The 144179-nt window shown below is 41.7% G+C and overlaps 2 protein-coding genes and 1 long non-coding RNA gene across 3 annotated transcripts in view; 2 read left to right on the forward strand and 1 right to left on the reverse strand.

The window, feature by feature from the left end:
- Positions 1–12967: 12967 nt before the first annotated feature.
- Positions 12968–85689, reverse strand: WASL (WASP like actin nucleation promoting factor). Its single transcript, XM_073328229.1, has 11 exons — positions 85106–85689; positions 50379–50513; positions 48027–48113; positions 47235–47331; positions 42487–42510; positions 31744–31915; positions 26204–26246; positions 25581–25734; positions 18365–18888; positions 16708–16816; positions 12968–15691 (listed from the first exon to the last, which is right to left on the reverse strand). Exons 1-11 carry the CDS (start codon positions 85223–85225, stop codon positions 15630–15632), a joined length of 1527 nt encoding a protein of 508 aa, XP_073184330.1. The 5' UTR covers positions 85226–85689; the 3' UTR covers positions 12968–15629.
- Positions 85690–86279: 590 nt separating this feature from the next.
- On the forward strand, positions 86280–93156 carry LOC140905261 (uncharacterized). The gene is made up of 3 exons (XR_012156808.1): positions 86280–89646; positions 89722–89845; positions 92274–93156. It is a non-coding gene; the product is annotated as an uncharacterized lncRNA (long non-coding RNA).
- Positions 93157–139873: 46717 nt separating this feature from the next.
- Positions 139874–144179, forward strand: part of LOC140906877 (hyaluronidase-1-like) — a 9308-nt gene continuing 5002 nt past the window's right edge. Inside the window, exon 1 of the mRNA XM_073331733.1 lies at positions 139874–140794. Coding sequence (XP_073187834.1) covers positions 139874–140794 — 921 coding nt within the window. The remainder of the gene's footprint in view (positions 140795–144179) is intronic.

Below are 144179 nucleotides of genomic sequence, written 5' to 3' on the forward strand. Positions count from 1 at the left end.
AAGACCATCAAGCTGTTTTTTTCTTTCCACATAACCTGTCTGATAAAGAAACAAATGGTGAAGCTACTTTTGATAGAGCTACAAGCCAGACACCCTCACACTAATTTAGAAGGGAGTCTTTTCATGGTAAAAATACACAACAGTGAAAGCTCTTCAAATCGCTGGGGTATGTTTGAAGTGGAGCATCTTGATTCTGACAAACAGAATTTTTGTCACCTGAAACAAGAGGTTCCCATAGCAAGTGAAGTGATGTGAAACTGTAGCTGCCACTGTAAAACAAACAAACAAACACTGACTAAAATGTCACAGTGGGGATGGGGGGAAAGTAAGCTACTTTTAATGCAGTTCTCACAGTTTTCTTTTCTAGGAAAGCATGCTCTCTTTATCCTCTTTAAAGTGTTTTATTAGGAAAGAGGAGGGAAATCGGAGAGACATTTTGCTGTATATTCACTAATAAACACAATTTAAGGTTCAGGAGGGAAATATATATTTGATTTGTTACAAAATTTCCTATGAGAAGAGTCTGATAAAATAATCTATTCCAAAACTAATGACCCTTTTGTCCTTCAAGCAGAAGAATCTGCAGTATTTTCCCAGCATGCCAGTCTGCAACATTCAGAATCAGTCTTAGCTGATTTCCCCTTTTGATTATTCTCTTTTGACAGCACTTAGATACCGCGAGGATAGATTTATTGATTTTTAAATACACACAAATCTATGACAGATAAATACCCAGTTACAAATGCTCTTAATAGCAAAATGTTTTGGCAACTTTGAAAGAGTTGCCAAAACTGCAATATGAACTTGCGGATCCCCTGATGTATCGTTGTCAAGGATGGTGTTTGTATGGGCCTTGATTTAATTCCTATATATTTAAGCTTTCGTGAGCTACAGCTCACTTCATCAGATGCATGAGTTGTAGCTCACGAAAGCTTATGCTCAAATAAATTGGTTAGTCTCTAAGGTGCCACAAGTACTCCTTTTCTTTTTGCGAATACAGACTAACACGGCTGTTACTCTGAAACCTGTCAGCATGATGAAGCAATTCCCATAGACTGGCATAGGAAGAAATTCCTATAAAAATGGACTCTAGAAACTGAGAACTTTTGGGTCTGATTCTGGAAACCAACTTCTAGGAGCATCAGATGTGCATCTGACAAGGCCCTGCTCCCTCCTTGTGTCCAGGCCACCTGGCCAGTGGCTTGGCATGAGCAACTCTAAGGCTGGTAAATATGATAACAACCTTGCAGAACCTCTGTGTGTATGTGTGAATAAATATGAAATTGAATGGAATGTTATAGCTATAACTAACTACTTACTATGATTCTTTCTGTATTCACAATAAATGTGGTATTTTGCCTAATCCCCTTTAATAAGATCCTGCTGGTTTTTATTTTATTGGTATAACATTTTGGTGGAGAATTGCGAAAGGGGGAATATTGGTAAAAACCTCAGTTATTGTAAATATTGGTGTGCACACCGCCAAGTAAACTTGGCATGATATGATCTGGTTAACCAAACCTGCTGGCCTCCGGATAGGTAGCAGGAAAATAAGAAACTTATAACATATTTCTAAGCTACGATTACAGAATCCAAGTCCTATTGTTCACTGAAGTATCAGGGGCAACAAGAAGGCCTACGGGCCAGGCAGTGCTGCTCACTGGAACAAGGAGTAGCAGGATCAGAGAATCTAGGCTGTGTCACTCGCTGACCTGTGCCAGGTGTGATGAGGAAATTTGATAAGCTAAGATTTCAGAATCTAGGCTGTGTCACTCACTGAGTAATACCAGGAGTGACAAAGAGATTGAAATACCCGTGTTAAGATGTTTAAAAGAAAACAGGGGAAGCCAGTATCAGAGGGAGGAATGGAGTCAGAAGGAACTCCAACCTCATCTTTTGTTAAAGAAATTACACCTTTTAAACAAATCCTTCAAAAATTTGGGCACAGTCCTTGGACTAAACAAGCCCTAGCTGATGTCTGCACTATTTCGGAGCTAGAGGATAGATTGGCTCAGTATATCCTCATATACAAACCTTCTAGTGCTGCCAAAAGAGATGCAGCATCAATTTGGTTGTTGTGGGAGGCATGTAAGGATTCTTACCTCAGCTTGTCTTCATGTAAAGAGGAAAAGGCTTCTTTACAGGAAAAGCTAAACCAAATGGAGCAGACAATTGGAAGGTGCTGGCTACAAATACCTAGAGAGTCAGCTGGAAATAGTGAAAGAGGCCTATCCCAGGCCCTATCATACAAATAAATAATAATACTAAAGATACGTACAGTACACTGTAGATACTGAACACAGGGAAACATCCATTGGCATTCTCAACAGATGGTAATATCACCAATTTTTTTACAAGCTTGTACTTAAAGTATGACACCACTTAAGCACAAATGTTTAAATTCAGACACACATGCCAAAAAGATCATAGTTAGTTAGTTTAATAAAGCACCAAGAAGGGTTCTTTCTGCACAGGCATTCCCATTCCATCAGCACAGCCGTCCAAGAATTTAACTGAGCAAGGCAGCACAAGCATTTCATTTTAATTTGATAGTTTTAATCATATGCTGCTTTGAAAGGTTCCATGGATGGATGGCACAGTGGTTAAAGCATAGCATGGGGCATCAGGAGAAATGGGCTTGATTCTGGACTCTGCCAGAGACTTCCTTTGGGACTTTGGTCAACCCATTTAATCTTTGTGCCTCAGTTTCCCATCTGTAAAACAAGCAGTATAATACTTTGCTTCTGTACAGGATTAGTCTTAATGATTAGTGTTAGTGCTTTAGAGCTCCTGAGATGGCCGGTGCTACAGAAGTGCAAAGGCTTATCAGTAATTAAAATGGGTTAAAAACACTGTGGCTTTTTAACATACATAATCTTCCTTTTAGTGAGCTCTCCTGAACAGGGCAGGAGCATGCTGCCAGTTTGCCTTACTTTAGCAGCACAGAAGGCCTGAGCAAAGATTTTGTTTTCCTCTTCTTTCTCCAGCATTGCAAAATGGATACTACTAAATTAGAACCTCCCTGCCTTAGTAATAATAAAACCAGGAGGTCAGATTTAAAGTGCTCTGTTTGCCCTTGTGGTTCTTGGAAGAACTCCCAGTCTCTAAATCGACAGTGCAGCTGTTCACAGAAAATTATTCAGAAAGATTAATAAATTCTGTAGCTGGTTCTCAGAATATATAGCGAGTCAGACAGTTTGAAGTACCATATGGATCAAGCTGTACAGCTGAAACAGAGACTAGGCACCTTTTTACCGTGCTGCTGTAATATTTAATGTATCAAATGTAGGTAGGAAACTATACTGGAATGTAAAGGAAAGAAATTTCAGCCCTATCCAGAATGATTTCCCCCCTAGTGTCCTAAAATGATCTAAGGGGCTGGGGATTATAGATTGTGACTGTCATCATGCAACAAAAATGCTATCACACACTTCAGAACTATTGGCTGCCCTCACTCAAATACAGCCAGAGCTTTAGCATGCATAGAGGTGAAAACAGAATGGCCCCTTTCAAACCATACAATAGGCACAGGCAAGGCAGTAAGGTGAAACCAGCAGGGCCAACTCACACAGAGCTGCCAGTATTAAATCCACCCTATAAACAAAATGCCTTCTATATTTAAAACCTCCAGAAGCCCTGAGGTTTTCAGATGCACCATTACCACTTATGTTGGTCTTGTGGTTGTTAGAGGGTTCAGAAATGGAATTGATCCTTTAGTGATTTAGACTTGGTCAAATGTGATGTTACTCTTTTATCTTTGGGGAAGAAAAACTTTGGCAACAGTTCACGGCAGCACAAAAATGAAAAGTCTGATTTATTACCTACACCGCGCTCAGTGACATGGGAAGAAATGATACAAGTTAGACGAATACTGGTTCTGTAGCAATCACAATCTTGAGCAGGAGGGAATCATCCTCACCAAGGACTTTGTGTGCAATACAAGTTTAAACCTCAACTTTTGATACCGTCAATCATACTAAGGCACATCTGGTATGGTGGGTGGGGACATGAACTGCTACAGAATCCAGAGAGTCCATTTCACTTATAAGCAGGCAGGATTAGCACTGGTTCTATAACTGAAAGCCAAAAACGTGGTTCACAGAAACCATGAGCTTACATGTAGTTCAGTAAAACTGAATGCACTGGGAAATGTACTGCAACTGGCTCTCCAGGGTTCTGCTCATGCAGGAAAGTTGGGAGAAGAGATTTTGAAAATGTCAGAAAATTAAAGTAAAAAGTTTAACAGGTCAAAGTGGCCTGACTCAGGAGCTAATGTTTGCTCTTCCAGCCTTAGGTTTCTAAGTTACTGGACACCCAACAAACTGATTTGAGCATGACGTAGTATTTACAGATCTGGATAATGTAACTGCCCAGTTTAACCACATGGTTTGGCACCCTGCAGTGCTTTGAGGTGCCTAGAAATAATTGCTGCTTCTGAGAACGAGACCCAGTAGCAAGAAAGAACAAAAACATTAGGTAAGATCCATTCTATGAATAAACGTGTTTAAGGTTAATGAAATCAGATTTTTTTTAAATGTAATCCCCTTACCACAGTATCTGAGTGTCTCTCAGCCTAATGTATTTATCAGCACCCATTATGCATCACTTCCGATTAAGTACTGTTATAACCATTTTACAGATGAGAAACTGAGGCACAGAGCAGCGTAAGGGCTTGTCTATATAGTGCTACAGTGAGCTCCAGCAGAGGTGTGAATTGTAATGCACACCAGTGTCTCACACACTAACTGGCTCAAGTGGGCCCTGCTGGCGTGCACTAAAAATTTCAAACAGTCCTGCATTAATGCACACTAGGGAACTTTCAATGCATGCCAGCAGGCCTGCACAGGCCACTTAGTGTGCAACACACTGGTGTGCATGAGAGTTTACCCGTCCTGATGGTGCGCATTAAAGTACCATGTAGACAAGTCCTAAATGATTTGCCCAAGGTAATATAGGTAATCTGTGGCAGAGCAGGAAACGTGAACTTTGGTCTCTTGAGTCCTAAACTGGTGCTCTAACCACCAGACCATTCTTCCTCTAGGATAGCCAGAGGAGTCAGCAACTTCAGATACATGCGGCTCACGGCAACTCAGTTCAACTATTGAGACATTCGTTATGGAATTACAATTAAAGGCATAGTCCTTGGCAAGGGGCTGTGCAGACATGCACCACCCCGAGTTTGTACCTGGAGACATTCTGTCTGAAGAAGACAACATGCTTGACGCCAATGCACAAAAGAGCAGCTCACTTTCTCCCTCCCCGTGCTAGTCATGCTCTGCAGGCCAGTGTGAAAGGGGATGCGGACATGGCATAGAGTCAAATTCAGCCTGCCTTTTCTAAGGACCACAGGGGCAGGAGGAGAAGGCTCTCCTTATGACTTTGTCCCCCTTCCCTCACACATTGCATATACATAGAAGGGACTTGCAAAGTCTGGCCCTTAATGTGCGTGCCATGTGGCAGGGCTAGGGTTGATGAGGGAAGAAATGGTTACCTACCTTACAGTGACTGTGGGTCTTCAAGATGCATCATCTTTACCTATATTCTATTGCTGGTACTTGAGTTTGGATTCTTTTGCCCAGCAGTGGTTGTTGAGGGTCACTTCTGCACCTTGAGTGTCTTCATGCTTCCAACCAGGGCATAAAAAGCAGAGCAACCCAACCACTTCTCAGTTCCTTCACCAGCAGACTCCATGACTTATCAGATTCTGTAATAGCAGGCAGGAAATGCTATACACATGGACAACACATCTCAAAGAACCAGTTACTGTAAGGTAAGTAACAGCTTCTTCTTCAAGTGCTTGTCACATGGATTCCACTGCTGGTGACTCACAAGCAGTGAGTGGTAGGAGTCTACCTAAACAATGATTGTAGCACAGCTCTACCAAAATGAGCATCAGATCTTGACACTTGGAATAATGCTGGGTAAATGTGCACTGAACCCCAAGCAGCTGCCTACATAGCTCTAGTGTTGGAACATTTCTCAAAGAAATTCAGAAGCTGCTTGCACTCTCACAGACTGAACTGTCATTCTCCCTGCTGGGTCTATGTTGGCTAATTCATAGTAGAGGAGAACCTCAGAGTTACGAACTCCAGAGTTACCAAAACTTACTGGTCAACCACACACCTCATTTGGAACTGGAAGTACGCAATCATATAGTAGCAGAGACAAAGAAACCAAAATAAAACAATACAGTACAGTGCTGTGTTAAATGTAAACTACTAAAAATAAAGGGGAGGGTTAAAAAAATATTTGACAAGGTAAGGAAACTGTTTCTGTGCTTGTTTCATTTAAATTAAGCTGGCTAAAAGCAGCATTTTTCTTCTGCATAGTAAAGTTTCAAAGCTGAAGTATGAAGTCAATGTTCAGTTGGTAATTTTTGAAAGAACCACCTTTGTTCAGAGTTACAAACAAGACGCTTTGTTCAGAGTTACGAACATTTCAGAGTTATGAATAACCTCCATTCCTAAGGTGTCTGTAACTCTGTGGTTCTGCTGTACAGAGTCTCTGTGTTGATATGGCCTGATCTTTTATAACTATCCCTATAACTGATGACCAATCTTGGGGACATCCTAAATGGCTTAGTTCTATCTGAATAGAAAGAGTGTCCTCTCAGAACACCTTGGGTGTGAAGCTCATTATTAGTTATTTGAATTACCAATGTACCTATGTGCTAGAGACACTTAAAAGACACTGGCTTTATGGCTTATTACAACCATCTAACCCACTAACTGCTTTTTTGTACTAGGACTCATGGAAGCTACTAGATCACATGCCCTGATTCTCATGGGTGACTTTAATTTTCCTGATATCTGCTGGGAGAGCAATACAGCAGTGCATAGACAATCCAGGAAGATTTTGGAAAGCTTAGGGGACAATTTCCTGGCGCAAGTGCTAGAGGAGCCAACTAGGGGGGGCGCTTTTCTTGACCTGCTGCTCACAAACCAGGTAGAATTAGTGGGGGAAGCAAAAGTGGATGGGAATCTGGGAGGCAGTGACCATGAGTTGGTTGAGTTCAGGATCCTGACGCAGGGAAGAAAGGTAAGCAGCAGGATACGGACCCTGGACTTCAGGAAAGCAGACTTCGACTCCCTCAGGGAATGGATGGCCAGGATCCCCTGGGGGACTAACATGAAGGGGAAAGGAGTCCAGGAGAGCTGGCTGTATTTCAAGGAATCCCTGTTGAGGTTACAGGGACAAACCATCCCGATGAGTCGAAAGAATAGTAAATATGGCAGGCGACCAGCTTGGCTTAATGGTGAAATCCTAGCGGATCTTAAACATAAAAAAGAAGCTTACAAGAAGTGGAAGGTTGGACATATGACCAGGGAAGAGTATAAAAATATTGCTCGGGCATGTAGGAATGATATCAGGAGGGCCAAATCGCACCTGGAGCTGCAGCTAGCCAGAGATGTCAAGAGTAACAAGAAGGGTTTCTTCAGGTATGTTGGCAACAAGAAGAAAGCCAAGGAAAGTGTGGGCCCCTTACTGAATGAGGGAGGCAACCTAGTGACAGAGGATGTGGAAAAAGCTAATGTACTCAATGCTTTTTTTGCCTCTGTCTTCACTAACAAGGTCAGCTCCCAGACTGCTGCGCTGGGCATCACAAAATGGGGAAGAGATGGCCAGCCCTCTGTAGAGATAGAGGTGGTTAGGGACTATTTAGAAAAGCTGGACGTGCACAAATCCATGGGGCCGGACGAGTTGCATCCGAGAGTGCTGAAGGAATTGGTGGCTGTAATTGCAGAGCCATTGGCCATTATCTTTGAAAACTCGTGGCGAACGGGGGAAGTCCCGGATGACTGGAAAAAAGCTAATGTAGTGCCAATCTTTAAAAAAGGGAAGGAGGAGGATCCTGGGAACTACAGGCCAGGCAGCCTCACCTCAGCCCCTGGAAAAATCATGGAGCAGGTCCTCAAAGAATCAATCCTGAAGCACTTGCATGAGAGGAAAGTGATCAGGAACAGCCAGCATGGATTCACCAAGGGAAGGTCATGCCTGACTAATCTAATCGCCTTCTATGATGAGATTACTGGTTCTGTGGATGAAGGGAAAGCAGTGGATGTATTGTTTCTTGACTTTAGCAAAGCTTTTGACACGGTCTCCCACAGTATTCTTGTCAGCAAGTTAAAGAAGTATGGGCTAGATGAATGCACTATAAGGTGGGTAGAAAGCTGGCTAGATTGTCGGGCTCAACGGGTAGTAATCAATGGCTCCATGTCTAGTTGGCAGCTGGTGTCAAGTGGAGCGCCCCAGGGGCCGGTTTTGTTCAATATCTTCATAAATGATCTGGAGGATGGTGTGGATTGCACTCTCAGCAAATTTGCGGATGATACTAAACTGGGAGGAGTGGTAGATACGCTGGAGGGGAGGGATAGGATACAGAAGGACCTAGACCAATTGGAGGATTGGGCCAAAAGGAATCTGATGAGGTTCAATAAGGATAAGTGCAGGGTCCTGCACTTAGGACGGAAGAACCCAATGCACAGCTACAGACTAGGGACCGAACGGCTAGGCAGCAGTTCTGTGGAAAAGGACCTAGGGGTGACAGTGGACGAGAAGCTGGATATGAGTCAGCAGTGTGCCCTTGTTGCCAAGAAGGCCAATGGCATTTTGGGATGTATAAGTAGGGGCATAGCGAGCAGATCGAGGGACGTGATCGTTCCCCTCTATTCGACATTGGTGAGGCCTCATCTGGAGTACTGTGTCCAGTTTTGGGCCCCACACTTCAAGAAGGATGTGGATAAATTGGAGAGAGTCCAGCGAAGGGCAACAAAAATGATTAGGGGACTGGAACACATGAGTTATGAGGAGAGGCTGAGGGAGCTGGGATTGTTTAGCCTGCAGAAGAGAAGAATGAGGGGGGATTTGATAGCTGCTTTCAACTACCTGAAAGGGGGTTCCAAAGAGGATGGCTCTAGACTGTTCTCAATGGTAGCAGATGACAGAACGAGGAGTAATGGTCTCAAGTTGCAGTGGGGGAGGTTTAGATTGGATATTAGGAAAAACTTTTTCACTAAGAGGGTGGTGAAACACTGGAATGCATTACCTAGGGAGGTGGTAGAATCTCCTTCCTTAGAGGTTTTTAAGGTCAGGCTTGACAAAGCCCTGGCTGGGATGATTTAACTGGGAATTGGTCCTGCTTTGAGCAGGGGGTTGGACTAGATGACCTTCTGGGGTCCCTTCCAACCCTGATATTCTATGATTCTATGGTGGGGAGGCCGGTACCCAACAAAGCAGTAGGTCCTTTGATGCATATAGGAATTTGGTGCTGAATATGTCTGTGCCTAAGTCAGATGAGTGGATGACGTCAGTACCAGAGTAGTGTACCGGGAGCCTTGGAGCCAAGAGGCAATTTATGTAGTATCATGGAACATGGTCTAGAGGCACAGTCACTGGCAACTGACTGGGTATCAGAGACCCATGCTGGGCCTTGTGCTATCCTTTTCAACCAAGGATTGAGAGGATTTGTGGCTCTTCAAGGAAGGAGCCTTTGCAGGAGACTTTGATCTCTTCTCTTTCTAGTCTGGGTGCCCTTCTCCCACAGCAGGTGCACCTATTGCTCAGAAGTTTCTGCCTAAGGCATTCCAAAGTCTGCAGTGACCTCTCCAGGAGAAGAAACAGGCATCTGATGAAGTGAGCTGTAGCTCACGAAAGCTTATACTCAAATAAATTCGTTAGTCTCTAAGGTGCCACAAATACTCCTTTTCTATTTCCACACTAGACTCCCTAGCTCTTTCAGTTATCCTAGAAAAGGATTTATATATGGCACATCTTTCAGCTATGTGCCCTTAACCCAGACACACTAAACATCTAGTGTGACCATCATTAAGAGGCATTAAGGACATTAAGGACAACTCAAAGCCTGGAGATTTGTGTTTAGTTATTGTGACTGATCCCATTACCAGAACAGACATTCAGGGAAAATAAAAAAGATTTCTACTTATGAAGAAAGGAATTTAATTGCTAAGTCTCAGGTTACAAAACAATGGTAAACTACACAGCAAGAGAAGAGGCTTGGAGACTGCAAGGTTCAACTCACACACTGGCAGTGAGCAGCAACTGAGAGCACTTGGGATCACCCAGCCCTTTACGCCCTTGGCTGGAAGGAAGAGAACAATCAGGCTGCAGCTGTGGTCCTCAACGGACACGGCTGGCCAAAAGAACCAAAACTTGAGCATGTTGGGCACAGGGATACAGACAATGGAATATATATGAACATATATATGGACAACAAGTCAACTGAGATTTTCATGTACAGAAGTAAACATGGTTGTTTGCATTTTCTTTACAGTGGAGTGAGGTAGTGGAAAAGGAAACTTCAGTACAAGAAAGTGATCAGCACTTGAAGGAAATCTAAATACTTCAGGAGGTTCTGCTTTCAAGAGATGGTATTCTTCTGATTTCTACTGAACCACTACCCTGCCTAGTAAGCAGTTGGGAAAATGGAAGGTTGGAAATGCCATTGTTCAGATGGATTGCAAAACTCAAGACCCGGAGATTCCTATTCATTACAGAACTTTGATATGAAGGTGTCCCCCTTAATATTCTAGCTAAATTGCAGTTTGGTAAGAAATTGTCTACTTACAATTCCAGTTACATACAATACCAGGATTATAAACTCTTGTGTAGCATTGCACCAAGCTGTTGTGAAGCTGGCAGGCCTCACCCGACATCCTTTTAGGAATAAATTGCATCTCCATTGTATTTATCACCTTAAGAGTATTTGGGGATATCATCTTATGCACTACTGCACATTCTCATCACATTTATCCTTTTGAAGTTACACACTCCAGACCATGCTGCATCCTACAACCTGTAAACTGAAAATTGTAATTCGTAACCACCAATATTTCCCCCTCATTATATTTTCCCAACTTAGCAAGGAAGTCCTTAGAAATGCCTCCCATCCCCCTGCCCAAATGCAAGGTTAGGATCCAAACGGTTTGATTCAAGACTATCAAAATAGGCAGTCAACCCGGGGGGTGAGGGAAGGATGATTTTCTTAAGTCTTCTATACGGTCATTAAAACAACAAGGAGTATGGTGTCACCTTAAAGACTTTAAAGAATAAAGCCTTTAAGGTGCCACCAGACTCCTTGTTGTTTTTGTGGATACAGACTAACACGGCTACTCTCTGAGACTTTACACAGTCATTGCTTCCCTGAGCAATTTCAGCCCAAGATGTACGTTTTGGGACAGTTATACACCATTGACAATAGTGGCTTTGAATGAAACCAGAGTCTCAACTTTAGCTATTACTAGCGTAGTTGCAGCACTTACTGAGTGCATAATGCTTTATAAACATTAAGCCTCAACATGTCCGAAAGGTCTATATTATTCCCCATTTTAGGGAAAGGCAAAAGTGAGGAATGGAGGCTGTGCAAGTTACCCAAGTCCACACATGCAGCAGGCTAGTTGAGGAGAAAGCAAGTGTCCTGACCCACCACAGAGGTGCTCTACCTACTAGGCTACTCTGCAAATGCCTGTAAAATTCAGCACAAGAGTCTTTTATACAGAAAAAACTCCAGCTATGCTCAATTTCTTGACAATGAAGCAGTGAAATAAGCAGAATGTGTAATGTTTCTATTTTACCCTCAATTTTCTTGTTACTTTCAAATCTCTGCTTATAAAACATCCATGAAGCAACCTGACTGAATACAGTCAGCTGCTGATTATATTGTAAAGTAGCATATACTGATGAAGTTTATTACCTCTTCTCCTTAGTGAAGAGCTTTTCTTTTAGTAAGCCTCCTCATCTACGTAAACATGCTCAGAAATACTAAACACATAGTCAGAATATAAAGCAAGGTTGATACCAGTGTTTCACCATTGAATTTAATGAAAACTGCAGTTCAAATTCTATTCTTACTTTCCTAGCCTCAATCCTCTCCTTTCTCCCTTCCCCTGCCACCCTACTGCAAGCCTCAGAAAGGAAACTAAAACATTAGCTTAACCTTTTCTTGTGATGTTATAACATGACAGTGTCCTATTGTGGGGAAAAAAGAATAAAAAATAACCAAGTGTTAATTTCTCCCAAACATTCCTGAAACAATTTTTTGCTGTACTATAAATAAGACTTTATCACTGTACTTGAACTTCAGGAACTTTACTAACTAGGCCAGGAATTCCTCTGACGATTAGATAAAAGCTGTTATGATGAAAAGGCAACAGTATAAAAACCCCAAGACTCCTACACACATTTCATTCTTGAAAGTAACCCTAGTGAAGATTGTCATTCAATATAAAAAACATTTTTATTTCTCAATATTAACTAAATTGAGAGAATGTTAACATTAGTATGTTGTTTTTAAAATACATACACTAGTAACTTGAATTTACCTTGCCCTAGACTTAGGATTGTTGGGAGATATTTTGGATCTCCAAGTTTAGGAATGGAGATGTTTAGATTACAGCAGAGAAAGGTGCAAGACTTTGCAAACATGGGAGGATAAGGATTCAATTAATAGTTTATAAAAGGTCCCAAACTCTTTTTATTTGCTTTTTGGGGTAAGAAGTGGTCCTCTAAAATTCAAACATTGCAATATTAGGTACAAAGTTTGGATTTACGTTGAGAAAAGTGTGTCAAAGTACATACAATACTTGTGACAAAAAATGTTTGGGGATTATTTGGGAATGCTGGCTAGTCAGGCCACAACTGTTTGACCTTGAAGTGTTAATGCATTATTGCACTTGTCTGTAGCAGCGCTTGTTTCCAGGGGAGCTGCTGAGCAGCTGTCCCATTTGCCAGCAGGACGGGATGTTACGATGAGTAAGAGAATGTGTTTAGTCAGTGGCACAATCCAACTTTCCAGACATGAGAACTATTCGGATTTGAGGGCACTATTTACTGCTTTGTGGTCCTGGCTCAGCAGTTGAAATTACTTTTAAAGTGTGTAATCAAGACGTAGAGCTATTTTAAAAGCTGGGCTACAGTTAGCACTTCAAACAAACGACACCATTTTACACTATTTGGGTCAAATTAATTTTATTATGCTCGATGATGGATTGCCACCAGTGCAACATCCTATTCACTGTACATTTCAAAAATTCACATACTAAACATTTCAATTTGATAAACGGAAAACTGAATGATTGAGAAGTTCTTATGAATTCCATACGTACAATGAGTGGCTAGCTGACATTGTCTATGCACACAGTGTCGAGATAACTAGCATGAGGCTTTTAGTAATTGCTAAGGCTCTCTGGACGCAGCCATTTAACTAGAGTATACAGAGAGGCCTTCATTACAATGTTTAGCGGGAGTGAATCAGTGCCCGGAAACCCTGTCCTCTGCCCACACTGCAAGTGGTGGAGCACTGAAACATGCAGCCATGACATTATTTTAGCTTAATGGCAGTTGCAGGCTTCATGCCTAGATTTAACCACACAGCTGCAATTTTAAGCAGGTATTAATTTGGACTTTGTGCAATAAAGCGGATATATTTATAGAAGAACAGAATCAAACGCCTTCTTTGCTAAGTGATCCGTGGATCCAACACAGGTATCCCAAGTATACAGTGTTTAACTTCCAGCCCTCCCAACACAGGGAATGGAGATTTCTTGATGAATGCTAATTATGTATTAAAGTACAGAAATCCCAACTCTATATAGGTCAAAAATACCCTATTAAGCAATGTATTAGGAGAGCATCTGGGCCTTGTCCACTTAACTTTAAAATGCCCTTAATGCTATAAAAGAGAAAATGCTTGAAGTTATATCAAAGTCGTAGAATATTCTCCATATGCACATTCTTAAACCCACTGGGCAGTAGCTTCCCAGGCCTCACCCATAGTCAACTCAGAATGCTCAAGCCATTACAGCAGCAAAGCCAGTAGAAGTATTTCTGGCAGCAGAGGGCAATGTGAATATTACTGGAAGAAAATGAGACCACTTGGAAGAGACTTCCAAAGTTACATGCTTAAGTTACACTTGGAAGGGAGTTAGCATCGCTGGAATAATTTAACTCCTCTCACACCAGTTTTCGGCAACATAACCTTTTAAATTCTTTTCTTCTCACCCGATTAAGTAATTGATTACTAGAGACTAGATAGCTGGGTTAGAAATCCCAAGCCACATCATGCAGGTCCAGCCTGTCAAGATCAGGCCAACACTGGGTTTCAGTCAATACAACTCTGGATAACTTAAATGTAGTTTGGTACCTTGACTATAGTCAGAAAGTCTCAGGATTTTATGTGTTAACTATACTCCAAATATGACTGACTTATCTAAACATTCTGTATCAGTGAGATAACGTGGTTCTGTAAAAAGATTTTCTACCTAAATCTTACTGCAAGTACAATAATTAGTGCTGCAGACATTAAATACCCAGGCTAGAGCAGAGTAGTGTATTTTAATAGGCAGATACTCCAATTTTTACCTTACTATTAAGTACATCTTATATAAAGGTGAAACCTGTGAAACAAGAAACCCATTTTCCAATTATGAACTCAAACGCTATTCTTATGAATAGGGCCCTTGATCTTTATCACAACTCTTGGTCTTCAAGCCAATGTATGCAGACAGAATATTGCCATAATAAAGTTCAGTACATATTTAAAATGTATATTCTGATTTATATGCTTTTAAACTTTTTTTTTTTTAAATGTAGGACTGGTGTCTTAGTGTTTGGTATTACCATAACCCATAAAGACTGCAAAGTAACACCATGTAAGTTTACTTTATTATTACCAGTGCCCTACACATTTAAAAATGAATTTAAACCCAACATTATTGAAGCAAGCATTAAACGCAGCCCTTCAGCCCAAAAAATACATAAAATTGATTTTAAAAATGAATCAAATGACTGTAGCAACAGCCAGATTACAGTATAGCCCCAGAAATTTAGGCTCTTCCTCATTCTGAAAGACAGCTGGCAACAAGGACAAAACTGGTTTGTATCAAAGATGCCTTCACCATTGCTATAGCAAAAAGCCATCCTGTTTAATCTCACGCAGAGAGTTTCCTAATTAAAGCCTTCAAATATCACTGCTATCCAATATCAGACAATATTGCTACCGTATAATGGTAAGTTATTAATTTTTATAACTAGCTGTGTATTTTTGTAGTTTTATGAAAAGCATACTGCTAAGATTCGAACAACCACAATGTTGTGATGTATTGAAAACCGTGCAATATTATAATCAGCCTCAACATTCATGTAGCATTGTATTCGAAGTGAAGGGGCTCAATAAACTAAGAGCTGCATCACTTAAAGAATGTAGTACTATACTAGGTTTTAATAAGAAAATTTAGATACAGAAAAGTAGGGTATGAAAATAGTGTTTTCCTTCTTGCATTATAACTAAATTACATTAAGGTTTTTGTCAGTCTCACATATTACATTTAAACTCCCTTATTGATGGAATGGAAAGTATTCACATGTACACTGAGCATCAAGATGTAAACTTGCACACATTAACAGGGAGTAGCTTTGTAGAGGATTATGACAAACCTTTACAGATTAAATGAGGTATTGCACAGATTAATAAAAAAGCAAAGGCAACAAAAATATACAGCAAATTGGTAGAACATTTACATGATAATTTTACAGAATCCATAGACAGAAAGTAGTGTTTAGTATTTCATTCACCTTAAAAAATATATATATATATATATAATATAATATATTGATCAATCATCCCATTCGTCATCATCCTCAAAGTCTTCTTCATCATCTTCATCCTCATCTTCATCTAGAAGAGGAGCAACAGTCATTTGAGTATACAGAATTTACATGACAAAAAATATTACCTTTCCATTAGAAATCAATCCAGTAGCTGCATAGCTGAAATATGGTTACTAGCATCACAAGAAATGAAATTCACAACTGTAAGTTGCTCTTACTATCAATACCTAATATACAAGGTTCCAGTTCTGGGTGTTTTCTTCTCCAGGGAAGAAAAACAAACACAAAACAAAAAACAGTTTTTAGATATAGTGGTAAAAATGTACTTTCCAATACTCCTGCCCACCCGAGTATTGAGTGAGGCAGGGTGAAAAACATGTTCTAAATTAGGTTTTCTACTTGTGCAAAGAGGAAAAACCAAAGTTAGATGTTTGCCTCTCCAAATTTAAACTCCTACCAAAGGGGTTTCTTCTCCCTTCAAAAACAGACAAAAGTATTTCTATCGTGTCCACGGAGCACTTGTGGTTTATGGAATAGTTCTAACTTGTGTGTAGAGCTATATCTGCCTATGCATGAAGTACGTATCAGTCTTCAAATAGTATTGATTGCTGCTCATGGTAGTGCAGTCCAGAATTGCTAAAATTTCTAGAATTGTTCTTTGACTTTGGCCGATCGCAGCTCCCACTGGCCACAGTTCGTGGCTCCAGGCCAATGGGGGCTGTGGGAAGTGGCGCAGGCCAAGGGATGTGCTGGCCGCCCTTCCCGCAACCCCCATTGGCCTGGAGCGGCAAATCATGGCCAGTGGGAGCAGCGATCGGCCGAACCTGTGGACGTGGCAGGTAAACAATCCGGTCCGACCCGCCAGGGGCTTTCCCTGAACAAGCAGTGGACCGGCTTTGAGAACCACTGTGCTAGAGTACTGCAGATGGTCCAGTGGCTTGGTCTGGTATATTCTGTTTCACTATACATCTAGAATTCAATATAGTCATCAGGAAAAAAACAAATGTAATTAACATTTCATGTTCCACTGTATGTTAACAGCTACCCTTTGACAAACCAAAGCAAAAGTTCCCACAAACCTACCTGAAGAATGAATGGCTTTGCTCCTTTTCTGCATAACCTCCATTAATGCACCCACAATTCCTGAGGTGGGTGCAGCTGTGGGTGGCAAGGGCTCTTGGCCATCAGATACCTTGAAAGAAGAATACAATGCTATGATATAATTAAACAGAGAACCTTTATATTTCCAGGCAAATCCTCTTTTAGAAAACTGAATATTTTTCAATTATGGAGGGAGATTAGACGTTTGTTGAAACTACAACCTCCGATATAGCTAGAGCTACGAAAACTAAGAAAAAAGAAAGCTCGGAAACTCCATGTTTTCTAAATGTAAGTTCTTCCACTGTTTTTTGCACAACCCAGTTCCAGTTAGTCAGTACTCTGACACAGTGATGATTAAATACATACAACTAAACTCAGCAAGCCTTATCATCATCAGGAAGAGACCCCACACGGCTGAGGGAAAGTTCCATAATGTATCGGAATAGGCAAGCCTTGTTCAGTTGCATAATGGTCTATGTTCAAGATAACTGAAAACTTATTAAATTTTTTTGCTAAAGTTTGTTGACTAGATCTAGTCTTGGCAGATAAATCCTGCATCTCCCTAGTAGGGTTTTATAAAATTGCATACTGCACCCATGTATTAACAAGTCTATTAATATTTATACATCTCCATACTTCTGGATGGTACTTTACAGAAAGACCTAGTCTGTCCCAAAGAGCTGAGAACATGCTCAGAAAAACCTAGAAGCAGACCAGGCAAGGATCCGGGGTAAGGAAAGAAACAAAAATAATGTGAGTATTGCACTATTAACAAATGTTACAAATTCAGGTGTTTTTGTTTTTTTAAAGACTGCGACGGCAAGACGAGAGATGGTGCAGAGCAGGTTTGAGAAGGGATCTGACAAGAATGAGTATGCCTGCCGCACTGGAAGAGGGACTGTAGGAGCTAAAGATTGAGAAAAGTGGTCAGAACGAAGGGTGTTTGTATACATGCATTAGGAGAGAAGTTGAAAGCTGGAGCAGACCTGTGAGGATGCGGAGTCTGAAACTCATGAGTAAAGACAGGGAAACAGTGAAGAGAAGTGGAGCATAAGGAGAAATCCAGATGTTGTCTCCCATGGAACTCATCCTCTACAGTTCTTCAGAAAACTTTATTAAAGCACGGATGCTCCTGGCAAAGGTCACCATAACCTCACGTGCCACGCTAACATTACTAAACCAACATGTAATTTGATCGCAGCGTCAGAGGTGTAGGACTGCACGTTGCGCCTATACTAGATAATTCCAATAAATTAAATTTTAATCTGTTTTCAAACTAAAATCTAGAAGATTATTAATTATTATTACTACTAAGATTATTATTTAAAAGTCACTGAAAAAGAGATTTGATTTGCCTAAAAAATAATGGAAAAACCTCCTGTAAAGATTTCAGAGGTGGGCCAAAAGTCATAAATATTGAAAATGGAGAATCAATTTTAATTATGGTGTGACAACAGCCAAGACATAACATTAAAGAAAGGTGGCTTAGGATTTATCAAAAAACAAACAAAAAAAATATACAACATGTCAATTCCCTACAAATCCCACTAAAAACAAACAAAACAAAACACAAAACCACCCATTGGCTATTGCTCTAAATTAGTTTTGGAAATTTAGAAGACAAAGAGTAGATACTTACAGACTTCAGCTGTATACCCTGTCGTATCTGGTCTAAGAGCGCATCTCTTCCTGAGCTGGACACAGGTCGACTGTTCTGTTCTACTTTCTTTAACTGGGCACCTTCTCTGATTTGATCTAAGAGTGCTGCTTTGTTTCCTGCAGGAGCTGGAAATTGGTTATCAACCTCTGAAGTGAAGCCAGGTGGTGGAGGAGGACCAGGAGGGGGAGGTGGAGGAGGAGGTGGCGGAGGCACATATGAACCACTTGCTGATGGTGGAGGCGGTGGAGGTGGCCCAGATGGTGCAGATGATGAGTGCACTGGAGGTGGAGGAGGATACATCCTGTTTGGAGGAGGAGGGGGCACTCCTGCACCTGGTCTAGATGGAGGTGGGGGTGGAGGTGCTGCTGTGGGAGCTCTTGAAGGAGGAGGAGGTGGAGCTCCTCTTCCCCTTGCAGGAGGAGGAGGAGGACCTGAGCTATGTGGAGGTGGTGGTGGTGGTGGAGGAGGGGGTCCTCCTCTGGATGGTGGCGGCGGCGGCGGAGCTGAAATAAAACATACAAGATAGCGCCTAGTTATATACTACACAAAATTCTTATCCCAAGTCATTCCATCGGAGATGCATGGGAAGGAGTAAAACAGAATGCCAAAACACCTTTGTCATGTCTCTAACAAGGATCTCTGTGCCTATACAAAGTTTACTAGTCCTGATCTTGGTACGCTGAAAATATTGTCCATGTGTCTTCTTTCTCATGTATTTTACAAGAAAAGAACTGATATAATACTAGCTATCAGCACTGCACTATGTTTGTAAAAAAAAAAACCAAATAAGTCATAAACCATAAGCTGGGTCTTGATGAGTGGCTTGTGTTATCATTGGGTAGGAATTTCCCTGAATATCCATAGTCCTTTTTGTATAGGGAAATATTTTAGACCGTTAACATTAAACTTTCCAAGACATTCTCCTCAGATACACAGGTATGATTTCAGGAATATTTAGTTTTTGCTAAATTAAGGGTGAGCAGGTAGAAAATACTCATTAAATGGAAACCTAGTCATTTCTACAAAATATAAAAAAAATGCACTATTGCCCATGTGATGTTTCAACTCTTACAGTTTGAGCTTCACCACTCTAAGTGAAGCTGAAGTTATAATTAACTTGTAGATGCTGATTTGTTTTTTTGAACTGCCTTTCATCTTGCTCAGATCATGAACAATTTATTCTTTATAACAATATCCTAATGTGAAAGAATGACAGAATGAAATGACTTCTTAGATGTCCACCTGAATACATTTTTGATAACTTTAACATAACTGAATTTTGTATCGAAATGAATTTATTTGGACAACAGTTATCTTCCAAAGCATAGTTTCACTTTACTTTCAACTGGGCTTCTTCTAATAGCTTGTGTGATATTATAGTTTGTGTACTTTATTTAAATACTTAGCTATATGGATGGTCTTTAGGTTGTTTGAGAAGCGTGTGCATTCTTTTCATTTGTTATGCTTTGGAAGAAGGCGTGGGGCTCTAGATGAAGTCTGTGAAGTCCTGGGGCTCTGGATGAGGGAAGTACAAGAGGAGGAGTTGAAGGTGTAAACTCAGCTCCTCTGTTCTGCGAAATGCAGAGCTAGAGCTCCCTCCCTGCCTCGCAAGAAGGGGGAGTTCATGATAAGAGGTTTCCTAAAGTTTATGACCAGAAGGGCCATTATTAATTCTATATTACAAGGAAAGGTGAAAAAATTAGGGCTGTCAAGCGATTAAAAAAATTAATCGCGATTAATAGCGCTGTTAAACAATAATAGAATCTCACTTATTTAAATATTTTTGGATGTTTTCTACATTTTCAACTATATTGATTTCAATTACAACAGAATACAAAGTGTACAGTGCTCATTTTATATTTATTTTTATTACAAATATTTGCACTGTAAAAACCAAAATAAATAGTATTTTTCAATTCTCCCATTACAAGTACTATAGTGCAATCTCTTTTTACCACGAAAGTTGAACTTACAAATGTAGAATTATGTACAAAAATAACTGCATTCAAAAACAAAACTGTGTCAAACTTTAGAGCCTATAAGTCCACTCAGCCCTACTTCTTGGTCAGCCAATCGCTCAAATTCACAAGATATTTACGTGCCAGATGCTCTACGGATTCATATGTCCTTTAATGCTTCAACCACCATCCAGAGGACATGCATCCATGCTGATGACAGGTTTTGCATGTCCTCTGGAATGGTGGTTGAAGCATCAAGCGACATACAAATCTTTAGAGCATCTGGCACATAAATATCCTGTGATGCAAGCTACAACAGTGTCATGAGAATGTCTGTTCTCAGTTTAAGGTGATATTGTAAACAAAAAGCGGGCAGCATTATCTCCTGCAAATGTAAACAAACTTGTTTGAGCGATTGGCTGAATAAGAAGTAGGACTGAGTGGACTTGTAGGCTCCAAAGTTTTACACTGTTTTGTTACTGAGTGCAATTATGTAATAAATAAATAAATAAATTTGTAAGTTACATTTTCACAACAAAGAGATTGCACTACAGTACTTTTATGAGGTGAATTGAAAAATATGTTTCTTTTGTTTATAGTTTTTACAGTCCAAATATTTGTAATAAAAAATAATACAAGGCGAGCAGTGCACATTTTGTATTCTGTGTTGTAATTGAAACAGATACATTGGAAAATGTAGAAAAACATCCAAAATATTTAATAAATTTCAATTGGTATTCTATTGTTTAACAGTGCGATTAATTTTTTTAATCACGATTATTTTTTTTTTGAGTTAATCGCGTGAGTTAACTGCAATTAATCGACAGCTCTAGAAAAAACCTAATGTCCCTGCCAATATGTGCTGTGAGAAATTCCTTCCAGACCCCACATCTGCTGACCTTTTTCCTTTGAGCATGTGAGCAAGACACACCAGCCAGGCATCTAAGAAAGATCATTATCTGTACCTCCTCAGAGCACTGGTCCATCCCATCTCGTCTCCAGAGTTCAGATGTGGCCAATTCTCAATGCTCCAAAGGAAAAACTACCAGAACACATCTGACCAGTTATGCACAGGGGGTGGGGTTGGGGCTTCCTGATCCCTGTGTGTGACTGGCTGATGCCCTGAAGAATGAGGTTTGATTATAGTGAAATAACCAGGAAGAGGAATTTGAAGTAGGAACTGCAAGAGACACAGGTGCCTCACTGGGTAGATTCAGGGGCTCCCAGCCATTCCTCCTGTAGGTGAAGCAGGAACAGCATTGACAAGAAAACGTGTGCGCCAACCAAGTTCAACATTCACTTCCCCTCCTCCACAAGGAGGGAGGATCTCTCCTTGCTATTACCTCCCCCTTCCTTCCAAAAAGGGAGAAGGAGGATATTCTACTCCCTGCCCAAACCTCAATTTCATAGATTTTTTTGCAGCAGAAATCAATGCTGCAAACATTGTTGGTATTATGAGAATGAGCTGTATTGGGCAAATTTTCCCCTTTGGCCGCTAGAGGTCACTGTCACCATATGTAACATCTTCAGTAAGAGCTATGTATATTTTTCTGGATTACTGAAAAAATATAGGTTTCAGAGTAACAGCCATGTTAGTCTGTATTCGCAAAAAGAAAAGGAGTACTTGTGGCACCTTAGAGGCTGACCAATTTATTTGAGCATGAGCTTTCGTGAGCTACAGCTCACTTCACCGGATGCAATGAAGTGAGCTGTAGCTCACGAAAGCTCATGCTCAAATAAACTGGTTAGTCACTAAGGTGCCACAAGTACTCCTTTTCTTTTTTTGAAAAAAATATACAACTTTGCCATGCTTCAGAATTTGAGCTGCCGCCATAACTTGTTGCAGTCCACTTTCCTTGACAGAGTGGTGTTAAAATCTGACTTACAGAGAAAACTTTTATCTATGTGCATTAGATTCATATCTAGAGGGGGGAAAAACATGCCATATCCCCGACAACACAGTGAAAGCACCAACCTGATGACTGTGGAAATAAGAGTCTGAAGTTTTGAGGCTCACTTGCATGCAAAGAAAGAAACTTGTTGAACAAATGTTACATACTACCAAGTGAATGGCTGAATGCCTTATGGATTTTCAAAACTGTACAACTCAAAGAGCGAGAGTAACCTCACACCAGAAAACAGAATGACAGAGTATCTGAGTTTTATGAGGAAGAAAAGTGAGTAAGTGAAACGTTCCAAGCAAAAGATAGCTTTTATCAAGACTGATATAACTGAACTAAATTACTCTATTTTTGCCAATAGTTATGTTCAAAGTTTCTTAAAACCTTCTAATGAAAACAGCCTTGCTCACTTCTGCAAGAGTTAGAAATGAAATCTAAGACAGATGACTTCTATTTCAAAATCAGCTAGCAGCAGAATGGACTCAAACTCTACCCAGCATCCTGTCAGGCCTAATGCCATCGATAAGCACAGAGAATCTTGCAATAAAACACAGAAAATGAAAAATTCCAGGGGGGGAGGGGAGGAGAGGGAGAAGGAGGTGGTTTTTCAGTGAAAATCACAAAGCACTTCAAACCGCAGTCAAGGTTAAACATTACCTTGCATATTATATATAACCATTACAGATAAAAGCATTCTAGCTGACAAAGTTAAGACCTTTAGGACTATTGAACTACTTCTAACACAAAGGAGGCCCCCACCTTATTTGTCATGCATGCTAACACGAGGCAGCAGCTCTTTGTTTGACTACATCCATGCAAAGTGGTGGAACTTTAAGTTAATGCACACGTAGTAAAAGCTAGTATTGTACGCTATCTGTAAAACACCAAGGACAAGTAAAGAAACACCTCAAAGATTAACATGGTCAGGCAGTTTCAAAATTTGGTTCTTCATACATATTTTAAGTTTAAAAGAGAATCAAACTTTTAGAGGAGAGAAATACAATTGGAAATTTGCAAATCCAATGTTTTGATATAAAAAGTCCTAATCCAAGCCAAATTTCAATGGTAAACCAACACTGAAGGGTAGTTTTTGATTATATTTTTTTAGTGTCACAATTACTGTGTATTTTATTGTTAATAAATGAGTTTTTGCCTAACACTTCTTATCCATTAAGTAAGGGTCACACAGTCACAACATACATATTTTTTTAGTGACAGATGCGTAAATGACAGCTCAGTACATACCACTCCAAGGTGGGGGACCTAGAGAATAAATGTAACAAGTTACCATACTCTGAACCTGTAACTGGCGAACAAATATGAAGCAATTTACCAAGCACCCTGAAACTGCTATAATTCCAACAGCGTTAATACCGGTACTACTTGAAAAATAATCAGGAAATTATTTTGAATTTTGATATCATCAATCTATTTTTAGCAGAATGACATGTCACATTACATCCTCCCACCACTACCTGATCACTCTCTACAGTGTGTATGGTAACAACCACTGTTTCATGTACTCTGTGTATATAAAATCTCCCCACTGTATTTTCCACTGCATGCATCTGATGAAGTGAGCTGTAGCTCACGAAAGCTTATGCTCAAATAAATGTGTTCGTCTCTAAGGTGCCACAAGTACTCCTTTTCTTTCCACCACTAGTAGTTACATTAAGATGTTATGAAAAACAGCAGAAAAATATGATGGCAACAAATATTTGAATGGAGAGAGGTAAATAGTGGTGTTCCTCTGGGGCCTGTACTGGGACCAGTCCTATTCAACATATTTATAAATGATATGGAAAAAGGGGTAAACAGTGAGGGGGCAAAATTTGCCGATAACGACCATGAATAGTTTTGTAAGTCCAATGCAGACTGCGAAGAGCTACAAAAGGATCAAATGCAAAGTAATGCACACTGGAAAAATATAATCCCAACTATACATATAAAATGATGGGGTCTAAATTAGCTGTTACCACTCGAGAAAGAGATCTTGGAGTCATTGTGGATAGTTTTCTGAAAACATCCACTCAATGTGCAGCAGCAGTCAAAAAAGCAAACAGAATGTTGGAAATCATTAAGAAAGGAATAGATAACAAGACAGAAAATATCATATTGCCTCTATATAAATCCATGGTAGCCCACACCTTGAATACTGCATGCAGACGTGATCGCCCCATCTCAAAAAAGATATATTGGAATTGGAAAAGGTTCAGAAAAGGGGCAACAAAAATGTGTAGAGGTATCTTCTGTATGGGGAGAGATTAATAAAACTGACTTTTCAGCTTGGAAAAGAGATTATGGGGGGGAATATGATAGAGGTCTAGAAAATCATGATTGATGTGGAGAAGTAAATAAGGAAGCGTTATTTACTTCTCATAATATAAGAACGAGGGGTCACCAAATGAAATTAACAGGTAGCAGGTTTAAAACAAACAAAAGGAAGGATTTTTTCCACACAACAGTCAACCAACCCATGGAACTCCTTCCCAGAGGACATTGTAAAGGACAAGATTATAAGAGGGTTCAAAAAAGAACTAGATAAGTTCATGGAGGATAGGTCCATCAATGGCTATTAGCCAGGATGGGCAAGGATGGTGTCCCTAGTCTCTGTTCATTCAGGGAAAAGTTCTGTTCATTCCCTCAGGGGCACCCAGCACTGATCACTGTCAGAAGACAGGATACTGGGCTAGATGGAACTCTGGTCTGACCCAGTATGGCCATTCTTGAATACATTAAGTAGTATTATGCTGGAAATGGCTCATTTATGAATAAAGTTCCAGGAGAAACTTAACTCCGAGACCCTTTGATTACCAAGCAATAGTTCCACTACTTGAGTTAAAAGGAGAACAATCTGCAGGTCTCTGTATATTAGAAGGTACATTACTTACTGTACTAGTAAGCTTAAGTTTGCAGACGCACATCTGTCTTACATTTGATGATTCAACCATGTTCTTTACCTTGAAGTGACAGCAGCAATGGATTTCTTGAATCATATCTTTAAATATTTATGATTTTGCAAGACCATAAATATGCAATGGAAACTACTTTAAAAATTCAGATGGGAGATATTGCATAGCTTTGCAGTCAGTGAAAGTGTTACTGAAAATTACTTATGACATGCAAAACATTTTGAGGATAAAGAGAAATATTTTGGAACTATACTCATGGGTGACACTGGGACACTTATGTAGTGTTCTGTAATGCACAGAAATCTCAGACTCAATGTCAATGCAAAAGCATGAGAAGACTTCCAGAAACTGCTTCACATCAGTAACATTTTTTAATCCTTAAGTCAAATAGCTCAGTCTGATGCATTAGTAGCAGACGACTTACCTTGCCTACGCAGCTCATTTTTAACAGCTTCTACTCCTCCTGTTTTTTCAATGAAATCATAGATCACCTTCGACGTTTCTTTGTCTTTTAATTGAGCCTCTGAAATTCCACACAAATCAAATAGTTTTTTCAGTTCTGGGTCCAAGTTGTTCACCTGCAAATCAGACATGTTAGTACTATAATTTATTTATGGACACTGTTTTCTCACCTGAAGTAAACAAATTGAAAAAATATTCTTATTTTACTTATAAACCATTTTGGAGGGTTAAAAATCCCATCTAGCTAAGAGGAACAGCTAAACAAAAAATGAGACTCAAGCACAGATTTCTGTGCTGAATTCCTTAAGAAGAACAGACTTTTCTTGGTGCAGAAAGAAAATATTAAGCACAAAATTTAAGGATTAGCTAGCCTTCTACAAATACCCCCCCCCCCCACAAATCCTTTTAGTATTTTCCCTCCACATAGAATTTTTCCAGAGTGCATCATTCTGTAGCATCCCAGTAGCCATGATTTGCATGGTTTGCGATGGAACTTTTAGTTTTTGATGCCATTCTTGGACAATTTAGTCAAAAACATGATGCCTTTAACCATCTGATGTTATGTACAATACTGAAGTTACTTACATCAAAACCTGTGTTTGGATCCCAACCAACGTGCCCAATGTGTCTAAAAAAGCAAAATTAAAGAAATACATTTAATCCATGTTAGGGAAATGACAGTCTTGTGGTTAGAACACTGGACTAGGACTCCAGGAGCTCTGGGTTCAATACCGGGTTATGCCATAGTCTTTTTGTGAAACACTGGGTAAGTCAACAGTCAACACCTCTCAGTGCTTCAGCTCTCTATTTGTATTATGCACTATAAAATAATTTTCCTCTCACCTGTTTTCTTGTTCACCCAGATCGCAAGTCACACTCATTTGGTGGAGAGGACCGAATTCCACTACTTTTGGTTATTGAGTGTGGCATAAATTTATGACTCTATACCCCAGCATAATACAATGTGTTAACTGGAGGCTTGCACAAACATCAAGGACAGATTTTAGCTTTTATACAGTAACTACACTTCTGGCTACTATTAAAGTTATTTATTGTCACATTCAATACCACACAGTGGGAAAGTATGCTGGCCCTCCTTCTTTGGGCCACCACCATTTTTGCTCTGTTTCTTTTCCTCACCTTTCTCCATTTCTCTCCTTTTCCTTCTCTTAGTGTTCCTGTTCTATGCTGCATTTCCTTCCCTAAGCAATTCCCAGTTCCTATCAGCCCAGGCTTCTCTCCCACACCCCTACATCCACTAATACAGTTCATGTTGACATTTACGTGCCAGCATTTTATTTAACATTCCCAAGAGATTAATAGGAGACAAGAGTTCACACTTCTCCAAGCCACTGTTTCAGGCTGCCTGCAGAATCAGGAAGGCAGCACTACATTAGTTTACAAGCATTTCATGTTTGGAATGTCTTCTGACAAAAGCAAGGGTTTAAGAACACCTTTTTAAAAATCAAGCTGAGATTCTGCACAATCTGAGTAAGTCATGACAGTCACAAAAATACATCAGGTGGGATATCCAATTGAGAAACAGCATACTTCAGATTAAGTTAATCAAGACAGGGACTGCCTTCATATATGCCTAGTGCACTGGGGTCCCAATCTTGGTTAGGGCTTCTAAGTGCTACCCTAATACAAATATTCCCTTACAAGAATGATACTTTTTGGTCTTAAAGCCTGTTTTTAAGCAGCAAAATTAGAAGTCTTTTACATAAGATGGGCAAAATGAACAAAAGTCTCGTCTAAAAAAAACCCCTTATTAATCATGCTATTATTCTAAACATTCATATGAAGTGACATGAGCTATCTCTAGCTAAATCATTTTATAAGTGTTTACATAAACTTATTGTCTCATATCAATATGAAATATAATTACATATACAATTTACTCCTAATACTTATTGTACAAAGTCAGATGAAATTAACAGAGAAATTAAACATTTAAGCTAATTCCATATTTCACACTGCTCCTCAAAAGTCTTACAGATGGTGGACAGAACATCATGACAGACACTAAATTAACATATGTATGCTCATTTGTTTCTTAAATATTCATGGTCATTGCTAGTGGTATTAAAAACAATTAAAAAAAATCTTTGGAAAAACAAACATGGAGAAATATCACACAGATTACCTTTATGTATTGACCAAATTTATTTTGGAAAATGCTACATTACTCTTTCCAATAAACAAACAAAAATAAATTAGTATGAAAATGCTAAAATATTTCACATACAAGTTTTATGATTGTGTGCAAGGTAAGGCCTTGTCTACATAAGAAAGTTTCAACAGTATAATTAAGGGTTGTTTTTTTAAACCAATTTAGTTAACTCATGGATGCACAACTAACTAAATTGGTTCAAACAACATCTTTAGTTAGCCAGGTTCAACGTTGATTTATACAAGGTATATGTAACATGAATTATGCTTAGAGTTGGCAGAGAAGCCAAATTTTAGGTTTGTGAAATTTAAGTTTCAGGAAATATTTTTTGGCCTGATAAAAATGTGGCATTTCCAAAACAAAATATATACCCTGAGATCCCCGGCTGCCTGCCTGGCAGGTTGAAGTAGAACCAAGGACCCTGAAAGCCTTCACAGGTGTTGACTGAAACGGACATGATTCTTATCACTTCAGTGCTGCTCACCATCAAATAGCAGTGATGAAACCGACCAGATTCTGGCTAGTGTGACAAGACACTGTTTCATTTTTGATGAATCAGCAAATTCTGATGAAAAAATGTTTCATTGGAATTTTCCCAACCAGCTCTGATGCTCAATAGTTCAGTACTTTAACCACAGTACTTATTTATATCTATGCTGGACCAAATTATGCAACATCTACTGTGCTGTCTTGACAATATCAAGCATTAGAACTTCCCTATGTTTGTAACAAAAGCAGATATTAAACATTTATCCCACAATACTAGGTCACTTTAAACAGGGAAACTTGTGTATGTGTGTATGTACACACACACACACACACACAACACACCCCCACACACTCCAGAATAAGACCATGTCCCACCAAAGTAAAAAACAATGGAAACATTTTATAAATTAAATTTCTTCGCTAGGAATTTTGCCTTTGTTACAGATATCTGTGATTAGCCACTGGTGTGGCCACACTAGTGCACAGTCAGTGTTGGTTTAAGCAACGATAAACTCCACTAGTGCAATTGATAATTTATTGTAATTTTGCTTATCTATGCTATGGATCTGCATCAGCGGAGCGCCATCATTAGTGACCCACAGATAGCTGAAATCTCCAGTGTAGACCAGGCCTGATGGTCATTTGAGTTTTTCCTTCTTTTAGGTCACGCAGTTCAGTTTTTCCCTATTGTCTCGTTTTCTGGCAGTAGTGCTTCTTTTATTGTTTATATTCTGGTCGGGCCAAGGAGCCTCAGTCACAGACTAGGGCCCCATTGTACTAAGCACTGTACAAACAGATAAAATGATTCCTGCCTCAAAGAACTTAAGCATCACATTTGGTAAAAGGATACATTTTATCTTCTCTTTCCTCACCTTTACTGAGCTCTCACTATATTCCACATTCTTTCCAAACACTATTAAATGAGACTGCTATAACGGTAGTGCTACTAGTTCCATGGAAGAGTTTACCAGGCTATCCCAGCGTGCTAGTGATGGAGGATGAGGGTTCAACAAAACAGGATTGCTCGACAAGGGCATAATCCCACATTGAAGAAAACCTTGATTTTGTATTAAGGGAATTGAAGGGGATGCTTTCCGTAGCTAACCCAGGGTCTTTAAATTCTCATTGCTATAATATGACTATGAAACCTAGTGGATAATCATAGAAACATAGGGCTGGAAGAGACCTTGAGAGGTCACCTAGTCCACCACCTAGTCCCCTGGGTTTTTGTTTGTCTAACCTCTTCTTAAAAATCTCTAATTACCAAGGGATGTTGTGTAATCCCTGTCATCTATTTGAGTACTTACCTATCTTTATAGTAAGATTTTTTTTCCTAATATTTAACCTAAATATTCCTCCCTGAAGATTAAGCATCATCCTCTTCATAACAACCTTTTACATATTTGAAGACTATTACCAAGTCCTCCCCCATCCTGCAATCTTCTTTTCTCAAGACTAAAAACTGCACATTTTTGTTTATTAAAAGGTTTCCTCACAGGTTATGTTTTCTAAACTTTTTATCATTTGTATTACTCTCCTCTGGATCTCTCCAATTTGCCCACATCTGTCTTTAAGTGTAGTACCCACAATTCAAGCTGAGACCTCACCAATGCTGAGTAGAGCTGAGAAATTACCTCCCATGTCTTACATACAATGTTCTTGTTAAACACATCCCAGAATGACATTTGCCTTTTGTGCAACAGAATCACCACTGTTGACTGATGTTCTGTTTGTGATCCACTACGATGCTCAGATTCTTTTTTGCAGTACTGCCTAGCCAGTTATTCCCCATTTTGTATTTGGGTAATTTGATTTTTTTTCTTCCTTAGTGTAGTACTTTGCACTTGTATCTATTGAATTTCATCTTGCTTATTTCAGACCAATTCGTCAAGGTCATTTTGAATTCCAATCTGCTTGCAACCCCTCCCAGCTTGGTGTCATCTGAAAATTTCATAAGTATACTTTCCACTCCATTACCCAAAATATTAACTAGTACCAGACCAAAGATGGATCTTTGCAAGACTACTAGATATTCCCTCCCAGAGTGACAGTAAACCATTGATAACTACTGAGTACTTTTTTTTAAACCAGTTGTACACTCATCTTATAGTAATTTCATCTAGACCCCATTTCCCTAATTGCTTATAAGAATGTAATGTGGGACTGGGTCAAAAGCCTTACTAAAAATCAAAATATATCACCTCTACGGCTTCCCCCTATACATTAGGCCAGTAAACCTGTCAAAGAAGGAAATTAGGTTGGTTTTGGTATGCTTTGTTCTTAACAAATCCATGTTGGCTACTACTATTACCTTAGGTTTCAGAGTAGCAGCCATGTTAGTCTGTATTCAGAAAAAGAAAAGGAGCACTTGTGGCACCTTAGAGACTAACAAATTTGAGCATGATGCTCAAATAAATTTGTTAGTCTCTAAGGTGCCACAAGTGCTCCTTTTCTTTTTACTATTACCTTATTATCTTCTCGTTGACTAACAATTTATTCAGATGTCTTTCTGAGTACGAAAGTTAAGCTGACTGGTCTATAATCTCGGGTCCTCTCTGTTCCACTTTGTAAAGATAGGTTTCAGAGTAACAGCCGTGTTAGTCTGTATTTGCAAAAAGAAAAGGAGTACTTGTGGCACCTTAGAGACTAACCAATTTATTTGAGCATAAGCTTTTCGGAAGTGAGCTGTAGCTCACGAAAGCTTATGCTCAAATAAATTGGTTAGTCTCTAAGGTGCCACAAGTACTCCTTTTCTTTTTGTAAAGATAGCTACCATATTTGCCCGTCTCCAGTCCTTTGAGACTCTCACCAGTCCTCCATGAGTTCTCAGAGAATCACTAATAATTCTGAATTTGAGCTAGTTCCTTAAGTACCCTAGAGTGAAATTCATCAGGCTCTACAAACTTGAACACACCTAACTTATTTAAATATTCTTTAACCTGTTCTTTCCTTACTCTAGCTTGTGCTCCTTTCCCCCTTATTGTTAATATTGTGTTAAGCATCTGGGTCACAATGAACTTTTTGGGGAAGACTGAAGCACAACAGGCCTTAAACCCCTCAGTCTTCTTGGTGTTATCTGTCATTACTTCTCCTTCCCTGCTAACAAGTGAACAATGCACACTTACTTTTCAAAAAGCATTGAGATTAAATCTTGTTAAATTACAATTCAGGAAACAGATAAGAATTAATCTAAAATGGTATGAATGTGAAATTTTTAAAAAATAATATAAGTGAAATAGGATCTAACATATTTCATGTGTAAAAAGAAATGAAATTAGAAAAGAACCGTTAAGCTATATAAAAAGATACGACACCTAACAAAATGTTAAGAGGAGGCTCTGTTGGCTAAGCAGTCAGTTTGAAATTTAGGGCTAATTTGCTAACAACCTTTTAAATAAACCATATTTATGTGGCTGAACTGTTTTTCTAAGCGGGAAACAAACAGTAATACAAGTGTCCTTACTGGAAGTTGCTTGGAGTTCCAATATCTGCCTTTGTCAATTTCTTCTTTTTCACTTTTCCTTTTTTCTTGATCTCTTTGGTATATGAAACATTGTTGACTTGTGAATTATAAAATCTGTTAGTTGTAATTTCTGGATTTTTGATATCAACAGTTGCCATTGGTAGATTTGGACCTATGAAGAGAGGACACGGATTTCACTACTGTACTATACTTAACCAAAGTGGATTACACGTTTAACCTACCAACTGGATCATTCTGCATTGCTGACATACACATATTGCACCCATTTGCTCCCCAAATGTGGTACTCTGCTTGAGTTCTGAGCGCAAGTAGATTAGGAATCAGTAGAGAGGCTCAAGATAAATTATTCATTATTCAGGACTGAACTTTAGTCTGATTTGGGGTACTGCCGTAACAATTTCACAAGCAGGACATTTGTTTTATGTCATTTTTGTGTAGAAGAAATCAAACAAAATCAGAGTAAGAAAGCTCGTTCATTCCATGATTTTCACTGAAGCATAACAGTAAGATTTGCTTGCACATAGATCTGTGTTTGAAATATGGAACACTAAACCCTACGTAGTCAGTAGCAGTGTACTTCCACCATCATCTCATCATATGGCCAACAATGATGTCTAGAGACAAGAAACCTCAGACTACCAGAGTGTCAGCCTGTGATTGAAATATTTATGATGGATGCCTGTGATGTTCACTGGACCCTAAACAATCTGTTTTTAAAAAAGACAGTAGCTAGCCAGATAGCTACTCTGTTTCTGAGATTGACAGCAGCCAAAAATTAAACAACTCTCCCAAAGCCCATTCCAACTTACTTTACTCATGTAAGCGGCCCTGTTGACATGAGTAAGGCGAGTAGGATTTGGTCCTCTGACTCATCCAGTCAATATTTCCATTAATAATAAAGAGGATACTAATGTAGAGGAGTGTAATGACATGTGGGACACTACTGGGCAAATTCTCAGATGGTGTAAGCTGTCATCTCTTTATTGAAGTCAATAGTGCTATGAGAATTTACCGGCTGAGGATACACCTGTACATCAGTACAAACCAATTCTGTTAGTGAGTCATTCTTTTGTACTATTCATTCAAGAGGAGATATTAATGTAGTAGTTCAACTGATTATATGGGAGAGTTTTATGCTTATTTCCATTGCTAGTCCCATTGATTTTGAAACATTTACTCCCACAGTTCAGCAATCCACATGAAATTTTTTTGGAAGGGACATTAAAACTCATGCTTCAAGGCCCAAGTTAATCTACAACTATTAGAGACCAGAACAAGACTTAACATCACAGACAGATTATCCCACATCTACCTCTTACAGGGTTTTTACACCTTCCTCTGAATTTTCTGTTGTTGGCCATTGTCAGAGACTGGATTAGATGAGCCTCAAGTCTGATTAAGTATGACAATTCCTAGATTCCAGGATAAGTGTTCATAGGATTGGGCTTTAATGTTGTATGTATATGGCAGCTGCAAGGATCATTCTATCTGGTCCCTGCTCAAGCTCAGGAAGGTACGTCACTGGTGGATCAACTGACTGTCAACCGAATATAACCTAAAGTATCAGATATCCTTAAAAATCCTTTATAGTCTTAAAAATGCTTCCATTTTAAAATTTTGTTTGAACCATGGGCAATTTCACATCATATGATAAAGACTGAATAATGAAGGTATGGAAACAAAGGTAAATCTGCAGTCTTGAAAAAGGAAAAAAAATCATTTTTAGCTTGTTTTTCTAGAATATCTCAATGTAGAAAAAAGTCATCTTCCAAATACACCTGTCTGTGTTTCTAGAAGTCATTATTATTTCTCTCCATCTTCAATTATTCATAGGTGGAGCTGACAGCAATGCCGAAAGTTAAGGCTGCTCAACACTTTGCATTATGAGACCCTATTTTCAGTTGCTTATAACTTTAGAAAACTTTAATCTTTTGGGCTGAAACCGCATATGCCTCAGGCAGACGTGCTTTTGAAAAGTTTTGGCTAAAACAGTTCCATCATTCAGAAAACAAAATTTGGGAAAAAATCATTGGTCTTACCCATGTTAAATTCCTACAACTTTTCATTGATACACACTAAAACCTCTGTGCTTTGAAGCAGGAGCTTGAAGTTTGGCAGGGGATTGTCATAGTACCAGGGATGTGCATTTTACAGTCCCCATGAAAGTCTCCCCAAATTTATCCAAGCTATAAGCCACTGAAAAGTCAGTTTGCACATGTTCAGTATAGAGGTTTGTTAGAGGCTGGCAGCCAAAATCCATCCCCCACTGCTCCTGCACCATCTCCAGAGTGGCTGAGCATATTCCATCCTGAGGCTGCAGGAGTGGGTAGGACTTTCTCAAGAACTGGATCTCACAGCAACTGAGGGCTGTTGTGGTATTGGCACCAGAAATGAGAGCAAGACTTCCTTCTGTTCAATGCCCCTCCTGCTGGCTCCCAGACTGCATGGAGAAAGAAGCAGCCTCACTGGAATGCAGATAGATGAGGAAAGAGGGTGGGGGAATAGAAAGAGGACTGGACAAGCTGGCAGGGAAGAGGGTAGAAGGGGCCAAGCCAGAGGAAGAAAAGAGTGACAAACAGAAAGGTGTGTAGCCACTACAGGATATTCCCCTCCAAAATTTAGAACTGAACTGAGGATCATTAGTCTCAACATTCCTTGTCTATCTAGCAAATACAATCACACCATTAAAGACAAAGCATACACACAAGGTGACTGATTAAAGTTGTACAAGAAACCTTAATTCTGGTATTTCTTAACTTTTGGGTACTTGACTTTGCAACTTTAGCATATGTTCTTCTAACAGTTGTTTTGGATGTCATATTAAATATCAATTGAACATCTGACTTTGATAAGCTGAAAAAATAGAGCACTCTGTACTAACAACTAGACATTTTTTTCTGAAGGCAACTGACTATATTCAAATACGGATATTCCTAATACTAATGAATTCAGGAGTTATTTATCTTACATTTTCCTTAATATAAGAAGGTTATTAAAATGTATTTTTGGTAGTATTAGCTAATAGGTCTCCTTTTTTAGTTGCCTGTTTTTTCAGTGGACTTTCCTTAACAGGGAACGATTTTTCTCTGCACAGCCTTGAATACGTTAAGTATTGTTTGACTCCTGAAATTTGTCCTTTGAAAGAATGCTTGTGTATTATTTTTTCAGAGACTTACTAAATATAAATGAAAAAAAGATAAAATTCAAACTAATTGTATGCTCAGTGGTTACTGGGGCAGTGAGTACATATTACTATAGCTGACAGGATTTTGTAGAGGCACTGCATATCACATTTAAAAACTGTACTTTAAAAGCTTACTGACTCAGCCAAATCTTAAACCTGAACTTATATATAATCTTGAGTTCTGTAATAAAATTTTGAAACAAAATGAAATTACATTTATATTTACATGATGCATTAACAATTACATGCTTCCAAACTGAAGTCACTACAGAAATACTTCTTAACTATTGATTTTACTCTTAGTTTTCATGACTATGGGTATACATTTGCATGATAGCAGTAGTTTTAATATATTACTCTTAAAAAAAATTATTCCAAAAATCAAATGGAATTTGTAACATTGTCTTGGGAGCGGGGGAATATATTGCATTTTCTTTTGAGATCAGAACATTTCGTATCTCACCTTTTCTGATAGAAAGGCTAAATCTTCAAATATTCAGTATGTTGAATATATGCTGCCCACACACCGTATGTAAAATGCTATAACTATAAAAGGTTGTCCATTCAAAGAGTTAGATAATTTCATAATTAATCTTTATTCAGCTGTAATATTTGAAATGTTAGTCAGGTTCCCTGATATTAACAACACCTGTTCCAAAATTCACAGAAGAATTTTTAGCTAGCTGAGAATGCTTACCGCCAGGTTTAGACCTTAGTTGTCCATGAGGAATACAAGAACCTCTGCATGAACTATCATTTTCTTCTAGTACTGCCATATTTATATCCAACAAAATTTTCCCCATCATAACACATGCACCTTCCCCATCAGCTGTAGACAACTCAATAAATGAAGATGAGAGAGGCAAATAGAGCTCATCATTTGGAAGTACTTGACAATACAGTGGCCCTAAGCATCCACGGATGTTAATATCTGTGATATCTTCTGAAGCGGCTCCAGAAAAAGTAGTACAAAACATTATTTTGTATTTTATAGAATCCTCTGTATTTTAAAGCTTTGCATGTCATCTGTCCCAGAGCGCAGACAACTCTAGAATAAATCTTATTGGTTGTAGTGCTGTATTACAGCTGAAATAAAAATTGTACCACATGGTTCTTAGAAACCTAATTCTCTGACAAATCCCTTTCTTTTTTCATCCATAAATTTTACCATGATGTCAGTATAACCAAGGCAACTCCTTCAATTTGCATAAAGAGACTTTGCTATTACCAATGAGAGTAAAACAAATCCCAGGAAATTACAGGCTATGTAATGCATATTACATAACCATTTATGCAAATTTGGTTTTAATTCTGCTTGAAAACTTAAATCCTTAATCCTAAAGGTCATTCATAACAGAGGATTTTTTTTTTTATTTGAAGTATAGCTCTACAGACAGCCTTCTCTACATGTGCAGAAAACTTCAGAGACTTTTAAACATTTTGGGTGAGATTCTGGCCCAAATCAATGGCCACTAACTTTAACGGGGCCAGGATTTCACACATGTATTAAAAAAATTGTATATATATAACGATTTTTATAAAAGGTTTTGTGAACTGGAATATAACCATTTTATACCTATATCCATCTATCTATCTAAAAATGATTATATTCCAGTTCACAAAACCTTTCATAAAAATAATTATGCACTGAGACAAAAAAGTAAAATATTTTTTCCTAGAAGAAGGAAATGTATTTTTGCTTTTTACTAAAACCTCCTAGGAGCTGGAGGAAGTTATACGAAAGAACAGTTACTTAAGCTGCAGTGACTGTGGTTCTTAGAGGTGTGTTGTCCATAGGTATTCCCTTCTGGTGCATCCCTTGCACATCTCAAGTTGAGAATATTTTGACCAGCAGTATTTGTTGTGGCCATCCCTGAACCTTGAGTACCCTCGTACCACCTCCTCTTCTTGAGGACAAAGTGTGGAGCGGGGCCAACTAGCCTTCAGTTCCTTCACCAATACAGAATCCAGGTATTATCAGACTTTGTAGTAGCAGGAAGGAGTGCAGGTTGTGGAATACATATAGACAACACGTCAAAGCCCCCCACTTACTGTAGGGTAAATCACTGTTCTTTCTTCTTTCAGTGCTTGTCCATGTTTATTCCACTTTGGTGACTTACAACAGTGAATTGATGTAAATAAGTAGGGTGCTTGAAGTCTACCAGAATAGTAACTCTAGGATAGCTTTGCCAAAATGGACATCTGACCTAGATGCCTCAAAAATGCATGTAATGATCCCCATGCAGCTGCCCTACAAATATCAGAAATGGGTACATTTTTCAAAGAAGCTGCAGAGGATGCCTGAGCATCCTCAGAATAGGCCAAGATCTGTATGTAAAGGAAGGTCTAATTTAGCTAGCTTATAACATGCCCTAATACAATTAGCTACCCACTTAAAGCCTCTGGGTGAATATTACCTGACTCTTCATCCTATGGATAAAGGTCATAAGACTTATTTGGGATCTCCCCAAGGTTTTTAGTTCTATTAAGGCAAAAGGAGAGGGCTCCAAATGTATCCAAGGTGTGAAGCCTATCCTTCCCTTGGTTGGCATGGGGTTAAGGGAAGACTGAAGATAAATGAATCATCTGATTCAGACAGAAGACAGAACATCTTTGGTAAAAATTTAGGGTGGGCCTAAGGAGAACTTTGTTTTGATGGAAGACAGTGTATGATGGCCCATTCATGAGTGGCTGCATTTCCCTACTCTGCAGGCTGATGTAATTGCCACTAGGAATACCATCTTCATGGAGAGAGGAAACTGAGTGCAATGAGATCCCAGGAAGGAAGGGGAGCTTTGAGGAAATGAGTAGACTAGGCTCCTCAGGAACTTACCTACCTTCAGGAGTGAGAATACAGTGTGCCTTTTTGTAATTGAGAGATTAAACACCTATAGTCTACTGAGGACCACTGCGCCAGCCAGACTGACCATGGTTGATGGCATCACATTAGTGAAGTTCACCGATCTGTCCCAAACCTGCAAAATCCACAAATCTCTAGGGTGGTCCTGCAGGTGACAACAGCTGGGGGACCCTTTTTGAATGCTGATGGAGAGTTTGAGACCAGTGACTACGGTGCTTTTGTCCATCCTGGCAAGATGGCTGAAGAGCATGCAAAATGACGTTTGAATATAACGAGCGAGATCATGAAGCTTCACATGAAGTCAAACCACTCTACGCTCAGGATTTTGCACTCACAGCGTGTATGGAATGCCTTTAACTGATCCAAGTCTGCCTGTAAGAGGGTCCACGTTTCTGTATAGCAATGCGGGCAGAATGCAGGTTTGATAGATCCTTGTCTCAGCATAAACTTTTTTGCATCCATAAATGGACTTCATACAGGAGGCAGCAAGACCTATTCACTGAGCAACATCTGGTTTGCTGGAACTGTTTGAATTCTACTTGCAGCCTTGGTAGAGTAACTAGTTAGTGCTCTCCATAGTACTCAAGTGCCCCTGCTCTGAGGGCTCTGGTGGCCCAACTCCAAGGTTCTTTACCTTGGTCTTCTGCCATGAAATGTTTAACTCCATAGTATGGACAGCATCTACCTGCCAAAGTCTGTCTCCTTCACAAGCAAGGCAGTGTCGTCTGTGTAGTCTTGGTTGATGAATGCTTCTTGACCAAACTGATTCTGATGTATGAATCAGCAAGTTCCAACATCTAGTTAATAGCTCAACAGAATAGTGGAGGAGTGAGAATGCACCCATGCCGCACACCTGATGTTGTGCAGAAAAGTGGTGAAAATTGAGGACCAATGCATACTCTTGCACCTGTTCTGGTATTAAGATTTTGCACTAGCTTTCCCAGAATATCTGGAATGCTAATTATCAGTATGAGCCAAAGTGCTGACCTTTTGGTGGAATCAAAAGCCATTTTAAGGTTGATAGATGCCAGGTGAAGCAGGTGGTTAAATTCTCGCTGCAGCTCAACCAGAAGCTGGAGGGTAAGAATAGCATCCATCACTGACCATCCAACAGTGAAACCTGATTGTTGTACACAAACAATACCTATTAAGGAGTACCTGCATCCTACCAAGCGGAATGTGAATGAACATCTTTCCAGGGACCATTAATGCTATTGGCCTGTAGGTGCACCACAATGTGTGAGATGCTTGCCCTTGTTCAGGGACATTGTGATGCCATCTTTCCATTTTGCTGCTACTCTGATGTCCACACTTAACAATAGTTGATGCAGGCCAGTGCTCACTGGTTCCAAGGCACCTTTGATCAGCTTGAGTGGAATACCATCAGGTCTGTTCTGAAACTTTTGGATGGCCTTTTGTAATTCCAGGGACTAACACTGATCCTCTGTCACTTGAGCATCTGAAGTGGTGTGGTTTGCCAGGTCAGGCAGCTCTGGACAGTCATCAACATGTTTGTAGTTCAACATGCTTTCATAATGTGTTTTCCATCTGCCCAGAACCGCGTCCACTGATGAGGAGGGACAGCAATCTGGTTTCATAATAACGATGTTAGAAGGCTTTTATGGCTGCCAGCCAGGAGCTTGATTGGTCCGTACGCAAGATGTACATTGTTATTCTTAGGCCATCCTCTGCTTCATCAGCCAGGGGTTTGATGTAGATCTCATGGTCATGTTTTGCAATGGGCCAGAAAATGCCTTTGTGTTTACATTCCTGTACATCTCGCAGATTCCATGCTTCTACTTTTGCACTAATATCACACCTTAAGTTTAGAAGTTGGTAATGTTACTCCTTCAACAGTAACTTGATTGCTTTATGGCAAATGGGCCTCTGTGGCAATAACCATTTTGTAATGGGTGAGTTCTTTGACAAACTGTCCTGTACCCAATGCTGTTTAGTGTTAATGCATTCCATGTGGTGACATAGAACACGCGTCTAACATCTGGTTTGGACCATCAGGAAGCTGCAGTCATTGGGGTATTTCATTGTTCTGGGAAACTGGAATTAGCAGTAGCATTATTGATGGCTGACTAGACTGTCACCAGATCTGCCTACCAAAGTTTCCTGGGCCAACTTGCTGCTTCCAGGATTATTACCATAAGGGGTTTCCTAAGCTTTCTCAAGACGCTTCATATTAGAGGAATCGGTGGGTAGGCATACATTACCCTCAGTGATCCTGGGATGAGGAATGCAATGGATTGTGAACCAGAGCTCAGACCCTCCCTGGAACAGAAATTGACATTTTGCCTCTGAGGAAGTCCACGACTAGAAGCCCTCGCTGGTGGAAGTGTTCTGTATGATGGAATCCTTGACTGAACATTTGCGATCTCATGAGAACTTTCTGCTTCGTGATTTGCTAGGGTATCTTCTTCTGACAGGTGCAGAGCTACTAAGGTGATGTGACAGCCTAACACACCAATTCCCAACAGAGAAGGAGGACAATCAAGCCCTTGCTTGTTCACATAGAACATTGTTGCAGTATTATCTGTCATAGTTCGGCCCCGGACCATGGGCAGGAAAGCTACACAGGCTAATCAAAAAGCTCTAGAACATTTATATGTAGGGAAGGATTAAGTCTCCTTGAGTGTCCAAAGGTCTTTTTGATTTGGTCTTAGTGAGCTCTCCACAGGATGCAAGGACAGTGTGTAATTAATGAGGGGTTTAAACCAACAAGTTTTGCAGAAAACTTTTTTGGAATGAAATTAATATGGTCTGATTTTTCTGATACCAGCTACTTTAAAGAATTCTGATAGCAAAACCTTTCAATAAGTGTCACAGTTTAAAATATTTTCTTCTTTTAAAAGAAGAACGAAGGACAGTTCTGCTTCCCTGTTGATGTTTATGTGTTTTCAGCAGGGAAGACTGGACAGGCCTAAGACATCAAACATGCTCAGCTCATTCCTTTTCAGGCTCTTCCCCAGACACAGAGGCCTGCTATGTGGCAGCCTCTTCAGCAGCAGCATTGGTATGAGACCAACCAGGTTCCAAACTCCTCCCCAGGACTTGCAGAGTAATTCCACTGCACCACAGCATTTCCCAGGAATCACTGCTTTCCAGTTTCAATCCCATTCAGTTCTCAGTGTGCTCGATATCAAAGGTGGGGTAACCCCCTCCCTCACCTCTCCACTGTGCACATGCACATACTTGTGCCTCCTCCTCCTCCTCCCCACATCTGAAGAAAGATCCACCCCTTATGCAACTGCTTGTTTCCTCAAATCCCTTAGAGAGGCTGAAGGGACACCCCCTTCTGTCTTCAAGTCTTTCTGGTGAAAATAGCATGCCTCCTTTCTCCCTGCAGCCTAATGCCTGACTGCCTTCTCCATACCTATGGATGAATCCATCCCCACACCACCCACTGCCTCCCCTCTCTCCTAGTCCATGGTAGTGGTAGAAGTGAAAAAGAAAGCATCTTTCCTGGCCTGACTGTTTGAAGTTTCTCCCCAGGCCCCATGGATCAGTCTGGGGTTGTTACGCATACCCCATTTAGTGCTAGATGCTCCCCAAGCCCTTGAAAAATATTTGGGAGTGAAGGGGCAAGCCATCCAGCCCCATTTCTCGCCACTGCCATCCTGGTGTGGAACTGAAGGGGGACTTCTGAATATACACAGGCTCCCATTACTCCTCAACCCTGTGCAGGGGCCTAAGAAGTGAAAAAAGGGACTTCTCCCGGCTGCCCATTGCTTCCTGGCTCCATGCAGAGACTCTGGGAGAAGGAGACACTTCTCTGTTCTTAAACTCAAACAGCAACTCTTGTGCCTTGAGAAAATTGTGCATGTGCGCTCTTCCACTCAGTGCAGGGCCAAGAGTGATGTCTCATAAGTACTGAACATGAAGACAAGGGAGTTCTACTGACCAGCATAACAGAGAAATCAACTGTACACAAAGTGCTGTCAAATGGATAAAATAACCGAACTGAGAAGGAGATTTTTTTGCTGGCTTTGCAGTTATTGTAATCTTAGATGCTGCAAATAGGTTGAAACAGTTTTCTGGAAGATCAGGCAGAGCACATGCCCTCAAGTTTCTAGTAGCACTTTGAGCTGAGAAGACAGTAAACTTCACAAAGTGAACTAAAGCCATTTTGTCTTCCTAAATTAACAGGTAGTTCCAATGCCTGTTCTGCTTTTATAAGCAGCAGCACAAAACTGTCAAGACTTAGATCAATTTCACTGTTGCAGTTCAGAACCTTACAGATACTTGTGAAAGATGAGAATGTCAATTTTACACTGTTAAAAAAAATCACTGCCTATTAAGACTTAAGCACTCCTGTTTTTAAGATAAAAAGGCCATACCCTCTGATTTTATTGTTGTTTGCAACTTGATTGCTGCAATTTGGAATTCATTTGTATATGACTCTATGGTTTGCCTTACTTGTAGACAATTCCGAACCTTAGTTCTGATCTCATTCAATAGCTGGCCCCCATCTTCACTGGTAGTGGTCATGAACTACTGTACAGGTAAGTAATCATGTAAACATTAAAATTCTGATTTACTGGATTGATCCTTTCAGGACTGTTTAATACAACCATTAGGTTACGTTAAAGAAAGCCAAAAGTCAGCGATTATGTCTAAATATGAAGGAGTTAAGAAAAATGAACTGCAGTAACCCTATGCAAAAGCTTACCATTCAGTGGGTCCCGTCTTTTTTCTGTTAAAGAGACAAAACAAAAAAATATTTATTCAAAAGGTAAAACTGAATTCTTCAACATTACACATCTCCATAACTTGTAGTTTTACAAATTATAAAGACTTCCTACATCTGAATTTTACTCTTCTAGTAATATACAAATTATCCATAATTGCAATTTTGTTTTATTTTAGTAGTTGTATTTTTTGTCCAAGAACAGAGGAAAAGATACCAGATTTAGCCCATTTATAAACTGATTTAAATCTGAAACACAAAGTTTAGCACAACAGATCAGTGAAATCATGTATATATCATGAAAGCCCCCGATCCTGCAAGAGTTTACAATTGGGACTCCTCATGCTTACAGCTAAGCATATGCTTAGTCTTTGGAAAGTCAGGGCCTTAGATTATATGCCACAGAGAGCCGAATCACAGCAAAATTAGAAATTACAAAACTATAAAACCCACATTAGGAAAGAACTAGTTGTTTGAACAGTTTACACTGAGTAGGACTGTGTGGACCTAACTATTTTTCCAACTGAAAATTTGATTCAGGCCAATTTGAGGCCGTAACATCTTGTACGGTGAAGTGTTCAAATAATGTTAGTTTTCAAATGAAAAATAAAAAAAATGTGTCTGATGCAAAGATTGTTAAAGCAGACTTCTAAAGAGAATGCACTATACTCTGTAAAGTCCTCTCTGAACAGACACCATGCTTTAGTCATTTATGTAAAACTACTCACAATCTGAAGTGCTTATATAGTGCCTTTATCAGTAGATCTCACAGCACTTCACAAAGGAAGCATCAACCCCATTTCACAGATGGGAAAACTGAGGCAGAGGTGAAGCAACTTGCCCAAGGTCACCCAGCAGGCCAGTGGCGCTGTTGGGGTTAGAATACAGGTCTCCCAAAGTCACAGTCCACTGCTCTATCCACTAAGAAACACTGTCCCCACTGAAGCAGAAAATATTACCATTTTGAAATATTAGAATTTAATTGCAAGTATTTCATATAGATCTAAAGCTGAACAAGCCAAATAGGGCCAACTTGGCCACCAACCTACGGCAACCTAACTTTAACAAGCAGAGGGGTCAGCTTTGATGTTCAACTCTACTATTTAAAATGGCTTTCCCTCCAACAATATTATTCTCTTCTTCACCCATATGCACTCTTCTGTTTGTAAATGCTTATGTGAGACATATTTGGGATCAGCTCATTTCTTTTTTGGAATTAAAGTGGGAAGGTTTATTTTAGATTTACTTTATTGCACAAATGGGTGTGTATTTTTATTCATCTATATTAGCTTCCTGATCATCTCTCCTAACGCAGCAGGCAGCTAAATATGAAGTTTCTGGTTTAAAAGCAGCCTTGATGTTAAAGGCACTGAGCACCCACACTACAAATGAAGTCAACCGAAGTGGCACGTACTCAGCGTTTTTGATTAAGTATGGATTTAAGATGACTAACTTCTTCAAAGCAGGGTGACTAATTACAACTTTCACAGCTACCTATTTCCAGTAAGGCAACTGAAACTGAGCATAAAAGCTCTGGTGAATAGCAACTGGATTGCAGGGGAAGTAGCAGCTTTCCTCCTGCAGTTAGATGTTCAAAGAAAAGCTGCCAGCTGTTACTCTCTAGAAATGGCTGGACGGTTTTTAAGAAGACTCTCGAGATCTAAATTGGGAGTCAGTGTAAGACTTCTAGTTCTGTTCCTTCAGAATTTAAGGTAAAGGCAGGTAAGGAGATCTTTTCAGGGGAGGTGAAGGGAGAAGGGACTGACAAGAAGCAAAGGTCACAGCTGCAGGTCTACAAGAAGGTTAAATGACCTTCCCAGCCAAAACCTGTAGCATTTTAGAACAAAAAACTCTCCCTAACACCCCACAAACCAATACAGCTTGGGTGTGGGGGTGGAAGATACAGTAAAGACTCTTTGCTCCTATTTCCTTTTATTTTATCCATTTAGCTACATGGGCTAAAGACTTTTGTTTTGTGGGAGTTCTCAACTGTGCTTAATTAGGAGTCAGTCACAGCCATGTACCACCAAAAACCTCCAATCACCCAATCAGAACATGTTCAGTAATTGTTCTTTCCCTCCATACTACCTCTCATTTTATTCTCTCCTTCCTTCACCCAGATTCTCTTTCTATCCATCCATTCCTCCTCCAACTCAATTTCTTTCTCCTCTTGTTTACTACCCAGTCAATCCATCCTCCTTTCCTCGTTTACCTGCACCCAGTCCTACCAGACCATTCTGCTACACTCTTCCCTCCACACTGTACTTTCTCTTTTGAGGAACACCAGGGGCCTCCCCTCTTCTTCCTGTCTTCCAAATCTCTATTTTAGCCTTGCCAGATGAGCTCCTGGGGTAGCTGTTGCTGCTGCTCCTGGGCACCTCTGTTAATCAGTGTCCTTATCACATCCCAGCACTTCTAGTAGGAAGCGGTTGGCAGAAAACGGGGAAGAGCAGGAAGCAGCAAGTAGGCATTCTATGTGCAAGCCTCAGCTCCAAGACCTAGTTCACAAGGGCATAGAATTGTCCTGCTCAGCCCCTGCCAATGATGAAAATCCTCAAGGGACACCTGGAAACTTTCCCAGTAGTCCTGCGGGCTAGTCAGAGCCTCCCAGGAGTACTTTGGCAGTGTGACCACTTGCCAATATGTCAGGTGGCACCTGTTCCATGTGAAGTTTATTTTGAGATATACACTAGAGCGGTAGGATTCTTGTAAAAAGCAGAAAAAAAATGAACATTCCAGTGTTTGGCATTATTAAAATAATTCCTTGGAAGTCTAGAGTATCACCCATTACCAAAACTGCTCAATATTTATGACTATTCTAATACCATGTGCAGACAGCACTAAGAGCATTAGAATACATTATTTCTACATCTGATGAATCAAGGTGGAGATACATCAGAAGCATTATGTAAACATATCAAATTACTAATCAAGCTATACTGTGTAGTCTTTAGATAAGTGAGAAATACAGTAGCTATAATTCAAACACCCAGAATTAGATAAAATCCTGTCTGAGGTATATACACATTCAGAACTCCATCTGGTGGCTTGATCTGAGAACTTCACGAGTTCTGTACATGAAAGGAAAAAAACCTAGAAATGAATTAAAAAGGAGAAAACCAATCAACTGAAAACTATATAATTAAGTAGCTGTTGATTATGTAGCGTTTTAAATTAAAATGGAGAAACTTTACAAAAAGGATGAATAAGTCACAGTGTTACTATGGTGCATAAAACATGAAGTTCAAACACACAAAGCGGTACAGGTTAATAATGGCATGCTTATATTGTGTTGTAAAGTAAAAGTGTCTTTACATGAAAAATACTACATTAAAAACTAACATTTTTATGAAATCATCTTTTTTCTGTATTTTTGAAGAAAGTTTACCATGGCCAACATCGTTCAGAAGTCTGCTCTGCAGCCATATATGAATAAAGGCTTTTCAAGTTTTAAAATGTTGCTTTGCTTTAGTATCATCTTTATGAGAGTGAAACTTGGGGCTTGTGAAAGTTGCAAGGCTGATAGCCTTGGAGAATATATTTACCCAATGAACAGTTAAAGCACAGACACCATTCCTGCGAGTTTCCACCACTGTACCTCACTAACACATTCTAACTCCGGACGTTCACAAAAGGACTTAAGTTTTGTGATGCCAAGTGTCACAATACCTAACTTTTAAGTGCCTAGCTAATCACAGGAACTACACTGCAGGTGTATTCAGGTTTTGGCCTCTGACTGATTACCAATTGTTAGGCCAGCAGATTTGTCACAGCTTTTTTTTTTTTTTTTAAAAATCAAAAATAATGGCACAGTCATAGTAAATTTAGTAAAAGTCACTTGACTGCTATCTGATTTTTGATAAATATCCTCTTTGCGTCATCAAGGGGGCATCAATCATTCACAGCAGCACCATCTATCCCCGGAGCCACAATCCTAAACTTGGAGCCAGTGTCCCTTGGCGCTGGACATAGCACACTGCTCTGGGTGTTGCAACTAGGTTCATGGGGGGTTGCAGCACCCTCTAGGTTTCACTCACCCAACCCTCCATCATGATGGGAGGGATGGTTGGGCCATACCTGGAGCAGGGAGCCAGCCCCACAGGACACAGGAGCTGCAGAAGCCACCACTGTGGGATGAGACACTGACAGAGAAAAAACTCAAACGGGGGAGACAAAAGTAACAAATTTTCTGTTTTTTTTTTTTCATGCCATAACACACATGTAGCCTTACCAATTGTGACTAAGACATTTCTCCACTAATAACTCGATTGATGCCAACAATCAATTTCACATGGACTACTGGACACACCAGATAGTAAGAGATTTCAGTTACTAATCATTTGGGCCAAATTTAAACAATAGAGTTAGTTAAGAGAAACCCAGAAATGAATGGCTGGTCAGTTTAATTTGCCCACAATTTACATAAAGATTTCCAGTTCACAAGTAAACTTTCTTTACCCCTTCCTGTCTGTACTTTCAAATACCACATATTAGAGGAGCTTCAAATTGCAAAGAAACTTTAAGAGGAATAAACTTTTGTATTACCTTCAGGAAATTTGTACTGTATATTTTTCTATATCACACACACGAAATAAGCTTACACAGGGAAATTAATGCCTAAATATGGCAATAAGTTCTTAAATAGCTTTCAGATATAGAAGCATCAACTAATCCCCCAGACACCCATAGCCTAGCCTCAATTTAAATGACATGTTAAATTGAATATTTACCAGATTTTCTTTGCCGTCGTCCAAGCAAATCAGTTATTGTTTTCCGGAATTTTTTAGCTTCTTCTTCATTAGCAAAATTAAGACCAACCTGGCATGTCTGAAAGAAAACATCAGTTTTTTCCCCCCATAGAGACCAAGAAAGTTGTTTTAAAGTTTTCTAAAAAAAGCTTAAATTGTGAAATATTCTAAAAATTAAGTAAACAGACTTTGTTTATGAAGGAATAAGCTGGAAACAATTAAGACTCATCACCTTATAGTTGTAAGTGAAGAACGTAGAAGCAAATATTAATGTCAAATTTAAAAACATTCAAATTGTGGATTTTTTTTAACAAGATGCGTGAAGTCCCATTTTGTCATATCTGAGCAAAATTTCAAGTACAAAGAATGACAAAAATGAAAATTTTACGTTAAGGGTACATAAAAATTGCTTATGTACTTGAAAATGCTCGTTTGGTGACACTAATGAAGCAACTATCAGTTGCAACTGAGGATGTTACTTCCTTGCCAGAGAAAGAGCACATTAAAGAGGTTTTTTTGTGCTCCTGTTCCATTCGTAGTTTAGATGTTCTATTTTATCAGTGACATTAGAAAAAGTTCTTATTTATAATTAAATCTGCAACAAGTTGCTAGAAAGAAGATATAGGTAATACTGTACTTTATAAAATTGTTTGATTTACAAAGTGAAAGGTGAAAAAACATATGAGATATTAAAAAGTTATTGTACAAAGAAAAAAAGCAGGACAAACATTTTAAAAATAGCTATTCAAGAATTAAGTTACTATTGAAACTTACATCTCCAGCAAAGGTATGAAAATATCCTTTAGGACTATTATATACAAAATTATTGTACAGTTCCTGCTCCCACAAGAGTTTCCCATCCTGGAAAGGAAAGAAATGCAGATACTGAAAACTGAAGATAGTAATAAAAAAAAGAATGACTAGACAAACTTGTATTGCAATAGTGTTCAGAGGCCACAACTGGAGACCACAGTCCTATTTTGCTAGACACTGTACATGCACAATGAAGAAGAGATGGTGTCTTCCCCACCGAGCTTACAATCTAAGTCAGATGATTACTGGAGCTTGCAGGAAAGCCAAATTATTCTTACAGGTTACTATATTATTGCCCAAGTTTCCAGATATTATCAAACTATATCCTTCAAAATTTTATACATATACAAGGACACTGGTCAAAATTTAAATAACGGGATAAAATAAGACAGAGGCTATGGAGCCTTTCATTTATAGGTAGCGGTGTCATATCAAGGTCAGGTTTGTAACAACTGGAAATAGTTACGAAATTTCACCTTTGCGAAGTGTTCTAATATGTCTGAATGAAAGGTGTTACACGAGTGCAATATCAAAAGAATAGGTGGTCTCAGCCCAGTGCCTAATGATCAAGTGACAAAAATCACAGACGTACAGCTCCTCAGCGCTCAAGTCTCTTGAGCACGGGATTTAGGCACCTTTGAAGGCTTTATCTCTGTCTGAATTGACACACATTGGCAGGGTAGAATTAAATATCAGATAATTACACAGCATACTTAAATATGAAAAATGCCCCCAACAATTTCCTCCCCTCCCCCATCATAGAAACGTGGGGCTAGAAGGGACCTCAAGAGATCATCTAAATCATCTCTCTGTGCTAAGGCAGGAATAAGTATACCCAGACCATCCCCGACAGAGGTTTGCCTAACCTCTTCTTAAAAACCTCCAAGGATAAGGATTCCACAACCTCACTAGTAACCTGTTCCAGTGCTTAACTATCCTTACAGTTAGGTTAGATAATAGGAAAAGCATTCTATATCTTCCTTGCTGCTGGGGTGAAAGTAAAACACATGACTTACCGGTATGAGGGCTGGCGCCTCGGACGGAAGGGGCAGGGCTGGGGGGGGCAGCGTCCCCCAGCCAGACCATCCACACTAGCTGGCCCACGCTGCGACAGTCCTTTAAGCAGGGTCCTTTGCCATGGCAGTGCTTTAACATCGCTGCCCCCGCATCAGTGGCCCTGCTGGTAGGGACCTGGCAGGGCTGCCAATGGGGGGGTGGGAGGGGCACAAAAGGGGCAGCGATGTTAAGAACAGCAGGGTGTGGGCCGGTACTGTCGGCCACTTTTTACTGGTATGCTGTACCAGCCTGTATTGGCTTACTTTCACCCCGCTTGCTGCGAACTAAGAGGACAAACAGGGAGAACGACTGATCACTGTCCATTTTGTTAACCTTTTTCATATTTGAAGCTTATGTCTCCCTCATTCCTTGCCTTCTCTTCTCTAGAACTGCACCTGTTTCTTCTTTCACCTTTCTTTACAGGTCATGATTTCTAAACCTTTTATCATTTTGTTGCTCTCTTCTGGTGTGTCTCCAATTTGTTTACATCCTTTCTGTAAGTGTGGTGCCCACAACTTAAGTGGAGGCCTCACCAGGGACAAGCAGAGCTGAACAATTACTTCCCATGTCTTATGGCAATCCTGTTAAATACATCCCAGAAGGACATTTGCCATTTTCACAACAGCACACACTCATGTTCAATTTGTGACCCATTACACCACTCAGATTCTTTTCTGCAGTACTGCCTCTCCAGTTATTCCCCATTTTGTATTTGGGCATTTGATTTTCATACTTAAGTGAAGTACTCCATTTGCCGTTACTGAATTTCATAGTGTAGATTTCAGATCAATTCTGCAATTTATCAAAATAATTTTGAATTTCAATCCTGTTCTCCACAGTGCTTACAACTCCTCCAAGCTTGCTGTCATCCACAAGTTTTATAGGAAGACTCCACTCCATCATCCAAGTCATTAATAAAAATATTAACTATTACTGGACCCAGCACAGACTCCTGTGGGATGCCACTTGACAGGTTCTCCCAGTTTGACAGTAAGCCATTGATTCTGAATACAGTCTTTCAGTCAGTTATACACACCACTCATAGTAATTTCATCAAGACCATATTTTCACAGTTTGCTATCAGAATGTCACATGGGACTTTATCAAAGTCTTACTAAAATCTAATAGGTGTAATTCTTGCATTACTCACTTTATAACATCCCTTTATGTAATTCATGCAAACAATTCAAGGAAACATTTAATATAAAATGACCTTATCTTAGCAAGTAAAAAATTAGACAGAGAAATGTTTCTTACCTTGATGTCAAATATTCTGATAAAATAAGACCTTTGTGGATTGTCTTTTACAAGGCAGGCTACTCCACAGCATTTTTTTGACCACATGGCATTGCGATCTGCTGCATATATCTGGACAACTGCTGAAGACATTGTCTAAAAAAAGATGAGAAAGTTCACACTGGTTAAAGCTTAAAATTAAGAGTTCCACATTCCTTCTTCTAGAGAAACCTACACCTAGTTTGATTCTATGTATCAAGCAGCAGCAACAAATCACCAGTTGTCAAGCTCAGGTCGTCTAAACTTTTTTTTTTATATCATAGAATCACACTAACGTCAGAACGGACCATTATGATCGTCTAGTCTGACCTCCTGCACAACGCAGGTCACAGAATCTCACCCACCCACTCCTGTTACAAATCCCTAACCTATGTCTGAGCTACTGAAGTCCTCAAATCGTGGTTTAAAGACTTCAAGGTGCAGAGACTCCTCCAGCGAGTGACCCATGCCTCATGCTGTAGAGGAAGGAGAAAAACCCCCAGGGCCTCTGCCATTCTTTCCTGGGGGAAAATTCCTTCCCACCCCAAATATGGCGATCAGCTGAACCCTGAGCATGTGGGCAAGACTCACCAGCCAGACACCCAGGAAAGAATTCTCTGTAGTAACAGGCCATTGGGCATATTTACTGCTAATAGTCAAAGATCAATTAATTGCCAAAATTAGGCTATCCCATCATACCACCCCCTCCATAAACTTATCAAGTTTAGTCTTGAAGCCAGATGTGTCTTTTGCCCCCACCGCTCCCCTTGGAAGGCTGTTCCAGAACTTCACTCCTCTGATAGTTAGAAACCTTTGTTTAATTTCAAGTCTAAACTTCCTGATGGCCAGTTTATATCCATTTGTTCTTGTGTCCACATTGGTACTGAGCTTAAATAATTCCTCTCCCTCTCCGGTATTTATCCCTCCGATATATTTAGAGAGAGCAATCACAGCTCCCCTCAGCCTTCTTTTGGTAAGGCTAAACAAGCCAAGCTCTTTGAGTCTTCTTTCATAACACAGGTTTTCCATTTCTCAGATCATCCTAGTAGCCCTGTGATCAACCAATATTCTGAGGTACTTCTCCTCCTCTGTTACTTCCAAGTGATGCGTCCCCAGTTTGTAACAATAATTCTTATTAATCCCTAAATGAATGACCTTGCACTTTTTACTATTAAATTTCATCCTATTACTATATCCTTTTGTAAGATCCTTTAGATGTCCTTTTAAAAAAGAATAGGATTTTGAGAATTCTTAACTGGACACCAGCTAGTAGAAATAAATACAAGCAAGAAGCGGATAGGTAACTGGGATGATGGTACAGGTGATGGAGTTAGCATCTGTTTGCAAAGCACCTATGCAAAAGTTAATGGGAACGTGAGAACACTCAATAGAGAGAATTATTTAATTGACTCAATTAGGACTTCCTTACACTAGGATTTTTAATAATGTTTTCACATGTTAATTAACATGTTTCCTGTCAACTCTAGAATTTATGTTGAGGTTAGTTAACAAACAATTAAAAACAATTGAGGGGTGTCTCCAATGGGATTTTTTTTTAAAGATGAGAAACAGCTTCATTTTTCAGGTTTCAGAGTGGTAGCTGTGTTTGTCTGTATCAGCAAAAACAATGAGAAGTCCTTGTGGCACCTTAGAGACTAACAAATGTATTTAGGCATAAGCTTTCAAGGGCTAAAACCCACTCCATCAGATGAATGGAGTGGAAAATACAGAAAGTTTTGCTTTTTTCTGCAGCAAGTAATGTTTTAGAAACTAGGGAAAAGCAGCAAATCCCTACTCTTCTGCATCAACCACCATTGAGGGCCACACACATGGCAATTTATGCTTTCCACTGATACTCCACATTACTCAACTTCTGCAAGATTCATGCATAAGTAATTCTTAGTCTCATTTCAGGATCCAGAAACTTGGAAGCTCTGCTGGCAAAGCTCTTAACTTATTCATGTTTACTGTACCAATAGATGTTGCAAGTCAACCACTATGAATATCAACTATTTGAGTCTAACTTCAAAGCCAGTTTATTTTTCCAGTTTATAAGAACTGCCTGTATCGTAGCCTGAGAACATTGAACCAAGTCTCAATTTTATATATCTCAGAATTGTAGTACTGGAAGGGCCCTCAAGAGGTCATCTTGTCCAATCCCCTGCACTCATGGCAGGACTAAGTATTATTTAGACCATCCTCAACAGGTGTTTGTCTAACCTACTCTTAAAAATCTCCAATGATGGATATTCTACAACCTCCTTAGGCAATTCATTCCAGTGCTTAACTATGCTGCCAGTTAGAAAGTTTTTCCTATTGTCCAATCTAAACCGCCCTTGATGCGATTTAAGCCCACTGCTTCTTGTCCTATCCTCAGAGGTTAAGGAGAACAATTTTTCTCCCTCCCCTTTGTGACAACCTTTTATGTACTTGAAAAATGTTATGTCCCCTCTCAGTCTTCTCTTCTCCAGACTAAACAAAACCATTTTCCTCCCCAATTTTCCCTCATAGGTCATGTTTTCTAGACCTTTAATTTTTTTTTGTTGCTCTTTGCTGGACTTTCTCCACATAATTTCATTTAAAGTATGTTGACTGATGTGTCAGATTTTTTTGAAGTCATCTGATTTCAAGAGTTCAATTTCTGACAAAACATCCTGTGACATTCTGCATTCCAAAGCACCCCATATTTACCACAGTGATGTAATTATGATATGTTTTGTACAAAATATGCCTTGAGGTATTATTCTAAAAGTCTTGATCTGCTAAACATTAATATCTCATTGGATAGTATGTGCTGTCATTGTATGTGAAGTTATAAAGTTTTGCTATGTATGTGTTACTGAAAGATACTGTAAACTTGGAAACACCCACAACTAGCCTTTCAGGTACAACAGTGAAGAAGCTAGACAGTGCTAATGGCCCATCAATAAAGACAATGGACCACGGAAAAGGCTTGTCCTCACCTGAAAATCTTTCAGACAGCCTATGGATAATGACAGGTTTCAGAGTAGCAGTCGTGTTAGTCTGTATCCGCAAAAAGAACAGGAGTACTTGTGGCACCTTAGAGACTAACACATTTATTAGAGTATAAGCTTTTGTGGGCTATAGCCCACTTCATTGGATGCACAGAATGGAACATATAGTAAGAAGAAATATATATACATACAGATAAGTTGGAAGTTGCCATACAAGCCATGAGAGGCTGATTAGTTAAGATGAGCGCTTATCAGCAGGAGAAAAAAAAAACTTTTGTAGTGATAATCAAGATGGACCATTTAGACAGTTAAAAAGGATCCTCACACCTTCTTGTCAACTATCTAAATGGGCCAGCTTGATTATCACTACAAAAGTTTTTAGTCATCGGAGGGTGCCATTGATATTGCTCATACTGGAAAGAAGTTATATTTTTATGAGCACACCACATTTCTTGGTCCATGAACCAGGTTTGGTTGTTTATTGTTACATTACCCTTTTTTTATGCCAACACATATATGTTGGTTTTATATAATTTCCACCAACCATATTTTTTTTACTGTAAATTTATGGTGAGATTACCTTATTTTAAATTTCACTTTCCTTTTTTAACGAAGGTACCCCATTTTTATTGGGCTTCTATTGTTTTCTTTCATTCTAATTCAGGTATTTATCATAATTTATTTTCTTCTGAAACTATTTTATAGGACCCTGTTTCATTTCCCCAGGCGCTGACATATATTACCAGATATACTTCCTGTGCCTTTCCACTGGTTACACCGGAAAGGACAAGAGTGCACTGGCGTATGGTACGTGTACGCACTTGCACCTTCCAGGTATCTTTGAATGACTGATTAATGTAAGGGTTTTGTTTTTTAGTTTCACTACTACTGAGGGGGACACCTGGGCCTCCCAGATGCATTCCCTAAGTTAGGCAGCAAAACAGCCTTTCCAGACCCTAAAGAATTAGTCCCAGACATACATGAGAAACTTCTACTCAATGCACAACCAACCACACTAGAGCATATTGCAAGTGGGGGAGGTTTAGATTGGATATTAGGAAAAACTTTTTCACTAAGAGGGTGGTGAAACACTGGAATGCATTACCTAGGGAGGTGGTAGAATCTCCTTCCTTAGAGGTTTTTAAGGTCAGGCTTGACAAAGCCCTGGCTGGGATGATTTAACTGGGAATTGGTCCTGCTTCGAGCAGGGGGTTGGACTAGATGACCTTCTGGGGTCCCTTCCAACCCTGATATTCTATGATTCTATATGAAGGAGAAGGAAGAAAAGGAGGAGAAAGTAGGACAACCTGGGTGACCACTCCATCTGAGTCAGATCAGGAGTTCACAGCAGATTGGCTAGCCAGGTCTATTCCCAGAGGGATGACATCCTAGGATCTAGATAGAATATAAACATTCTATAGGAAAAAAGTGAACTGAATGTACAACACAATGGTGTCAGAACAAATCTCTAGACCAGTGGTTCTCAACCTTTCCAGGCTACTCTACCTCTTTCAGGAAGTCTTATTTGTCTTGCGTATTCCAAGTTTCACCTCACTTAAACTAGTTGCTCACAAAATCAGACATAAAAATACGAAGTGTCAGAGCAAACTATTATTGAAAAATTGCTTACTTTCTCATTTTACCATATAATTATAAAATAAATCAATTGGAATATAAATATTGTACTTGCATTTCAGTGTGATACTTGAGCCTGTTTTTCACTTGTGGGCTTTGTCTGAAGCCTGAGCCCCACTCCCTGGGGCTGAAGAATGTAACAGCTTCACAGAGCCCCCTGTGGTGTGGGGTCCTGTTCAACTGCCCAGCTTGCTACTCTCTAATGCCAGCCCTGCACTTGCAATCCTCCTGAACCCATCCCAGGATCCCCCAGGTTGAGAAACACTGATCTAGATGAGTTGAGTACCCCCTGGAAGATCTCTGCGTACCCCCAGGGTTGAGAATCACTGCTCTAGACAGCTTAAACCGACAACTTTAAGTATAAACTCCTATTTCTCTCAATGGAATGAACTCCAAAGCCTGCTAATTGCATGTTTAAATTTCAGTGTTAACAATTTCACCTGAGTAAAGGAAACAAAACAGAAGTTGGGTAATCATATGAAAAACTGCACAAGGTACTGTGACTGATCTCATTTTATAGCATCCTAAATGGATGGAGCTTGTGCAAGTATTTGGCAGTGTGGTTTCCAACTCCACCATCATTATGAGGGCTCTACTATTAGACTATACTGTTCTTGTCTCATATTTGTGTTTTCCAATAATCACTTTCACTTCTTGGTAAGACTCCTTAACATAGGAACATGATAGTACCGGCCCTTCAACCTGGCCAAGTATTCAGAAGATGCTTAGCAGCAACTGGGAGAAGTTCTCACTTTCTACATCATCCTGGAAAGGAATTCCTCAAATACACCTAAAATGTATACACATCAAGTCTGGTATCTCATTCATTTGACCTTCCTGGAAATGTTTAGCCACCAAAAGAGAATTGGGGCAGGAAAGCTCCAACTACCCCGAATTCTATTACTTATTCCTTGGAACCAGAAGTTTTGTTGTAACTATGTTTAAAACGTAAGTCTTAAGCTATGTCTACATTTAAAATGCTACAGCTGCAGCACTGCAGCTACACTGTTGTAGTGCTTCAGTACAGACACTCACAACAGGAGGGGTTCTCCTCTTACTGTAGTTAATCCACCTCCCTCAGAGGCCTTAGCCAGGTCAAGAAAAGAATTTTTCTGTCAACTTAGCACTATCTACACCGGGGTTAGGTCAACCCAGCTATGCTATTCAGGGGTGTGGATTTTTCACACACCTGAGCAACGTAGCTGGGTGGACCTAACTTTTCTGTGTAGGCCAGCCCTTAGATGTTGAGAAGGAAAGGACTGTGGGGAGGAGCGTCATTAGAGACTGGAAAGGTTTCCCTGTCTAAAAGTTTATCATCCTTTCTTCCCAAGACTGCATCTGCACTGGCATAAATGGGAGCTACGATATTATGTCACCCATTCCCATTGGTGCAGTTTGAGCTACTCTAGCTACACTACAACTAGAGGTTAGGCATTTTTGCAACTTGAGCAGGGCTAGATGACACTGTACAGCTTCAACCACTGCCATCACCACTCAAATTACAGGTCTCGTTTTTGCCAGCATAAACAAGGCAGAAGAAAGCAACAGTCCAAAATGGCAATAAGGAACTTTGTATCCAATGGAGAACCTCTGTACACTGATCTCCCATTCCCCTGGACCTCATGAAGTGGGACAGGCTCTGGGATTCACACGAAGAGAAGGGACGGGCAGGAACATAGGCTGAGAAAATATACATTACTCCACCACTGGGGCATGGAGAATGTCCAACGGCAATAGCTCCAGAAGCTGTATAATATTTCTGTCATCTCTATTAAATGTTACAGATATCCTCTAAAGGGTACCCTCCAGGGTGAGCTGCTAAACTCTGCTGAGGAGTTTGGAGTGGGGAAGGTGGAAGAAGGGTGACAAAGCTAATGCAGATGGCTCTGGCTTCCCACCCATACACCCATCCAGAGAGCCACAGGGTTTATGGGCTGGTACAACACCCTGTTCCACTTTCACCCCGATGGAAAGATAGATGAGACAAGGAAAAAATCTCAGATTTTCTTCTCAACCTCTTCTGGTGGGTCTTCCTCAAAGGAGGGTTGATCAGCTACACAAAATATATTAATCAGAAGGCTTGAAGAGTGCAATGACGTGTTTACAGCACATATGGAGATTTTCCTGTGGATAGACACATTTGACTTTTGGGTCCTTGAAAGACCTTACAGTATTTTGAAGCAAAATTTAGATCTCTCTTCGATGGCTTTTAGATTGTGCAGCTATCAAAGCTATCAAAGCCTGGCATTCTGCAGGTGGTTTCCTGAATCTTCATAGAGGACATTAGTCCCACATTTGGTACGTTCATTTATTGTAGCTTTAGATGCTATTTTTTGTGATTTAGATAAAATTGTATGAACTTTAACTTTAAAGCTATTACAGATTTTGATTAATGACCTGCCAGTATTTATTGTGTTTTTAAGTTAATTGTGGATTTAGATGGATTGACTGCTGAGGGACAAGATCGAGCCTTTAAATGAATAAAACAAACCACATTTCAACAGCAGTCCCCCTTAATGCATTTATCTTAAAACACCGTGTACAGAGTTTTTACTAGACAACCTTTGTTGTGGGCTCTAATTTAAGACAACCTGTCTCTCATAGCTGAAATGTCTACTCTACTTGAGAGTTGTGTTGTGAATATACATTGCACATATAACTTTTTATGCTCTCTTTACTGTTAACTTTCCAATTTTTCTGCCTGAAGTCAAGAGTATTTATTGAGAGAGAAGTCCACAACAAAAGGATGCTGCAAACTTTTACTTCACCGTTCAAATAAAGGTGACTGAGGAAGTGCAATGGAGAGCTACCACAATACTTCACTCAGAAAATGTGAAGGATTTTAAGAAGGGGTAGAACAGAGGTCGTGTCTAACACATTCACTCTGAAGACAAAACATATTTAAAAAACTAAAAGGCAAGGGACTAACAAAAAGACAACCCAACCCTTTGCAACAGATTCTCAGTGCTTCTCCAATCAATACAGTAGGAATAGAAATCATCTGCAAAAGTTCCCTGCTCAGGATTCCCTGGGTTGTGGAAATCCCCAGTGACCATAAAGTCACGCCAGAGGGGTTGGGGGGAAGAAGAGGATGAGTGGCTGGAGATGTAACTCAAACAATACAAAGTTAATGCTGAAGAACATGGAAAGTTGAGATTGACTATTTTAAGATTCCTTCACCTTCAGTGTTTCAATTCCAACATCTTCAGTGTTTTATAAGGAGAGATTAAAGAGGCTAGGACTTTTCAGCTTGGAAAAGAGGAGACTAAAGGGGGGATAGGATAGAGGTATATAAAATCATGAGTGGTGTGGAGAAAGTGAATAAGGAGAAGTTATTTACTTGTTCCGATAATATAAGAATTAGTGGCCACCAAATGCAATTAATGGGCAGCAGGTTTAAAACAAATAAAAGGAAGTTCTTCTTCACTCAGTGCACAGTCAACCTGGGGAACTCCTTGCCTGAGGAGATTGTGAAGGCTAGGACTATAACAAGACTTAAAAGAGAACTGGATAAATTCATGAAGGTTAAGTCCATTAATGGCTATTAGCCAGGATGGGTAAGGAGTGGTGTCCCTAGCCTCTGTTTGTCAGAGGGTAGAGATGGATGGCAGGAGAGAGATCACTTGATCATTACCCATTAGGTTCACTCCCTCTGGGGCACCTGGAATTGGCCAGTGTCGGTAGACAGGATACTGGGCTGGATGTATCTTTGGTTTGAGCCAGTATGGCCATTCTTATGTTCAAATTTTCATTAACTGGGAGCTCTCTCTTTTTTGGAGAAGTTGAAAAGGTAGGTATGTCATTGATTTTCATACTGATGAGTTTTCTCTGCATGGTTTATCCATAGGTTTTGGTTAAATTAACAGTTGTGACGCTTTATATTTAGTTTTTAACTTTGAAGTTTTTAAGATGCCTTGAACAGGAATACATCTAGAAGTCCACAATAAAAAAAATTAAATAAAAAAGGCATATAATTTCTTAAAAAGGTCAGACTAAAATTACAGACCATTTTAAACTGGATTTTTTTGTACGGGGAAAGAGAAAGCACACCATTTATTTCAATGAGATACTATTTCACACTTTTATTTGCAGAAACGTATCCACAATCTATTCCATAAATTAAACATACTGCTTATTTTTCCAGTGAAGCTGCTTTCAGGATGTTTGTAAGGATTTTAAGTCACCTGTTAAGAAAGTTACCACAGACACCCCACAAATTCCTCCTTGAGAAGATGCAGTATGATAAGCAACTTCACATCCACATTTTCTGAAACATTCACATTTTTGATCATATATAGCCTACACAACTTGCAAATGTTATTAATGCAGTTTGATAAGCACTCAACCTGCTATATTCAAGGAAATAGCAATCCCCATCACTTTCCCCAATATTCAGACTACAGGAGCTGCTCTTATTGTGGTTCACAAAAGTCCTACAATTAGGATGTGGCTAGACAAAATACCAAATTCCAGTTCAAATCAGACAACCCCAGGACTGGTTCAAAGGTGGAAGGAGGGGGGAAAGGCCCTTAACTAAACAAAGCATAATTTAAACTTCCTCCCCACCCCCCCGCAACCTCAATCCCTACCTAGAAAACAAATATTACTGAAGCCTTCCAGAAACAGGATGTAACCATAAACATGTTCCAGTACGACTATGCCACTCAAAGCTCTCTCGTAAATATTTGACTAAATCATCTCTCTGCCAATTTGTCTACAAAGATTTACTGCACTAGATACCAGCCTGACTTCCTTCTACCAATAAAGAGTGGCATGTGAATATTGTAAAGACCTGTTTACATCATTCACACATATAACCTCAAGTATACTGTTCCCGCCTATAAACCTACAAAATATGAATAGTCAAAATGCGTAGCTGCACGCATAAAACATAATAGTTGTGTCATGCTACTGAAGTTTTAAAAAACGGTTACTTTCTCATCACTGTTGTTCTTTGAGATGTGTTGTTCATGTCCATTCCACATTAGGTGTGCGCACGCCGCGTGCACGAGCGTCGGAAACTTTTTCCCGTAGTGGCTCCCGTTGGGCTGGTGGGCGCCCGAGTGGCGCCACTGCGCCGTGCATATCTATACCCCCGCCAGCCTGACCCCCTCCAGTTCCTTCTTGCCGGGAACTCCGACAGAGGAGTAGGCGGGTGGGTGGTGGAATGGATGTGAACACCACATCTCAAAGAACAGTTACGAGAAAGTAAGTAACCGTTTTTTCTTCTTTGAGCGCTTGTTCGCATCTATTCCACATTAGGTGAATCACAAGCTTACCTCTGGAGAAGGGTAGGAGTCACAAAACAACTGCTCAGAGGACTGCTCTGCCAACCGCTGCGTCCTCTCTGGCCTGCTGGTTGACTGCGTAGTGGGTCGTCAAGGTGTGCACCGAAGACCAAGTGGCTGCTCTGCAGATTTCCTGGATCGGGACCTGTGCCAGGAACGCCGTGGAAGTCGCTTGCGCCCTGGTCGAGTGGGCCGTGACCGCTGGGGCCGGAACACCTGCGAGCTCATAGCACGCCCGGATGCAGCTTGTAATGCAAGATGAAATCCACTGCGCCACCACTGGGGGCCTTTCATCCTCTTGGCTACAGCCACGAACAGCTGCGCGGATTTGTGAAAGGGCTTGGTGCACTCCAAATAGAACGCCAGGTACCAGAGGAGGAGAGCCTCGCGACAGAGTGGTGAGGAACGAGCCCCGCCCTGTTTGTTTATATAAAACATGGCAGTAGTATTGTCTGTCAGAACTGACACGCTGTGACCACTCAAAGCGGTGTGAAAGGTCTGGCAGGCAAGACGAACAGCCCTGAGCTCCTTCACGTTGATATGGAGCGACCGCTCTTCTCCGGACCACAACCCCTGCGTCATGAGGTCCCCTAGGTGAGCCCCCCATCCGTGGTCTGACACGTCCATCACTAGCGTCAGGTCCGGTTGTGGGGCAGCAAAGGGGATGCCTTCGCAAACCACAGGCTGGGACTGCCACCACAGCAGGGAGAACAGCACGTTCCTTGGGGCTGTCACTACCAAGTCCAGGAGGTCCCTGCCCGGGTGGTATACCTGAGCGAGCCACGCCTGCAGAGTCCTGAGCCTCAGTCTGGCATGCCTGACCACGTGCGTGCGTGCATGCTGCCATGTGGCCCAGCAGCCGCAGGCAGCACCTGGCCGTTGTCATTGGAAACTGGCGCAGGGAGGCCACCGCTTGCTAGATAGCCCAGCATTGGAATGCCGGAATTCCACTCTCCATGTGAGTACGAGCGTGGACTTGGGGACGTTGACCAGGAGCCCCAGCTCGCGGAACAATCTCAGGGCCACCTCCTCATGGCCGCACTTCTGCCTTGGATCGGCCTGCCAGGAGCCAGTCATCGAGGTATGGGTTCACCCGGATTCGCTGCCTCCATAAGAAGGCTGCCACCACCGCCATGCACATCGTGAACACCCTTGGGGCCACGGCTAGACCGAACAGGAGAACCGCAAACTGGTACTGTTCTTGGCCCACGGCGAAGCGTAGGAACCACCGAAGTGCTGGGTGGATGGCGATATGAAAGTATGCGTCCTTCATGTCAAGGGTGGCGTACCAGTCCCCTGGATCCAGAGAAGGGATGATGGCGCCCAGAGAGACCATGCGGAACCAGATGAGTACACCTTTCTGCCAAAAAGGTCCAGGCTTTTCGCCTCCTTGGCCTTAGGGGCCGGGGCCTGCTGTCCATGGCACTCCCTTTCATTTACCGCTGAAACCACTAGGGAGCATGGACTCGGGTGGCAGAACAGGAACTCATAGCCCTTAGCTGGGGCAAAGTATTTAAGCTCCACTCCTTTAGCTGTTGGAGCGCTGGAGGCCAGGGTCTGCCATATAGTCTTATAGTTGGACTGAATGGTCTTCATGAGCAGGAGCGCTATTCTGGATGAACCTTCGGGGCTCAAAATGTCCTCCTGTTCAACCGTCTCCTTGGCCTGCAACCCCAAGTTTTGGGCGACACTGCGCAGCAATTCCTGGTGGGCTCTATGGTCTATCGGCGGAGGACTGGACATCTCTATACCCGCCATCACCTCATCAGGGGAAGACAAGGAGATTAGCTGCTGCTCAACCCCCTCTGGTTGGTCCTCCTGCTCCCCATTTCCTGTGGGAGGGGCCTCCGGCTCAGGCCGGGGTGGGAGTCCATGGAACAGCACCGGGCTCAGTGCTGGTCTCTCCGGTCTATGCTGGGGGGATGCTGGAGGCCTGGATACTGATGCCTCTGGCACCGTCTGGCATCGGTGCAGGGACCAGGACCGCTGCACCGAGTAATGTGTGCCCTGGATGGGGCCCCTTGGCGGTCCTGATAGGCCCAGGGGTCCAAAAGGGCCAATGGCCTAGCGGCCCCCATTGGGTTGCCAGCTCCCGAGGGACCCTGCTGTCCGGGTCCCGGTGTGGGTAGCTATAGCAGCTAGAGTCGGCACTGGACTGCAGCGATGCCAATCGCAAAGGCCATGGCGGTGTCAACAATCTGTGCCGGAAGGAGAAGGAGCGGCTCCTGGCTTAGCGGGAGCGGTACCGGTATCCCCGGGACCGGGATCTGGACCGGGACAGGAGTTCCTTGGACTAGGACCGTCTGCGGGAGTCCTCTGGCGAGGGCCGTCTCAACTCCTCCCGGTGCCAGTCTCTGGGTGGTGCCGGAGAGCGGCATGCCCTTTCCAGTGCTTCTTCGCGTTGACCTGCTGCCGGTGCCGCAACCTCCTTCTGGGCCGCTGGCAAGCTCCGCAGAGTTGGAGCTCGACCAGGACTAACTCCGGGAGCGGTGCCGGGACGGTGTCCTCAAGCGGCACATCGTTGCCGGCTTACCCCTCGACGGCACTCAAGGCATGGGTGCTGGAGGGTTCTCCTGATACAGGAGAAGGCTCGCTACCAACAGCTCGATGAGGTCCTTTGCAGCCTCAAAGGTGCCAGGCACCGAGCACCGAGGAAGCCTGAGCTGGCGTCGGGCACTCCAGGCCCGGCGGCTGCAATGCGGCCTCCAGCAACAGCTGCTTTAGGCGAAAGTCTTTCTTTCCTTCCTTGTCCTTGTCTTAAACGCCTTGCAAATCCTACACCATACCGTTTGATGTCCGTCCCCAGGCAACGTAGACACGAGTTGTGGAGGTCACTAACTGGCATAGGTTTGCGGCAGGTGGCGCAAACCTTAAAGCCGTGGGCCTGCGGCATGCCCCGCAGCCTGGGGCAGGAGCTGGAGGCCTCTATGCACCTAATGACTTGAGTGTCCACAATCTGTATATAAACGAACTGATAACAGCTACTCTAAAGGCTAAGGGACTGCTCTTCTACGAGAGAGAGAGGCTGTTCCAGCGCCACCATGGACGGTAAGAAGGAACAGGAGGGGGTCACGCCTGCGGGGGTATATATGCACGGCGCAGTGGCACCACTCGGGGGCCCCGCCAGGAGTCGCTAAGGGAAAAAGCTTCCGACACTTGTGCACACCTAACGTGGAATGGACGTGAACAAGCACTCGAAGAAGAAGTTTCAGTTACTTCCAAGAGAAAAAAATCAGACGTTGTAGACTGAACACATGTTCCTTGCAGGTGCTCTTCTTTCCTACCCCATAGGGCAGTATGTAGTTAATACTCTAAGAAATTCAGATATGCCCTGCCTTATTAAAAAACTTTTTTTTCAAAACAATGGATGTTGAGCAATATTTAAGTAACAATTTCTGATATGGGGTTTAAATCTAGGACGTAAGGAACATTTCCTTGAGCTTTTTCTGTTAATTTGAAGGAATTTGAACCACCCCACCAGTTTATTAATAAAGACAGTCAAAAACCTGACATTAAGCATTTGGGCATGTAGCACATTTGGCTGCCAGCACTGTACTTAGTGGACCTGGATGGATAATTTTACACCAAATCCCTCACAGAGCCGAACAGAAGTTCTGTATGGCTTCGTCCAACTTGCTGTATGGCTTGCGACTTTTGTAGAAGTCATAGCACACAGAGCAGTGCTTGAGATGGGGTCTGTTCTGTCTTGGAGTGGAGTTTGCTTGCCCATCATGGACAGAGCCGTCCCAGCAGAGGCAGAGCTTGAAGATAGTGGACTTCATCTGAATCATCCCAAAAGAGAAGCGTAGGTGGGAGTGGGGCACCAAAACCCACAACAAACAGAAACTCAGTGAGCTTTTCTTTCCTTTAGATTCAACAGCCACAAACCTTGGTAAGTGTGCCCAAATACACTTCAATTACCTTACCTAGTTAAAACATGGAGAGGCAATTTTCTCTAACTGCATTCCTGCCTGATATTAATACAGTTAGCCGCCATTGTTACTCATCCATCTATTGGCCTACTATTTTTGGGTGGGAGGCACAAAGACATACTTCCATCCAGAAAGATTTTAGCTCCAGAACTGAGGATATGCACTTTCCCTACATTGGGTATCCAAGCAGGTAATGTTTGAAGAATATCAAAAGGTTCCAGTGTTAATCTCTTTAAATGTGACAAGATTTATCCAAGTACAGCACATTCCTTTATTCCTTCAACAGCTACATGTGTGATGAGTGGTTCTTATCTAAAACCCCATTTTTCAGAAAAAAATAGCTTAAAACATTTTTGGTAAAACACACAGACAAAGCCCCAAAACAGCATGCATTGTCAGATATAATTTAGGAAGATGCAGACTGCTTTTTTATCTGAGACATCTTTAGGTTTTAATAAGTCACAAGACTATGGAGTGCTTTCCACAAACAAAAACAGAAACCAATAAAAGACTCAAGTTTCCCTGTGCCATCCTAGCCAGAAGTTACTCATCTTATGCAGGAATGATGGTTCTTCGAGATGTGTCCCCCTATAGTAGGCCAAAAACCTGACGGGAAGAAATTGTCTCAAGTAAAATTGTATCCCATTTTGCTTATTTTGCCTTATACTCCATTTTGCTAGCTTTGAATTAGTAAGAAGAAATTGTTTTGAGTTTATTCTTTACTGATTGTGTTAATGATTGTTTTTAGAAGGATAGAAGTTTTATGGCTGTAATTGCCTTATTTACTGTTTGGTGTGAGTGAAGAATGTATGGCAATTAACTGAGAAAGGAAAGTCAGCTAGGCCAGATGGTCAAGAAGGGAATGGAGGAGTAGAGAGGTGTCAACTTTCACCCAGATGGCAGACTGACGACCCTAAAGCAAAAGCATACACCCCAAGGACAAGATAAAGAGTGAAGCCAGAGGGACAAGATAAGAAACAGCTGTGGATAACTCCCAGTAACAACTCAAATAATGCCGATTGGAGCAACCTGTCTCCCGGGACAGGGAATACACTGCAAATGCCCACCAATACTGGGATTAATTCTTTGCCGTTATGACACTTTTTGAAGCCTGAGGAGCCAGACATATCCTTGTCTTGGGGGGGGGGGGGGGGGGAGGTGAGAGGCTCACACCAGGGTTGGCGGGAGGCTAACCCTTTCTGTTTTTCTTTTTCGGCACAGCCAACTTAAAAAAACCCCAACAATTAAGCACTAAGAGAAAAGGTGCGTCAAAGCAGCAAACATTTGAAAAACTACAGAAGTGAACTATCCACGAATGGACAGCTCTAGCTCTGTCTCCAGCCTAGAGTGGTTGAGAAGAACCTGAGGAGTGAATGCCAGCACACATCGGCTAGACTTACGGCTGGAGGGGTACCACACAATCAGTACGGACTGCTACTGAAATTCTCTGACAGACAGCACGGAGACATACACACACCTACAGTGGAGCACTTATAGGGACACTACTCAAAGAAGAAGTTAAAGATTATTGCACAGTGGGTTTTTTAAAGAATTCTATAACTCACACAACATGAAGATGCAGAGGTGTTTTAAACTACTAGTGTGGGAAAGCTAAGTCAAACACATGGGTTTGCATTCAAGTCTGCACACAGAGAAAGGGTGGTCATTTTAATTGCACCACAGGAAGTTTCATACTCCTTGTCCAGCTGCTGTGAGAGTTCTGTCTCCTGCTGACACACAACTTAGTTTTTATAGTGAAAAACCACTGTTATGTGAGGTCATTATCTTAACAGAGAGATTCTCCTCTTATAGTTAGCTTGCGTGCTGTGCAGAGCTTTGAAAAAGAATATTGGTACAGCAACCTTGAACTGGGTTGTATTTGATGGGAAAGAAATACAAGGAACAACAAATTTGTTGTTATCCTAGCAACATTGGAGTAATTTTTCCCAGAAAGTTGTGGGAGAAGAATAACCTCTCTCTCCAAGTGACAGGAATCTGCTCAAGGACCATGGCAGTTTCCGCCTATCCCCTCACAGCCCATATGGTTCAAAACCCTTCCCTTCCCCTCATTTCTTCCCCTTTCCTCCTGCCAAGTGTCCAGTTTACCCTCCTCCCAGCAAGTGCTTCATTTTCCTCAGTGTCTCCATCAAATCCTTCCCTTTCACTCGAAAGGATCACTTTCTGCAGATGCCTCTCACCGGTTTCCCATTCACCATGGTGTCTGCCAGAATTTAAAGACACGCAGAAGAGACCTTTGGGAAAAAAAATACACCATATCTTGTACCATCCTTGCATATCAAAGCAAAATAGGCATGTCAAGGTTCCTTCCCCACTCTGAACTCTAGGGTACAGATGTGGGGACCTGCATGAAAATCTCCTAAGCTTACTTTTACCAGCTTAGGTTAAAACTTCCCCAAGGTACAAACTATTTTACCCTTTGCCCTTGGACTTCCATTGCCACCACCAAACATTTATCTGGGTTTATCGGGAAAACGGTGTTTGGAAACAGCTTTCCCCCCAAAATCCTCCGAACCCTTGCACCCCACTTCCTAGGGAAGGTTTGGTAAAAATCCTCACCAATTTGCATAGGTGACCAGAGACCCAAACCCTTGGGTCTGAGAACAATGAAAAAAACATTCAGTTCTTGAAAAGAAACATTTTAATAGAAGAAATAGTAAAAAGAATCACCTCTGTAAAATCAGGATGGTAAATACCTTACAGGGTAATTAGATTCAAAACACAGAGAATCCCTCTAGGCAAAACCTTAAGTTACAAAAAAGACACACAGACAGGAATAGTCATTCTATTCAGCACAACTTAATTTCTCAGCCATTTAAAGAAATCATAATCTAACACATATCTAGCCAGAGTACTTACTAAGTTCTAAGACATTCCTGTTCTGTCCCCGGCAAAAGCATCACACAGACAGACACAGACCCTTTGTTTTTCTCCCTCCTCCCAGCTTTTGAAAGTATCTTGTCTCCTCATTGGTCATTTTGGTCAGGTGCCAGCGAGGTTATCCTAACTTCTTAACCCTTTGCAGGTGAAAGGATTTTTCCTCTGGCCAGGAGGGATTTTATAGGTGTTTACCCTTCCCTTTATATTTATGACAAGGCACAAAAGTTATTTTAAAACCTTTAGACCCAATTAAGTGAAGGCACAAATTCTTCATAGGCCTACTCTATGTTAGTATACTTGCTAGTGTAAGGAAAAAATAAATTAAGGGTCCAGAGCAATACTGTACCTGTTAAATTGTCAGTGGGAGAAGGTGAGAAGTTTGAACAGCAGGAATTCCTGTCTCATAATTCTAGCTCAGGAACTAACTGCCTGTGCCTTTGGCATGCTACTTAATTCATTTTCCCACATAAAAAGTGGTGATGATTACATCGCAGAGGTGAGGTACACATTTGCTGGTCGGTGAAGTTCTTTGCATCAGAGTGTCTATCATGGTTAATATTCCTAGGGGGTTTGGAACACTTTTCAAGAGTTCTGACTCCACAGACTTTGATAATGTTGGAATAAAAAACAGCTCAGAGCACTTTATAAAAAGAGAAAATGTTGGTCAACTAAATCATTTTTATTAAAGCTATCACTTTTATGCCAACACAAACAAGCACACCCTTCTTAATATGAACCAACTTCCAGAGAAGGCTAATAAAAGTAAAATCACTATGAATGACAGACAAAGATATAAGCATGCCACCAGAGTCCTGACAGCTCGCTCAAAAGCAAACCCAATTAATGTATATAAAAGACATAAGGATATACAAAACAAAAGTTGGGCTTGCTGAAATATTTCCTCTTAGTTCAGTAATTAATGTACAATAATTGCTTTGTTACTAACTAAAATCAGAAATAAGCAAGTCAGTAAATGTACATAGGGTCAATTTATAGCAAAATGTTTGAATCTGTTAAGATGCCTACCCATCCTCAAAGGCCAAATTTAGAAGGGCAGTTGTGCTTTTGGAAAAAGTAGCAAAGAAAATTTAGCAGTTATAATTACATCATCATTGGATGGATTCAAAAGCTATTGTGCACCGTGAAGACAAGCCGTTCTTGTACAAATCTTAACAAGTTTGAATTGAAAAGTACTATAATTCCTTTTCAAGTACGATGTACTACACATGTAAATTCTTTGTAGAGGCTGTGGGTTTACTTACTGGGTTGTTTTTGAATTTTGCCACATTGTTCATTAATTTCCTCCACACTATACATCTTAACCCTAATCCTTTTGGTTGTTTTTCTTAAGACTGAGGAAGCAGGAATATTAGGGAGGAGACTCAAAACCAAGTGATGAAACACAGCGAATTACCACATGGCTAGAAGTCATCCTGAACTCTCCTCACAAAAACCAGGACTCTATAAACAGCCATGGGGGAAATTTTCGACACAACAAAAATTAAAGCAGAGCCCTAAAAGAAAGAGGAGACTTAGAAAGGAAACCCTGAGGTCTGATGAGAGACACCTAGGAATTGTCATCCACATCATAGCCAGGATCAGGAATAAAATGGAGAATTATGAAATAACCTGCCAACAGAAGTTTCATCCAAATACTCAGTTTCTGTTTTGCTTATACCATGAAGCATGAGGGTTGTATCACGATACACGATATCATTATACACGTATCAGACACAGACTATGAAAAAGTTCTAGTTTTGAATTTTGGAGTTCTGGATTTATTAATTTTTTGAATCCGACTAACCTCTGTCTCAGTGCTACTCTGTAACAATAAGAAGTTAATAAGTAACTAGTTAAAATATATATATTTCTTTTAATCAAATTTTAAATTTTTATTCCTAGATTCTTGTCATGCAAAAACAGTAATTCTTTCATTTGCCATTTGTTATTTTGTGTTTGATATATTTTCCCCTTATTAGGCTCCTCTCTAAACAGAACGCTTACTGAATGAAGTCATACCAGGGTAATATTTGGATATAAGTTATTTTATTGATGGGGAATAAAAATAAGGAAAATTGAAACCTTGAGATGCAGCTTGCCAAGCAATGCAATTTTCAGATACAACTGGAGAACAGAAGCTCAGAAGCCAGGTTGGACTATTATGAAAAAAACATGCAAATATGGGATGAAGAAAAGATAAATTAACTTTGAGTAATTGTAACTCTAGTGTTATTCTTGACAGCATTTGCCTTTTTAATCTGACATCTATTAACCACAAGCAGACATCACAAGGGGCACAGTAGTCTGAAAAGGTTGAGAACCACTGCTTTAAAGTGCTACAACTATTCCATTCGGGAGGCAGGATAGCTCAGTGGTTTGAGCATTGGCCTGCGAAACCCAGGATTGTGAGTTCAATCCTTGAGGGGGACATTTAGGGATCTGGGGCAAAACCTGGGGATTGGTCCTGCTTTGAGCAGGGGGCTGGATGACCTCCTGAGGTCCCTTCCAACCCTGATATTCTATGATTCTAGGAATGGCTCCATTCCGAAGAAACAGAATAATCTTATATTATCAATTATAGAAAAGTGAATATGTGCAGTAATTTAAATACACAAGCCCTGAACACAAAGAAAAAAAGGAATTTTCTGTTTGAGAGAGTCCACACAACTCCTGTTATAATTTAACATACATGGTTACTTGTGAAACTTCTAGCTAAAACGCTAAATTATAAGATATTTTTCCATATCCAGTATTAGCTTTGATACAACACAATGTACCATCACAAACAGAAAGCAGACTCTGTACTGATGATAGTATCAATGTGCGCCTCTGCTAACTGCAAACTGTGGCAGATAGACAGGCAGCTTCTCAAGTTGGTAGATCTCAAATCCTTTAAGTCTATAGATCAAAGATCAGCACTTTAAACTCTGCCTGGAAACCAATAACCAGCCAGGATAAATCTTGGATACACTTCTCTGAAGGGAAATCATTTTTTCTTAAGCAACATAAGATCAGCAGTTTGACTTAAGAACTAAAACCATGGAAAAATGTTTATTTAGAAGACTAAAACATGCATAATTACTATATCATAACAAAAAAGAAAAATACCATAAGGATGCTAATAGATTCTAGAACAGACTGACTGATTTTCCATCTCTATGAACAACCAACAACCACCACAAACGAGGTTATATTTTTCTAAACAAATATAACCTAAAAACTAGCAGCTCAGCACTAATGAGTAATAGTATAACAGCAAACTAATTTGCATATGACTGAGCACTGAAGAGGTAATATAGCAGTCAGGCTTCAGTATGATTCCCGTAAGTGTGTTAATACATTTAAGCAACTTTAAAACTTCAACTTGAAAAAAAACAACAACAATCAATGACACTCTTAATATACCATACTGTGTACTAGTATATGACATATTTGATTTTAGTCCAAGGAAAGCTTACCAAGCGAAATAGTACTCCAACCAATCACATTTGCTTCCTAGGTTAAGACTATTAATTTGAGTAGCTGCACATATATTGATATTATATAAACCTTGTTAAAAGGAAATTATGGTTCAAAGTCAAGCACTCAATTGTTAGGAAATCCAGAATTACAGTTGTCCATTCAAGAACAGTTTTCCAGTGCACCTGTTCACAAGTATTTGCAGCTTTGTGCAATATACTGATCAGTGAGTTACAACTGTACATTATGTCATAAAACATACAACCAACCTGAATTTAAGTTTTGTCCAGAAGTGAATTTTCCCATAACAGATACTGTTACAGCCTTCAAGGTGTCAATAACGCCACTCAGGTTTGTACTAGTTACCCACTGCTCCACAGAAACAAAAACAATATTACGCAAATTAGAAATACAACAAGCTTCCAGTTTTTACTATTCTGACCCATAAAAAACATTTGAAGTTCACTCAATTTAGGAAAGACAAGCTCTGAAGACAAAATACACTCAATACTTTCAACCAAACAAAAAAAACCCTCAAAACCACACCACATTTTTTGCATTAAGTACAGATTTCCATTTACACTTTGCTATTTACTACTCCTTTGGGCTAGTCTTGTGAGTTTTTTAGTTAATTCAGACTACAGCTTGAAGCAAGAGTGCTGAGTGTTAGCGTTTCAGCTTCAATTCTACAGCCAAATAACTCTTAGTGAATATTCTCCTTTCTGTACCATAGTCGGAATGAAATATGAAAACAAAATTTTCAATCTGGAGTTCAATGGAAATTTAGTCAACAAGTATCACAAGTCTAAAGAATATCAATGCATACTAATCACATTTTAGATCTGAAGTGTTATATACATCTATATCCATTTATGCAAGTATTGGAATCTTCTTAATTTACTGAAATTTATGAGGGACTGTTCAAAGGTTAGTGGCCCTCTGATGCGACAGAAAATACAGCAACAGTATTGGAGACAGGTCAAGGACTTGTCAGCTCTTGCATAAATGGAGGACTTTAGAAATAAATTTTATGGTTTTACTGTGATAGATGTACAAATTGCATGTCAGCAATATATCACACGTGTGCAGCAATCTGCCTCACTAGTTTAATCAACTGAGAACCCTCATCTGTGCTTATTTAATCATTCAAGTTTAGAACTACACATGCCATTCATTTCTTCTAATTTAAAGAACTGATTTGTTGTATCAGCATTGGGCTTTTTGCCAGAAATCAAGCTAATGCAATCGATAATTCTGCAGTAACATTTAAATAGTCTACAATTCAAACTGGAACTTTGGTTTGTGGTAGAGTACAAATTCATAGACTGAAAAGATGATGAATGGTGGAATATAATGCCCAAAGGTGCAGGCCAAGGTTATCACTGCCCAAGGTAGGTCAAACTATAAGGCATTTTCTATTTCTACTGTAGGCCTAAAATCCTTCATTCCTAAATAAAGAGCCTGATTAGTGTAAAATTGGGACTAATTTGTAAATCGATCACCTCAACTTTCCTCTTCCCAAAATAGGTACATGGCAATTGCTAAGTACACAAAATAAGAAGTTTAACTGACTAGTGAAATGACTGAAGAATCATTTAGTCTTATTTTCCCTCTAGGAGAAAAAGGTCATTTGGTATATACTCTTAACTATCAACTAAAGTCAGTAGCAGAGACATTTGAGTAGTTTCATTTTTCTGATCTTATTGTTTCCTTTTAACAAAAGGAAGGAGGAAGCTAATCTGCGGTATTTCACTTTAAAAACAACTACCACAAAACCACACCACTATAGGAGGTTCATAACTTTCTTCCTCTGTTTTCAATTACCAAAAAAGCAACTCTGTCTTTATATAGAGAGGAGCTTTCTCAGATGTATCTGTGCATATTCAGCATCATAAATAAGCTGGGCAGAATTTTTTTTTTTTTAATAATTGACATGTCAATGTTTATTTTTAAGCATTTTTATTTTTGTTGATTTATATTTTCACAATTGTTGGAAGTTACAGTGGGGACAGTCAGTGGGGGGAGGTGAGGGGAGATGAGAATTATTTAATGACAGATGCCGAGATTCAAAAAGTTAAGGCTTTATAACAGTTAAAACTGAATTGTAAGCATTACATTGCAAAATATACAAAGCAAATATGCTTAAATCAAATTCTAGTAAGTTCTCAAGTAGTTTTCTTACTTTGTTCATCTGTACATTTCAGTTATTACCTATGGAAATATTCTGTTTGGCTTTGAATGTATACAGTGAAATCAACATTTACTGATAAAAATCTAATCCTTCCAAGTCTATTCATAAACCAAATGATGTTTCTCTTGGCTTTTGCTGGGGACAACAGTGAGCAAAGGAAGACTGTCTACATACAAAGTCTGACCATATTTTAGAGAAAGAGATAATAGTAATGAGAATACAAAAAAAAAAAGGAAATAAACTTGCATTACATTCAAAGCAGTACTACAAAGTTCTGTGGTTTCAAAGCTCATCTTGAAAGTAGCAGTTGATCCATCATCCATCCAATATTTGTTCCATTAATGTATTACTGGTAAGTCAAGTTTTTATACACTTCATAAGAACCTTAACATTCCATATTAACTTTAAGGCATATATTTTAAATTTAAGTCAATCAGCACAAAACCTAGTTCCAAAGAACACAATTTACTCATCTAACATATAAAGGGTTCAAGTTTACCGGCATAACTTATCTAACACAACTTACCATTACCTTGAGAAGTCAGCAAAAAGACACTCCTTACTGAAGATTATTTACATGGAAACTAAATTTCAGCTGTTTTTCCTATAATTCTGTCTAAAAAGACTCCGATTTTAAAAAAGATAAGAGGTATTTTTCCATATTTACAGAATTCAAACAGCTACATGAAAGTTCCCTTAGTTTTTCAAAATATGAGGGAAAAAAATCTCATTTTTAGGGGGTTAAGGTTAGGTATAGAAGTTTCTACACAAAAGGAAATTTTAACATTATGAGCATGTGAAAATATATGTTAACATTAAAAAATGGAAAACCTGTGAGGAATATTTCTCACCTTTGACCATGAGCCTTGACAGAATCTTCTAGCTTTCGACTGGCCATATCAAAACCATAGAAGATCCACCAACTATACTGCTCAGCAAATTTATATGAAACAAGAATGCCAGATGGACATTAAGGGCCATAGTCTGCTCAATAAAAAACACTAAGATCTTTTGATATAGACCATAAGAATAAAGATCTCAATGGAATGGGGGTGCAGGTTTTAAGAAATGTTGACAGGATGTTATGCTTATTAGTGTATAATGTCATCACAATCTTTAAGAGGAATCTATCATGAGTTCTTAGCCCTACTTTATCCTTGTAAAATCTGAAACAAAGTGAAACTGCCATTAGGGCCTGAAATCCTGCAAATTGAAATCACTTTCCTGGTTAAAAGAAAAGGAGTACTTGTGGCACCTTAGAGACTAACCAATTTATTTGAGCATGAGCTTTCGTGAGCTACAGCTCACTTCATCGGATGCATGCCGTGGAAACTGCAGCAGACTTTATTTATACACAGAGAATATGAAAAAATACCTCCTCCCACCCCACTGTCCTGCTGGTAATAGCTTATCTAAAGTGATCATCAGGTGGGCCATTTCCAGCACAAATCCAGGTTTTCTCACCCTCTACCCCCCCAGACAAATTCACTCTCCTGCTGGTGACAGCCCATCCAAAGTGACAACTCTTTACACAATGTGCATGATAATAAAGTTGGGCCATTTCCTGCACAAATCCAGGTTCTCTTACCCCCTCACCCCCCTCCCCAAAACCACACACACAAACTCACTATCCTGCTGGTAATAGCTCATCCAAAGTGACCATTCTCCCTACAATGTGCATAATTAAGGTGGGCCATTTCCAGCACAAATCCAGGTTCTCTCACATCCCCTCCACCCCCATACACACACAAACTAAACCTGGATTTGTGCTGGAAATGGCCCACCTTAATTATGCACATTGTAGGGAGAATGGTCACTTTGGATGAGCTATTACCAGCAGGATAGTGAGTTTGTGTGTGTGGTTTTTGGGAGCGGGGTGAGGGGGTGAGAGAACCTGGATTTGTGCAGGAAAAGGCCCAACTTTATTATCATGCACATTGTGTAAAGAGTTGTCACTTTGGATGGGCTATCACCAGCAGGAGAGTGAATTTGTGTGGGGGGGGGTGGAGGGTGAGAAAACCTGGATTTGTGCTGGAAATGGCCCACCTGATGATCACTTTAGATAAGCTATTACCAGCAGGACAGTGGGGTGGGAGGAGGTATTTTTTCATATTCTCTGTGTATAAATAAAGTCTGCTGCAGTTTCCACGGCATGCATCCGATGAAGTGAGCTGTAGCTCACGAAAGCTCATGCTCAAATAAATTGGTTAGTCTCTAAGGTGCCACAAGTACTCCTTTTCTTTTTGCGAATACAGACTAACACGGCTGTTACTCTGAAACCTTTCCTGGTTAGTGACCCTCGATGCAAAAAACACCCCAACATAAGCTCAAAGGAACTGAGAGGTCCAAGAGACACTTTCATCAGCTTTTTCAGGACCACATTAATATTCCACAACACAAGAAGCTTTTTAATAGGAGATTCCTAAGATGACTAGCTCTGCATCTATGTGACAAGGGGCTGCAGAAAAGTCACCTGCTGTTAGCTCACCCATGGAAAGTTGAGCTAGCAGCCAAACATACTTAAGTTAGACTCAGTCAAGTTGTGTGGGACAAGTAAGGGGGCCATACTGGAGTGGTACAGCGCAAACAATCCTCCTCACCTTGGCTCTCCTGGTACACTGCTTCTGAGATGTCAAGAAAAGGGGGAGGAGAGAGGGGATCCCAGAGCCCCCAGCAGCTCTGAGTGCTAGACCTCTTCCCTTCCCATTTTGTCAGGGATCTTCTTAGTAAAAAATCAGACAGGTCACTGGCTTCCATTAATTTTTGTTTATTGCCTGAGACCTGTCCCTTATTTTTACTAAAAAGATCCCTTACAAAATCTGAGCCTCAGTTATAAGTTACCACACAGCTCTTTCTAAACAAGCACATTTATTCTTAAGGTGAAAGCATTACAGAAAAAATATATTAAAACAAGAAAAGAACTTGCATGCATGGTAATAAGCTTACCAGAGATCACCCCCAATTCCAACAAGGTCTCCAGTAAGGGTCAGTCCTTCAAACCACACCAGCAGGTTTTTCTGTGGTTACAACAAGTTCATAACAGATTTAACTCACACCAAGCATACCCATACAAAGGTTAGTCTTTCCTTTATTCAGCCTTTGCCTATTATAATCTTCAGGTTCCGGGAATGGGTAATCAGTAGACAGTTGTCCTTTCCTCAGGGGACAGCTTCAAAAGATTGGGCTTTCCCCTACTCCTAGATACTTCCCAGGAAATCCACTTTACACTTATTGTCCCAAAAGACCATTCTTGTCTGCTCAATATAGTCCTTTAATTTTCAGGCCCACAATAATATAGAACCTTTGCACTAGACTCCAAAGATACTCAAACTTAATTCAATAAGGGTTTTCAAGGATATTGACATCTATCACACTAACGTCCTCCTCCTTTGTCAAGAATATAGCTAAAAGGAATGTTTTGTGACACAAAGGCCACTTCCACATCTGCAGCGCTTCCTGATCCAGTAGGCAAGAACTGGTAACTCCTTCCTTGTTATGTAAAAACATGAAGTGGTCTGAATGTTTCAACTAGAGATTCCAGATCTCTGTCATTAAACCATACAGTTCTACCCTCATCTCTAGAAGTTTATGTGCAACTGCTATTTTTGGAGAGATCAAGTTATTTGGGTGTGGTGTCCTTGTGTGTTGGTCCCCACATATCAAGTTGGATGCATATGTAGTTGAATAAATTTGGATGTCCATTCCTAATTGTCAGATGTCCTTGAATTAACAGTACGACATTATCCAGGTGAAATGTAAGAGTGCTTGTCATGCTGGCTTTCACACGGATTTAATAGTCCACTGTGGCTGCCTCACAAGGGGACATGCCACGTGCACTAAGAATAGCCATGAACTTTAGACCCAACTTTTAAAGCATGGTCTGACCAGTCATTTGTTGACTCGTGCTCACCCTTTTTAACAGACTAGCAGCATTCTCGATCCTGTCATAAGGAAGAACACCGAGTTCAGCTACGTCTAGTAGGACTCCTATATACTCCAATTGTTTGCTTATTACAAGGTAAGACATTAGGTAGTTTAGCATGAACGTAAGAGACCAACACTCCAGCGATGATACAGTTTAACCTTTGACAGACTCCAAAGTGGCGCCCCTGATCAACCAATAATCCAAAGAAGAAAATGCATGAACTCTGCAGGTACAAAGCACAGCCTTTGCATTTCCTCCCATGGAGGAAAAGGTAGATGAGTGAGATACAAACCCAAGAAATCAGAGTGTGACTTCTGTCTCCTTTTCAAAAGGCAAAGGAGCCACCACTTGTTTCCCAAATTCTCTCCAGTGCAAGGCAGGTCATCAATCTCTCTGGACTTCTTGTTGAAACCCCAATGCTTGCAGCCAAGTGCTCTGTGAGCATAGTCAGCTGCCTTCTATATTCACACCTGCATTAAATGCTGCCTGACCCAACATGGAGCCAGGTTTTTGTTTTTTTAAGTTTTCCAACATTTCTCTTGAAGAAGAGAATGGACCAGAGTAAAGGCCTTCATACTAAAGTGCACCTGGCTATAAAGACCTAGTAGTCTATGATGCAGGGTGTTGCAGATACAGTCCAGCTTCTTCCCTTTAAATTCCAGTGGTGCATCTCAGGATTCTGGGATGCACTATCACGAATGTGGCTGATCTTTCCTCTAGACACTAACACTTCCAAAGTCTTGTGGGGAAGGTGGGAGATACATCTAGCAGTCTCCTCAAGAGGTACACACTTCTTTGACCACTTCAAGAGAGCAGCAGAAGTTTAAAGAGGTCTGCAAAGTAATCCAAAAGAGGGTGTGAGAGCTCTGCAGTCCTACTGGATGGCAGTATCCAGATCAGATACCTCTTACTGGATATGTCTTCACAGCAATGTAAGCCTCAGGCTAGTAGGACTCAAGTCAGCTGACCCATCTCAGGGAACCCTGGGCTTGAACATCTACACAACATTTTAACTCTAGTTTAAGGATTTTCTGACCCATTCTTAAACCTATAGTTCTGGTGTCTACACTGCAGTGCACAGACCTGAGTCAAACAAAGTAACTATCCCAGAGAGACTAGTGCCCCCCACCCCTCCAGTGTTGACACTCTAGCCCTAAGAATGTGTTGCACTGTGGGAAAAATCTACTGCCCACCCTATTCCCTAACTTTGATGGTGCTACTGATGGGACTCAGGACCCTAAAGAGCACATGAGTACATAAAGTGCTTAATTAGCTACTTTGATGGCTGTCTCAATAGAATGACTTCAGTTCAATAAAGCTTTACAATGAATGACAATCTAATTGAGAATTGCGCTATTTGCCTCTAAACTCAGTCACACTGAAAGGAAAATGCCCATGTGCACCTGGCTCTAGTGATAATAAGGACATCAGTCTCTAGAGCTGTCAAACTATTAAAATGAAACTTTGCAATTCTTAATTTTTAAAATGGAATGTTCAATTAAGGTGTTTTTGTTTGGTTCTCTTATTTACTATTGTCTGTTTTGAAGTTTGTAAAATCAAGATTTCAGAAGAAAAAGCATACACCCCCCCCCCCCCCAAGCCTGCTGCCAACGGTGGAACAGTAAAGTGCACCCCCCAAAGCTTGGGATGCAGTGTGCTCCAGAACTCCCCGAGGGATCCCTTATCACTGCCCCTGCTGCACTCTAGGAGGTAGGGATAAGTAATCCCAGAGGGGTTGTGGGGAATTTGGGGGGCTGGCTCCCACTCACTGCCATCATAGTGTGCTCTGCCCAGCCGCCTCTACACATGCAGACCCAGAGACGGCAGGGGAGCCTGGGAGCAAGGGACAGAGAGCTCAGTTTCTCATATTTCCACTTTCCCCACCCAGCCACAGCAGTGACTCTCCCTTTGGAATGAATCACACCCAGTCCTGTCCAGAATCTGTCCATATTCCTTTCAACTTCAGAAGGGCATACAAGAGTGAGGCACTCTGGGTCTACACCAAGAGAAATTTTCACCTAAACACGCAGTGACACACGTGGAGCTCCTCTGAAAAATTTATGAGTACTGTGTGCTGACCTGGTATTTGGGATGTTTATTGTCTGAAATATACTGCTTTAGTTTACTAGCACGCTGTAGGGAAAGATGAAGAATAAGCTAAGGATAAGCTACCCTTTAGCAAACACCTGAGGGTCGTTACAGGACAATAACAGAGCCACTGGCTCCAAGGAGCTTGGCTCAGCCTCCCATTGAGCCTAGAGACCCGGTTTTGACAAAATGAGCCAAAAGTCCGGGAACTGACAAGAGGGTCTCCCCTCTCAAAAAGTGAGATAGTTATTTGGGGAAAGCCAAGGTTCCACAAGGGTGTCTGAAGAAGTGAGGCTTGCCAAGGCCACCATAACAAGATGGTAGGGCGTTAGGTAAAACAGATGTGTGGTTAGAGTATTTATTGTTTTAAAATCCTTTCCTTTTAAGTACTTGGTTTCCACTATTAAAATTAAATACTTTGGTTTAAAAAAGGCTGCTTGGTCACTGTATTCACTATTCACAAAGAGAAGAAATGCAAGTGCTGGGAACGGTGAACCGCAGCCACAGGGAACTTAGGCGCGCCATGCCTGCAGGCGCTCCAGGTAAACAAAACAACAATGTATTAGATATTCAATTTAATGATTTCATAGAGTGTAAAATCAACAACTTTTGGTGTACACCTGTTTATAAGCTGACCCCTGCTCTTTGATGCCTCACGTTTTTATCAAAAATATTCGGCTCATGAACGAGTATATACAGTATGTTGATGTCATTTCCAGCTATGTAAAGATATGGAACATAAGAGAGAAGAAAGAACTTAAATGCTTCAAATTATTTTATGATTAGAACATGGTACTTTAAACATTAAATACTGCACTGATATGAAAGTGCTGTGAAAAGGTGTCACAAATGTACATATTAAACAATCACTCTATTCTCATGACTAGAGTTGGATGGAGAAAGATAATTCTGTTTCAGTATGTCAAAATATGGTTTAGTTCCACTTTGGAACAAAACTCAAATTTCAGAATTCTCTGCAGAAAGGAGTGGAATCCCTGCTCCAGAGCAGTGGACTCTGGAAGCTCTGGCCTCAGGGCAGCCCATAATATATGTTGCTGAGGAGCCCCTTCCAGGGAGATGGAGAGGAAAGATGAGAAACTCTCAGGAAATTAGACAGGTTTTGAAATTTGCCTTGCAGGCAGTGTTCCGTCAGAAGTTCAGTCAAATGTAACAGTGTCTGTGATTTTAATCAGCAGATTTTAACAAAAAAACTAAATTATTCCAGCCAGCTCTAATGATCTGAACAGTTATATACTGTTGCTCCCACCCCTCCCATGTAATTTTAATGGTATTAACCTTACATTAAAGGCACATAAGAATTGTGATTTTGAGACTGTCAGTATTAATTTATAATGTAGTTCTTTTCTGCAGACTCTGTTGCTTTCTATTTGGACAGAATATGAAGAAAACGTAAGGTGCTTCATTGCCTTGTAATAAACTCTTGAATGCACTAGTTCAATCTATTAGAAAGTTTTGAAATATATGTAGGAAGGGCTATACATATTCTATGGCTGTGGAGTAAGCACAGAACCCACACTTGCAGCTGTGTGATAAGAAGGTATCATTTTAAAAGGCTTTTAGCTCTTTCAGTTGCAGAGGAAATCTTACAAACACGAACTGAACATAAGCCCATGGAGAGCTGTCTTGAAGAGTTTGATCAGACAGCACAAAACAGCTATAAGAGTTCTTAATTACACAATTCATCTCAATGGGATGTTAACGCTGAAATCGAGTGTCAATTTAAATATTTGTTAACTATAAATTGCCTCAGGAGGTTATGGAATCTCCATCATTGGAGATTTTTAAGAGCAGGTTAGACAAACACCTGTCAGAGATGGTCTAGATACGGGTTTCTCAAACTTTTTCTTTCTGAGGCCCCCCCAAAATGCTATAAAAACTCCACAGCCCACCTGTGTCACAACTGTTTTTCTGCATATAAAAGCCAGGGTCAGCATTAGGGGGTAGCAAGCAGGGCAATTGCTCAGGGTCCCATGCCATACCATCCTGAAAGGGTCAACATTACCAAATTTACCAACAAATCTAAGACCCCAATATGGACACCCTACCTTTATCACTTGGAAGAGATAATCAACCAAAAGCCATCTTTGTGCCTATATGCTAGCATGGGCTGAAACCCTCCAGGTGACACTACACTTATTTTGCCTACCACCTTCTTTAATAAATCTGTCCCAAAGAGGTGTGTTAGACCTTTATAGCTGAAAGTTTAGCACAAGAGTCAATATCAAACAACGGTAATGAGGACACAGATAAACCCACATATTTGAGATGTCAGCACCATGTTCTCCCCAGCAGTAGTGTCTAAGGGCTTGTCTACACTGGCACTTTACAGCGCTGCAACTTTCTCGCTCAGGGGTGTGAAAAGAGCGCAGCAAGTTTTAGCACTGTAAAGTGCGAGTGCAGACAGTGCACCAGCACTGGTAGCCACGCTCCTTGGGGAGGCAGGGGTTTTTTAGAGCACTCAGAAAGCTGTCTCCCAGAGCTCTGCCACGACTACACAAGCTACGTTAAAGCGCTGTCGCATGTAGATTAGCCCTAAATCTATTGCTAATATAAAAGAGTGTTTAGGGCGACGCTGACGTTCCCCACCAGCAATGCATCCCATACCTCTTAGTTTGATTTTACTAGCTGTGTAAACAGGTCCAAGTAACAGTAATAGCTTGAAGTCTGACAGAACATCCAGTACAACGTATTAGTGAGCTAAACTGGTAAAAACAGACTAGTGACATATGTCCCATCCAGACTTGGACCTGAACGCAAACTCATGTGCACAGTCAATCCAGTCTAAATCCAAGTTATTTCAGATCTCAAGAAGTTAGGTTAACTTGTCATAGTGAGAAATACTTGATTGTCTGCAGAAAATGGCAAGTGCTCACCAACTAGAAAAGTGAAGAAATACCATGTATGTTACAGAGAAGAAAGCATGCATCAGCACAGCGCACAACTTTAAATACTCTGATGTTGAAGCCTGTCAGGTCACTAGTACTCTATGTTTCATCTGTCATATAGATGCATAGCACAGCAATTTACGAGGATGATACAGGAGGAGACAGCGTTAAGGATGATGGTTGTGGAATACTGGATGGTCCTAATGCCCCCAGAGCACTACACTCAAGGTATCTGAAGACTCTAATCCAGAAGATTCCATAGGCAGACTTTAGTTACAGGTCCCTACAACAATAATTAAGGTGTACCTAATTGCAAATTGGAGTGTGCTGTGTGGTCAGTAGAGCTAGTTGGGAATTTTTAGATGAAATGTTTTTTTCATCAGAAAATGCGGATTTGTCAAAACCAAAATTCTGTGGAAATGTATTGTTTTGACAATTTTTTTGTCAAAAATGTCTTGCAGATAGATCCAGGATGGTATTTCTGGTCACAACCAGCAAAAAACATGCACACAGAGCCTAAGGGTTAGGGAACTCAATTGGGTGTGGGAAACCCAGGTTCAGGTGCCTGCTCTGCCTAATTTAGAGCAGGAGACCCACATTCAAGACTATTATCCCAGGTCAGTGCCCTAACCACTGGACTCTTGGCTATTCCAGGGTGGAGTCTGATTTTTTTCTACAAAAAAAATTTAGGCCTAGTTTTCATTCTGATACAGAACAAAAACAAATGCTGAAACCTCAATTGTTTTTTCAAACTGTAACTCCTGTTTTCTAGGCAGTCCTACTACTCAGACCATAATAAAAGCATAATCTTTCTTGAATTCCTAAAATCTTCAACCAAATTAAACAACAAGATTCAGAGTATGCCACAAATATGAACAGAATCTAAGAAAAGATGGGATAAATCCAGTGTTGTTTGGCCACCATGGTTTACAAAGTCAACCCAGAAGAGCTGCCGTCGGCACTGACATCCTGAGACCGTCAAATAACTACCTGTGTTTCACAAAAAGAAAAGGAGGACTTGTGGCACCTTAGAGACTAACCAATTTATTTGAGCATGAGCTTTCGTGAGCTACAGCTCACTTCATCCGTGAGCTGTAGCTCACGAAAGCTTATGCTCAAATAAATTGGTTAGTCTCTAAGGTGCCACAAGTACTCCTTTTCTTTTTGCAAATACAGACTAACACGGCTGTTTCTCTGAGGCACTCAGAACTCATAAACACTGATGAATTAAGCAACTTCTGAGGTTATCACCACTATTCACATTTTGCAGACAAACTGAAACACAGGTAGGTTTCAGAGTAAGCATTATAGGAGAGCAAAGTATTAAATCTCAATGATTACAGTACCAGATCAGACAAAAACTGTTAGCTTGGCTAGAAAGTCTTAGATGTAGTAGAATGGCGTGTAAACAAACAATTCTCCCCCAGGAAGTATCTCTTTTTTTGTTTTTAAAGAGTAATTCGTATTTTTTTTTTAAGCCAAGCCACTAAGTTTTCTTCTGTAATCAAGCATATATGAATTCACTGACCTGATCAAATCTTATTTCTAGACCTCCAAAACATGTTTAAGCATAATTTACTATAGTGCAATTTAGTGAGTAGCTCAAGTAGTTGGGTGAAGCTGGCCCTAAATTTACCCTCAAAATCTTCTCATCTTTCCTCTTCCTTTTCATGCTTTATGACAACACATTTTGAAACATCTAAACACCTAGAATAAGGTAATAGTAATTTAATTACTATAATATAATTTTATGTAGTCTGCCTGCACGCAAATATTGCATACTTCCAGTTCAATCACCATATTTCCCATACTTCCCTTACAATTTAGAAATTAGTCAGTTTGATCAGACCTCACTTAAAATATGTAACCTTTGTGACTTCTGCTAAGACTTGTGCATGATACATTATTTAAAAATAAGTATTAAATTATAATATAAACCATACATACAATAAAAATATAATATAAATTATAAAAATATTAGGTGCCTATTACTGATGTTCTAGGCACATGACAAAGAATAGCATCAAGTCAATGTACCACACTATGCTGTAGCCTATCAAGGAGTTTGATACCAGATTAACAAGGGCTGATTCTGAAAATCTTCAAAAATTATGAGGAGTATTCCATAGATCTGATTCCTCTTTGCCAAAGATCTGAACAGTAATTTTTCCATTTTTGCAGCCCCAAAGCAGCTTATCCTCTACCTTTAGAATACAAGATGTCATTTAAGAAACCTGAAACTAATTAAGGTGGCTAGGACCAGGTATACGAATGGCTTTTAAAATCTTTTTATTGTATTTTTGGATGAACGCAGCAATGGAGTTACTGCATCGGCAAGTCTGAATCCATTGTTTGGGCTAACAAATTCATGTGAACAGACAAGCTAAAAACAAGTTAGACCCAACTCTGCTAACAGTTTTCCTGTAGCTTTATGAATTCAGCTTTGTCCTACTGCAGGTGCAATCTGGCCAGATTTGTTCAACCTTGTCAACTAATTAAACTTTTCTACCGGAAGCTGCAATAGTTCTATTGTTGACTAGCTCCCATACCAAGTCAGAGATTAGCTGCACTGCATACTGGGCAAGCCCTCATCACACATACCTACAGAAGTACTCAGCAGCAGGTAGAGGGAGAGGGGAGGAGGAACTGAGCTGCCCACAGCATTCGGAGACCAGCGGTTGGAAAAGCAGGTCTGAGCAGATCTGCACCACCCAGGCCAGTGTAATTAATACCCCTGCCCCTCTCCCATAATGACATTCCCAGCTCCTCAGCAGTTGAAGTCCCTAAATCTGGCCCAACTCCCGAGTCCTCCAGAACCAGCAGGCGTAGACGCTGGCTCCATTGCGCATGGCAGCATCCCAGGAGCCAACAGGGGGGGAGAGGGCGAGGCCTGGCGGAGAATTTCGGGGAAACGAGCCCTCCGTGCTCTGCTCGGGGGAAGCAGAGCAGCGGCGTTTCCTACTTCAAGAGCCCGGGGAGAGGCAAAGAAGCGCCCAGTCACCTGCGCCCTAGGAGGCGGCGGCCCCTCTCCCCAGCTTCATTCATTCCTCACGCCCCTTCCCCCTGCTCTCCCCGCGAGAGGCAGGAAACCCCCTGAGCAGGGCACCGGGCCGCCCTGGGCGAGACACCAGGCCGCCCAGGGAGCGAGCTGTCCCTGTGCCTCCTCGGGCCAGCGCCCTGGGACACGGGGGAGCACCTCGGCCAGGCAGCTGCCCACGGGGCCCGGCGAAAGGCCGCGGCAGGGAACTGCCCCCACCCAGCACAGGGAGCCCACCGGGCAGGGCCGGGCCCCTCTCGGGGTGGATGAATGACCCCGCCCGAGCCCTTGGCCCCCCGCCCTGCGCTCGGCTCCTCCCCAGGGGCTGCCGCCGCTGCCCCGGGCCGCGCTCTGCCCTCGCCGCCCGGGGCTCACCACGCATTTCTTGCCCAGGAAGCCGAAGAGGCTCTCGTTCTCCTGCGGGGTGAGGAGCAGCGAGCCCACGTTGCAGACCCTCCGCGGCGGCGGGGGCTGCTGCTGCTGGCTGTTGCTCATGGCCGGGGCCGGCCGCCGGGGCTCCGCGGTGCCCTCGCCTCTCGCCGTCCGCGTCCCTTGGCCCAGCGGCCTCACAGCGGCCGCATCGCGGAGTCTCCTCTCCTCGGGGGGCAGCTGGCGGCGCCCGGCAGCCCAGCGGCGGGGCGGGGCGGGGCAGCACCGGCTCCCGCGGCCCGATCGCCCCCACCCGCTCGGAGCAGCGCTAAACTTCCAACTTCGCCCCGGCTCCCACGGCCGCACAATCCAACATGGCAGCGGGGGCGGGCGAGACCACACGGCACCGGAGCGAGAGGGGAGGCCGGGACTTGCGCCGCCGCCGCCGCCACACGCTGACGGAGCCCGGCCCCGCCTGCAGCCCCTGTGCTGGGCCGCGCCTGGCTGGCGGGGAGCTGGTGCCGCTAGTGAGCGGCGCCGCCCTCACCTTCCCCTTAAATACCTGCCCCGCCGCCTGGTCCGACCTGCTCTGCCTGTGCGGCGGGGCGGGAGCGGCCGGCCGGCCGGCCGAGAGGGACCTAGGGCGGTGCCGGGCTCTTGCTTTGGGCACTAAGGCGCTTGCAGGGATGCCAATGGGCTGGGTTGGGCGGGGAGCCTGCTGCGTTGCTAATGCCTGGGTGGGTGCACAGAAAGTGGGGAAGCCTGGGTTGGTAATGGCGGGGCGGGGGGAGCCCGGAGTTGTGAGTGGCCTGTGGGGGCCAAGGGATGGGGGGAGCCTGGTTTGCGAATGGCCTGGGGAGCAAGGGATGGGGGGGCTTGGTTGCAGAAGGCATGGGAGAGGGAAATGGTGTGGCGAATGGCTTGGGGGGAGGGGGCAGGGGATGGGGGAGCCTGGGCTGAGAATCACTTGGGGATGAGGAAGCCATATGTTGTGAATGGCCTGGGGGAAAGCCTGGGTTGCAAATGGCCTGGGGATGAGGAAGCCCTGGGTTGTGAATGGCTGGGGGGAGGGGCCAAGGGATGAAGGAACCGGGATTGTGAATGATCTGCGGGGAGGGGTTAGGGGATGGTGGAACCTGATTGCAAATGGCCTGGGGGGCAGGGGATGGGGAAAGCCTGGGTTGCAAATGGCCTGGGAGGGTATGTGGTGTGGGAACCTGGGTTGCTGATGACTTCTGCCACTTCTTCTAATGAAGCTCTGTATTAGCTCTCTGCTATAGAAATATCCTTATGTTGGTTCTAATCTGCAATGTGACAGTTGCAGGTAACATTCACACACAGGTTTGGGGCCCGATTTGGCAACTGTCTCTGAAGTCAACAATTGCTGCGGATGTTCAGCTTCTCTGTAAATCAAACCCAGGGTGCCTGATTTTGCTCCCACTGATGCCAATAGCATGCACAACAATAACAGCAAAAACCCAACAACTCCAAGGAGCAAGGGAGAGAGATTTGATCCTTAAGTCCCATTAAAATTAACTGGAGTGTGATTGATACATTTTCTTAGTTGTAAACTATTTTCATTATCTATAATTGGTGTATGACTTTTCAAGGAGGTTTTACTTTATGGAGTATTTGAAGGGGTATTGGTTTTGAGTGAAAGGGAGAAAAGGAACATTAGATAGAAATAAAAAATTTAATGCAAGGTAATTTTGTAGTGACCTGTAACTTAAAAATTCTATGAATTTTTTTCTTTCATTGTAGGAAAATTCTCTTTCCAGCATACATCTGGCAAATTTTCAAGCCAATCTAATTTCCCAAACCAAAGTTGTAGTGTGGGTAAAATAGGATTTTACTGGGAAATGTATACAACCCTAAATGTAGAGAGGCTATTACAACTCTATAATAAATCACACATGTGGAGGGCAGGAAGTAGGATAATGGGATGTTAGACTCTGAAACACAGGCCCTTTGAGGCAAAGGAACTTTCCTCTTAGCTAGTACTAATGGCTTATTTCCTTCACTTCACACTGACTCAACAGACATTCTAGGCTTCAGAGTGATGCAGACAGGTGATCCTGGAATTTTATTATATAAATACTGCAGTTCCTCATCCCTCTTCTGTGTAAGCTTATGCACCCTCTGGACACATGCTGAGAGAAACATTTTAGTGGAAGCCCCTTATTAGAACATTGGCAGCATTACATTGACTGAAAATATACACAAATGATCAGACATGGAAATACTTTACAAGCTACTGCAGCTGTTTTTGTCTTACAAATAGTGCACTATTTTGTAGCCAATAGCTACTGTAGATAAATTTATAAACCTGGCTTTACTGCTGGTCAGACCATGTACTGGGAATTTGACAAACCTCCAGCCATTAAAACCTGGGCAGATTCATCTTTTGTATTGTCCCTTGTTCACCCTGACTGTTGTCACATTTTCCCCGCTTCCTATTGACTGTTCCTCACTTCCTGTATTTCTTCCATCCATTCCCACACCCGAATGTCCTGGGCTACTGGCATTATTTCTTCCCCTGTCCAGCAATCATTCCGAACTGTTAGAGAATCTTCAAATTCCAATATTCCACTTCTGTTATTATAGGGTCTCACCCAAAGGATCTTGCTTACTGTTTTAATTGTAGTAGATAGGTGGGGAGAAGTGACTATCATTGTGTGAATCCCATTATTTATGCAAAACGCTCTTCTGTTCCTGCAGCATTGTCATAGTACTGGGATAGAAAATATCAATAATTGGCCAGGGAATCACTTTTTTGTCTCTTGTAATGGCATTTGCAGCACCAACAACAAAGAGCTGCTGTTCCCCAGTCCCAAATAAATCTCCTCCTGCTAGGTCACCAACCAGAATTATGAGCTACTGTTTTAAGAGGTTGAGAAAAGCTCTTAGGGGGATTGCTGTTTTATATACTGCCCAGGTGGGCTTCTGAACCTTAGATTTTTTTTCCTGAAAAGTTCTATTCCTGTTTCTCCTGGGCTTTGTTCTGGATTTCTCCCTTGTCCTCTTAAGATTCAAGCTGAGTGGTTCACTGGTGACAGTGACTACAACTCTGTCACTATTTGTGGGAACTGGTGGCTGTTCTTAGAGTCATGCAAATGTATTTGTTTTTTGAACCTACTTATAAAAGTGCCCATCACATAACACCATGACATACATTCTTCAATATGAGCAAGTTCAGTTATTTTTGTAGGCCTCTTTTATAAATGTGAAATTTTAGTAATTTTTTATTTCTTGTTAGTGGACTTACCTTTGTAAACAAAACGTATCTATTAATATCTTGATTGTGGTAAGGTATAGCTTGACTTAGTAAAGCATTTGACATAGTCCCACATGACATTCTTGTAGGCAAATTAGGGAAATATGGTGTGGATGACATTACTATAGGGTGGGTGCACAACTGGTTGGAAGACTGTACTCAAAGAATAGTTATCAATGGTTTACTGTCAAACTGGGAGGGTGTATCTAGTGGGGTTCATCAGGGATCAGTCTTATATCCTAAGTTCCCTGTAAGCCTATTAAGCACCGTGCAGGCACTCAGGGAACCTGCCTTTCTCCTGACCTGTTGTGGCTGGGAGAAAGGCACCCCTCCTCTGGCCCCAACCTAACCCGGCCCCCGACCCAAACCCAGCCCCTGCCCAGACCTGATGGGGGAAGGGTGCCTATCCTGCCGCCCTGCACCCCCACCTCCTCCCGGAGCTGCTACGGCAGGGAGAGGCACCTCTCCCCACAGCCCAGCTGCTGCTGTGAGGAGAGAGAGCTCGGGGGAATCCTCTCTCCCTGCCATAGCCCCAGGGCAGCCTGCATCCCAAACCCCTCATCTGTGGCCCCACCCCAGAGCCTGCACTCCCATTCAGAGCCTTAACTCCCACCCCAACCCTCTTCCCCAGCCCTGAGCCCCTTCCCACACTCCAAACCCCGTCGGCCCCACCCCCACCACATGAATTTTCTTATGTGCACCAATATGGAGGTCACACATCACCTCCATATTGGTGCACTTAACAAAATTAATTCCTCACATGTGTGGGAAAAATTAGAAGGAACACTGCTTATATCCAGTTGTTAACCTGAAACTCAGAGTAAATACGCCAGCTACAATTCTGGTTTCAGCAGCAGGATGTTTTCACCCTTCAGGATCTATCACCTGGGGTTAGATAGAAGTTGGTGCGCCTCCCACCTCCCTTGTGTGGTGTAGTGGACAAAAGAGATAGAGGATTTTTCCAAAACAACAACAACAGATTTATTTAAGGGCAATAACAACAGGAACAGAAAAAAATCATGAACCATAACCAAATAACAAGTCAGTTGTGGTTTAACAGAGGTGAGTATAAAACTCAGGCCCGAACTAACCAAAACCTTTGCAACAACTAAACAAAAGAATACCCCAAGATACTTTGCTGTCTCTAGGTTTTCTTAACCAACAGGAATGAGGTTAAGATGCATTTGTCTTCACAGGTGATCCACGGGCTCATGGGATGTGGAAGCTGAAGTAATGGGACCCGAAGGTGAGAGCCCTCAGACTAGTCCCAAAGGTAAGATGTTGGAACTCAGGAACACGATGTTTAATGTAAATGACTAGATGTTAGTAGTCTTTAATTTCTTTACAGCTGCTGGTGACCGCACAAAAAAGACTGCACCTTGACTGTCTCTATAACGGACACCCCCCAAGCAATGGTTGCTCAGACTAATTTAATTTAATTTTTTTAAAGACGCACACGACAAAGTTCTAAGGTAAGTAGCTCTACAGGAGCCAGTTGGAACTAAGTAGGACAAGTAGTAATGGGCTTAATTTGCACCAAGGAAGATTTAGGTATTAGAAAAAACACGCTCTAACTAAAAGGGTAGTTAAGATCTAGAATAGTCTTCCAAGAAGTATCCTCATCATTGGAAGTTTTTGAGAAAAACTTGGACAAACACCTGTCAGGGATGGTCTAGGTTTACTTGGTCCTGTCACAGTGCAGAGGGCTGGATTTGATGACTTCTCAGGATCCATTCCAGCCCTATATTTCTATGATTCTATGAATTCTGGTTATTAATTTGCACAAAATCTTTTATGACTTGTCATTGGTTGTGAATTAAATGTCAGAATTAATCTGAAATTATAAATAAAATTAAAGAAAACACAGAGAATAGAGGTGGAGAAGCCTGTTTAATATTAAAATCAGTCTCCCTGCATTGCATTGTCTCATAGATAGGGCCCTACCAAATTCACACCATGAAAAACACATCACAGACCACGAAATCTGGTCTCCCCCATGAAATCTGGTCTTTTGCATACTTTTACTCTATACTATAAAAGTACCCTATACTATAGGGTAAAAATATACAAAATTACACTGCATTTCTAACACTGGGGATCCCGACCCAAAAGGGGTTCATAAGGCTATTGGGGGGGGGGAAGGTCACAGTATTGCCACCCTTACTTTTGTGCTGCTGCTAACGGCAGTGCTGCTTTCAGAGCTGGGCAGCCGGCCAGCGGCCACTGCTCTCCGACCACCCAGCTCTGAAGGCAGCACAGAATTAAAGATGGCAATACCGTGACCCGCGTACAATAGCCTTGCAACTCCCGTTTGGGTCAGGACCCCCAGTTTGAGAAACACGGACTCTTAAGGGCTTTATATGTTTATATTTTGCTGTTGTAAAATACCATTCATGTTCGTTACAACAATGTGAAATTTAAGATTTAAATATCTGAAACCGTGAAATTGAAGATTTTTAAAATGCTATGACCGTGAAATTTACAAAAATAGACTGTGAATTTGGTAGGGACCTACTCATAGAATATTTTGAATGCTTTGTCAAGTCTAGTTTTAAATGCCCAAAGTGACTTCCATTACATCCCTTTGGAAACTCATTGAGGATTTTTTTTTATTGAGCCAAATTTCTTTTCACTTTGTTTTTTCCCATTACTCTAATGATAAAGTGATCTTTATCAAAATGTGTTAAAGCCCTACATGACTGTGTAATTTTTTTAAAACAGGAATTCAAGATAACTGCTACACGTGGCAGAGTAATGTTTTTTAATTTTTCCAGCAGACCAAGAGATAAGTGATTTGGCCACAAGAACAAATAAAATCAAAGGCCAGTGCAGATCTTAATATAAATGTCTTTGTTCAGATCTCAGAGAAGATAGAATCTAAGTGACACAACATATGAAGAGCAAGAACATCATAGTTGCTGCCACATAAATATAATTGGTGGAGACCTGAAGTGAGAATGTATGATTATTGTAGCCACATTGAAAGAGGACATCAATGGTATAGTAAAAAAAAATGGGAGAGTGTAAGGGGGACCATGTTTCCCTCATCGTCCTTGTGGAGGATGTTACTCCATTTCCTCCAAAACCACTTGTGGTAACCAAGAAAAAACTCCAGTTGTGGTTGAAGATGTGGTTTGAGCTGTGACAACAAACACTTCTCTTTTTAGGAAAACAGCATTGTTTCCCCCCCCCGGCCCCAAGAGAGACTTTGTCTGACAGAGCTAGTTGTTCAAATGGCTATTGAATCAATGAGGAATAGATGTGTATATAGTTATTTTACTGTCAGGAGATTAATTCATTCACTCATTTACTCTCTGGGTACTGAACCTTTAAATATATGAGGAAATGCCAGCTTGTTGCAGAAGCAACTCTGAAGTATCTACTATTTTATTGTTCCATTCAGATATAATCACTGTATTCTTTTTCCCATGGAGACTTTATTTTCTCTTTCTTTCTTTCTTTCTTTGAAATAAAAGTTGGTAGATTGTGGTATGCAGGTTTCACTCTTAACTGAAATTATGCCAGAGAAAGTTCTGTCACAGAAAGACATGAAACAACCATACAGCCTTAACATAGGTACTAATTATGTTTTACTTTAATTAGTCAGTAAAGCCACTGATAATTCTCTGAGAGTCCTGGACTGGGTTACTATTAACAGGAAGCATCTCTTTTTGAACACTGACAGATCTGCCGACCACATGGAAGTGCACCCTAGCCACCAGAGTATCCCGACTGAAGTCTGAGACTCTGTGTGTTAGGACAATAGGGTTTTTCATTACCTTTCATTAACACTGCTGGGGTGCCAGCTGGAGCTGTGTTTTAATTGTGCCTGCTGTTCATTTCTTCCTGCTTACTGTATCTTTTGTATATACTTTTAAACCTTGATCTGTTTATTTTCAGATAAAGAAGGAAGAATGTCCATGTTTGTACCCATTCCAGTTTGCTCAGCAGAAGACAGCACCAACTTAGTTTTAGCTATAGAGCCAGAAGGTTTCACTGACTTGGAATGTACTAGTGAAGAATAAACCTAGTGGTGATACTGATTTGACCCTAGAATCACTAAGGGGCAAATCCAGCCCACTTCTCCATAGCAAAGAAGAGTCCATGTGCAGTCCCTGAGTGGCATGGAACCTTGTCCTGCATGAGCCCCCTGTTCAGTGATAAGGAGAGGTAACACCAGATTTTCTGGCAAGGAACCTCCTATCTCTGCTCCTACACCCTTCCTGCATAGGAGCTGCACAAGTGTCCTGGCCATTGGGCTGCAGTAACCTTTGTGGAGCAGTTCAACAGCTGCTCTACAGAGTGGAGGGAAGTATTTTTCTTTCCCTGCCCCACCACACCTCAGCACACCACCACAGGATTTTTTGGACAGTTGGCGTATTGTTTGTATTTTGAGCTTATTTTGTTTAGCTGATTCATACCTTGGCGGAAGTGTGATTTCTGATTTTAAACCTGGAAACAATCAATAACTATGTGCTTGATTGTATATATTTATTTTGATTTATATTCACATCTGTGAAAAAGGGCACCTATTCCTGTCTATAAGTTTGACAATTCTTAAATAATACAGAAATGAAAAAGAACGTCCTGTAAATCCCTCTTCAGCCTCTAATCAGCATATTTACAGTAACCAACAACCCCACAGCAAAACTTTGGCATATTGCCATTTAATTTTCTAGATAGGCCTCACAATCCCTCAAACTGATTGTCACACCATCTGGAGTGGTGTATGACTGGGAGTGCCTACCTCAGGGCAGTCTGTCCGAACAGGAGAGACACCCCAAGCTGGTGATATGTTCTATAATTAGATTTCACCAAGCCAGAAACAAATATGAACTCCTTGGTCAAGCTAATAGGCTTACCATGGAGTCACAGACAGTCCCCTAAGACTCTCCGGTCTATCTTGCCACCCAAACAATCTGGACTTAGTGATAAATGGTCACTTTCACAAAAAAAAAATCTCACAAATTGTAGGTTGCTTCCAGTTCCAAGAGACCAGGCACTTACCACAGATCAATTGGTACCCTAGATCTTACACCACAGACAATACTTATAGCCAATCCTGTGTGACAAAGTTCCTGCTCTACCTTGGCGGGTCTTGTGCTTATTGATGGATTTGCTCTCCTTGGAGCTTCACGGCAACCCTCAGCTTGGCCGTTTTTCTGAACCCACAGTCCTCCTGTGTCTGACCAGGAGTTGGGAGGATGTGGCAGAAACCTGGCCCGCCCCCTACTCCGGGTTCCAACCCAGGGCCCTGTGGAATGCAGCTGTCTAGAGTGCCTCTTGGAACAGCTGTGTGACTGCTACAACTCCCTGGGCTACTTCCCCATGGCCTCCTCCCAACACCTTCTTTATCCTCACCATAGGACCTTCCTCCTGGTGTCTGATAATGCTTGTACACCTCAGTCCTCCAACAGTTCGTGTTCTCACTCTCAGCTCCTAGTGCCTCTTGCTCCCAACTCCTCACATGCACACCACAAACTGAAGTGAGCTCCTTTTTAAAACCCAGGTGCCCTGATTAGCCTTCCTTAATTGATTCTAGCAGCTTCTTGATTGGCTGCAGGTGTTCTAATCAGCGTGTCTTAATTGTCTCTAGAAGGTTCCTTTCTGTTTCAAAAAAACAAAAAAACGTTCCCTATTACCTTACTCAGGGAAAAGGGATCTACTTAGTCTGCTCTCCTGCTGCTACCCTCTGGTCTGGGCTTTCATTGCTTTTTGCCCCTGCTTTTGGCTTCCCCCCCGACCAGGCCAGATGCTCTCCCGCCTTTCTTTTCTTTTTGTTGTTTTTTTCTCTTTCTCTGCTGTTACTAGAGTGCTGGCCGGCTGCCAGCCGGCTGTTAGCCCCCCGCCACCCGCCCTCAGACGCTGCTGCCGCTCCAGCTGAAACAATGCCCCCTGAGGAGGGGGGGGCCTACCAGCCCGCTTCCCCAGAGGGGGGGAGTGGAAGGACCCAGCCCCAGCCGCTTGCTGTTTGTCTGCGGACCCGTCTCCGGTCGAGTGGACTCTTATCACTTGCTCTGGCATTTCTGGAATGCTGCTGCTGTAAAAAAGAAAGCCCGGAACAGACAGAGAAAAAGCCATCCACCGGAGGAACACTGCCCGGGAAATCTACAAATCGCAGTGGAGGGGGCCTAAGACTGAGTAACTTTTGAACTGTGCTCTTGACTGTGTCTTAATCGTGCAGGGACACAGGGGGTGTGGCACGGAGCTACCCCCCGATCCAGCTGTGTCCTCCCAACCCCCACACTATGATCTTCACCCCCCCGCACTCCACCACCGCACTCCACCGTCTTTGCTGGCTGTCTAACATCTGCCTCTGGACTCAGCTGCTCGCCCTGATTCCACTGCGTGGGCCAGAAGCACCAGCCAACCAAACAGGACTCTCTGGACAAGCGTACGGTGGTTCATGTGCCCCCCCCCCCCAAATTGTCCACCCCACAGCTTGTCCCTTTCTACCTGACCCCAACTCCTGTTAACCACCTGCCACCGCCCCCGCTGGGGCATCGGCAATGGAGGGCACCGGGGTGACCTCCGCCACTGCCATGCCCATCGCCTCCCCAGACTCTAGGGAAGCCCCACAGCCGGTGGGAAAGGCCAGGGCAAGAAGAAGGGGAAGGGCCCCGCTAAAACCACGGGGCCCTCCATGGCAGGGGCCACCCCCACTGCTGCGGTCCTGCCACCAACCACGGTGTCCTTCCCCGCTGCCCCCTCCACCAGCTCTGCGGGTGTCCCTTCCTCAGCCCCCAGGACGTACGCCCGGGTGGTGGCAGCCCCCCTGCTTGCCGCCTCGTCATCTCTCCCGCCCACCGCCTCCGCCACCATCAATAGCGGCCGGGGCCCCTTTCCCACCATGACAAGGAAGCATGGTGTCCGATGCCTCCTGGTGCCCGCCTCGCCCCATGTGAAGACCTACGTGTGGGCATTGGCAAGGGTGGTGGGGCCCTCGGCCATTGGGGCGGCCTCCAAAATGTACGGGAAGGTCGTCTTCTTCTTAGCATCGGAGGCTGCCGCCCAGGAAGCGGTGGAGAGGGGCCTGGCAGTGGAGGGGGGTGTTTGTCCCCCTAGAGCCGCTGGAGGACCTGGGCGTCCTCCTAGTCCTGACCTCTCTCCCTCCTTTTCTCCCCAATGCTGCCCTGCTACCCACCCTTTCCACCCTGGGGAAACCTGTTTCTGTTATCAGCCCTCTCCCATTGGGCTTCAAGGACCCCATCCTCCGTCACATCTTTTCCTTCCGCCGGCAAGTGCAACTTTTACTGCCGTCAGTGGCACGTGACGGAGAGGCGCTTGAGGGGTCCTTCCTAGTCCCCACCAGGGGGCCCGTTACCGGGTGTACTTCTCCACGGGGGAAGCCCGGTGCTACGTCTGCTGGGTGTCGGGGCATGTCCGGGGGGACTCCCCCCTAGCCTGGCAAGGAGGGGCACCTGGGATCCCTGAGACCCGGCAGGACATCGGCCCCGTCATTGCCGATGCCCCTGGCCGCCCGGTACCCGAACCCGCCCCCCCTCCTCTTCGGACCACCACTTCTCCCGCTCAGGCCCAAAGGGCACCTCCCCTACAATGCCCAGACGAGTGGGAGAGCCCCGCCCTCGCTGCTGACAATCTAGCAGGGCCTATGGAGGAGGGTGTGGCAGAGATACCACCAGCATGGGAGAGAGCCTGCCCCAGGGAGAATCCTCCCTCCCTTATGCTACCCCACCTTTACCCCCTGACACGACCCCGGCTAACCAGCCCCCAGATGATGCCATGGAGGGCTGGGCCCTAGTCCAGGGGAAGCGAGGCAAGCGGAAGGCTCAAGCTCCGCCACATCTACCTGAGGCGGAGGCCCCCCAGAAGACCAGGAAGGAGGGCACCGATGCCGAGGCTTCCGCTTTGCCCACGAGTGAGTCCTACCCACCGGTGTCAGCCAGGAAAGACACGGCAGCACCCACCGGAAGGTAGTGTCTCCCCTCCACGGGAGACCCTCCCCTCCAAGACCCTCGAGGAAGCCCCTTCTGTCCTGACGCTACCCAAAGCCCCCGTGAACCTGGAGGCAACCGTCGTGGCGGCTGCCAGTGGGGAGAACCCTGGGGCAGCGGAAAGTGTCCTCTCCTCCATGTTCAAGGAGATCGAGGCCTTAGATTTGACCCTGGTCGCCCAGAGGGAGGACGACCTTTTGCCAGCAAATCTCGATCTGGGCGATCTCACTCCACCCCTCTTTTCCCCAGGCTCCCTCCCCTTAACTGCTGCTTCTGCTCCCACCTCCGAGGAGCCCCTGACTCCTCCACTGACCCGGCCACTGATGGCATTCTGCTGACGACCACCGAGCCTGCTCAGGTGACAGCTGGCGCCATGCGGCTGGGACACGAGTCGCCAGGGGAACCCCCCGTTGGTGCGGAGTAATCTATTTTCTTCCCGGTCAGGGGCCCTACAGAAGATAATCCACCTCCTGATGCTGTGGCCGCTAAATCCACCACAGAGCGCGCGCCCAGTGTCACTGAGAGCTCCCTCCCCACCCCCTTAACCCTTGAGCTTGATCAGGAGGCGCCACCATCCAGCTGCTTGCCTCCCGAAACCCAGAACCTCGCCCCTGCCCCTGCCCCTACCCCATCCAATTTACCTCCTGCAATGCCATTGCCCCCCCGGGGCTGTTTCCTTCCCTTTCCCAACCGATGACTCCCAGGGAGCAGCCTTTGTGTTCTCCTGCCCCGACTCATTAGGAGCTGCTATTTTCCCTCTGCCGCCCCCTATTGCCCCAGAGCTTGAGGCGGGCCTAGAAGCTCCAGCCCATCAGGCACCCTGTCGGGGGTCTGCACCCTGCTTGTCCGTTTTAGTGGACCACGGGGCTGCACCAAGGGTCCTGCCGGGGAACAACCGGGAAACCATAATCCCACCCGCCCATGAGCTGCGAGGAGAGCTGCGGAAGTTTTTAGAGGATGTCTGTGGCTCCCGTAACAAGGTACAGCTTGTTCTCCAGCGATGGGGGGACTTTTCTCAAATCCTTCGGGCCACAAGGGCTCTCATGGGGGCACGTAAAGGGACGGGGAAGCAGGATGCCACGGCCTACTGGCGGGTCCACGTCTTCCGTGAATAATTACTCACCTACGGGATGGGTCATGGACTGTTGCGCGGCCCGCTGGGAGATGCAAGCGTCCCTGCCGGTGAGGATCCCCCCCGGCCCTTCCCATGACACCTCTCACCATCGCAACGTTGAACACCCGGGGTTGTAGGATGGCTCTCCACAGGTCCCAGGTGCTCTCCTTCTGGAGGGAGGGTACTCTGTGGTTTTCCTGCAGGAGACCCATATGGATCCAACCGCCGAAGACAGTTGGTGGCTGGAGTGGTGGGACATGGTCTACTTTAGCCATGCCACGGTTCAACAGGCTGGAGTGGCAACCCTGTTCTCCCCTGACCTACGGCCCGAAGAAGAAGGGGGCTAGGGGTCGCCAAGGCCGTGCCGGGTTGCCTGCTGCATCTCTGGGTCCATATGGAGGGGCTCGTGGTTAACCTCATTAACGTCTATGCCCCGACATCGGATCCGGAGCGGCTGCAATTCTACATGCAGGCATCCGCCTTCCTCAGCACCTTAGATTCTCACGAGTGCCTGGTCCTGGGAGGGGATTTTAGTACCACCCTCGAGGAGCAGGACCGCTCGGGGACCGAGCAGAGCCCAGCAGCTGCGGACACCCTCCGGGAAATAGTCGAACATCACTCCCTAGTGGACATCTGGCATGACCACCACCCGGATGACACTTCCACGTTCACCTTTGTCCGGGTGGAGGCCCATCGGTTGAGCCACTCCTGGTTGGACCGCATTTATTTATCACGCTTCCATCTCTCACGAGCCCACTCCTCCAGCATTCGGTTGGCCCCATTTTCTGACCATCATCTAGCCACCATGACAGCCTCCCTCTGTGCGGAGAGGCCAGGGCCAACCTATTGGCATTTTAACAACAGTCTGTTGGAGGATTTCTTTGTGATGTCCTTCCGGAAATTCTGGCTGGCTTGGCGAGGGCAGTGGCATGCCTTTCCCTCAGCATGGCGATGGTGGGACCTGGGGAAGGTGCGCGCGCCCGGCTTTTCTGCCGCGACTACACCTGGGGCACCAGCCAATGGAGAAATGCGGTGATAGAGCAGTTGGAACGGGAGGTCTTAGAGCTGGAGAGGCATCTGGCTGCCAGCCCCGAGGACCCGCTCCTCTGCGGAGCATGCCGGGAGAAGCGGGAGGAGCTCCGGGCCCTCGAGGACCATTGGGCCCGGGGCGCCTTTGTTCGATCCCGCATCCGCCTCCTTCGGGAGATGGATCAGGGCTCCTGGTTCTTCTATGCCCTGGAGAAAATGAAGGGGGTCAAGAAACACGTCACCTGCCTCCTGGCAGAAGACAGCTCCCCCTTCACGGAATTGGCAGAGATGTGCGGGAGGGTCTGAGCCTTCTATGCAAGTCTTTTCTTCCCGGATCCGACTGACCCTGGCACTTGCAGCATGCTCTGGGAGGAGCTCCCTACGGTCAGCGTGAGCGACCGAGACCAGCTAGAGTTGTCTCTCACTCTGGCCAAGTTCTCGGAAGCCCTCCATCGTATGCCCACTAATAAGTCTCCAGGCATGGACAGGCTGACCGTGGAGTTCTACTGCGTGTTTTGGGACGTCCTCGGCCCAGACCTAGTCACTGTCTGGGCCGAGTCTCTGCAGAGCGGGGTCCTCCCTCTTTCGTGCAGGCGAGTTGTGCTTGCCTTATTGCCGAAGAAGGGGGACCTCCGCGATTTATGAAATTGGCGTCCCGTCTCGCTCCTCAGCACGGACTATAAAATTGTAGCGAAAGCAATCTCGCTGCGGCTAGGGTCTGTGCTGGTGGATGTGATCCACCCAGACCAGACCAACACCGTCCCAGACCGCAGTATCTTTGATAACCTATTTCTGGTTCGGGACCTTTTGGAACTCGGGCGTAGAGACGGTCTGTCGTTCGCCCTCTTGTCCCTAGATCAGGAGAAGGCGTTCGATAGGGTGGACCACGCGTACCTCCTGAACACTCTGCGAGCATTTGGCTTTGGACCCCAGTTTGTGGGTTTTCTCCGGGTGCTGTACGCCTCCGCAGAGTGTCTGGTTAAGCTCAATTGGACCCTGACTGAACCGGTCAGCTTTGGGCGAGGAGTACGGCAGAGGTGCCCCCTCTCGGGCCAGCTGTACGCTCTGGCGATCAAGCCCTTCCTCTGCCTCCTCTGCAGGAGGTAGACAGGGTTGGTGCTGCGGAAGCTGGAGCTGCGGCTGGTCCTGTCGGCGTACGCTGATGACGTGCACCTCATGGTCCAGGACTCGGGCGACGTGGCGCGGGTGGAGGCTTGCCAGGCCATCTATTCGGCAGCCTCCTCTGCCCGGGTCAACTGGGTCAAGAGCTCTGGCTTGGCGGCGGTAGGAGACTGGCGGCAGGCAAGCTCCCTCCCACCCGCGCTTCAGACCATCTGGTGGAGCGCGGGTCCGCTGCTCTACCTCAGCGTTTACCTTTCTGCCATGCATCCCTCTCCGCCGGAGAACTGGGAAAATTTAGAGGGTGGGGTGATAGAGCGGCTCCGGAAATGGACGGGACTACTCTGATGTCTCTCCCTTTGTGGGAGAGCGCTGGTGCTTAATCAACTAGTCCTGTCCAAGCTCTGATACTGGCTCAACACCCTGGTCCCGGCCCCGAGTTTCCTGACCAACCTCTGGACATCGATTCTGAGGTTCTTTTGGTCAGGAATGCACTGGGCCCCTGTAGGGGTTCTTCATCTACCCCTGAAGGAAGGAGGACAGGGCCTGAAGTGTCTGCACACTCAGGTCTGCGTCTTCCACCTCCAGGCCCTACAGAGGCTCCTTTGTGGTGCAGGCAGTTTGGCATGGAGCATACTGGCGCACGCCATCCTGCGCCGCATCCGAGGGCTCCGATATGACCGGCAGCTCTTTTATCTCTGTCCGGGAGGTCTTCCGCGAGACCTCTCCGGGCTGCTGGTCTTCTACCAGGACCTCCTCCGGACTTGGAAACGGTTTTTAACGACCAGGTCCATGGCGGCCACCAAGGGGGCAGATCTCCTCGCGGAGCCCCTGCTACACAGCCCCCAGCTCCGTCTGCAGGTGACGGAGTCCCACTCGGTGCACCAGAGCTTGATCCTGGTAGAAGTCACAAGAGTCGGAGACCTCCTGGACTACGACCGGGGAGACTGGCTGGATCCCCTGACGCTCGCTCGGCGCATGGGGCTCTCCAGACCTCGTACCCCCCGGCGCGTACTTCAGGAGGTGAAGGCTGCTGTGCCGCCCGCTGCTAGAGCTTACCTCGATCAGGTCCTGCTCGAGGGCACTCTCCGCCCACCCTCTACCCCAGGCCCGCCGGACCTTTTATTGGGCCCCTTCCCCGTAGGCCCAATCGACCCCCTCAGCCCTTTACGGCAGCCGGTATGCTTGAACTGCAGCCGGTATGCTTCCAAACCGCGCCAAGGAAACATCTATACATGCTCGTGCTCCACACCCTTCACACCCTCACCCTAGTGTCCCGCCCCGACACAAAGTGGCGAGACCTTCTGCCACCTTTGGAGGGTGAGCAACCCCGGTGGGCCAGCCTATATTCCACCTTGGTGTTAGGATATAGATATTCAGGCCTGTCTGTAAAGGCCTATACTCTAAGAATTTAGGTGTATTCTTATCACTTGGCTAGTTCTAGAGGTATAAAAGAAAGAAATCACTGTCTGCCGGTGTAAGGGCCTTCTCTTACTGTGACAGTCTGTGGCCCTGTGCTTAGGCTCAGGCCTTTGGCTAAGCAGCAGAGGCAGCCATAAGCTGGGAAGCGAACGGTCACATCCTCACATTCCAAACTAGTCACACTGAAATAAGGTGCTATTCGGCTGTTAGGAATACAATCCTGTCCTGATAGTTCCTATCACCTCCAGAGAAAGGGAAGTGCCTAGAAAATGTAAAAGGAAACTTAGTTTGATAGCATCCTGTCTGGCAAGAACTTACTTATCCATAGCTGGGATGTGAAATCCTCACTTCTGTATTGTCTTGTCATTATAGTTTCCACTTTGCTGTTGTTTGTCTGTATAATCTCTGTCTGGTTCTGTGATTGTTCCTGTCTGCTGTATAATTAATTTTGCTGGGTGTAAACTAATTAAGGTGGTGGGATATAATTGGTTACATAATCATGTTACAATATGTTAGGATTGGTTAGTTAAATTTCAGGAAAATGATTGGTTAAGGTATAGCTAAGCAGAACTCAAGTTTTACTATATAATCTGTAGTCAATGAGGAAGTGACTGGGTGTGGGTGGGGGTGGGCATGTGGGTGTGTGAGATGGGAACAGGGAATGGGGGTAAGAAAATTGGAATCATGTTTTGCTAATGGGGGAAATGGGAACAGGGAATGGGAGTAAGGAAGTTGGAATCATGTTTGGCTAAGGGTAGGAATGGGAACAGGGACACAGCTGTAAGGCTCTGTGGTGTCAGAGCTGGGAAGGAGGATACTAAGGAAGGAAACTGGAATCATGCTTGCTGGAAGTTCACCCCAATAAACATCAAATTGTTTGCACCTTTGGACTTTGGGTATTGTTGCTCTCTGTTCATGTGAGAAGGACCAGGGAAGTAAGTGGGTGAAGGAATAAGCCCTCTAACACTTGGTTCCGAGGCCCGTCGTGGACATCAGTTGGCGGCTCCTTCACGGAGCTGTGAACACGGGCACGTACTTGGCGCGGTTCAACCCATCCCGGATACTTGTCCCTTTTGTGGTGTGAGGGAAACCCTGGCACACGTATATTTGGAGTGTGCCAGGCTGCAGCCCCTGTTTCAGCTTCTCACAAATCTTTTATTATGTTTTTGGTTGCATTTTTCCCCTCACCTTTTTATTTTTGCACTCCCCATCCATGGCCTCACAAAGTTGCGGGATCTCCTAGTTCTCCTCCTGGCCCTGGCTAAAACGGCCATCTGTAAAACCAGAGAGAGGAGGTTGGCTGATGGAGTTTCCTGTGACTATGGGGCCGTTTTCTAATCCTCGGTCCGTTCACGTATCCGGGCGGAGTTCCTCTGGGCGGCGTCCACCGACTCCCTTGATGCTTTTGAGGAGTGGTGGGCGCTGTCCGAGGCTCTCTGCTCGGTGTCCCCCTCCGGCTCCCTTTGTTTTGACCCTTTGATTGGGGGAGAGAGTAAGGGACCCCAGCCCCAGCCATTGCTGCTGCGGACACCACCACCTTTGAGGGGTCCTTTCACACGTGGGTGCACGTGCAGCCCCCCCCCCCCCCGGGTTGTCCACCCCACAGCCTGCCCCTTTTGTTGAGTACTTTTAGAGGAGGGAATTGTTGGTGACACTGGGGCGTGGCGCCAGGTAACTCGAGGGGGTGGCAAACCTTGAGAGTCGATGAAGACCCCTCGCTCTGGACCACCAGGTAACTCGGAAGGGTGGAAGACCACGAGAGTCGAGAAAGCCCCCCGCTCTGGGCCCAGGCAAGCTTGAACACTTCCCTTCCCTGAAGCTAATGAGAAAACAATTGTGATTGGTTGCAGTGTTACACATTGCATATGCTGTTGTTTTGTTTTGTAAGTGTGTTATGCAAATAAAAAATAAATTACTCTCCTATAGCCATCTGGCCTGACCCTGTCACACCTATAATAAACTCTCTAAAGGTTTATTAACCAGGAAAAAGAAATGAGAGTTATTTAGAGGTTGAAGCAAGCAAACTTACAGACACAAATGAGTTATCTCAATCCTAAGAGTGACAGAATTGTAGTGGCAAAGAGTCCTGTGGCACCTTATAGACTAACAGATGTATTGGAGCATAAACTTTCATGGGTGAATACCCACTTTGTCGGATGCCTGTTGTAGAATTGTAGTGTTATGTCAATTCAATTCATAGTGGACCCAGGGGTAACTCCTGAGGATCTCTGCCTGAATTTAAAGTCTCTGGTCATGTCAGTGCGAAAACAGCCAAGAGAGATGGAAAATTTTCCTGCAATTTTGTTTTATTTCATTTATTCAGCTTCCAAGTCCCCAGAATAAACTTCCTTGCACATAGCATTTCCAAGGTGCATTAACCAATTGTTTGTATTGTGACATTCGTTCATGGCCCATCAGATTTTGATAGCCCTTTTGGGTGGGCAAGGGAGGGATGGAGATGGGGACGATTCCTGTGCTGGGTTCACAAATTCAGAGCAAATATTTTCAAAGTTATAAAGCAAAACTGACATACTTATTGCAAGGGCCCTACCAAATTCATGGCCGTGAAAAATGTGTCATGAACCGTGAAATCTGGAATCCACTGTGAAATCTGGTCTTTTTGCACTTTCACGCTATACTATACAGATTTCATAGGGGAGACTCTTCTTCCTGTAACTCGGGGTCCTGACACAAAAGGGGATTAAGGGGGGGGGGTTGCAAGGTTATTTTAGGGGAGCTGTGATCTTGCCACCCTTACTTCTGCGCTGCCTTCAGAGCTCGATGGCAAGAAAGCGCCAGCTGCTGGCCAGGTGCCCAGCTTTGAAGGCGGCACTGCCAGCAGCAGCGCAGAAGTAAGGGTGGCAGTGGGCAGCTGGAGAGTGGCAGCTGTTGGCCGAGGGCCCAGCTCTGCAGGCAGCATCACAGAAGTAAGAGTTGCAATACCATTCCATGCCATCCTTACTTCTCTGCTGCTGCTGATGGTGGCACTACCTTCAGAGCTGGGCTCCTGGCCAGCAGCTGCCACTGTTCGGCTACCAAGTTCTGAAGGCAGCGCCACCATCAGCAGCGGAAAAGTAAGGGTGGCAATACCATGACCCCCCCCCCCCAATAATTTTGTGCCCCTCACTTTCCCTGTGAAATTTCATATTTAAATATCTGAAATCATGGAATTTATTATTTTTAAAATTCTAGGACTGGGAAATTGACCAAAATGGACCGTGAATTTTATAGGGCCCTACTTATTGCATAGAGAACTGACATTGCAAGTGAGATTAGTGCATGCAGCAATTTACTAGCATTTCATAGAGTCTAAACACAAAATACATCCTGATAAGACTAATACCTGTTTTGAGCAAAACTAACAAATAGGTGAACTGGTCTGCTCTCTAGCTATGAGTTTGCTAGTTCTTAGCTAATGCGTGCCATCTTGGCAAGAGCTGGCACCTGGTTTGCCAATGTCACACTAATAGTATAAAAGATTTCATTAACAACTAAAAGCTCCCACTGGATTTGAAATGTGGATTCTCTTTTGTAATGTCACCAACCTCCTCACCCCAACCTGCCTCTCTCTTAGCCAGGAAGGAACATGTTGGGGGAGAGAGTAGTATAATCTTCATGTTCATTCAAACTTCAGCCCTTCTGCTGAGACTACTAAGTATGATGTGCAAACCGTCCATTAAGGACTGATTCAATATCACTAGTTAATTCACATAGGCCTCTGAACAGCTGTCAAATGGTAATGACGGTCAGTCAGTAAGTATCACCCCCTGGGTTGGATCCTCATAGTTGACTTGGTGGGTATCATTCATTACAATAACTATAGTTCTTTTTGATGTTTATCTTAAGAAAAATGGCAGTTTTCAGCCCTGAATGTGACATAAGTTCACCTGAACTGTTGATAAAATATCAGAAAAATAAATATTATTTAGCTCAAACATTTTTGTAAGGGTTTTTAATAACCTTCTAATATGGCCAGATTTGCATTAACTTCTATGCTGTATTTTCCAAGAGACTGGATAAAATGTTCACATCCATATTTAGGAGAGAAAATTTTCCTATAGAACATACAGTTTCCTGTGTCTTTGTTTTTGTAGAAAAAAGAGAATTTGTTTAACAAATATGGCAGCTTGTCATCTGTGGAAAAAGAAAAAGTAAACACAATATCTACCTTGAAAAGAGAGATGAAAGTGATATATAAGAAAATCACTTGCAAAATGTTATGCTGACTGCTAGGTACTGGGGATGATGAGTGGCTGGGAGGCTAGAAGATCAACAATCCGTCTTGTTATTACACAAAGTCTGAGTGAGTCTGAGAAATCTGCATTTTCTGAAGACTTGTTTAGATTCCAAAAGAAAGAAGATTCTTAATTAAAGAAGATTATACAATTATTTTAAGATCTTATGAATGTCTAGAAGAATGTTAATACAAGCAGCCAAATTATTCTAACTAGTGTTTTCATAGCTACCCTATCACTACACTTGATTAACTAGTCTCCCCTATTATAAACAATTGTTATGAAATGACACATAAAAATGAGGATGTGGTATGCAGATGCCCACTTAACATGCTTGCCAATTAATTCAAAACAATATGAAGGAGGTGGAAAAGTTGGGGCTTTTTTATTTTCTAGCAACTGTCTAGCTACTTGGTCTTATTGTTATTTATTATTTGCATTACAGTAGTGTCCAGAGGTCACAAACAATCACATACGAGAGCCAAGGTTCATCCCAAAAAGCCTTAAATTTTACACTTGCTGTAGATGAACATCCACTGTGATCTTCCTATTAAAATGTTAAAACTTTTCAAGTGTGCTTGTAATTCAGTAATCATGGGTGCTCAAGTTGGACAGACTAGTCATCTAGCTTCTCTCTTTCTTTTCGTCCCTCTCCCAAAAATTGGCAAATGAATGTTACACAACTTTTGTACTGTGGTGAAAGTCTCTATTTTTAGGGTGTCAGAATTCATAAAACCCTTGTCTTAGTAACTTCAAATCTGACAGAAATTCTAACTCAGGGCCAGATATACTAATTTTGAGTTGATATGACGGTTTTATGGATTTTAGAAGAGTGTCAGAATTGGATTTATAATGGAAACTTACCTGGAACATTTGCGATGGCGTGTTTGCTGCTACTCCATAATATGCACATTGAGCTTACTTATTCAATGATGTTCTGTGTCCTTGGATTTTTCCACGTGTATAATAGATAATACCAAGTCCGCTGACTTAGAATATTTTTTAATTCGTTAGACTAAAACAAGCAGTTGCTTGGAGACTAGAAACATAAAACACAGACAATGAGGCTATCTGGGAAAACATCAATGCTGCTATATTGCCTTTTCATAGAGGTCAGGGCAATGAGCCAGAGGGAGGTTTGGTAGACAAATAGGAAACCCAGAAGAGAACCAGTTTGTCAGCATTTACAGCTGATTACCTTGAGAATAATTTTCCTTAAGTATAGACTGTGTTGCATTTGTTTAGGAGGAGTATGTTTGTTCAATAAACCTCCTAAAAACTAAGTCTATATTCTATGTGGTGTGGAATCATTTGCTCAAAACTGATGAACTAAGGGTTAATGGGATTTTTAACTATGTCAGCTAGTTTGTCCCTGGACTTGATGGGGAGTGAAAAGAGCCTGTTACTACAAGAACAAGGAGTATTCTGGGCTGAATACTCCTAGATATGAGAAGGCAACTTGCTAACATTTCTCACATAAGACAAAAGAGTCCTTATCATAGTTGTATATGTTGGGAAAGGTATTCTTAGGTTTGTGACTGCCAAATATTTTTATTCACAAAGTAGCAGAGAAGGAACAAGGAGAGACTTAAATTCAAATAGAGACTGAAGTTAGAAATAAAAGGAAGTCAGAAGGGAAAAAAAGTAACATGAGTGAGAATGTGAGGTGGAGTAAAAGGTGTAGCCGTACACTTAGCTAAAGTAGATGGTTATATCACCAAAAGGAAATACCAGGTGTAAACATTTAGTCTGGGAAATAGAAACATTTGTCCAAGAATTTAGTTAGCTAAGACTGAGAACTGGTAACTTGGTAGATATATGAGAGAGAGGATCACCCTTAAGTTAAAGAGAAAGACATTTCTGTACCTTAAGAGGATGATTTCGGATATGTGAGTGTTGTCCACTGATTCCTGCTGGTTCCAGTGACCAAACACAAAGTGTCTCAGACCATTAACTGAGAAATTGAATATTAACAGAAGAAGAAAGTTGGAAGCCCTGTGTCTCTAGCCAGCTGCCATTTGCCTTGTGCCATTGACTGCCAGCTGGAGAGCCAAAATACTGCCGACACAAAATACACTCATGAGCTTTGAGTGTGGAACTTTGCTGGAATAAAGATATTTGTTTCAAATGTTAATGTCAAGCTAAGATTTATTTGTTAGAATGCACATGACTTTGGTCATATTCTCATCTGCATAGATGCTGTGTCTGGCATAGATGTGGTAGGAGGCAAATGTCATGCCATCTTTATGCCACATTCCCACCCAACAATTTTGCTGTCAGACAGGGGCTCAGTTGTCCATTGATGTAATTTAGAGACAGCTCAAGACACCTTTAAATTATGTCCAGCTGTACTGGGCCTCAAGGAGTAGTTTTGACAGCCTAGGGTCACTGGAATGGAGCAGTGTTACATTCATGCCTTCCTTTTCCTGGGCCATGTCCATATGCTAGGACAGGGCTACAAAAGAGGGCATTACATCAGCTCTATGCCATCTGGGGACCTTCTTCACGCTAGAGAGTAGCTCCTTTGCTGACTGGGGCAAAGCAGGTAGAATGCAAGCAAGGGACAAGGATCTGGCCCACAAATTCAAAAGCTGTAATCTGCAGTTTTCTGCAGAGAAGATAAAAATCATAACATTTACACTGAAAAAGGTATCTGCTGAAATAAATGATAACCCACTCATCACGTTACTTGGATGTACCTAAACATTTGCCTCCTGAACTCTGTTTGCTTTATATGATAATGTTTTCATTTATTCAAAGCATAATGCAATTCATTATCTGCAGTTTGGTTAATTTTTCAGTGAAATGAATGAGCTGCCTTACTCACTATATCCTAATGTTATTTACCCTTTTGATTTCTTGTTGTTTGAAGGGTAGTAATAAAAACGGTCTCTGATTTACCAAATGGGAGGAGTCCAGAGTCCCCTGTCTTAAATTATGTGGATGACTCAGTGATTTTGGGTCTCCTGGAGAAAAATCAGTCTGTGAACAAATGTTTCAAAAGATTACGTTTATTAAGACTTTAGCTGCCACAGTGGGACAACTGGTACTATTGGAAAGCACATAATAGAATGGCAAAAATATATTGATATATAAATAATATAAGACAGATATATTAGTTATATTTTGTCAGTCTATTAAGTGCCTTCCCATAATACCAATACTGTACTGTATTATTTACTACAGTGTGTCTATATACACTGCAGTAAATAATACAGCATATAAGAATAAATTATAATACCATTGAAGCCAGAGCTTATTTTGATTAGCTAAACATTTATTTTTTTAATTACAAGGAAAATCTTCTGTTTACAGTTTACCAGCTTGGTCTATTTTCTTCTCACTATTCACTCTCCCGGTCCAGAACCAAGGGATGAATATGTTCCTCCATGGAAAGAAACATCTGTTACTCTGTGATAAGTGTTGGATGGACCATGTTTACAGAAAATTAAATGTAAAATCCTAATATGTTTCCTCTCTAAAGACTAAAAAATAGGGATTTTTTAATTTTATGGCTGGGTAGGCATTAAGCTGCAGTATCTTGGTGGACAGCCTTTGCATATTGTATAAAACCATACATAAATTTAATAAGGTTGGGAGTTGTTGGGCTAGCGCACTTCTACTATCTAATCAGAAAGATGTGATATCTAATAGTACAGAACGAGCCAACACATTGCAATTGTTTAAATAACATTTGCCTATGGGAATAATGGGTGAAGCAGCACAAGACAAGTGAAAAAAAGTGTTTGTTTTTTCTTTTAAATAATGTTATTTCCTTTGCAAGCTTCGTTTGAAACAAATATATAATTAAAATGCAAATAAGTATCTTAATGCATCACAGTGGATGAGATTTTAAACATACAAAAGTTGGGAAATTCAGAGATACTCAGGCCAAATTCAGCTCATAGATTCGGCAGTTGTTGGTGTAACTCTACTGAAGTTAGCTTCACTCCAAATTTATACCAGTGTATCTGTGATCAGAATTTGGGCCAGGCACACGTAAATAATCCCCTCACCCATATATCGTAGCTTGTCTCTCTGTGCAGATTGTTAATGGTAAAGTCTTAAAATACATGTTCAATGTGACTGAGTTGCGGCAGGACTGAGTTGCTGCAGGAACCATACCTGAATTTCTTGACTTTTGTGTATTCAAAATTTCAATCATCACGTTTTCTTACTGTCATTAGAGATAAGCTCAGTGTAGAACACTGGATCTGAGCTCATGCAAATGTTGGGGAAGTTCAGGTCTAGATGTTGGTCCAAACAGTACAGCTCAGGTATGCAGTATCTCTACAGTAGGCCATTTGGAACAATAAATCGGAAGAAGATTGAATTTTAAGTATGGATTTCAATCGGAATTTAAATCTCGACTCTAGCATTTGATGTCCTGCCCTAGCATTAACATTTTTTCTTGTTTCCTTCCGTTTCATTTATATTTATTTAAAAAAACAAAACAAAAAGAGAAGGATGTGGCTGAGAAAAAAGTGAAAACACCTAAAACCAGGAGACTATAATGAGAGCCCATCTTTAAGTTTAGTGAATGCTTTAGCAATACCATAATGTTTCAGCTGAGTGTTTTTGGCTTAGGTTGTGTGATTATTTTTATTTTATATTCATTATCTGAAGAAGAAAAGGAATCTTCTTCACTGACTCCTTCATAAAAGTTTAAAGACAGCATTCCATTTTTTAATTTTGTTACAGTACGTATGCTGGCATAGCAACTTCTTCCTATTGATTGTCTGTGAAGTGACTCAGCATGCTATTTCACTTCCTGGATTTAGTAAATATTTATCTGAATTTAGTTGAAGATAAATCGAGGTGGGAGAGGGCGGAGAGGGAATCCTTATTGTACTAATAAGACGTTAGATCATAAATTCCAAAGAGGATAATTTGCTGCCTTAGAGCCTGTTCTATTAAAGTTAATGGAAAGATTGGCTTCAATGGGCATTGGATAAACGCCTTGGACTATAATATGAGAAACAACAACAGACAACTATGCTGTTTCCTTCTGGAAGTCTATTATCCCACTCAGAGCCAAGTACAGGAGGAATGATGTTGTTAATTTTGAGCAATGCTTAACCATATATTAAATGACCGCTGCAGCATGTTGTAAGAAACACACATCATCAAGAAAGACACATCATTCAAAATGTAACAGACAAAAGGGGCAGATCCTTCAACTGGCATAAATTGACTTCAGTAGAGCTTTGACAATTTACATGAGCTGAGCATCCATCCCAAACAATCTAATCTTGCTTTCATTAAAATAAATGTGATTTTTACTATTGACTTGAATGAAAAGGCTTGGGCCCATAGAGACTTATGTTGTTGTCCAGTTAACAGTGCTTGAAGATCACTCACTACCAAGTTGCTCTACTGCTGTCCATTATAAAATCTAAACCTCCTACACTGGACCTATCAATACCATTGAAAGCATTACATTGAAGGTCAAAGAAAAGGTGTACTGTCCTTTTGATCAGGACACACAGGTGAATGAGGACAGACACAGGGATGGATTTTAAGCTGCAGGCCACAACATTATAAAAATTTAACATTGGAAAGGGGCACTATTTGTTCAGCTCCCTAAACCCCTTGAACAAGTGATCAGTCAGACCCACAGCAACCTGAAAACACAGACATATACAAAAGATGTGAAAATCCCAGACCAGAGTTTTAATAAATGACTGTGGGAAGCCAGAACCAGTTGGCTCTCATCTCTCAGGCTGGCCAATGGCAATGGGGCACTTAGGGAGGAGCGGCCTATCCCTGTATATACTCCCCTTTTATCTTAAAGCTGTCCAGTAACTTGAAGATCCAATCAAGTTGCCCATCCATTAGATTGGTGGATGGCATTAGATCTGAATGGCAGACTGATGGCAATTCATTTTAAAAAAATAAAGATCCTTTCAAATGCAGTGACTAATGAAGGGAAAACCTCAGAAGGCTCATAGGTTGGCTGGCTTTGGAGGCTTTTGCAAATCATAGTTTATAAATCTTTAAATCTCTTTGGTCTGGGAAGTAGTCTCACAAGAACAGATTTCCTCCCAAAGTTTCTGTTGCTTTCTGGTTTAAGCCAAGTCAAAAATACTGCAAGAAAAGCTGTATTTTCACAGTGCCAGTTCTAAGGTAGCCCAAAATGAGGAAATCCAGAGCACCTGATAATTAATGGTTATTGACAGTTAACAAACATGACAGGCAGGGTGACAAATGAAGTTAACCAAGCATTTGGGAACTTCAAAACCAGCTTGGATTTGGTTCACTTTGAATTCTGGATGAAGGTTCAGGTGGGTCAATTCTTATTTTGTTCAAACTGACTTGGACAAAATTTGGAAGCCTGGATGTTTATCTAAGAATTTTCTGAACTATTCACACCTCTTCTGTGTGCAAAGTTAGGCTGGGAATCCCTTGAGAACAGGTTTTATGGAACAATTTCTATTGCTTCATGTTTGTGATTAGGCCAGAAAATACCACACGAGCAGCCTTCTGGTTTCAATCTCTCTTTCTGCCAGGAAGCACTGAAGCATGTGAAAATGTGGGTGGAGTAGGTGATCAGAAAGTCTTTGTAATTATATTTTTATTAGGCTCAGTGTGACTACCAACAGTTTCTTGATAGGTATGTTTTGTCTGACAGCATTTATAAAACAAACAGAAGATTAAGTGAATATATTTGTCAAATATTAAACAGCAGTCATTAAATATTTTTGGTAAGACTGGGGTTATCTTAAAAATGGATTTTCAGAGATCATTTTGTGTATCATCTCAAGTATCCCATGTAAATCCACGTACTGTGTTCAAGTTACCAAAATGGCATACATCTGATCAATTTTTGGGTGGCTGTGCTCTAAAGGCTTCTGACAAAAGTAAATGTTTACCTTGTGTTAATCCTCTGTAGAATTCTGTGGAGCGCTGAAGAAATATTAGAGACAAATGAAAGAAGAGTAGAATGAAACACATTAAATGAAGTCTAAATTCACTTTAAGAAAATTTTTTACTATCACCCACAAGATGGTGCCACTTCCTTAATTTAGAATGCAATTGTACTCTGAAAACTATGTAAAAATGATACTTTTATTAAATTAATCCCTGTGAAAAGGGCTATGGACAACATAAATCTCATGTAATCCTTCAGAATAGGTTTTAAGAGGGATTTAAATATTGCGTAGGCCTTGTGCTAGCCCTCTGCAAAATTCAGTCATATTTTTTGGCGTGAAAGACAAAAATAAGCTTCACTACATTGTGTTCTTGTTAGCCCTGAAGAACTAACATAACTAAAAGTGAGTTGGATTCTGTTCCTTTCTGTGTATCTCCAAAATAATTGTTTACCAAATTCTAAAGAATTATATCCATGCAAATATACTGAAGACAGCAGAACTGCACAGCTATTACTGATGGTATAATTTAAAAAAATGAGATTGCCATGTGTAACTGAGGGAATAGTTTGGGTTATAGAATTGTCTTTACTGGTGATGATTAATAAGGTGGAAAGAACCCAGCTTTACTTTCAGATCCCTACTGGGTTTTCAAAGCTGGCAGTTAGAAAAAATGTTTACTTATAAACTGAGTACATACAATACAGAAATAATTGAAAGACAATAAATATATTCACCCATAATGCCATTTTAGTCACGTTTCAAACTAAAACCACATTTGGCTCTTTTGGGACGTTAAGTGCTGATCATGGTTGTACATTAGTTCATTATTCAAGACAAAAAACTGTAAGACTAAAAAACCTATGGTCCCAGTTGATTATAGACAATATTATATCCATAAAAACTATGTGAAAAGAACATTAAAGTTGAAAGTTAGGAGATACCAGAACTCAAGTGCTCATCTGCGCCTATTCACCCCTGCTGTTCCTAGCTTCTGCCCCCTTTCATCTCTGCTCCTATCCATGCCACATCCTCCTGGCTCCTGCCCCACTTCCTCTCTGTGCCAATCCATCCCCTTGACTCTCAACCCCCTCTACTCCTATCCACCCTCCACAAGCTCCAGTGTCCCCTTCTCCCTTTGCTTCCCCCACGCTCCCCTTCTAATCCTCCTCACCCACTAGCTTCTGCAACCCACTCTCCCTATGTCTCACCCTCTGCATTCCAGTGTAACTGTTTCCTCCCACGTGGTGCCTGGGTGATAGCCAGGGCAGGGGAGAACTGAAAACACAGGAGAGAGAGCCTCTCCACGCTCAGCACTGGTGCCTGACACTACAGCAGGCTCTGGGAGCAGCAATTGCAGGGAATCTCCTGCTTAGCTGGAGCATGCTCAGTGCAGATGGATGTTGGGGTTTTCAGATAATTTAGCTGCCAAACTCAAACCAATCTCTGCTGAGCATGTGCAAACTGAGATTTTTTGGAGCTTTATAGCTTGGCCAAATCTGGGTGAATTTTCAAGGGGATGGCAAAAGGCCCATTCCTGATAAAGGAACATTGTCCCCTTGCCACATTTCAAGCAAGGAGATGCCAGAGCTTGTCAATGAAATGGTTGTAAAAATTTTCTTAATATGAGCAAAAAAACCCTAAACAAACCCATATTTTCCCCCCTAATCTTCCTCTTGGTTGAATTGTTTTTGAAGAAACTTTACAAAAATAATCATCCCGAGGGAGACTCCTGGCAAGGAAACTTTCAGCCTGAATGGTTCAAATTTGGCAATGTTATAAGCAACTGAAAATAGGGTCATATAATGGAAAAGTGTAGGGAAAACTCTAGGCATTGTTACCAGCTCTGGTTCAAATAACAACACGGATCAGGTTTGGTAAGGCTATTGGAGAATTCATTTACTTTTTACTAGAGCTGTCGATTAATCACAATTAACTCACGCAATTAACTAAAACAAAAATTGTGATAAAAAATTAAATATTTTGGATGTTTTTCTATATTTTCATATATATTATATTCTACGTTGTAACTGAAATCAAAGTGTATATTATTTTTTATTACAAATACTTGTACTGTAAAATTGATAGACAAAAATGTCCCCTGGAATGGTGGTTTAAGCATGAAGGAACACATGAATCTTAAGCGCAACTGGCACGTAATATCTTGTGACACCGGCTACAACAGTGCCATGCGAACACCTGTTCTCACTTTCAGGTGGCATTGTAAACAAGAAGCAGGCAGCATTATCTCCTGCAAATGTAAACAAACTTGTTTGTCTGAGCGAATGGCTAAACAAGAAGTAGGACTGAGTGGACTTGCAGGCTGTAAAATTTTACATTGTTTTGTTTTTGAGTGCAGTTATGTAACAAAAAAAATCTACATCTGTAAGTTGCACTTTCATGAAAAGAGATTGCACTACAGTACTTTTATGAGGTGAACTGAAAAATACTATTTCTTTTGTTTTTTTACAGTGCAAATACTTGTAAGCAAAAGTAAATATAAAGTGAGCACTGTACACGTTGTATTCTGTTTTGTAATTGAAATAAATATATTTGAAAATGTTGAAAACATCCAAAAATATTTAAATAAATGGTATTCTATTATTGTTTAACAGTGTGATTAATTGCGATTAATTTTTGTAATTGCGTGATTAATAGCCATATATTTTTTAAATTGCTTGACGGCCCTACTTTTTACCAGTGGGAACCGAATGTGTATTTAAGTTAGAGAGGTAATATTTTCATAAGTGCTTAAATGACTTGGGAGCCTAACTCCTATTGCAGGTCACCATGATTTAAGCACGTAAGTCTCTTGGGGGCTTAAAATGTTACTTGAGAATAAAATCCAAATTGCTTCTACTCACATGGCTATAATTAGCTATAATAGAGAAACTAAACAGGCAAAGAGTGACTAAAATGGTATCAGTGATACTGTTGCACAATGACACATCATAGAAACAGAACAACAGGGAGAGGTAATTTGGTTAAAAAATGTGGGTGACTCCAAATATGAGGCAACTTATTATCTTGTGATAATTACCCACCCACACACCTGAATTCTTCCTGTCTCAAGTGATGCCCTAAGCTTCATCTATATTTTAATCTTTGCATATCTAATTTTCCAGCGAACCTATTCAAAACATGGACCGTATATAACTACATTTCCATCCCACTACATGTTGAAAGACATTCAGTTAACTTATTTTTCAAGTATTTGCATCAACCACAGTCATTTATATGACTTTCAGCAGCCCCGTAGCTGTATACGTATTCGATTAGGTTAGCTGCGGGCACAGGGACATGTCCCAATCTCAGTCATACAGGATGTTTCCACACCTTCTGAATATTCCACTTTTCTTATGATAGTTCCAATTTCTCCTGATCATGCCTTAGGCCTACTGAAAAGACATGCTGTTTGTGAAATTTAAATTGAAGACTAAAATCGTCTCAAAATTAATAAAGAGTATTTTTTGTTTTAAGAACAATAACAAAAATTTCATACAGCTGTTGGATTACCGTTAAAAGGAACTCTATATTAAGCCTGTAAAACATAGGCTCTTCAAAATTTGTAACAGGAAAATCACTGACAAGATTTGGTAATTACAAATATAAGGCTTTGGACTTTGGATAACAAAAATCCCCTGACAAATCCATATTTGCAGAAGATAAAGAAATGTTGACATTAAAGAATCCTAGCATGCTGTCCAGCCCCTCCGCTCCCCGTAATAGATTAAGGGAGTAAAGTAGGATAATATAGACTGACATAAGATTGAAATATAAAAGTGAAGGATTGCTAAGGATAAGATTAAAAACTTTTATAGTTGCAAATCATTAAAATATAGCTATGGATTGATGTGCTAAAGCAGTGGCCCCCAAATTTTTCAGGGTCGCACCCGTCTTGCCCCTGTCCACGCGCCCCTACCCCCCGCAAGCTGGGGTGTGAAAATGTATACAAATCCAAGTGCCAAACTGGAGAACCACCTTATCAGGAAATGAAGGAACAGGACTGAAGGACCACTCCAACGGATCAGAGTAGATCAAAAAGTTTCCATGCAGCTTTTAGGCATTCCACTCTTGTGAATGTTCTTTTTAATTTCCAGTTAACTAGCCTCCTCATTTGTGTGTACCCCCGCTTTTTGAAATTAAATGCTACTGTGGTGGGTTTCTTTGGTATTTTCCCCCTTACAAGGATGTTTAATTTAATTACAGTATGATCACTATTAATGAGTGGTTCAGCTATATTCAACTCTTAGACCAGATCCTGTGCACCACTGAGGACTAAATCAATAATTACCCCTCCTCTTATGGGTTCAATGACTAGCTCCTCTGCACCCCATCCTGAGGTGAAATGTTCCCAGGCCAGATGAGGATAGTTGAAATACTCCATTATTACTGGGTTTTCGGTTTCAGTAACTTCTCTAATCTCCCTGAGCATTTCACAGTTATCGTCACCATCCTAGTCAGGTGGTTGGCAGTATATTTCTACTGCTATACTCTGATTATTCAACCATGGAATTTATATTCATAAAGATTCTGTGGTACTGTTTTATTCATATAATATAGAAATATATTTGACGCTATGCTTTCTTTCAAATATAGTGCCAGTACCCCATCAGCATGACCTACTCTGTCATTCCTATATATATTTTACCCTGGAATTACTGTGTCCCACTGATTATCACCATTCCACCAAGTTTCTGTAATGCCTATTATATCAATATTCTCATTTAATACCAAGTACTCAAGTTCACCCATCTCAATATTTAGACTTCTTGCATTTGTATACAAGCACTTATAACATTTATCAAAATTTAGTTGTCTCCCTTCATGAGATATAATTGAATGTGACTCTCTTTCATTTGACTGTTTTTCTTCAGTTCCTACCTGTATTTTATCAACTTCTATCCTCTCCTCTTAAATAGGGTATAGAGAATTCCTGTTAATAGATAGTCCCCTATGAGCCATTTCTGTCCAAACTGGGTAGTCCTCCACACCTGTGGCTTTCCCCCAGCACTTAGTTTAAAAATTCCTTTAGGATCTTTTTACTTTTACATTGCAGCAATCTGGTTCCATTTTGGTTTAGGTGGAGCCCATCCTTCCTATATTACAGGCTTCTCCTTTCCCGCAAAGTTCCCCAGTTCCTAATAAACCTAAATCCCTCCTCCAAATACCATTGTCTCATCCATGCACTGAGGCCCTGAAGTTCAGCCTGTCTAATTGGCCCTTCACATGGAACTGGAAGCATTTCAGAGAATGATATCATAGAGGTACTGAACTTTAATTTCTTGCCTAGCAGCCTAAATTTGGCTTCCAGGACCTGTCTTCTACTTTTCCCTATGTCATTGGTACCTACATGTAGCACAACCATTGGCTCTTCCCCAACGCTGCGCAGAAGTCTGCCGAGCTGTCTCGAGTGATCTGCAACCTTCACACCCAGCAGGCCATTCACCATGCAGTTCTCCTGGTCATTACGAACCCACCTACCTATATTTCTAATGATCAAATCCCCCATTATTATTACCTCTCTTTTCCTAATAATAAGGGCTCCTTCCCCCTAGAGAAGTGTCTTCAGTGCAAGAGGATAGCATGACATCATCTGGAAGGAGGGTCTCAACTATGGGATCATTTTCTTCCTCTCCAGCTTGATGTTTTCCTTCCGTGAGACTTTTGTCTTCCTTAGCAGCACAGAGGCTGTCAGACTGAGGGTGGGACCACTCTACTGTGTCCTGGAAAGTCTCATCTATATACCTCTCTGTCTCCCTTCACTCCTCCAGTTCATCCAGTCTGGCTTCAAGAGCCCACACTCTGCCTCTGACAGCCATGAGCTGCTTGTAATGAATGCACACATATGCCACCTGCCCACAAGGCAGGTAATCAATCGTACATGCTGCATTCAGTGCAATAAACTGGCTAACCCCCACTCTGCTGCTGGACTTCTGCCTGCATTATTTTTACTGTTGCTGGGGTTTTTGTTTGTTTGTTTGTTCTTTGTCTGTGGTGATTTTTTGGGGGGAAGGGGAATGCGTATTATTGGCCTAAATGTAGAGAATTTTTTTAGGTGTATCTGGCTCTCATGCTACCTCTCTAAACTCCTTCATAAAACTCCTCTGTCTGCTGCTTCAGTTTGCTAGCGCCTCTGGCCACTTACGAGCTGTTTTTTTAAGCCCCTGTTCTCCCTGCGTTAGTCCTGCCCCCTTGTGAAGGGATCCTAAAGGGGCTAGGGATTAAAGGATGATGGGCAAGAGCCTCATTAGGAATCTCTCAGCTTTGCCTAGCAGGCTGCGAGGCTCAGCACACAGCCCCCCAAACAGACCACACTATGAACTTCAATCAAGCAGGCACACAGTGAGCAAGCAAGCTCACAGCAACAAACAAACTAGCAGACCGCAAACTCACACAGGGTTACAACATTGCTCCTCCTTCACCTGGAGAACTCCCTTCTTTGCTGCTCCTAGTCACTAGCTCAAATAGTCATTAGAACAGGGACAAACTTGATCTTCCACCTCCCATCTGAGTGCTGTAACCACTGGGTTATAGAGTCAGTGTCTCTTTTGTGCTCTCTATTTCTCTCTGACCCAACTGATATTTATTTATTGGGGTGAATCCAACAGATCAGGATTGAAAGAGAAAAACAGAGAGGCTGACCCAAGAAGAAGTGGTGGGATGTCATAAAGGAAGACAAGGAAGAAGAAGGATACTGCAGAGCAGGAGGTCAGTAATGCTAATCCAGAGTCACCTTCTGAGTATTGAGAAGTGTAAGAACAGAGTTTAAGATATCCAAATCTTGTCAGTTATGATTGTTGCCATTAAAGATAAGTGAAAAATCTGAAATAAATATAGGAAATAGAATACAAAAGAAGTATTGAAACCACATGAAGGTTTCATTTTTTTTATCGCATGTGGTCCAAATTTGGTGCAGATATATTTGAATTAAATAGGAAGGATTACCTCTTATGAATGAACTCCTGCTCTGATTTTTTTTTAAACTGAACTATTGCACAACACATCAAGTAGCAGTGTATGATATACTGCAAATTGCAGTTCGCTGGCCATGGGAGTCCAGATAAATGAATAACAGATATTGGCCCATGAGTAGCCCATTTTGGTAATTCTCTCTGATATATCAAGTTAGGCACACTGTATAAAGCATCATCATCCCATCCAGTATGTTCGCAGAAAAGTCAGTACAAATGACAAAGAATTGTATACCAAAATAAACAAATAAAAATAAAAGCAAGTTCTGATGCAATCAAAAAATCCATTCTTAGTGCTGTAATAATATTGCAGGACACCTCACAATACTATAGTAAGATCACCATTTCAGAGACTAATGACTGGAAGAACAAAAAATGTTATACCGTACAACAAGCTTCTTGAGACTAAATAAATAAATACAAATAAATAACCTTGAAGTAATTGCAAAAGAGCCATATGCCCAGAAACTAGAACAGAAGATATACTATTACAAAACATCCAACAGTTACCCCCACTGCAAGTGGAAGAGAATGATAAATTTCAAATAGATAGTGCCTGGAAGCTTACCAAGGTAACAGCTATTCCATTTGCACTAAGGTTATATGTCAGAACCACTGCTGAGGGTTAGTTCTGTAAGATGAACAGAAGATATATAAACAAAACCAAAAGCCTGGCTGTTTCTTGAAGGTATCCACAATGCCCGTGCACTCACAGAGTAACAGAAGGCCATCCAGGACTACAATAAAAATCCCAGGAGCAGCAAGCACTAGCTCCTGGTGGCAGAACTACCTCAGTGGCCAAACAGTGCAAAGCAGAAGGAACTGTTTCAAGACCAAATAGTGGCTGCATGACCACAAAGGTTCTGAGATGACAGATCTTTAATAAGGAACAGAATAATCTGTCGGGAGTCAGGTAATCAACCTTGATCTCCATACTAGATATCCTGTTGTAAGCAGGGTCTGAATGAGCTCTGCCCCGACAGCTAGTGATGAGCTGGGGAGGGGAAAAGGCTTCAGGACCAGACTATATTTACATGAACACACCCACTCTGCCTAGGTATGAGCAGACAGTGCTTTGTTGCCAAAGTGACCAATTTTGGATGGTGTTGGGTTAAAAATTACGTTAGTATTGAAGGCAGGGGTATTGAAATGTTATCTTAATTGCATGTGTAAAGGGCAGCAGAACTGTAGTAGCCTGTTCTGATTGAGGGGATCACCCTCAACTTAATTGAACTTGCTGAACAGAGGGCTCAGATACCAGACCACTGTGAAAAGTAAGAGGGGATGTCCCGGCCTGGAGGTGTGGGCTCTGCCTAAGGTCCTAGGCCTGGCTTAAATCATCCCGCCGCTCTGTTCAAAGATAGAGCTAATTAAGACTCCATTAGGAGTCTTTGTTTTGTTACGTGCTCACTAGAGTTGAAATCACCTCTTGTGGGACCAACATTTCTGCCCAGCCTGCTTCCACCACTAAGAACTGAAAATCACTGAGAGATGGGTGGAAACTCAAGAGACCGACCCACAGAGGTCACAGTAGAGAAGGAGGTGGCAGCAGAAGGTGATGGTGTGCATCAGTGACGGCTGGCAGGGTGGCCGACGGAACGGCAAGCGGCCCACAAGAGCGGAGCAGCCAGCAGAGCAGCCAGCCAAATGACTGGCGGAGCAGGGCAGCCAGCAGAGTGGCACAGTAGCTGGCCAGCAGGGTGGCAATTCCAGAGCAACAGCTAAGACAGCAGAGTAAGGAAGGTGCCTTCTCCCCCCAGACTGGGAGGTGAACTCAACTTTTGGTTGTTGGAATCAAGAACTTGAGGCAAAAAACACTGCCCAACTCACTCACTTTGCTCACGGTTTTATGTTTATGAACCCTGCTTGTGGCATTTTCCCAAATTAATGCCAGGTTACTTCCCTCCTTTCATTAAAAGTTTATTTTCTACACTCAGACTCTGTGCCTGTGGGAAGGGAAGTATTGCCTCTTAGAGATGCCCAGGGGTAGAATGTAATTTTCCAAGGTCACTGGGTCGGAGCTTGAGCTGATTCTGTGTTGTATTATTGAAAAGGAACCTCTAGATATTGTTCTTGGCCCTGGTTTCTGCTGACTCCACCTGGTAAAAGGGTTACACCTATTTATGTATGTATTAATAACTGGATGTATTAATTTGTGATTATTATTTTTGTTTGGTGTTGTGTTATGTTTGCATTTGACTTTTCAAAATGGGACATGAGGAGGGAAATGTGACAGTAGTCATCAGAATCAGTAGATACTGAAACCTGCCATGTGACAAAGGTGTACCTGTAACCTTTTGTAACTCTGGCACATACCATGTGACTCGGACCAGGCAATAAAGGCCAGTCCCTTGCCAGCACTCATGTCTGTCATGCCTTTGTTACAACATCTGAAAGCCTGAGATGTCTTAAGACAGTTTCTTTGAAATGCCGGACTCTTATTCTGAATCACCATAAAGTCAGGTGCTAGTACCCTGAATAGAGATACATAGTAACTTCTGCTAACTCATAGTGGAAGATGGATCTTGTGGGCTCCAGTCTTGCTATAAAAGAGGTTTAAGCCTCCCTTGAAGCAAAGAGAATTAGGGGCTGTGTCAGAAGCATTTCTGAAGGGACTGTTGAGAGTGGGATGATAATTTAGACTGAAGTTTATGTGTTGTTATTTGTATTTGAGTCACCAATAAAAGCAAACCCTTCGGGGGGCTAAATTTGGACTACATATGGTATAGGCATAATCTGTTCAGAGCAGGGTGGGAACTTCAGCTGTTTACAAGCTCTTTACAAATAGCAGAGGTATAAAATAAATAGTGAGGGCAAGGTAGTTTGTTTTAAAGTATCATTCCGGATAAATGCAACCTATCCCCTTTGGAATGCCTAAGGACACGGGTCATTGTAGGAGGGAAATGATCTGCTACTTGAATAAAATTTAGACTGCCTTAAATTATTGAACCCCTTTATTAGCTACCTGACAAATAAATTTAAATTTCTAAATTATGTCTCCTTAATTAATACAGGTTTCAGAGTAGCAGCCGTGTTAGTCTGTATTCACAAAAAGAAAAGGAGGACTTGTGGCACCTTAGAGTCTAACAAATTTATTTGAGCATAAGCTTTCGAGAGCTACAGCATTCATCCGATGAAGTGAGCTGTAGCTCAGGAAAGCTTATGCTCAAATAAATTTGTTAGTCTCTAAGGTGCCACAAGTACTCCTTTTCTTTTTAATTAATATACTTCACTAATTACTAATCCTTCTAAGGATTTAAGACTGTCAAGAAAATAAGAAATCCTGATGTACGAAAGTGCAGGTTCCAACCTGAGTATCATACATGATCCTTTGTCAGATTACCTACATGGTCTACATGGTGCATATAATACCCTTCTAAAGTAGAAATGATAATTTATTTTCTTAGACAAAACTCAATTCAGCCTTTACTATGAAGCCTCAACTCCATAATTAGGAAAAACATTCGTGAATACATTTGAGAGAGTGCAGACTCAGGAGATCTATGATTTCCACAGTTCTAATCCTAGCTCTGACAATGGCTCCCTCTATATTTTTGGTCAAGTTAATTAGCCTTCTCTGCATCCCACAGATAAAAATGAAGATATCTCGTTGGGAGCATTGAGAGAGTTAATTATTGAATGTTTGTAAAGCATTTTAAAAATGAAAAGTGCAACACAGATGTTAAAAATTGTTAACATATGGTGTAAAAATAAATGAGGACTAAATCGTTCAGGAAACTGGTAATGGGATAGAGCCTGTCTAATCAAGGTTGCTTTAATCTAGCTCAAGACAGTAGTCACCAAACTTTTCCACAATCCAACAGTTATTCTGTGAATAGTACAGAATGAATTAGTGTTCTCAGACCAGCTCCTGTACAGCCACGTGCAAAACCTCACCTAAACAGAACAGGATCATCAGGCTATATTAATTACCACCATCAACACACACAACTCCCGTGATTATTTTCCAGTGGTGAATTTAACTCAGTATAGTCTGAAATTGTCCAAGTCTACTGACCATCAGAGCATATCCATTTACATAGGCTGCTGCTTTTGAGGAAAATCAGCTTTGTATGTTGGGGAAGAGGTGTTCTGTGGACAGCTTCATTTTATTTGTTTTTGCAGTTTACGTCAGGAGCACCTATGGCCAGATTTTCAAAGATATTTAGGCACCTAGTATGATTTTCAAAAGCTCCTAAACAGGCATTTAACCTCCTTGCATGCTTTTGAAAATCCCAGTAGGTGCTTATCTGCATCTTTAGGCACCTAAATTCCTTTAAAAATAGAACCTTGGGTAGGTGCCTCTTTTATTTCTTGTATAAATCTAAAGAGATAAATGTGGGAAATATGAAGCCAGGATTAGTTGTCCACAGAATGAACTCTAAAAATATCTAGGTAACTAGATATCTAGGTAAAACAGATTATATTCCCTTCATTCTGTGGGGAATATCACCCCATTGTGACCCTGCAGGAGCCAAGAATGTCCAAATCTATCACCACTCTTCCACTAGCAAAGCATTCTCACTTAATAGCAGGCCTACAACACAGCCTCCACCGCTTGTGTCTTACCTCCATCACTCAAGCTATAGGCTCATATCCAACCTGACCCCGCTGATTTATCTTTTCCAACTTCCTATTTTAGACTGTTTCCTCTTCATTCTAGAACTTAGTCCAAAAGATGCCAGAACTACATGCTGGTGAGTTACCAAAGCAGCCCCTGGATGTCATGCCTGGTAGCAGGGCTGAAGTTCTACCATATGGGAGTGACTGATACAGAGATACTATGTATGATTTGCAGTTTTCCTGCGGATCTATATGGGTAAGTAGAGTGAGCCTAAGCAAATCTGCTCCCAGGGAATAAACTGGAGTGGTTTAAGGCAAGGATAATAATTAATGCATACCTATCTCTCATGTAGCACTTTTTGTCAATAGATTACGAAGTCAGTATAATTATTCCCATTTTACAGATGGAGAAATAGAGGCACCAATCTGGGACCAGCAGTCAGAAGGCAGATTCAGTGATGAATCTGAGCATCAGGTAGCAATGCAGTGCTTGAGTTTATTAAGACGCTTCATATGGAGGAAGGTCAAGAATTCAAAGGTGGGAAGAAGAGATAAGCTGAATCATAGAATCATAGAACATCAGGGTTGGAAGGGACCTCAGGAGGTCATCTAGTCCAACTCCCTGCTCAAAGCAGGACCAATCCCCAACTAAATCATCCCAGCCAGGGCTTTGTCAAGCCGGGCCTTAAAAACCTCTAAGGAAGGAAATTCCACCCCTCCCTCGGTAACCCATTCCAGTGCTTCACCACCCTCCTAGTGAAAAAGTTTTCCATAATATCCAACCTAAACCTCGCCCACTGCAACTTGAGACCATTACTTCTTGTTCTGTCATCTGGTACCACTGAGAACAGTCTAGATTCATCCTCTTTGGAACCCCCTTTCAGGTAGTTGAAAGCAGCTATCAAATCCCCCCTCATTCTTCTCTTCCGCAGACTAAACAATCCCAGTTCCCTCAGCCTCTCCTCATAAGTCATGTGTTCCAGTCCCCTAATCATTTTTGTTGCCCTCCACTGGACTCTTTCCAGTTTTTCCACATCCTTCTTGTAGTGTGGGGCCCAAAACTGGACACAGTACTCCAGATGAGGCCTCACCAATGCCGAAGAGAGGGGAATGATCACGTCCCTTGACCCACTGGCAATGTTCCTACTTATACAGCCCAAAATGCCATTAGCCTTCTTGGCAACAAGGGCACACTGTTGACTCGTATCCAGCTTCTCGTCCACTGTAACCCCTAGGTCCTTTTCTGCAGAACTGCTGTCTAGCCACTCATTCCCTATTCTGTAGCGGTGCATGGGATTCTTCTGTCCTAAGTGCAGGACTCTGCACTTGTCCTTGTTGAACCTCATCAGATTTCTTTTGGTCTAGTCCCTCTGTATCCTATCCCTACCCTCCAGCGTATCTACCTCTCCTCCCAGTTCAGTGTCATCTGCAAACTTGCTGAGGGTGCAATTCATCCCATTCTCCAAATCATTGATGAAGATATTGAACAAAACCAGCCCCAGGACTGACCCTTGGGGCACTCTGCTTGATACCAGCTGCCAACTAGATATGAAGCCATTGATCACTACCTGTTGAGCCCGACGATCTAGCCAGCATTCTATCCACCTTATAGTCCATTCTTCCAGCCCATACTTCTTTAACTTGCTGGCAAGAATACTGTGGGAGACTGTATCAAAAGCTTTGCTAAAGTGAAGGAATAACACGTCCACTGCTTTCCCTGCATCCACAGAGCCAGTTATCTCATCGTAGAAGGCAATTAGGTTAGTCAGGCATGACTTGCCCTTGGTGAATCCATGCTGACTGTTCCTGATCACTTTCCTCTCCTTTAAGTGCTTCAGAATTGATTCCTTGAGGACCTGCTCCATGATTTTTCCAGGGACTGAGGTGAGGCTGACTGGCCTGTAGTTCCCCGGATCCTCCTTCTTCCCTTTTTTAAAGATGGGCACTACATTAGCCTTTTTCCAGTCATCCAGGACCTCCCCTGATCACTATGAGTTTTCAAAGAGAATGGCCAATGGCTCTGCAATCACATCAGCCAACTTCTTTAGCACCCTCTAATGCAACGCATCCGGCCCCATGGACTTGTGCTCATCCAGCTTTTCTAAATAGTCCTGAACCACTTCTTTTTCCACAGAGGGCTGGTCAGTTCCTCCCCATACTGTGCTGCCCAGTGCAGTAGTCTGGGAGCTGACCTTGTTCATGAAGACAGAGGCTAAAAAAGCATTGAGTACATTAGCTTTCTCCACATCCTCTGTCACTAGGTTGCCTCCCTCATTCAGTGAGGGGCCCACACTTTCCTTGACCTTCTTGTTGCTAAGAAGGGGATGCTGAGTCATGGAAACTTTTTAAAAACACAGTCTCAAACTATATGAATACCTCAAATAAAGAAACAGTAAGAGGATCAAAGAAAGAAAGAAAGAAAGAAAGAAAGAAAGAAAGAAAGAAAGAAAGAAAGAAAGAAAGAAAGAAGCCACCATGGCTAAACAGAGTAAAAGAGACAAAATGACAGTTTTTAAAAATTTGGAGTAAAATCCTACTGTGGAAAATAGAAAGGAACATAAACTCTGGCAAGTCAAGTGTAAAAATATAATTAGACAGGCCAAAAAAAGAATTTGAAGAGTAGCTAGCAAAAGACACAAAATCTAATAGGATTTTTTTTTAAAGTACACCAGAAGGAGGAAGCCTGCCAAACAATCATCGGGGCCACTGGATGAACAAGGTGCTAAAGGGGCATTCAAGGAAGACAACACTATTGGGGAGAAGCTAAATGAATTCTTTGCATCAGTCTTCACTGTGGAGGATGTAAAGTCAATTCCCACAGCTGAGCCATTCTTTTTAGGTGACAGATCTGAGGAACTGTCCCAGATCAAAATATCAGTAGAGGAGGTTTTGGAACAAATTGATAAATTGCTGGGCTGAAGGGGCCTCCTGTGCTGGGGGTGGGGGGGTCCCAGAAAAGGGAAGGGTCTGGGGTGGAAGGGCAGTGGATGGAGTCAGCCTGTCGCTGGCGTGTTCCAGTGGTGCTAGGATGTTGGTGGCCAGTGAGGTGGCAGGTGACACTGGGGTGGGCTGGGGTCGCTGCTGCCACTGCTGGAGACTAAGCCTGAGCCCCATGATGCCGAGCAAGAAAAAGAAATAGACCGTGTGCTTCCCGCCAGTGAGTGTGGGCCCAATTCCTGCTGCCGGCACCAGGTGCCCTGCTAACTCCCAGGGCTGGCCTGGCCCCCAGGCACACGTAACCTCAACCCCCTGGGCCAGCACAGTGCCCCCCATGTGACTGAAGTGTGGGGGCCCCCAAAGCATGGGGCCTGGAGCAGTCGCCCCAATTTACCAGACCCAAGGGATGGCTCTGTGTAATGCCAATTTTTAGAAAAGGCTCCAGAGGTGATCCCGGCCATTATAGGCCAATAAGCCTAACTTCAGTAACGGGCAAATAGGTTAAAACTGTAGTAAAGAATAGAATGAGCAGTCATATAGAAGAACATGATACGCTGGGGAAGAGTCAACATGGTTTTGATGATGTATTTATTTTGCAATTACATGATGCCTTGTAGGTAAAATCCCCTCTTCCCTCCAGATCCAGTCAGTATCTCAACAGTTAAAAGTACACCCATTAGGAGGAGCAAACTTCTAATACAAACACAGCAGCAACTGCTCTGCCAAAGTTTTCTTCTACTCACTGGCTTTATAGAGGTGAGTACCAATATTGTTTACTCAATTAATAATTGTAAATGTCAATGTTTTATCTTTTGTTTACAGTCCAATAGTGAGGAAAATATTTCTGCAATGTTTTCTCTTACAGAAAACACCTCTGGGTTAATTTTCTCTTTATTTTCCAGCCAAATAGCTGTGTGATGCTTTACACTTTGATGCATAATAAATACTTTGGTTTAGAATATTGATCTGAAACAGGCACCTCAGAGACACCTGGTTAGAAATAAAATTCACATCTGAGAAACAACAACATTGCTTTGACTTCAAATATATTTTAGAACAGTATCAATCAATATGTTATTTAAAAACATAGAGCTGTGCATTCAGTGTCAGAGACATAGAAAATAGACTGTTGGGTGTGGATCATATATTTAAGATTCACTAAGAAATATATTTCGCCTCTTTGTTAGTATCATAAAAGCACTAGTGAGGGTATGGTTTCAAAATGTGAATATAGCATGCCATTTGCTGACTTGAAAAGAACTTCACCAATCCCTTCTTATCAGTCCTACCGTAAAACAGCATTTAATGACCTAAAACCAATGTCCTGTTTATGAACATCTTCTCCAAAATCATCTGGAAAGAATTCATTGGACTATTGCTTGACAATATTCTGAAATCTTCTTACCACTGCTGTGTGTTAACACACTGCATCATGCCTCTGCAGACACAGGGATACTTGTAACTCATTTGTTGAGGCAGGCTGTGGCATGCCAGAGAAGCTACATACAGTCCTGGAAATAAGATACAAAATGTAACTTCACCTTGGAAACTTTATATGTATTATTTATCATATTGCCTAGATATTGCCTATCCTCTGTTCGGCAAAGTATGAATATTTTCATTCCTAGTATCCAGAGGTTAAGAAACATTTATAGAATACAAAGCAGGGTTTTTTTTTATCATTTTAAAGTGAACATGAGCAATTATTTTAAATTTAGACCAAGGTGTTAAGAAATATTAACTCATTATGGGCCATATTTTACTCTCATTTACAGGATTATAAAATCTGAATAACTCTATTTGCCTCAATGCAGTATTTCCAGATTTACTCCTCTCAAATGATTTCACTAGAGTTGCTTTGAATTTACACCATTCCAAGAGCAGAATCTGGCCCAGCATTTACTGAAATTTGTTTAGCATGTAAGTCGAAGTCCTTACTTAGTTCACAAAGTAGGGAAAAAAGGCCCTAACAACTGTGACAACCAATATCACTTCACATGGGAGGCAAAATGCCGGAGGCACCTTCCTTTATTGTTCGCAAAATATTTCTTTGGGCACAAAATGAAATCAAGTTAAGCTTTGGTTTGTAGGTAATATTGTTTATACTTTTAATACATACACTGAAAAATAAAATAACCTTCTATATGTTTGTGTCCAGAGTCAGATGTAGAGAGGCAGGTGAAATTGAAAACAAATGCACATAAAACTTTTTCTAACTTCAATACAGGCTCAGTTGGAGTTGTGGGTCAAAATTCAGGTCACTGCTTATTTCTAATTCATGTATGAAATAAAAAACAAAGTGATGAGATATTCTAGCTTTTTCTCAGTCTCCTCCACCCAAAAAACTTTCATTTTGTCAGCTAGAAGCAATGGAAAGATGGGACATGACATATATATGCCTATGCCTTTGCGCCAGTTAGAGGATTAATGTAATCCAAGGTCATTTGTCTTGCCCTATTATTCATCCATAATTCATGGTAGTTAAAGAGGGAGAAGGCTAAAACTGGGAATCGGGGGATTTCCATTTCATTCTTGACTCTGTCACTGATTTCTGTGTGACCTTGGGCAAATCACTTAATCTTTTTGTGTCTCAGTTTCACAATATGTACAACGGGGATAATAATATATCTCTACCTTACAAGGTGTTGAGTATTACTTAAAGGTTGTAAAGCACTTTGAGATCCTTGTATTAAAGACATTATTGAAGGGTAAAGTATTACTATTATTAGAGGCACAACGTAGGGTGGGTAATATCTTTTATTGGACCAAAATATATTACCTACCTGACCTTGTCTCTCTCATATCCTGGGACCAACACAGCTACAACAACACTGCAAACTATTATTACTATCAGAATTCTGAGCCAGATTCTATGGAAAACCAATGACAGGGAGCTAAGAGAGAGAAAAATTCTATTAAATTACCTTTGCCATTTCCCCAAGATCATTATGTCTCTGTGTGTATGTGCATGTGTACTTGCTTTCCAGCTGAATGGGCAGGGAATACAGTCCTGAGATCTGTACAGTGCCTAGAGGATCCACTTGAGACAGAAGCCATCCATACTGAGGCCTGTGAAACTGCACCAGTCAAAGGGCCTTGTTCCCCTCTCTCTTCCCAGGAAGCTGCCCTGCCAGCGACAGTTCTGGCCACTGCTGATCCCACCTCTTCAAGAGGGGTTTACAGTGAAATGTTAATGCAGCCTCTTCTCAGGAACAGACCAGATTCAGCAATCAGTGAAGCTGCACTGGTCAATACGAGTTGGCTGCAAGTGTAGACAAGGACAAGCAGAGACTTGCATTCATTGAGCTAATCATGGTTTAGGCCTGCTTCAAGTGTACTGAAAACTCTGTAGCCCAGATCTTCCTCACTAACCCCACTGTTAGTGCCATATACATGGTAAACAAAAAGGGAGACAAGATGGAGCTTTCCATAACTCCACACAAGAGAACCTTCAGGACAGAAGAAGAATGCCTGTAGCCTGAAGCATTGAATCTACTGCCTGACCGTGTCCACAATGTAAATAACCTGTACACCAGAGGGACTGGATTCTTAATGTCCCTGGGCAGTAATATAAGTTTTGTGACTTTTCATGGAATTTCTCATTTTATTAAAACGAATGAAATAAAAACAAATAGTTGTGTGTAATAGCATCAAGGGTTTGATACAAATGCCACAGGAAGTACAACAACAACAAAAATCAATATTCTTCCATTGCTAACCCAACCAATTGTTCCAGGTACTGCAAGTATACCTAAAATCTCAGTGATTTCACAAGCATAAAATTGCAGCTGTAGAACAAAGATTCGCGTTTCTTGTGTTGATTTGTTACATTAATTTGTCCATACTTTAAATGATGATTTGTATTTAATTTAAACTAGTTGTATGATAAACTAGGGCTAGATTCTATTCCCCTTATTCCCGCTGACTAGTACCTTACTCCACGGGTAACCCTACTGAAATGAACAGGACTACTTGGAATAAGGTACTAGTCAATTTGAGTAAGGGTGGTAGAATTTGACTGCTAGAGACTAGCTTACATACCATAGAATATAGATCCCATATAGTATTAAAAAACATTTTGTTCAAAGACTCAGATTTCAGTGAAGTCTGTGATACCATGAGAAGAAATATGGGTTTAGTGGAAAGCAACATAACCTTACAAGAGTCTACCCCAAATGCTGGTTCTTTGATCTCTAATTCCCATGCTCATTTACAGTATTTCCTGTTAATTTAAACAGTATCATGAACCACACATCACAACAAGGGTAAAACTAAACAGGAAATGCTCAAGCAGACCTTTGGTCTCAAAAGTGACTTACTAATACTGTATAATCTGACAAAGAATGTCTTTTGGTATCTTTCATTTGCTTTTAAAATGAATTCACTGCTCATGAAAGGAGTGACAGTGCTGAAAACTGAAGTCTATTTGGCCACAGAAAAGACATTCTGGGCCTAATTCCCCACTGCCTCATAGCTTGTATAGGCTCTTGCACTTGTGTAAAGAGCTACCAGATGAGAATGGCAGCATTCTACACGCATTCTGCCCAAGATTTGCACTCTTGTAAATGGCTGTACAAGTTGGAAAACATACTACTCCATACCTTGCCATTATGTCTCAGCACTGACCCAATAGTGCAAATTAAAAGTTGACTTGCAAAAGAAAAAAATTGGTCATATATTCTTTTTTGCTTCTTAGTGGTTTATAAACAAACCCTGGAAGGTTTTGTTTGGTTTTTTTTCTGCTTGTTAAAAATAAGAGATCTTGTCTAGCCTGGAAGCCAACAGTGACTGGAGCATTTGTGAAATAATGATATCTTTTATATTCTGTCCATTGTGAGAACTCATAATACACTCTTTTCCTCTTTCCCCTTCCCTAGGTCCTGCAGTAAAACTAGGAAGGGCAAAATCTGACATATTTCCAAAGTTATTTTTAAGAAGCAGAATATATATATATATATATAGAAATGGCACAAACTCACATTTTAAAGTTATTTACAGGTCACTTTTAAAGAATAGTTCATTCTGAAAAGTTCTCTGTAAAAATAGAATTTGAGGGTCCATATTTATTGTCCCTAACTAATTTTGACACCAAATATTTTCAGTTTATAAGTAAAAAATATTTGTTTTAAGTGCTAGTTATACACCCTCTCTGCCCCACACTCCCGGGATCCACAAGTCCAGGCGTTTTCCTTTCCTTCTCCTCCTCAATAACAAAGGTATTGCAGGCCAAATGCTCTCTTCAGCTACAGGAGAAAAATGTAGTAAAACTATTCTTTGTCTTCAGTGCACAAGCGTACTTACTGTCATTAAAATTTAGCTCACAATTTGTTGATGATAGACAAGAAACAGAATCCAAGTCTCTCTCTCAGTTATATTTTTGGCTCTGTGGGGCTAACAGGAATGAAAACAAGTAAAACATATTTGTGTCACTGAAGTGTGCAGAATGCAGATATGACTCTACATATAAACAAGAAGCAGATCAATTGAGTAAGAAATTGCCATTTTTACATACTGACTTCTCAGCATAGAACCACATTTAAAAGGATACAAGCGTGAATTCTTAATGCCCTTTCAACCCTCAGCCTTTCTGCTGAGACTATGAAAAGGAACTAAATTATTGCAAGTTGTGGTGGCAATTTTCTAATGTGGACATCTGCCACTAGGAACTATACTGAGACCAGGAGCTCATTTCACATAGTCCACCATATAGAGTTCAACCATTTCTTCCCTTGGCCAGATTTGAACCGGTATTCCACAGGTGAAAAGTGCTGTATGCTATCACCTGAGACATCTAACCCTCCAAAATAGTGTACCCTTAAACAATTGCACTAACTCTTGCTAAAAAAAATATAGTAAGTTTATTATTTGGCTGCTAGAGAACTAGCAGTTAGACAAGGTAAACATTCACATGAACTAGTAGTATCCCCAGATTTATTTTAACAGTATAGCTATTAATCGTGGCTCCATTCAAGTCAATGGGAAAATCTGTCACTGGCTTCAGTGGAGCCAGGATTTTACCCATTGTCTCTGTACAAACAAGGAAGAGCACATTTTCTATTCTATTCTATTCATGTTCTTATGCTGGGCCCATCCTTGTGTGTATTGAGAGTTGTATCTGTTTTTGATACGTGCTTTGTAAGAAACACAGACAGACAATTAGTGCTTTCCAAATGTAAGATGAGAAAACTGCAAGGAAAATAAGTTCTATATGTTCTAAAATAGGTTCTAAAAGGAAATCATCAATACTGAAAAAGGGGTTTTAAATAAATATATGCATACTTGACAATGGCATTTCATTAACGATGACTTCTTGTTACACGTGGCAAAATTAGAGTGTGACAAAACATGATCTGGAATTCTCTTTAGTACATCCAATAACAAATAACAGCACAACTTCTGAATGCCCTGGTATGTGTATAATTTCTCCATATTTTTTCAAATAAACAGAGAACCTGAAACATAAAAAGCTATGTATTTAGACACCTGATCTCTACAAATCTGTAATGTTTTCCAAAGGTGGCGAGAGCTGACTCTAAGAATTCAAGAGGGAAAGTAAAAGTGAACAATATGAAGAACATTCCAACAGTTGACCAGGGTGCCCAGTAGATACAGTAAGTGACCTTCCATAATTTATACTCTTCCTTTTTCCCTTTCTTTTTGTGAAATTTCAGTTTGAAAAATAGGAACGTAAACTGAAAAGGGAACAGGCAAACATATAGCATATTACATCTCAGCTTACTAACAACTGTGAAATATGTGACAGTTTAAAAATACATTGGGCCATATCCCACTCAATTTGCTCATTTGAGTAGTCCCGCTGAAATCAGTGAGACTACTTTCATTTAATAGGGCAGAGAAGTTCAGGATTAGTCCATTGTTCCTGAAAGACCAGTAGAATGTATGGGCCAAGTGGTATACTGATGAGTTTGGACTCCTTTAATAAGGTGATGTGACTTGGTGGTAGCATAAATATCACCTAATTGCAGCCACTCTTATGTTAACTAATCTTTTTTATATTGCAACAGTTAAATAGTTATGTAAAACATGTATATTTGCAGAGGCAAAATAATAAGGTTGTCATATATCTCTTCTAAAAATGTGAATAGAGGATTGTAATTTTAAAAACTCATTTATGCTCAAACATTAATAGGCAGTAGGTTTCAAACAAAGAAAAGGAAGAACTTATTCACACAATGCACAGTCAACCTTTGAAACTCATCGCTAGGGGATGTTGTGAAGGCTAAAACTATAACCAGGTTCAAAACAGAGCTAGATAAATTCATCGAGGTTAGGTCCATCAATAACTATTAGCTAATATGGAAAGAGATGCAACTCCATGTTCTGGGTGTCCCTAGTCTCTGACTGACAGAAGGTGGAAGTGGATGACAGGGGATGGATCACTCAGTGATTGTCTGTTCTGTTCATTCCCTCTGACTACTTGGCATTGGCCACTGTCAGAAGACAGGATGCTGGGCTAGATGGACCTTTGGTCTGACCCAGTATAGCCATTCTTATGTAATTCAAGGTTAAGATTCCTGTACCATCCTCATCTTTGTGCTCTCATTCCCAACTATTTTTCATTTTGCAATCATAGATTACAACAGCATGGGTTTTTGATGACGTGACCCACGACACCCTTTTATCAGCTGGGGTATTGCCAGTTTTGCAGAGATTTACACTGCACTGAGAAGTGAGCCTGTTGCCCACATGTGAAGGGAGCACACCATGCAGGTTAATCTCTTGCCTACATTTGGAGTTTAGGGTCTCCGATCAGTACTGGAAGGGTGAATGGGGTACATGGGATTTCCAGATGACATCTGGGTAATGGATGGGAACAGAATAGTGTATGTGGAAAGTAAGATATAAGGTTTCAAAGTGCACATACAAAATTTCAGGTGGGATGGGGGTATGTGTGAGAAACTTCAGTCTAGGGATCAAAATTGGATTTATAAAGTGAATTATAGTATAGCTTGGAGCATGAAGGGAACTACCATCACAAGACAGCGGTAAAACATGCATGCTCTTTCTTTTTCATGTTTACTTTTTCAATCTCATGAGATTTTATCATGAGTATCACAATATTTGGTGTTTTTTCAAAGTCCTAGCTCCCACAGTCCTGTGATTACATGAGAATCTCAGCTTTCATTTAACAACAACAACAAAGTACATTTCTAGCCTTCATTGTTGTGAGTGAAAAAAGCTTGAAAACATGAAACATACAGGCTCATATGCCAGAAGAATCCAAATAAAAAAAAAATCCAAATGTGTTATTTTAAAAATCTCATGATTTTTAAACTAATCTCATGGTTGTCTGATGTCTGATTCATGAAATATAGGAGCTGGCAATACTTCAATCTCTTAGTTTCAACAAACACAATATAAATAACAATAAAGCACATAATACTCTGTCACTGGTGGACTTTATGTGACACTGGCAAAGAATCACACAAAGAGTCACTTTCTTCTAACACAGAGCAAGGAACTCTACTGGACATAAGAAAAACATTGTTCCTTCTAAGGCCTTGTCCACACACAAAAGTTGCACTGTTTTAACTATACTGGTGCAGTTGAAGTGGTACAACACCCCCAGTGCAGATGCAGTTATAGTAGTATAAATGTACCTATGTCAGGGTAGATAATAGGTTATCCAAGTATAAGGGCTAGTCTACACTGGCAACATTAAAGCACTGCTGTGGCTGTGCTTTGACGTGTCTTGTTTAGTCGCAGCGCAGCTCTGAAAAACCACCTCCACGAGGGGCATAGCTCCCAGCACTGGGAGCGCTGTCTACGCCGGCGCTTTACAGCTGAAACTTGCTGCGCTCAGGGGGGTGTTTGTTCGTTCCCCTGCGTGAGAAAGCTGCAGCGCTGTAAAGCGCTAGTGTAGACAAGCCCTTAGGCACCTTTATATTGGTATAACTGCGCCCACACTACTAGGGGTTGTGCCAGTGTAACTATTTTGGTAAAAATTCTCACCTCACCTTAAATAGTTATACATTGCGGATAGGTCACGCCTAAGGCTTTGTCTAGGCTAGGTCTTAAAGGTGTGTTAGTTAACATGTGATAACTAACATTTTCTACGTCCAGTGTAGACAAGGCAGTACATACTTTAACATGTTGCTAAGCTTGTTTTAAAGCCTAAATTCCCCTTGACTTTAACTCAACCAGCTCAGTATGTATTAAAACACACACTGCCTTGTCTATCCCAGAGTTTTATAACATATTAGTTAGTAGGTGTTAGCTAATACGTCCTAAGAGCACACCTTTAAGACCTTTAAGTAGCCTAAAGCTACTCTCTCTGCTTCATTGCAAAGCTTGTGCTTCCAACCTTGCCAGCCTTCTCCTGCCTGGCTCCTGCTTACCAATTTGAAGAAACAGTACCCAGACCTCATAGTAAGTGGAAAGAAAGGATTGGATATCCCTTATTTAGAAAGAAGAATCCTTACGTTACAGGGACAAAAATAATAATGAGATAAAATCACATCATATTGTTATGACCTTTAGACCCATACCTTTAGAACACTGAATATTAACTAAAATAGATGGTGGGTGGTTCTCAAGTTTTAGTAAGCAATTATTTGAATGAAGAAACATTCTTTATTTTTATGATTCTTTGACACAAAATGCCACACGTGATCAATCTGTGTTGGTAAAAAAATTATTCCAGTTCTTTAGAATAACTTTTTAATAGAAAATATGTCTATAAATATGACTCATTTATCCAGTAGAGATGGAAACATTTGAGATTCAAAGACAATTAGGAACAAGGATGGTAAAATAGAAAAATAGAAATGTATTATATTAAACTTATAGATTATAGTTTCTCAAGAAGTCAGTATACAGACAGTGGAGTATTACATGGGAGATTACATTAGAGGGTATTATTTTATAAATAGATACTGAAATATCAACTGTCATGAGGAGTATTGGAGTCCAAATAGCTCAAATAATCAACAAAAGTGACAAGGTAGCAGTTGGTTGTCTGGAAGAGATCAAAGAGACCAGGTGAATGAGATCTTTTATTGGATTAATTTCTGTTGGTGAGAGAGACAAACTTTCAACAGAGCTCTTCTTCAGGTTTCTGAGTAAGTGTGAAAGCTTGTCTCTCTCACTAACAGAAGTTGTTCCAGTAAGAGATATTACCTCCTGGTATCTCTAATATCCTGGGACCAATATGGCTACAACAACACTGCATGCATGGAAGAAGTCAAGTTAGATGTAATCACAATTTAGGAGGGTATTGTTCTATTAGTGGTAAAAGTGTAGCTCAATCGTTTGCGGGGGGGGGGGGGGGGAGAAAGGGGGAAGGGGGTGCTACATTGTCTTGATTAGGCATAAAGGTGTTTCTTTTAAAGTAAAAGAGAATAACTCCCCCCCCTCTCAATTTCAGCTGATATCAACCCATTGCGAGTTGCATACTTTGATGGAAAATATTTAGGCACAGTGGACATAAAAGTTTATTTTAAATTAATAGAATTTGCTTGGGAAAACTGTATTGTGAACATTTTTATTACATAAACAGTGAAGGAAATTCACAGAAATTTATCATTTTTTTTTATTCAGTGAGGAGCAATTATCAGTGATTAAAGGATATACTGTAATTAGTCCAGCAGCCTCACAGTCCTATACTTCAACATATGCAGACATAAATAGCAAATTGCACTTAATTTTGTGCTTTGAGTGCCTGATCTGAAGCCCACTTGAAGTCAGCAGAAAGACTCTCATTGGCTTCAGTGTGTTTTGGATCAGGTCCTTAACTCTTAGTTTATGAGGGGCTGTTTTTGTTTTTAGAATATAGAGCAGAAACATTGACAGCAGATTCTGTTTTGAGAACACTCCAGGAACAAAGAAAGATAGACATGTCCTTTGAAAGTTAAATGAATGATGACAAAGTGTCACCAAATGAGAAAAACAGGCAAATTTGAACCAAGATTCACAATTAACTGCAAAATGGAATCGTTAGTGCCTGTGCTCATTATAGAGCTAAGGATTGAGGCAGTCCAATTAGTGCTTATGCATGAGACCAGTAAACTCACAGTCAGGATAGACAACAGTGGCCCCAGTAATAAAAGATGTTTTGTACATGTTTAGGAGATTGTGTGGTGCATTTGTGAAACAGTAGGTAATTGTATTTTCCCTCAGTTTTTCAGCATCAGAGATGAACCTTATTTGTTTCTGTAAAGACTTGCTCCACTTGGCCTCAATCACTGTTCTGAAGTGAAAAATAACATCTGCAATAAAATCGCAGTTTGTAAAAAACAATTTTAGGTCAATAGATCTAGATTGGTTCTTGTTCACAATACAAAGAGTTTTAGGAATTCTCTCTGTTTATAAACAAAGTATTATCGTTCAGTGACTAATGGTGAGAGGTGTTTAATGAACAATGCCTGCGACCACAATATGCATGAGTAAACCTATTAAAGGTATTCAACATATGTTGACTGAGAACAGATGAGAGCCTTCTGGAGAAAGAATTCCTTGCTTTCCTGAAGGTTTCTGTGCAAATGAAACTTTTTACTAGCTATAAGCAAGGAGAAATTACAGTTATAATGGGGCTTGAATAGTAAACATTATTTTTATTTATGTTGTGGTAAGTGCTTCAGGATCCCCATCAGGGATCAAGGCCCCACTGTCTAGGCACCATACAAACAATCAGATCATTTCAGATAAAGAGAGGGAGAAGGAGGCAGGAAAGTTGCAGGGCCGAGGGGAGGTAGAGAAGGCAGCTGTCAAAATATTTCAGAGTGTAATGAAAGGTACGTTCTATTTGTTTTTATGTGTGTGTTCCAACACTTTGGCTGGGTCATTCAGGGCTGCTGCCATCGGTAGGGGAGGGGAGGAAGTTTGGGTCTCATCTTAGAAGGGGTCCTCCTTGTCATCCTCCCCAAACTTGTCAACAGGTTGATAGCTTAGTACTGATTCTGTCACTCATCTTTCCCGTTCTCCTTACTGTAGCAATTGGCTAAGGAAAAGAAAAGAGTTGGAGAGGGGGCAGGAAAGGAGAGAAACAGGGGCTGCGGAGGAGAATGGTTGCTATATCAGAGACAGGAGGCCAAGGGAGTGGAATCAGGAGGAAAAGCAAAAGACAAGGAGAAGGGACTGGTGAAGAGGGAGAGACACATAATACTAGAGGCTAGAGGATAAGAATGGCAGGGAAGCACAAAAGACTAGGGGAGTCCCAGTCCCAGATATATCACTTGCAAACGGCAACACTTCCTCAAATAATGTACAAACTGGATATCCTTCTACTTCATTGTACCTGCTGTGGGTAATTGGGGAGGGTGCACTTGCAGTCTGATGGCAGATCTGGTCTCACAATCTGGTCTCACTCACTTCCAGTAATATTTTAAACAAAAATCAGTTCCTCTTTTTCATAGGTACTTGACACTTCCATGGATGATTTGTTGAGTTTAATATAATTAATTCTCTTTACTATACTGATATCTAAGTTACATACAGTATAACAACTAGCCTTCCCACTTTCAAGAGTCATTAAGAATGTCATCCTTCTGACCTGCTGAGTGATTATAATTCTTCCACCTACTCCTTTAGAAAAATGATGATTTTGTACCACAGTAGACAGTAATAAACATGGGCCTTATTCTTTTCTTAGACATGTGGTATACTGTATATTACCACATATCTGAGTTCTCTTGGTTAATCTAAGTGAGAAAGACACCCTATGCTTTAATTATAATAATAATAATTATTGCCCTATTTGTATTGTGATGTATTTGTATTGTGATGACCCCAAAAAGACACTTTTAGGTCCCAAAAGGTTATCTCCTAAGTAAAACAGATGGTGAGTACATAGGATATGCAGGGAAACTGAAACACAGAATAAGTAGGATGCTTTCGTTTAAAAATTATTCTAATAGTATTATATTATTAAGTCAATTCTTGTGTCTTCATGGAAGTGAGTCTTTCAGAGAGGTTTGCATGAAGAGAGGAAAGTGTCTTGGCAGAATGGAAATCAAGGAAAGGCTGAGTATTGGAAAGTGCTTCCTGACCTGAGAGTGAAATCGACCAATCTGTAGAATAGTTTCCCCAGGTACACGCCTCATCCTTGAAGGCATTTAAACACTGACTTATTTTTGTCCTGATTATAGTTTTGTCTTTGTCCATATCTGTTGTGAGTACAAAGTTAAAAAAGAAACTCAACATAAAAGCCATATCTTTGACACAATATCTGTCCTTGCTGTGAATACTGTTTTTTTAAAAAACGTCTCTTCTTGTTTTTGTTTTCAGGGAAACCATCGCATTAGCCCCAGCGAAAACAGCATACCATGTGCAATTTGTGGATTAAATGGATAGAAATTACAATGCTGCTTATTATGGTTGATGGCCAACTGTTCAAGCAGGCAAAGGCCCCGCTGCTACTCCACAAACCTTTCATTGTTGTTTGGAATGCACCTACGGAACAGTGCAGGCTGCGGTATAAGGTGGACCTAGATCTCAGTGTTTTTGACATTGCATCAAACACCAATGAAACTTTGAGTGGATCCAATGTGACAATCTTTTATCACACTCATTTGGGGCATTACCCCTATTATTTAGACACTGGGGTTCCTGTCAATGGAGGGGTGCCACAGAATGAGAGTCTGATAAAGCACCTTAACAAAGCTAAGTCTGACATTGACCATTCCATACCCATGAAGAAATTCCAAGGACTTGCAGTCATTGACTGGGAAAACTGGAGGCCCCAGTGGGACAGGAACTGGGGTAATAAAACCATTTATAGAAATAAGTCTCTCGAACTGGTTAGGAGATGCCATCCTCAGTGGTCAGAGGACAAAATTAGGAAAGTTGCTAAGGAAGAATTTGAAAATGCTGGCAAAAGTTTTATGAATAACACTATCCTTCTGGCTGAGCACATGAGACCGAATGGTCTGTGGGGTTATTATCTTTACCCAGACTGCTACAATTATGATTACAAAGAACATCCGAAAGCTTACACAGGTAGATGCCCAGACATTGAATCTTCCCGCAATGATCTTCTGCTTTGGCTGTGGAAAGAAAGTACCGCTCTTTATCCATCCATATATCTGGATTATATATTGAAGTCAAGTCCAAATGCTCTGAAGTTCGTTCACTATCGGGTTAAGGAAGCAATACGTATTGCCTCAGTTGCTAGAAAAGACTATGTTTTGCCTGTTTTTGTTTACTCCAGACCATTTTATGCCTATACTTTACATGTTTTGACAGAGGTAAGCAGACATATATAGAAATCTAAAGATTAGCCACACAATCTCTTGGAAAAAGCATATCCTAGGACTTTCTCCTTGTATAATAACAATTATAGATGCATTTCTGTTTCATATATAGAACTATCCTGGTAAAGAAAGACACTACAGTCATGGTACAAAACACTACAGCTTTCAATAGAGATCCTGCTCTGGTTTGGTCTATTACTGTACAATAATATTGTATTCTTTTTATGAGAGTAATTTAGAAGAAAGTACAAAGCAATTGTTTCCTTAAGTAATTAAATATTTCAGATTAATTCTTCAGTTTGAGAAATGGAGTTGACAAATCTCAGTGAAGTTTGAAATCCGCTAATATTAAGGGAAGATAAACGTTCATGAGAAAGGAATCTCAGGGTTGAGTTTATTTGTTTTCTTCCCAGAATGGAAGCTCCCTTAGTACAGAAATTAATGAGACATATCAACTAGGTAAGCCCAAGTTTAGCTTGGCGTTCCTAGCTCCTGCATGAGAAAACTTGCACAGAGGCAGAATGTGACAGCAGGCTTCTTAGAGGAAGGATGACTGTGTTCTCCTGGCCATATTGTTTTCCGAAAGTACAGTATGTCTGATCATGCACAGTAACTGAGTATCTGGGTTTTGGCTTTTTAAATCTACTGTATTACAAAAATACAATTTCTGTGTCATGTGACGCCTCTTCAGCCAATGATAATTGAAGGAAATATTTTAAAAAATACAATCAAAATATGCAGGTTACAAAATAAATGTACAGACATCAAGATTTCTGATAACATTGTGGTAATCATAACCCTTGTCTTGGATCTTGTCTATGCAACTGCTCAGAGCATGTAATTCCTGAATGGCTTCCTAAATAGCCTTTTGCTATAGGCTGGCCAACCCTGGACGTGGAAGGATTTGGTTTGATACATACTTGAGGTGTGGACCCAGTTGGAGGGAAGGGAGCTCCCTCCCGACAGAACAAATAGCCCTCTTTGGATACTGATGCCCCCCGCCCCGCCTCACAGCCCCACTCTTGGGTCATGGAGAGCTGTGGTGTTCCCCATACAAAAATGGTATCATGGTTGGTGGCTTGGAGTGTCAGGGGCTCAATATCAGGGCTGTATCCGTCTACTTTCGGTTGCCATGGGTGTATGTGCGTATTCAGTCCCACAGGTTCCAGAGTGCTCCCATCTGACTGCTCCAGTTTGGAGCTATGAGTGGGGGATTCCTGTTGGAGCTGTGCAGACCCAGGCAGTCTCTCTGGCTGCTTAGTGAGGAAACGCAAGGTATACAGCCACCTTTTCAGAAGCTTTCACTAACTTTGTGTGCCTCAGCTTGTTAGTTCTCAGCTGGAGACTCCTCCATGAGGCATCGGAGTTTCAGAGATACCAAGGATTTTTTTCCATGGGAACTACCTGTCCTCAGCACCTCTGACAAAATCAGGCACCCAGGGGTGAAATCCTGGCCCCACTGAAGCCAATGGGAGTTTTTCTATTGACTTCAGCAGAGTTAGGATTCCACCCATGGTGTCTCCATCTGAGAACTCAAAATAGAGGCACACAAAGTTAGTGAATACTTCAGCAAGCATTGGCTCTAATAGCTATGTTCATCATAAACATAGATCTCGGGATTAAAATGAAAATACCATTACCACTAGCTAAACATCCTATAATATGAAATCTAGCACAATTATATATTATGCAAACCTTCGAACATACGAGGCTGTACAAAGTTAATTGTTTACCTGGACCTAGCTTCCACATTCGATAATAGTAACTGAAAATGATATTGCCCATAAGTTACCCTTTTATCCACTGGGCTGTATTTTAGTTGCATATCACCTTTTCCAATCTGGATGTTTCAGAGATCTTTTCTAAAACATTCAGCACCTGTGTGCACAGCCCATTCACAGCAGGGGGAAGCCCCTGTGAGGAATATTCAAATATATACTTTGTAGTGAAAACAAAATATACATCTTCAAAGACTGATCATGGGTGCCAGGCTTGTAGCTTCTCCGGACTACATATTTGGCAGCATGAGCTCTATGAGTGCAGCTTGGGGACTGGCAGGCTTTTTATAGATAGAGCACCGGAAAGAGCTCCAAATGCCAATGATCAGGAAAACAATGTTCATGGTTTTATTGTTTTAAATCTATTGTTTCACAGCCCTGATGTCCTCAAATGATTTTATATCAGCTCTTGTGAAACATAGTTGGACACTGTTACCTACTGTAACCTCACACTCTGCACTGCTCCAGTAGCAGACAGGACAACCAACTGTAGCTCAGAGAGTCAGAGATTCCTTCCCAGCACCCTGAACCCTGGGGAAAGTTGCACTTCTTTTTCTGGAGCACTTTACATCTCCCTATAACCCCCATCAGCTACTCTGGGCAGCAAATATAGGAGGAACAGAAACAAATCTACTCACACTCCCCACTCCGCCTTGCTAACAATGCAGAGTAGCTCCCTGTTCTCTTCCCTGTAGTCATAATGTGAGCAAGGCTGAGCAAGGGGGGAGGGTAATAGGGACTTTACTCCCCCTTATGCCCTACCATGGCTGAGCAAGAGTGGGGCAATCTAGCCCTATGGAAATTTAGCTTTTGTTTGGTTGCTGACAGAATAAGATGTGGTGCACAAGTACAGTAACATGTACAGTGTTAAAGATACAGCAAGTGCCACAATGAAAAAAATTAAGTTGAAGCAACAGTTGTGGGAACCACCAGAAAGAGCTGCAGGTATAAGAGCCCCACGAAAGACAAAAATTCCGAGGCCAGAAATATCCCTGCAATTGGGTCCCCCCTGCCTCATTTCTCTTTGCAAATCATTTGCCAACAGATCCTAACTTCTATGAATGGCTTTCCTATCTCTAAGTATTCACCACATAATTTATGCAAATGATTCTCTATATTGATGCTCTAGGGTGTTCAGAAACTGTCCCCCTAGACTACTTGCTATTAATAATGTGTGATCAGTGATTGAAGTTACATGGCATTGTTTCTGCTCCCTGACTGGAAGAACAAATCTTTTCATAAAGCAGAATGACAAATAAATGATGAATAATGAATAACAGCGACTCTCGTTCATGTAGAAATACCTGTGTCCTCATGTCACGGTGTGTATTTGTACAAAGGCCATTCCCCATGAACAAAGCCACCTTTGCACAAATATTCTCCTATATAGAATAAGATGGGATATGACTAGATTGAAACAAAGAGCCATTCAGAATTTGAAGTAAAGATCACAAACATTTTTCAATACAAAATGAAATCACCCAGCGAATCAAACTGTGGAAGGAGCCCTGGTGAGACAGGAGTTCCCTTTTTGTTTATACTCTACCCCAGGGGGCTAGTCCAGAACACCAGCTCAGGAGCAGAATCTTGAGGGTCTTTGG

The sequence above is a fragment of the Lepidochelys kempii genome, chromosome 1, assembly GCF_965140265.1.
Source record: "Lepidochelys kempii isolate rLepKem1 chromosome 1, rLepKem1.hap2, whole genome shotgun sequence".
Taxonomy (NCBI): Eukaryota; Metazoa; Chordata; order Testudines; family Cheloniidae; genus Lepidochelys; species Lepidochelys kempii.

What these genes read in the sequence shown, in the direction of transcription:
- WASL (XM_073328229.1), bottom strand. Translation starts at nt 85,225, where the DNA reads ATGAGCAACAGCCAGCAGCAGCAGCCCCCGCCGCCGCGGAGGGTCTGC. An exon ending in GGAACTCCAAGCAACTTCCA is followed by an intron (nt 26,247 to 31,743) that starts GTAAGGACACTT and finishes TTGCTTTTTTAG; the next exon opens with ACACATTGGGCACGTTGGTT. An exon ending in AAATGAGCTGCGTAGGCAAG is followed by an intron (nt 18,889 to 25,580) that starts GTAAGTCGTCTG and finishes GTTTTATTTCAG; the next exon opens with CTCCGCCGCCGCCGCCACCA.